The sequence below is a fragment of the Camelus ferus genome, chromosome 16 (genome assembly GCF_009834535.1).
Source record: "Camelus ferus isolate YT-003-E chromosome 16, BCGSAC_Cfer_1.0, whole genome shotgun sequence".
NCBI classification, from domain to species: Eukaryota; Metazoa; Chordata; class Mammalia; order Artiodactyla; family Camelidae; genus Camelus; species Camelus ferus.
The window spans coordinates 21,037,909-21,150,265 of record NC_045711.1 but is presented as its reverse complement, the minus strand read 5'-3'; the positions used below and the strand labels follow the sequence as shown (position 1 = coordinate 21,150,265).

The 112,357-nt window shown below is 62.7% G+C and overlaps 2 protein-coding genes across 29 annotated transcripts; one reads left to right on the top strand and one right to left on the bottom strand.

Moving 5' to 3' along the window:
* Nucleotides 1–17,754: 17,754 nt before the first annotated feature.
* BAIAP2 (BAR/IMD domain containing adaptor protein 2) lies at nucleotides 17,755–78,344 on the top strand. Of its 13 annotated transcripts, XR_004311588.1 has the most exons (17): nucleotides 28,324–28,449; nucleotides 32,161–32,236; nucleotides 33,666–33,752; nucleotides 51,920–51,981; nucleotides 52,599–52,670; nucleotides 53,265–53,402; nucleotides 63,191–63,343; nucleotides 65,699–65,923; nucleotides 66,036–66,237; nucleotides 66,842–67,043; nucleotides 67,982–68,050; nucleotides 68,488–68,650; nucleotides 70,447–70,481; nucleotides 72,922–72,968; nucleotides 73,089–73,300; nucleotides 76,876–76,923; nucleotides 77,561–78,344. XR_004311588.1 is itself a non-coding variant. In XM_032456619.1 (15 exons), the coding sequence occupies exons 1-14, from the start codon at nucleotides 17,916–17,918 to the stop codon at nucleotides 72,947–72,949; spliced, it is 1,566 nt and encodes a 521-aa protein (XP_032312510.1). In that variant the 5' UTR covers nucleotides 17,755–17,915; the 3' UTR covers nucleotides 72,950–72,968; nucleotides 76,876–77,554. The 13 variants fall into 13 exon arrangements, 8 of the variants coding, with proteins under 8 accessions (XP_032312510.1, XP_032312509.1, XP_032312504.1 ...); XR_004311589.1 differs by lacking the exon at nucleotides 73,089–73,300 and having other exon boundaries at nucleotides 72,922–72,964; XR_004311587.1 differs by lacking the exon at nucleotides 73,089–73,300.
* Nucleotides 78,180–112,075, bottom strand: AATK (apoptosis associated tyrosine kinase). 16 transcript variants are annotated; one of them, XM_032456607.1, is made up of 15 exons: nucleotides 110,787–110,903; nucleotides 99,448–99,595; nucleotides 94,168–94,301; nucleotides 91,202–91,349; nucleotides 88,707–88,786; nucleotides 88,090–88,208; nucleotides 87,818–87,983; nucleotides 86,954–87,087; nucleotides 85,635–85,719; nucleotides 85,432–85,553; nucleotides 83,849–83,998; nucleotides 80,760–83,403; nucleotides 80,541–80,671; nucleotides 80,175–80,354; nucleotides 78,180–79,177 (listed from the first exon to the last, which is right to left on the bottom strand). In XM_032456607.1, exons 3-15 carry the CDS (start codon nucleotides 94,210–94,212, stop codon nucleotides 78,676–78,678), a joined length of 4,506 nt encoding a protein of 1,501 aa, XP_032312498.1. In that variant the 5' UTR covers nucleotides 94,213–94,301; nucleotides 99,448–99,595; nucleotides 110,787–110,903; the 3' UTR covers nucleotides 78,180–78,675. The 16 variants fall into 16 exon arrangements, with proteins under 16 accessions (XP_032312498.1, XP_032312500.1, XP_032312486.1 ...); XM_032456600.1 differs by lacking the exon at nucleotides 99,448–99,595 and adding an exon at nucleotides 79,429–79,592 and having other exon boundaries at nucleotides 79,039–79,177; nucleotides 80,524–80,671; nucleotides 110,787–111,097; XM_032456609.1 differs by lacking the exons at nucleotides 99,448–99,595; nucleotides 110,787–110,903 and adding an exon at nucleotides 112,059–112,075.
* Between the last annotated feature and the right edge of the window lie 282 nt (nucleotides 112,076–112,357).

Below are 112,357 nucleotides of genomic sequence, written 5' to 3'. Positions count from 1 at the left end.
TATCTGTTACGCTCAAGTTCCTAATTTATCCCTCCCCTCCGTCCCCCCTGGTAACCATAAGTTCATTTTTTATGTCTGTGAGTCTGTCTCTGTTTTGTAAGTAAGGTCATCTGTGTCATTTTTTTTAGATTCCACATGTAAGTGGTGTCATATGATATTTATCTTTCTCTGTCTGACTTACTTCACTTACTTTACTCTAGGTCCATCCATGTTGCCACAAATGGCATTATTCCATTCTTTTTTATGGCTGAATACTATTCCATTGTGTAAACATACCACCTCTTCTTTATCCAGTCATCTGTTGATGGACATTTAGGTTGTTTCCATGTCTTGGCTGTTGTAAATAGTGCTGCTGTGAACATTGGAGTGCTTGTATCTTTTCTAATTAGGGTTTTTGTCTTTTTTGGTTATGTACCCAGGAGTGGGAATGCTATATCATATGCTAACTCTATTTTTAGCTTTTTAAGGAACCTCCATACAGTCCTCCATGGTGGCTGCACCAATTTACATTCCAAACAGTGAAGGAGGGTTCCCTTTCCTCCACACCCTCTCCAGCATTTGTTATTTGTAGACTTTCTTTTAAAAAAAAAACTTACTGAGTTATAGTCATTTTACAATGTTGTGTCAAATTCCAGTGTAGAGCACAGTTTTTCAGTTATACATGAACATACATATGTTCATTGTCACATTTTTTTTTCACTGTGAGTTACCACAAGACCTTGTATATATTTCCCTGAGCTACACACTATAATCTTGTTTATCTATTCTGCATATGCCTGTCAGTATCTACAGATTTTGAACTCCCAGTCTGTCCCTTCCCACCCCCCTACCTTGGCAACCAGAAGTTTGTATTCTATGTCTGTGAGTATGTTTCTGTTTTGTATTTATGTTTCTTTTTTTTTAATTCCACATATGAGCGATCTCATACGGTATTTTTCTTTCTCTTTCTGGCTTACTTCACTTAGAATGACATTCTCCAGGAACATCCATGTTGCTGCAAATAGCGTTATGCTGTCAGTTTTGATGGCTGAATAGTATTCTATTGTATAAATATACCACATCTTCGTTATCCAGTCATCTGGTGATGGACATTTAGGCTGTTTTCATGACTTGGCTATTGTAAATCGTGCTGCTATGAACACTGGGGTGCAGGTGTCTCTTTGAAGTAGGGTTCCTTCTGGATATACGCCCAGGAGCGGGATTCCTGGGTCATATGGTAAGTCTATTCCTAGTCTTGAAGAATCTCCATAATGTTTTCCACAGTGGCTGCACCAAACTGCATTCCCACCAGCAGTGAAGGAGAGTTCCCTTTTCTCCACAGCCTCTCCAGCATTTGTCATTTGCAGACATTCTGACCAGTGTGAGGTGATACCTCATTATAGCTTTGATTTGCATTTCTCTGATAATTAACGATATTGAGCATCTTTTTTTTTTTGCTTATTGGCCATTTGTATGTCTTCTTTGGAGAAATGTCTATTTAGATCTCCTGCCCACGTTTTGATTGGGTTGTTCGTTTTTTTCCTATTGAGCTATGTGAGCTGATTGTATATTTTGGAATTCAATCCCTTATTAGTCACATGGTTTGCAAATATTTCGTTTTGTTGACGGTTTCCTTTGCTGTGCAAAAGCGTATAAGTTTGATTAGGTTCTATTTGTTTATTTTGGCTTTTACTTCCATTACTCCAGGAGACAGATCCAAAAAATATTGCAGCAGTTTACGTCAAAGAGTGCTCTGCCTATGTTTTCCTCTAGGAGTTTTACAGTAGCCAGTCTTACATTTCGGCATCTAATCCATTATTTTTGTGTGTGGTGTTAGAGAACGTTCTAATCTCAGTCTTCTGCAGGCAGCTGGCCAGGCTTCCTAGCACCGCTTATTGAAGAGACTGTCTTTTCTCCATTGTATAGTCTTGCCTCCTTTGTCGTAGATTAATTGACTGTAGGTGTGTGGATTTATTTCTGGACTTCTGTCCTGTTTCGTTGATCTACATGTCTGTTTTTATGCCAGTACCATGCGGTTTTGATTACTATAGCTTTGGGTCTAGTCTGAAGTCAGGGAGCGGGATTCCTCCAGCTCTGTTCTTCTTTCTCAAGATAGTTTGGTTTCTCAGGGTCTTTTGTGTTTCCATACAAATTTTAAAATTATTTGTTCAAGTCTGTGAAAAATGTCATTGGGATTTTGGTGGGGACGGCACTGAGTCTGTAGATTACTGTGGGTAGTGTGGTCGTTTCAACCACATCGAGCCTTCCAGTCCAGGAGCACGGCACACCTCTGCACCCACGTGTGGCATCTCGCAGCTCTCTGGGCGCGGGCCTCTGCCTCCTCGGGCAGGTCTGTTCCTAGGTGTCTCATCCCTTTCGACGCTGTGGTAAATGGGACCGGTTCCTTGGTTTCTCCTTCGGATATTTTGTTGATACTCAAATGTAATTCTGATATTAGTGTATAGAAATGCGACAGATTTCTGTACATGGATTTTGTACCCTACAACTGTCCCGAATTCCAGGAATGAAGAGTCCTAGGAGCTTCCTGCTGGCATCTTTAGGATTTCCTGTGGACTGTGCCACGTCATCTGCAGACAGTGGCAGGTTTACTTCTTCTTTTCCAAGTTGGATTCCTTTTATTTCTTTTTCTTCTCTGATTGCTGTGGCTGGGAATTCCAAAACTGCTGAATAAAAGTGGTGAGAGTGGGCATCCTCGTCTTGTTCCTGATCTTACAGGGAATGCTGTTGGCTGTGGCTCCCACTATGCTGAGGCGTCCTCCCTCCGCGCCCGCAAACACACTGTAATTCTGGCTTGAGCGGCACACAGCCAGCAAGGGGGCCGAGCGCAGTGCGGCTCCGAGTCGTGAGTAAAGCTGAATCCTCAAAGCGGAAATGTTTACAGGTCAGTGACTTTGGGTTTTCTTCTGTTTTAAAGTAACACATGGAGGGTCCAGCTCCCCTGTGGCAGCACAAGTCCCCCTCAGCGCACCTCTGTCGCTGCTACAACTGAAGCTCAAGGGGAAAAAAACTAAAGAAAAGCAGCCCCCTGAGGGCTCCGCTGAGCGATCCCCAGCAGGTGGATTGTGGAGGCGAGTCCAGACCTGCGGCTGTGACCCACATCGGGGAGGGGCTTCCATTTGTCTCCCCTTTCCCTTTTGCCCCAGGCATCCTCTGTCGCAGGACCACACAGCAACACCAACCCCAAACCCTGATAGATCTGTCTTTCTGGCAAGAGGAACTCTGAGAGAGGAGCTGAGTTCTGGGACGTGCAGGGGTCCTGGAGAGGGAGAGCTGGGGAGAGGACCTGCACTCTGGGCGAAACGGTGCAAGTCCTGGGCTTGCCTCCAAGTTACACATGCACAGGACAGACCCAATGCAGAACAAAAAGCCTTTGACAGCTGAACTGACGTGGGACCCACTGGCCACTGAAGGCAGGCGGGGCTGGTGGTCTGGACGAACCGGCCTCTGGGCTGCTGAGACAGAACAACATTCTCCAGAGGACTGTAACAGACCGAGTCTACACAGCAGGACGGTCAGAATGTGACAACCCCACACCGTGCAGGGGGAGAGAGAGTCAACAGATGCCAGCTCAGAGATGGTCCAGGCGGTGGGATTATCAGAAACCTTGAAGCAGTTACTTAACTGCGTCACACAGGTGAGGCCACACACACCTGTAACAGAGGGAAAGGTGGAACTTCTCAGCCGAAAAGCAGAAACCATGTCAACGAACAAAAGGGAAACTTTAGAACTGAAAAATACAATGCCGAAAATCTAAAAAAGTACTGAACAGTTTAACAGCAGAAAGGAGATGACTGAGGAAAGACTCGGTGAACTTTAAGACAGAGCAACGGAAATTATCCAGTTGGAGAACAGAGAGAGAGAGACAGGATCAGCGGTGGGGGGGGGGGGGGTGGCGGGCTGAGGCTCAGGAACCTGTGGGACAATGTCCAAAGCACTGATGTGTGTCATTAGAATCCCAGGAGGAGAAGCGGAAGAGATTCTAGCAGAAAAGCTTCTGAAGAAATAATGGATGAAAATTTCCCACGTTGGTGAAGGACATTGATTTACAGGTTCAAAAAGCTTGGCCATCAGTATAAATTCAAAGAGAAGAGAAACATGCCTAGACAACTATAAGACAAAGTGGGGAGGTGGAGGAACCTCCATGGGGATAAGGCCTCCACATTTTAGCTGAGATGGTACACAGTAGATAAATTACAGTGAAATAGTAAAAAGATTCTCAGATAATCCAGAAGAAGGCAGGAGAGGGGGACAGAGGAGACAAGCAGAAAACAAAATGGCAGGCCTAAATTCAGCTACTTTAATAATGACATTAAATGTAAATGGTCTAAACAGACCAACTAAAGACAGAGACGGTCAACTTGAAATTAAAGAAAAATAACACCTTACTATGTGCTGTCTACAAGAAACCCACTTTAAAGACGAAGACCGGGCTAGGTTAACAGTAAACAGATGGGGGCAGCATACCGTGGCAACACGAGTCAGAGGAAATCTGGAGTGGTTATATTCATATCGCTGGGGTGACTACAAAATAATAAAAGAAGATGTAACAATCCTAAATGTGTACTTGCCTAACAATAGAACTTCAACATACAGGAAGCAAAACCTGACAACTGAAGGACAGACAGTCCCTTAGAGATCAGACGCCCCTCCTTCGGTGAGAGACAGACGGTCGTCACAGATACGGAAGACCCGAGCAGCATCACCAGCCAGCGCGACCTGACTTGCGTGTGCAGCTGCGCCGAACGACAGCAGAGCACACGTTCTGCTCAAGCGCGTGTGGCACGCGCACCAAGACGCCATGCTCTGGGCCACAAAAGAGACCTGAGCAAATGGTAAAGGAATGAAATTAAACAAAGCATGTTCTCTGATTATAATGGAATTACTTCAGAAATCAGTAACAAAGAGATCTGGGAAACCCACAGATGTTAAATAATTCATGAGTTAAAGAAGAAATCACAAGGGAAATAAGAAAACATTTTGAAGTGAAGAAAACGAAAACACAGCAGCATTTATGGATTGTAGGTAAAGCAGTGACTTTCCTCTAAGGGAAATTTATAATATTAAATGTTTATTTTTTTAAGCTTCCAATCATCTAAACTTTCACCTTAATTAGGTAGGAAAAGAGCAAATTAAATCCAAAGTAATCAGAACATATGAAGTAATAGCAGTGAAAGTGACAACAGAAACTTTAAAGGAAAATCAATGAAAGCAAAAACCGATTATTTGAAAAGATCAGTAAGTTTGATAAACCTTGAGCTAGACTGATTAGGAAAAGAAAGATACAAATTGCAACATCAGAAATGAAAGGAATGAAAACTGAACATCACTACAGACCCTATAAACATTAAAAGGATATTAAGGAAATATTAGTTTTATGCCCATAAATTCAACAATTTAGATGAAATGGGTAAATTCCTTGAAAGACACAAACTACCAAAGCTCACTCAAACTGAACTCAAAGCTCATAGATAAACTGAATAGCCTTATATCTCTTAAAGGAACTAAGTTCTACCAAACATTAAAGAAAGACTTAGTACCAATTCTGCACAAACTCTTAGAGAAAGTAGATGAGGAAGGAACATTTCTCAGCTTGTGTTATGAGGCCAGCGTTACCCTGCTACCAAAATCACATGAGGTCGTCACGAGAAACTGAAGGCCAATCCCCTCACGAACACAGATGCAAAACCCTCAACAAGATGTTAACATTGAATCTAGTAACACATATAAACGGGGTCTTTGTCCTGGAATAGCCTGCTTATTACAGGATGAGTCACATGGGATTTATCCTGGAAATGTAAGGTTGGTTCAATCTTCAAATATCAATCAATGTATTTTACCATTATCAACAGACTAAAGAAAAACTGTGTATCTCAGCAGACGCAGGAAAAGCATTTTACACACTCTTAGCAAACTCAGAACAAAGGGAACTTCTTTAACTTTATAAAAGGCATTTGCAAAAACCCTCTAACTAACACCACACTTCATGCTGAAAGGCTGGATGCCTTCCCCGTAAGATTGGGAACAAGGAATCTGTAAGAAATCTACTAGAATTAATCGGTAAGTTTAGCAAGGTAACAGAATACTAGGTCAGTGTACAAAGTTCCGTATGTGTTTCTGTTTAGTGGCAATGAACAAATGGAGACTGAAATTAAAATTTTAAACACAGGAAACCGCCTTCTCAAGCAGGATGGAGCAGCGTATGGCAGATCAGTGCTCCTGCTAAGAACTAGAAAAGCTAGAGAGAATAGATAAACCATCAGAAGCAATGAAAATGAACAGTTTAAGATCCCACAGCGGGCAGAACCACGGAAAGATGAGCTGACCATCTGCAGGCAGTGCTTGCCAAGCACTGGTTCCTGCTGCGTTCAGTGACAAAACTGGAGATTTGAGGGGCGTCTAATCATGACAGGAATGGAGACTTGGGGGCTGATCTTTCCTTCAAGGCTTTAACAAATTTGCAAGATGTGTGAAGATGCAAGTTAAAGAGCTAATGTGGGAGCCCCACCATCCTTCAGTGCCAAGGACACAAGGCCCAGCGAAGGAGGTTGCGGTGCTCACCTGCGGCTTTCTGGCTCATGTCCTGGAGGACCACCCCATGGAAAGAGAAGCAGACAGACTTACCCAAACCACAAGCCACCCCAAGTCCAGCTTCGCCCTGCGGAGGAAAAGGTTGACTCTTAACCTGCTGGAACAAATCATCTGGAGGAGGAGCTGCCAAACTTCCCTCAAAGAGCCAAACAGTGACTGTCTCGGGAGGTGTGGCCCCTGACTACCCAACTCTGCCGCTGTGGGGCGCTGTCAGCGCGGGGGTGCTGCATGAGCAAGTGGGCATGGCTGTGTACAATAGAACTTTATTCACAAAAACAGGTCTGGCCCTCGGGCTGTAGCTAGCTGACCCCTCATCTGGTGCTCCCTCCAGCTCCCTCGGCTCGTCCAGCTGGGGAGCTGAGTTTTGGTCAGAAGCCTCAGAGGGGAGGCCCAGGTGCAGGCTGGTTGGCCTCCAGGGCGTCCCCAGGCTCACTTTCCCGATGGAGTTCTGAAATAAAGGTACTGAAATTCTACAGAAGTCTGGTTCCTTTTAAAAAGGATGCCACACACACGGGAAGACACCCAGTTAGGCACCAGGGAAATCCAAACCAAAAACCACAAGGACATGCCACGCTGTACCTACTAAAGTGGCTAGAACTTAAAAAAACAGAAAATAACAAGTGTTAGTGAGACTGTGGAGACATTGGAACAATCACGCACTTCTGGTGGGAACTCGAAATACGCCAGCGCTAGGAAAAACAGCTCGGGGGTTCCTTAAAAAACTGGACGTAGTGGAGAGGGTCTAGCTCGGCGGTAGGGTGCACGCTTAGCATGCATGAGGTCCTGGGTTCAATCACCAGTCCCTCCATTAAATAAACACATACATACATACCTAATTACCTCCCCCGCCAAAAGTAACCCTTCTGAAATTTAAAGAAAGAAAATAAACATAAAAGTGCCACGTGGCCTGGCAAGTCCACTCCTAGGGGCCACTGAAAACAGGCATTCAAACCTCAACTCCTACGTGAATGTTCGTAGCAGCACTATTTTTTTTTAAATTTTAATTTTTTATCGGGCAGAGTTGATTTACAGCGTTGTGTTAGTTTCTGGTGGAGAGCCTAATGATTCAGCTCTATGTGTAAAGGTATATATATCTTTTCAGATTCTTTTCCATTATAGGTTATTACAAGAGATTGAATATGGTTCCCCGTGCTCTACATAGGTCCTTGTTGATCTATCTTATATACAGTAGTGTGCGCCTGTTAATCCCAAATTCTTAATTTATCCCTCCCTTCCTTTCCTCCCTGGTAACCATAAGTTTATTATTTTTTGTCTGTGAGTCTGTTTCTGTTTGTAAATAAGATCGTCTGTGTCATTTTTTTAGATTCCACATACAAGTGATAACCTATGATTTTGTCTCTCTTCTGACTTACTTCACTTAGTATAATCTCCAGGTCCATCCATGTTGCTGCAAATGGTAGTGTCCACTGTGTATCTAGACCACATCTGCTTTGTCCAGTCAGCTGTGGATGGACACTTAGGTGCTTCCATGTCTTGGCTGTTGTAAATAGTGCTGCTGTGAACACTGGGGTGCAGGCGTCTTTTCAAATATGAATTTTCTCCAGATACATGCCCAGGAGTGGGATTGCTGGATCGCAGGGCAAGTCTGTTTTTTAGTTTTATAAGGAACCTCCACACTGTTCCCCACGGTGGCTGCACTAATTCGCATCCCCACCAGCAGAGTGGGAGGGCTCCCTTTTCTCCACACCCGCTCCAAGCAGCAGCGCTATTCCCAGTTACCAAAAGGTGGTGAGGACTAAGCCCATCCCGGACGAGTGGATGAACGAGACGGGGTCCACCCCGCGTGGGAACGCTGTTTGGCGTAAGACGGGGATGAGGCGCTGGCACACAACACAGACGGACCCCCAGCGCGGAGTGACGGGCGCGAGCACAGGAGGTCACATACCGCACGACTCTGTTTACGTGAAATGACTGAACAGACAGCAAGCAGGGCAGTGGCTGCCAGGGGCTGGGGTGGGAGGATGGGGACTGACCGTTAATGGAAGGGGTCCCCTTTAGGTAATGAAAATGTTCTAGAACTAGACAGGCAGGGCCGCACATTTTGAATGTACTAAATGCCACTAAAGTGGACCAAACTGTGCTCTGAAGTGGTTAATTTTACGTTATGTGAATGTTATCTCAATTAAAAAGGAAAGCTGTCATGGGGCTCTCTGAAAACACACATCGCAGTGAGCCGTTTTCTCGTAGAGGGCAAGGCACCAGGGGACACCGCACAGCCCACACCACATTCCATCCGCAGGTTCCAGGAAGCCCCTCCCTGCTGAAGACCTGTCTTAGGAGAGTTCTAGTCCCACCAGGCTGGTGCCCTGGCCGCCGCCGCTGACTGCCCAGACTCAGAGCCAAGCACAGAGACCGCCACCTGGCCTGGAGATGCCGTCTCTGTCGCCGCCCACCACCTTCCGCCACCCTCTACACGTTCACGCGGACCATCGGCGCCCCGGCCACCACTTTGCACCTGCCACGTGTCCACGTCACCTCTCTCGACTGTCCACCAGGTGGCAGTGGAAGCTCCGCGATGTGGAGTCCCCGGCCACCAGCCCTGGCGGCGCCTGCATCCTCTGCAGACCAGGGCCCGTGTGCTGGGTCATATCCGGAGCACGGCTGAATCCTCAGTCCTCACCGCCGAACTCAGGGAGGCCGAGCTCCAGACGCCAGGCTGGGAGCTTGGAGGCCGGAGTCTGTCCAGCAAAACACACCAGAGGGCCGCTCTGCTGCAGCTGACACCCCATCAGACCCGACCTGCCCCAAACCACTTGCAGATCACCACCTCAGCTTTCCGGGAGGGCGCACAGAAAGCCCACCGGCTCCCAGCAAGGAGCCTGTGCCTGGTGGGGAGCCTCGGCTTTGACTTTCCTGGGGTGGAAATCAAGGTCTCTGGGGTTTCCTGGTGGGAAGTCTACCAGCCAAGGGATAAAGGAAAATTACAACCCAATCCAACACCTCCAGCCCCAGGGGCTCCGAAAACTGAGGCCTGAGGCTGCACAAAGGACTCTGGGGGCTCCCGTGGCCGCAGAGAAAATCTCAAAATCCAGGTGAGAATTAACAGCAGCTTCCAGGGGCGAGCCGCCGGATCTCCACAGGGGCTCGGTCTCCGCCGGTGACAGAGTGACACTGCAGAGGTGGCGTGCAGCTGGTGTCGGGTCGGGCTGGGGGTTAAAGGTCATCTGGATCCCGTGATGGAATCTTCTTCTCGTTTGGACAGCTAGGCAATAGCTAAAGTTTTCCATGAGCCTCTGCAAAAATGTCTGTTCCCATTTTTGAGAATTATAAAAAGAGAGAGAGCCTGGCGGGGCAAATGATATCTTCAAACTTGACACTAAAATAATTTTTCTCAAAATCCTGTTGCTTTCTGACCAGACCTGCCAGTGAAGAAATTCTGAAACTCTCCACGCTTCCTAAGGATGTGAAAGCTGGGCAGCAGGTCTCAGTGCTAACCGGACGACTGCCAGGTTCTCGACAGAAACGGGCGCCCACCCCCACCAGCACCCCTGCAGCTGGAGCAGTTCCAGCCCGGTCTCTGCTGGACCGCGGTGGGGCCGCCTGCTGGGACCTGCCCAGCCATCCGGGCGGTTCTGTGGCTCGAGGTCTGGCTTCACTGAAGACCTGGACTTGGGACATCACAGTCCTCCAAAGACCCCAGCTCCTCTGCTCTCAGGCGTCCTGCCATTTGCTCCGGGAGCTCGTGGTCAGACAGATACACTCTGCCCCCGACAGGTGTCCTGCTGTCACACCCCAGGGCCTCCGGAGTTCAGCCTGGCCCCTCGCTGGTTTTGCCTCCTTCCAGCTTCATCACAGTCTTTCCAGCACCTTCTGGGGTGAGCTGCAGAAGCAGGTGAGGGCATTTAGGTGCTACTCAAAGGGGACAAGATCTCCCATTTCCTGGGCGCCCACTACTACTCGGGCTGGGTCTGGGGGTCATCATGCCTATGGGACGGAACCCCCCCACCCCCGCTGCCAGCAGCGGCTGTCCCATGCTGTGCAAGCCGACGTTTGGGCAGCTGGCCGATGCTTTCCCATCAGTGTGGTCGCGTGTGGCGTCCTTATAGGCAGAGCACAGGGAGCCCCTCAGTAGGGCCTCGGTTCCCAAGTACAAGGGAAAAGGGGAGACCTGAGTGCCAGGAAGAGCAGAGATGGGGGAGGAGTCGGCACACTGCAGGCCCGCTGCTGCTGCCTCGCCAGCGGGAACCGCCCATCTGGTCCCTGTCCCACCTCCAGGGGACACACCTGGACCTGAGAGGCCCGGCTGCTTGAGGAGCCACCCTAGACCAGGGGATGACAGGCCGGTGGCTCCAGACGCCCATCTCCTGTGAACACACGGCACTGTGGGGGATATGCTCCCTGCCCCTCCCACGACCCGCACACCACTCCTCATGCATTTGGGGACCAAGGACGTCCAGGGGCCCTGGTGTTCTGGCTGTGTGGATGCCACACAAGAACACTCTGATAGGAAAACATCAGCCAACCACCCGTTCTCACGGTGCCAGACAGCGGGGCCTCCGTCCCACCGGCAAGGTGACCCCCAGACCCACCCGAGTCGGCCTCAGAGCTCCTGCTTTGGGAACTGTGGGATCCTAGCTTGGGTTTTAGGGTCTGCGGCAAGAAGGAAAAATCAGATTTCAGGGCTGAAGACAACATTTTAAAATCTGGCTTTAAATAAACGTGGAATAAAAAAAGAGAGTGTGGAGCCTCCAGCCGCCGAAATTAGAAGCAGCCAGCCAGGCAGGGAAGCCGTCTGCGCGCACGCAAGGCAGCACACAGCGTCTGGGACCCGCAGGCGGCACCGAGGAGCCAGGGCTGCAGGTCCGGGTCGCCCGTCTCCTGCCGGGAAGGACCCACGAGTACGCATCCAGGCTCGTTCTCTGGAGCGTCGTCCTCTGCGTTCAGGTGCCAGAGAAGACTCCTTTCTCTCCGCTCCCAAAATACCCCTCAGATCACTTTCAGTGCACTTTAAGTCATTTAAGAGGCAGAACAAGAAGAAAACAAAGACGCCATCTCAGGGGTAAAGGCAGGCATTACGCTGACTGCGAGGCCAGTGTCTTTCCACACCTTTCCCCAAAAGTCGAGTGACCACAAGCCCAGTGGGCCTGGAGGCCCCTGCGTGGGCTGCTCACCTCTGGTCTCCTCCCCTGAAGCACTGTGTTCCTTTGATGATGGGGGGCAGGGAAATGGCTTTCTTAGCTTCCAATCTTGCCGCTCTCACAAGCGGGGTCTGCACGTTAGACGGCTGGGGGTGGGGAGGGTGGGATCCCCTGCCCTCTGCCGCCAGGCTTCAGCGCCTCCCTCCCACCCCAACCCAAACTTGGCCCCTGATGACTGAGCCTGCCCCTCCCTGGCCGGCCTTGTCCAGCCCATGGGGCCCAAGCAGGCAGCCCTTCCAACCACCCGGGTCTCCTGCCTCACCTAGGCCCGTGCAGGAGGCCCGGGCACGGGGGCCCCATCACCTGCCTGGGTTGTTTAAATCTGCACTGTCAGTTACTTTATTCTGACAGGCAAGTGGGTGACCGAGCTGGCAGACGCAGGATGACGCTGAGATGCGCCAAGAGGGGGAGAGACACCCGAGTGAAACTCGGAGACTCGTTCTCGCCCCTGCGCTCGCCCCCACGCCGCCTCCCACGGGCACCTGGAGTCACGCCGATGCGCTGGATTATGTAAGGGGGCTGGTTGCCAGGGAACGTCTCCCAGCCCAGCCTGGGGACAGGGCGGCACCTCCACCCTCAGTGGAAGCCCCTGTGGGCCGGCAGGGAGGCTCTGGGAACTCTAGGCTGCCCTGATGAGAGAGTGGAGGCTGGACCACAGCCACAAAGCGCCAGGAGGGGCCCGTGGGCGGCTGCCCACACTCCTCCGCCTCCAGGGGGAGGTCCCCTCCTCACCCAGGCCGGCTCCCACAGCTGCACCGCATATCTAGGGGTACCCCCCTCCCAGGCAGGGCTCGGCTCAGATGCCCAGCTCCCTCCGGGGGAGGAGAGGGCAAGGTCACGGAGGTGCAGGGTGTAATCTGTCCTGCCTGCAGCCAATGTTTCAGTTAGAGAGAAGAAAGCCTCTGAACGTGCTCAGGTCAAAAGGGAGCAGGTTTTGAAGGAAGGGCAAATCTAAGTAAAAGTCTGGGGAGGGCTGAGGGTCAGGGCCACATCTGGGGTGGCAGGAGAGCAGGTGTCAGCTAGGCCCGTGTCCCCCACGCTGGCCTCATGCATGGAAGCCATGTGGCAGGTGGCAGAGCTGGCCCGGGTGCTCTGTGGGGACAGGGCACTGCTCTACCAGTTGACCCCAGAGACTCCGGATTCCGAGGCCCAAACAGAGGCTTGTGCCAAGGCCATGGGGGCCCCGCCTTTCGTAAGCTTTACGTTTTAGGACTGGGTTCACACAGTTACTGCAGAGACAGCCCACACCCAGTTTCCCCTGCTGTCAACACCTCACATCACTGTGATGCGTTTGATACAATTAACAAACCAACGTGGACTCAACTAAAACCTGGACTTTATTAAGGTTTCCTTAGCTTTTGCCCAGTGTCTTTTTACTGCTCCAGGACCTGTCCCGGGTCCCACAGGACATCCAGTCGTCACGTCTCCCCCAGCTCCTCTTGGCGGGGAGTGTCTCTCGGACTCCCCTGGTTTGCATGACAGTCTGCAGGAGCGCTGGGCAGGGTCTGCAGACCGCCCCTCTGCTGGGATGTGATGGGGTTCGGTGCCCTCCTCAGCACGTCCACGCCACGCCCCATCACTGGCTCACGCAGCTGAGGCGTGCAGTGTCTCCCCAGCCGCTGCTGTCTGCCCGTCACCTGTGCGGACCCATGCCAGGGCTGGCAGTCTCCGGCAGGCCTCGCCCTGTAAAGGGTGGCTGCTCGCCGGCCTTTCCACGGGCGCTTGGGTGCCCTCGGAAGGTCCCTTTTAGCTGCTGACGGTGCCCATCTCTAAGGCACACTGAGGGCTCGCCACATGCTGGGTCCGGTTCCCAGTGCTTCTCCTGCCATTCACGCCTCGCTCCTCCTCCGACGCCAGCGCGGGATGGGTACCTCTGTGCTGCAGGCGTCCAAGCCCCTGGCTGCCTGTAATGCTCCTCTGGTCCGTGCCCACGCCCCCAGCCACAGTCCCGGGCTAGATGCCAGGCCTCACCCGGTGGTAGGAGACGTGCCCTGCTTCCCCTGCTAGACAAAGCCACAGTGTGCTGGAGGCCTCTGGGGTGACCTTCCCGTTGGCAGGACAGAGGCCTCCAGGAGTTCCGGACCTTCCAGCTCCAGACCCACCATGCATCCTTGCTGACAACACTGACGGTGTGAAGAATGTAGGCTGAGCACTGAAAAGATAGCACTCTAGACACAATGTGGACAGTTGTGCCCAGTGACCCTGCCTGGTCCAGTCGCCAGAGCACCTGGCGTGGGGGGAGGAAGCAATAAAGGCCAGAGAGGATGGAGAGGTGAGACCCGCTCCGATGCCCGTCCTGACAACGCCCAGGCCTCCGCACTTTCTTGTGCTGGAACTTTCTGGTTACTGACTACAGGGGATTTAATCCAGGAAGGAGAAAAGGAAGGAGTTCTGACGGGGCGGATCCTTCTCTTAGAGAGACGGGGAGGCTGCCAGGATTGGGGGCGGGGGTAAGAGGCAGCTCCCTTGACAAGTGTGATATGAGCCACATTGCCACCCCCTTAGGCCAAGTTCAGCAGAAACCGGGTTGGGCTGGTCAGAGAGAGATGGTGGTGAAACCCTTCAGAGTTCTGTGGTCCCCTCAGAAAGGGCCCCTTCTGTTTAGCAAAAATTCACAAGTCCTCGTGCCTGCCTTGCCAGCAGAACAGCTTGCCTGAAAAGCAGAGGCTGTCATCCTGTAATTAAATCTTGAGACCCCCCCTCCCTACGTGACGCTGAGATGAAGCCACTTACATAACTTGACTAAAAATAAGCTGATAAAGAGATGCACTGAGTCTCCCTGCTTACAACCTTTCCCCCGGGGCCACCCGTGCTGGGGTCGGCTGACCTGGGGTCAGTGTCGGCAGCACCACGTGGTTGGACCCTTGCCTTGGACCCCAGCTCAGCACCCTCGTGTGCGAGGCCCCATGGCCGGTGCACAGGGCAGCGGGCCCTCTGGTCACTGGTCAGAGCTGGGGTGCTGGAGATCGCCATGGCTACACGCCTCCCTGGTCGCTGAGACCGTGGAGATGAGACCGGCAGTCAGAGAGGACGGGGAGCCCGCACCCGGCGGATTCCAGCCCGTCTGCTTTCTCAGTGACTGTGGATGAGCTGCTTATTTATAGACAGCCTCTCCCTGCCCCCAAAACGGTGCAGGAAGAATGGCCACGTCCGGGCGAGGGCAGGGGGCCTGGGGTTCTGGGGCCAACCGCCTGGGCCAGCACTGGTCCTCTTGCTCTTCCCTGCAGGGGGGTCGGGGGGAGCAAAGCTGCTTCATCGTGACAGTGGCTGCTCTTCCTGGTTGTGCAGAGGAGTGGGCCAGACCCCAAGCCTAGGCAGTGATTTCCCAGCTGCACTGACGGTCAACCTCCAGGCAAGTCACTGGACCCTCTGCTCACCCCCAACAAACTGAGTCAAGGGGGAAAGGAATGAAGCATGGCTGGTAGAGGTGCTGGGACAGCAGACCCTCCTGATTCAGCGTCCAGCCCACTGCCTGGCCCTGAGCAGTTCTCGGGCCCGAGGTCCTCACCCGTGGGACTCAGCCCCACCCAGACACTGCCGCCACCTAAGTAAGAGATCCAGACCTGGAGCTCAGGCCTCCTCTCGCAGTCAAAGGGACACCTCCAGCAGACTGGGGGGCTGGGGGCGGCTGCCGGCCAGGCGCTGACCTTCTCACCGTGGTTCTCCGGCCCAGGTGCCAACCCCTCGCCAGTCCTGCTCTGTACCTCCATCAGCCCCATGCGTTTCCCAGGGCGACGCGGCTCCATGCACTTACTTTCACAGCCGCAGGCACTCTGTGCTGCTTGATGGCTTCCCTCCCAGCTGTTCACCTCCTGCCTGGCTGCCAGGTAGAGGCTGCAGAGCAATGAGCCCACCTGGTCGGCAGGCCAGCCCCTGGGTGGGCCTCCTACCGCAGCTGCTACCCAATGTGAGTGTTCTGTTGGGCGTGTTGGTGCGCAGAATCTTCTAGAGGGTGGGGCGGGGCTCAACCACGGAAGCCTTTCTGGAGGGACCCCTCTTCTCCCTCTGCCGTCTCTTAGCTGATGGGAGCAGGCAGCCCAGGGGAATTCTCCCTCGACTAGTTCCCCTCCCAGAGGGGTGAGACCCTGGTTGTTGCTGGCCAGCCTCCACCTGCCAGTCTCCAGGTCTCGGCCACTCCACTTCCCTTTGGGCGAGGCAGCAGCTCTTCCTTAGCCCCCACCTAGCTCCACGTTGGCCTGTGGCCCCAGTCAGGTTAACAGACCTCAGTCCTAGGCCAGGAGGATGGAAGCAAGCGCTGCATCGCGCTGGCCCTGAGGAAAGGGAGCAGGAGGAGGAAGGCAGAAGGCCTGCCTTCTGTCACGTGAGCCAGCAATGCCCTCACTGTAAGAGCCAGTTTGAGCTAGCTTTCTGTCACTTGCAACCAAAAGAATCCCAGAAATGACGGACACAGGGCTCTACCTTAAAAGACTGCAGGCAATAAAATGGAGGAGACCAGTGCTGGTAGCAGGGAGAAAATAAAACCAAAAAGGACACGTCTGTGAACGAAGGCTCCAGGTTAGGAGGGGGCACCAAGTGCTTCCTGAGTATCGCTTCCCTTTTCTTTGCATCCTTGTGAAGCAGAGCGGTCCACGTGGGGCACCAACCCTGCAGAGGAAGCCCTTGTCAGTCCCTGCTGTCTGCTGGGCCGACAGGCGTCTTGTGGGCCCATCTCCCTGAGCACTTGCACTTGAAAAGATGCCAGTCCAGGGATGGGGTGCTGGCAAGTGTCAGGTCCAGTTAAAGAGAAACGCTCAGATCTGGTGTTTTACAATGTAAAGCAAGTAATTCCTCTATGTTAGCATAATTTATGTATTTTTTCAAGGGAATTGTACTGGGAACCCTGTGTGCCAACTTGATCAGCTTTCTCGGCAGAACCTCCCAGAAATCGCCTTCAGAACCCAGGCAGCTCTGACCCCTTGATCCACCGAGGAACGTTCCCCCTCCCCCAGGTTTTCCCACACAACAGGGTCCTTCCTGCCGCGCCCTCCCCTAGAATCCTCCCTCCCCAAGGAAACTCCCCCCAAGGAGGATCTTCTGCCACCAGGAGGATCCTCTCTGTCCCTGAGTTTCCGTCCCCACAGGATCCTCTCCCCACTCCCCACCCAAACCCTGCCTGATGGCTGCCCCCTCCAGAATCTTCCCCCAAATCCTCCCTCCCGAGTCCTCTTGAGTCCTCTTCCGCAACCCTCCTTCCCGAGGGCCCACCCCTCTCCAGCATACTAGCCCCAAGCACTCACCTCAAGATGCACCCCTCCCAGGGTCGTCCCCCAGGGTCCACCCCTCTCCAGGGTCCTCCGTCCCCGGGGGTCCCCCCAAGGTCCTTACTCCCCCGAAGTCTAGCCTCTCTCCTGGGAAGGGTTGGCCGGGATCGTGGTCGCCCAGCAGACCTACCTCTGAAAGTGCCGGGTCGTGGCCAGACCCCCGGGGCAGCTCGCCGGCCTCTCACCGTCCTTCGCCAAGCAGGCGTCCGAGCGCCAGGGACCCTCCCTGCCCAGCGCGGGTCCCTGACCCGAGCCGCCCTCGGGGGAGAGGCGCCCAGCACCCGGCCGCCACGGCTCGCCACTTTGCGGAGTGCCGCCCCCTCGCGCGTTCGCGGCCGGCATCCTTCGTCCCCCGCCACCTTCTGCTCCTTTCTTCCTGCGCCACCCCGCCCCCGCCTCCCCGCCCCCAGCCCGGCTGTCGCCGGGGCCCCCAAGGCTGTTCCCAGGGCCCCAGCCCGCGTCGCGCCTCCGCCTCCTCCCCCAGGATCGACAGCGCCGCTGGCCAATCGTTGCTTGGCGCCAGCCCACAAGCCCTGCCCCCCCGTTCCCGCCCCCTTCCCCCTTCTCCGGAACTCACCAATGGGGAAGGCAGAGCGGGGGCGGGGCCTGCCGGTTGCCTAGCAGCAGCGGCTGGGCGGGGGCGGGCGGCCGGGGGCGGTGATCCGGGTGCGGCGGGGGCGGGCGCGCGGTGGGCGGGGCCTTGGAGGGGCGGGGCCTTGGCGGCTATAAAGGTGGACGCCGGCCAGACGCCGCGTTCCTGGTCCGGCTCCGTGCGTTATCTGCTCGCTCGTTTCGCCGCACCCGCCGCCGTCGTCGTCGTCGTCGCCGCCGCCGCCGCCGCCGCTGCCGCTGCCGCTGCCGCTGCTCACGTCCCCACTCCGGTCCGTGGTGCAGCCGGACCAGCACCATGTCGCTGTCTCGGTCGGAAGAGATGCACCGGCTCACAGAAAATGTCTACAAGGTGAGCCCCGCGCCCTTGCGCCCGCCCGGGAAGGTGGGGGTACTGGGCCTTCGGGGGTCATTCTGGTGCGGCCGCGGGGACCCATAGCCGGCCGGGCACAGGTTGGCCCGGGCGCCCACGCGCCGATAGCCCCGCGCTGCTCCCACGCGCCCCTCCACGGGCCTCTTCGTGCGCCCACCACGCGCCCCGGGACCGGAGCCCTCGGACCTGAGTGGGGCGCGGGCGAGGGGCTGCGGGGGTCCGGGGGCTGCGGGGGTCCGGGGCCGTGGCTGCCTGTCTCTCTACGCCCCGTGGTGGCTCCGCCGGGCGCGGTTACGCAAGCCTTGGGCACTTTTTTCTAAATAGGCTTTTCCTTTCCATAACTCCTTCCCAGGTGTTAATGGACATGGCCGGGTGGGAGGTCGCGCGCGGGCAGGTTGGATGGGTGGACAGATAATCCGTCATCTTATGTAACCGCGGAGAGAGAAGACTAATTGTGTAGGAGGCTGGCGCTCCTGCCTGTGTTTCTGATGTGTGAGGAGTTTTCTCACATCCCCCGGTGCGGAACGCCAGTGTGGGTCTGAGCGCGCGCAGTCCGCGGACCCCCTCGCCGCCCCCGCCCAGGCCGTTTTTGCACCTTGCGTGCAGGTTGACAGGCACCCAGGTTTCTGTTCCTCAGCATCCATTTTCTCGGCTTGGACCCCCACCCCCACCCCACCGACACAGACCCAGGCTCCCGGGGGCTCAGGGCTGTTCCCGGCGGCATTTCGTCGCGGGAGATTCATGCCCTGGGCGGTCCGTGCGGTCCTGTTACAAAACTGTGCTCTGTTTCAAAACTGTGTCTGAAGGTTGAGCCTTAGGCCGAGGTTGGGGAGTTGGTATTGACGCGGCGGTTGCTGGTTCATGGCGGCCGAATGGGATTGCAGCGCGCTGGCGGAGCAACAGTTCCTAATGGTGCGAACAACTACGGCTGTGCCTCCTGAGCCAGCGGCCTGCCCAGCCCTCTTGGCCGCCCGGAGGGAGGCCTCGGGGCGGGGGGAGGGCTTTAGCTTTCAGCGGGAGTCCGAGGCGGCTGGAGTCTCATGGCTGCTAATGAAGGTCTTAAAGTTGCAGCTAGGTCACCTGGAGGAATCCTGAAGGCGGTCGGGATCGACTCAGTCAGTTCTGAAGCCATGTTAGAACGGCGGGTAAACAGCAGACGGAGCAGCACGTGAAGGGAGCAGCCTTCGGGGTTTTTGTGTTAGTACCGCGTAGAGTCGGCGGCATGCGCTTTTGGCGGTGTTGCTCTGTAAGAAATGCTGTCAAGGGAAGGAGTTTTATTGAATTATTAGTCATTAGTTTTGTTACGAGTTGTTCATTATTGCAGGGACTGGGAGAGAAGTGCCAGTGGTGGCAATTTTTTCTTTCCTGTTTTCCCTGTTTCTGCACTGAAACCATTAAACAGGAACTTTCTCGGCAAGAATTAGGAGGGGTTCGTGGCGTGGCTTTGCTCTGGGGAATCCCAGGATCACCCTTAATGGAACTAACTCTCCCTGCTGGGCAGTCGGATGCATGTAGTTGCAGCAAGGCAGCTTCTAGACCGAGGTGTGATTTGTTTGGAGGTCTGAAGTGAGGTTTGTCGGCAGGATGGTGGCAGAAAACTGTTAGGATTCGAGTGTTTGGGGACTTTCAGCAGACCAGAGGGTTTTGGGGGCGTATTCAACAGGCAGGACTGTGGTTTGTGCTCGGCGGGTCAGCTGACAAGTGAGCTCCCATGGGAGGGTGTGGCAGAGACCCAGGATTTTCTGGTGGGACACGTCGGGAGGCAGGTGTCTGCAGAGCGGGCTGCAGGGCTCGGTGGGCAGGCGGGGTTTGCGGGCGGTGCGCCGCCGCCCTGCGGCCTGACCGCCTAGGCTTCCAGTGCAGCGCTGTTGCTGCTTGTGGTTTGTCCCTGGGGAGCTCGGGGCCCCACCGCAGAGTCGGTGCAGGTCTGATGGCTTTGGCACGCCGGCCGGGCGGACATGGCCCACACGAGGTGCAGTCAGACCGCGGGCCCAGGTGGGTCTGTCCGGGACGCTGCCGCCTCTGTGCCTGGGTTGGCAGCTTGTGGGAGAGTGGCTGGGAGTGGCCCTACTTGATGTCACCCCCTGCTGCGGTTCTGCTGTTCGCTTTGGTCCCTCTGTCCACTCAGCTGCAGTTCTGCGTGGTGGTTGCCTTGGCAGAGAACGGCGTGACGGGGACGCTTGTCCTTGGCCTCCTTGATTAAAAATGCGAGAATGAAATGCAGTTTTGACTCTCCTCCTTGGAAGACTTGCTAGTGCTAAACTTAATCTCTCTCTCTGTAGCCTGGCTCCCGTGGGAGCTGTGTCCTCGGGGAACTTCATGGAAGATGAAAGGCTGAGGCTCTGAGAGGTCTGCTGAGAACTCGCCCTCAGACCCTGGGCAGGGGGACAGGGACTGAAGCCCTCCGGGCTTTCCTGGGGCAGGCCCGGGGCTGGGCCCCTGGGGATGCGGGTGCGCACAGCGGAGCTTGCAGCCCCAGCGGCCCAGAGCAGTTGCCCCGGGCAAGGGACAGAGGTGGGGGTTTGCTGTGCTGCTTAGAATGAAGCCCAAACTGAGCCCTCTTGGGAGACGCTCCAGGCGCCCTCAAGTGCTGTGGCGGCCCTTCCTCAGCAGCTGACCTTGGCTCCCGGCTTCTGGGGAGTGACTGTCAAGGTGGTGGTTTTTTTTGTGGTCCTTTATCCCAAGAGGAGGGTAGTGGTTCCAGAAACAGCACTGTGGGCCTCCATGTTGTCCTGAGGATTTGTGGGGAGGGGGACAGCTTGAGAACGAGGAAGCTCTAGGAAGGCCTCGGGCGTGGTTGTTCACCGCGTTTTGTGCCTTGCTCAGCACAGCAGGGCTGGTTACCAGAGGCTGTCTGGTCATCCTCGCTCTGCGGCTGTTGTGGGGAAGCCGTCCTGGCCGTGCTGAAGCCGTCCCTCGAAGGTGGCTGTCTCCAGTGGGTTCTTGCAGCCAGCATTGGTTGGCTTTGTCTTGGCAGGTGTGAGGTGGGTCATCGGTGCTGGCAGGAAGGGCCCACCTGGACAGGTGAGAGCCCACTGCCAGCTGTGCAGTCACACCATACAATTGGTCACCATCAGAAGCCTGGCACCTGGAGTGGCTCTGGCTCCAATCGTGTGGTGAAGTGGACTTTCTGATGGGTGCTTCCTTGGCAACAGAAATGCCTGCTGGGGAGCAGAGCTGGTGCTGTGTGTGTGCATGTGGTATGTGCTTGTGTGTGTGGGAGCCTGTGTGCACACATGTGCATGCAAATGCCTGTTTTGTGTGTTCAGGGGCGTGTGCACAAGGTACTTTAGGGGCTCCTTGCCTCGTTGAGGTGGCATCTTCCTACGAGACGGTGGGCCCTGCTGTCCATGAGTGGACTCGAGCCTCCGCTCCCTGGAGCGCCGCGTGGCACCTGCCCTCCCACCACCAGTGTGTCGGCACCATTGCATCTCCCGTCCTCTCTGGAGTAGCCAGGGCAGCAGGGGTGGTTTTCTGTCGCACTGATCTCTGAGTAGACTGGCTTCTGCAGCTGCTGGTGCCCAGGTCACGTCCCAGAGGTCGTGGGCTCCAAGGCGTAGGGCTCTTGTTGCTGGCCTGTGCCCACGTGTGCTGACGGGTCTGAGGGAGTGAGGTGGGGTCCGGCGGCTCTGCAGAGCTCCTCCCTGGGCCAGGAGTGTCTTGTCTGTACCACGGTCCCTGTGGATCTTGCCCTGAGAATATGTCCTTTGATGGGGCTGTAGCTTGGCTTGTGGGACCGACTATGTGCATGCGAGGCTCCAGGTGGAGGCTCGTGGGGCGTCAGTGGGGAGGTCTGTGGGGTGCTGCGGGAGCTGTGTTCTAGTTGCTACCTTGCCTCAGACTAAGGCTTGCTGAGGGCAGGCCTTGTCCACCGGGCCTTCTCCCTAGCTCTCCGGCACAGGTGGTGCTGGGGGGCTACCCAGGTCTGGGCTTTTCAAGGGCAGTGGAGGACTGACTGCTGAGCAGAGGGCCACATTCCCTCCCGAGTACAGGGAGGTGGGCTGGGAGGGGGCTCGGGGCCTGGCTGGCAGTCCCCTCCAGTTTGCAGGTCTGGGGAGCCATGCTTGGGACCAGGAGGGTGGCAGGCAGGGCTGGCCTTGTCACTCGCCCATCCCCGCCAGGCTTGCATGGCCCTCGGCCCGGGCTGCCTGTGCTGTCCTCTGGAGGGCACACCTGAGCAGGGATCTGGTGGGGGTCCTTGGGTCGTTGGCCACTGGCTCCTGTTCTGTGTCCTTGGCCCACCCCACGTGGCCTTCCTGGGCAATTCCCCTCGGGCCTCAGATGGGGGAGGCTGTCCTCGTCACGATGCAGGCCTGTGCCCTCTGGACACTGCATGGGTGCCTTGGGTGGGGCTGTCCGCACTGCGCTGCCATCTGCTGCCCACGGGTGTGGACCACCCCGGCGCCTTCCTCCAGCACGCTCCCGGCCCCGATGTGTGCGCAGCTGGGAGATGGCGCGAGGCCCCAACTCTTAGGGTGCACGGTGTGCGCGGGGGTGCACCCCGTCCCCCCCCGGGCGCCCAGGGGCTCCAGCCAGCAGGCCTGGGAGGAGGTTGGCTCCCAGGTATCTCTTAATGGAGGAGATGCTGTCCCCACCTGTCCTGCTTCTGAGTAACCAGGTGTGGTGACTCAGGACCCACGTGGTCCCTGACTGTGGGGCCCCCGGTGTGGGACTGACTGGCCCATGGGTGTCAGTTCTTGGGGACAAGTGAGCCTGGTCTCTGCATCTCTGTCTGACCCTGCCATGGTCTGTTTTCTCAGCGGTGGCCCAGAGCCCTGTGGGTTCTGAGGGAGGTGGCAGGCTCGTGTCCCCACGCAGAGTTCCTTTTTCTCAGGGCTTGAAGGCAGGTCGAGGTGTTGGCTGGGAAGCACCTGGTCCTGCTGTGTCCTGGGCACCTGGGGTGGCGGCTGGCGGTGCGCAGGTGGGGCCTGACGGGAGACCAAGTCCTGTGTCTGGGAAGGGAAAACCTTGGGAGCAGGCAGGGGGTCTGCACCTGCGTGTGAGCATCCAGCGGGCGGCCTGAGGTGTCAGCAGGACCCTGAGGGTAGTCGGGGTCCCACGCTGGCCCCTCCTCCCAGCTTGTGCTGCAGGAGCCATCCTGTCTTGGAAATCTGTCTGGTCCTCGCTCCTGTGGGACGTCCAGGGAACCTCGCCTTTTCTGCCTCGGGCTCTGGTTGTGTGGAGCCTCACTCCTGCAGTGAGCACAGGGCCCGGGATGGTCCCGGGGCCCCACAGGCTCCCCTTTTGGCTCCAGGGCCTGCTGGGGGCGTAGGGGCGCCAGTCCCAACGTCCTGGGCTGTGAGGTGTGGCCCCAGGGGCCCTCCCGCAGACCCTCAGGGCCAGGTGTGTGAGGGCCACCCATGCCCGGGGATCTGCGGACCCTGAGCTGTAAGGTGCCGGGAGAGGCCGTGCTCCGCGAGGAGGAGTCGGGGCCCCAGTGGGGAAAGAGCGCTTTTCTCTCTTCGAGTAGTTACTTTTTAGCTACGAAAATAGTCCTCTTGGAACTGTTTGGACAGGTTTTTAAAAGTCGTGTATCAAGTGCACGTGGAGTAAATCAGCAGGGTTTTCCTAGAACCTCTTTGGAGCTTCGTTTCAGTGCGGCCGTCAGGCTCAGGACGCCCTCTGGGCCCATCTTGGCCATCCAGGGGTTGGTAATGGGGGCTTCCTTCCAAGGCCTCAGACCCTCGTTTTGCTGGGGTTTTTTGTTTTGTTTCTATTTTTTGCTTTTTTTTTTTTTCTTTTTTGACAGCGGAGGTAATTAGGTTTGTTTATGTATTATTTTTAATTGTTGGAGACATCGGGGATTGAACCCTGTGCCTCGGGCGTGCGAAGCATGCGCTCTACCACTGAGCTACGCCCACCCCTTCTGCCATTTTTGTTGCTGGCGTTTTCTTGTTTCTTGATCAAAGGAGGTTTCCCAACAGCCAGGATCCCTGTTCTCCTTCATCCCTAAGTGGTTTGTGGGTGTAATGTCCCCACTTGCCCTGTCCAGCTGTGCCAGGGACAGTCACCTGGCAAGTCTGTGCTGGGTGGCGACGCACACGATGGATCGTGAAACGTGCTGGGCTTTCGCAGGTGTCTGTGCCATGAAAGAAGCCGACGTCTTGTCATTGGAACAGGGGTGGGAGCTTGGTGGGGGAGAGGGTGTGCCCTCAGCCCTGGGAGCTGGAATTCCGCCTAGAGGCTGTCAGAGCTGACCTGCTAAGGTGAGATGGCCTTGCTGCTTTGAGCGAGTGGGGCTTTTAGAAGAAGGGGTGTGGTGTGCCCGAGGTGGAGGGCCAGGGGCCCCTCCACACTCGCTGCCCCGCCCAGTGGACACCCTGGCAGAACGGGTCTGTTGTCCACACCTCTGTTTATTCTTACTTGCTCCCTCCCAGGGGAGATGGCGTCCTTTGCAGTCCAGGGACCGATGGAACTCAGGCCACGGCCCATCCTGCCCTTAGGTATCCAGGGTCTTGCCGGTCCCAGCTAGCAGGTGGTCCGGTGGAGGCGGCCCAGCCAGGGCAGGAGTTCTGTGTTTGGGCTTCTTGCGCCGGTGCTGCTGGGGAGGGACTGAAGCCGGTGCCTGGGCCCGGATGGTCTCATGCTCTCTCTGGTTGTGGCTCTGCGGTGAGGGGAGGGGGCACACTGGCCACGGCCACCTGGGCTTTGCTGTCTGCTGATAATTGCGAGTTGTGAGGAACCTTTGATGGTTTGCTCAGGCCCAGCACCGTTCAAGGGTGGTGTGTGTCCGCATTTGTCCCTGACCCCGCTTTGCGAGGGGCCCTGGGTGTCCCAGCGGGTGGGGGAGCCTTCGGCATGTGGGCGGCATGTCCCAGCTGTCAGGGTGCTCGGCTGAGCCCGGGCTGGAGCTAGGCCTGCCCTTGTCTTCCCATTTGAGAATCCCACGGTCCTCAGGCAGGGGTGTTTCGGTTCTGAGTCACCATTTTCTTACCCGTGGAGCCCTTCCTGGCCGTAGGGCATGTCGGGTGAGTGGTGACAGCGGTGGTCAGCTTTGAGGATGGGAAGTCCCTCAAGGGGCAGGAGGTCCGTGGCGAGGGCGGGGAGGCCCATGCTGAGGCCTCCGTCATCGCTGTCTGACTTCCCGGGTGCCACGTGGCCCGTGGCCCGCCAGCGCATCCTGCCTGGCGGCGGGCGGTGGGCGGAGGGCAGCCCCGGAGTCGCGGGGCCACGTCCCTGCTGGCTCATGGTGTTTCCCGTCCCGCGGGGAGCCCGGCCTCCTGGAACTCGGTCGGAGCCTTCCTAGGGGCAAGGACGTGTCAGTGGCCTTGGAATGTTCTAACTGGTCAGGCAGTAACCAGAGCTGGTTGTGTTGTCGGCGGTGATATGAGCACTGAGGGCAGGGCCTGAGCGAGGCTTGTGGGGATCGGCCTGGGGGCGACCTCCTGGGGCTGCCAGGCGGCTGGCGTGCCTTTGACCCTGTCTTGCTGGGGCTGGGCTCCACGTGTCAGTGGGGCAGGGCCTCTGGAGGCCTCTCCCGGGGCGTGTGCGGGCCTCCCCCCGCGTCCTCACCGGGTCGTCCTCTGCCTGTCTGTGCACTGATCTCTTCTCAGAAGGGCACCAGTCCTGTGGGATTAGGGCCCACGCACGTGACCTCATTTTACCTTGGTCGTCTCTGTAAAGATCCTCTCCGAACAGTCACTTCTGAGGTGCTGGAGTTAGGGACAGAGTCAGCCCCTGTCACCCGGCAGCCGAGGGGCAGCGGGCTGGGACGCCTGGGCCTGCAGAGACCTGTGTGTTTCCAGGCTGGTGAAGCGCTTCCCTGCTGCGCGGTCGGGGGCGGTGCTCTGTTACGGCACCGGGAAGACCCCCAGGAGCATACCGTGGTCTCCTCGTGAGAGTGACTGCGGGGAGCACAGGCTCCAGCCTAGTGCTGACCCACACAGAAGGCATCTGGCGGGCAGGTGCCCTGGTGCGGGGCCGAGCAGTCGGGCCAGGTGTGGCCAGGCCCGGACACTGGCAGGCAGGTGTCTGGTGCTCATGGGGCCGTGCCCCACTGTAGTCGGGACGGCCGGACGTGCGTCTGGATAGGAAGGAAGTGGCCAGGCTGGTGGGGCCCGTTTGGACCCTGCCGTGTGGCTCCTGTTCTGGCGGGGTTTGTCCAGTTCCTGTGGGGCGGCTCTCCCAGTGGGACAGACCCCGCCTGGTGCTTGCTGTCCCCCTCCAGCCTGAGCCCACTTTGGGGCTCGCTGCCCTCATCAGGAGGGGTCAGTTGGGCTTGGGGCACCTGAGGACCCAGGTCCCTAGAAAAGGCTGCGGTGCGGGGCAGGGGTCCAGGGCCCCAGGACTTGGTGGTGCTGCTCGGCCCCATGAGTGGGTGGGGAGCTTAGGGAGCTCGACCACTCCTTCCTCATCGCACGGGGCTGGGAAGGCCCTGCCCTCAGACCAGGACCTGGAGAGTTGGCCAGAATTTTGCCTTTTTCCTCATGTCACCCATCCTGTGGTTTGGGGCCTCCCAGATCCCCTAGCACAGAACCTGCCCCTCGGCCCCTCCTCGTAGGAGGCCAGTGTGCTCCCGGGTGTCACTCTGGGCACTGTGTCACAGTCACGAGTTGTCACTTCATTATAACATTGGCAGCTTCCCAGGAAGCTTACGGAGGCTGAGAACCACTGTTTTGCTGCAGGGCGGCTTCTTGGCCGCTACCACCCCCTCCTCACCCTTGGCTGGGCTGTGGGGCCAGCAGGAGCCCCCGCTACAGTATGAGGGCCACCGCAGCTGCCCTCCAGGCCTCTCCTCTGGCTCCCGGCAGGGCTGGCTGTGACCCCCCCGCGGCCCACCCCTCACTCGAGGGCGAGGGGCTGTCCCAGGGCAGCACAGGGCCTTGCTTGGTTCTGTTGCAAACGTTTTTTTGTGCACTCTCCACAGGAGGCTGCATCACTCTCGGCCTCCCCATGCTCTGGGGTGCAGGCCCTTGTCCCATCTGGGGGCTGTCGGGCTTAGAACGTGCATGTTTGGCGTGGGGGGCCCTTGTGGTTTGTGGGGTCTCATGGCCCCTGGGGGCGTCCCGTGCGGGGCATGGGGAGTGGAGCCTAGTGCTGTTGAGGTGAAATCTGTGTTGAGTGCTACTTGTCTGTCCCTATTCCTTTGGGGGCCTTTCCCGTGGGCCCCCCCCCACCTTCGCTCTCCCACCCTCACCTAACTGGCTGTTTATTCTGGAAACGTCTGTGTCCCCTCACTTTATAAAGTGCAAACCCATTGTCATCTTTGTGAGTCCAACCGAGAGAGAGCCAGCTGCAGATCTGCCTCCTCCAGGAAGCTCTCTCAGCACTAACAGAACTCCTGGAGTTGGTTTTCTTTCTTCCAGAAGGTCCCCAAGACAGATGTCCAAGTTATCAGAGGGGTGCAGAGCCTTCTCCTCCCAAGCCCCGCCCGCTCACCGCCCACCACCAGGCGAGAGTCCTGCAGAACAGCTGGAGAAGGCAGGCTTCCTGGCTCAGGATGGGGGTTCCTCTTGCAGTGTGAGCGGGCCCACTGCCCAGGGCCTCAGGTGTTGTGCTCCTGGCGGGGGGGGCAGCTGCAGCAGGTAGAAGGTAGGCTCCCTTGGGGGGCCGCTGCCGCCTTGCCCTGGCAGCTTCTGGGCGGTGACACCGTTGGACGCGAGTTGCTGGTCCCAAAGCTGGTGGCTGCTCCTCCTGCCGCAGAGGTGGGAGGTGGGGGCAGTCGGGCACCAGGCCCGTCCCTCTGGTGGCCAGGTACCCTGGCACCAGCCCTCACCCTTGTTCTGACATTGCTGGAACGTGGCTCCTGAGGGAGCTCAGGGCTGGTGGAGTTGCCAGGTGACACCTAGTCTTCTCTTGCTGGCCTCTGCAGCCCGAGGAGGGAGGGGCGAGCTGGACCATGAAGCCAGCCTGCAGTTGAAGCCAGACTGGCTCCACCAGGACCCAGCTGGCAGGCTCTTAATCCCCTTGGTCCCCCTGTGAGATGGGGCAGTGGCACCCACAGTCCGTCCAGTGGGGATTCATGGTGATCAGGGTGCAAGGCTGTCCCTCCCTGTGTGGCAGGGAGGGTCCCAGCATGGTCTCGTCCCTAAGTTTGTTCTTCCAGAGGTCGAGTGTGTAGAGAGAACACAGCGTGGCTCAGCCGCATGCACGCAGGCGCGCGTGTGCGTGGGATGCAGGCAGACACGCCCGCCTTCCTCGGCAGCAGGAGGCTCGTCACTTCCTCTGTCTGTGGCAGCCCTGCCAGGAAGGTGCTGGGGGTGGGGGTGCGTCGCCAGGAGCGGAGCTGAGGGATAAAGAGGATCCCCAGCTGGTGAACAGCGGACCCCGGGCGCAGGCAGAGCAGTCCCTTGGCCGAGCTCCCTTCTACAGTTGTGGTGGCCTCTCTAATTGTGACGCCAAGTTGGAGATGGGGGTGTCCTGCAGCCCTGGGTCTTCATTGGCTGTGGAGACCCAGGACCCAAGTCAGTCCAAGTGGTTGTCACCGTGCAGGCCGCCAGGATGCCCGGGAGTTGACCAGGTGGGAAGGCCTCTGTCCGGGCTGGCAGCTCCCAGGGTCCTGCCGATGCTGCCCATGCAGCTGGGCTCGGCCCCTCTCATCCCTTGTGTGGACACATGGGGCTGGGGTCCCAGGGTGGATGGGGCAGCTGGCCCTAGGACTGGAGGGGTGGCAGGGATGTCCAGTTCTGTGACATCTTAGCAAGAGGGCCACTGCCTGCCATTCCTGAGCTTGTGAGCGTCTCTGGCCGAGACCCCCTCCCTCCTTGACCCTCCCTCGGCGTGTGCGGTGGAGGAGGCAGGGAGCCCTCATGGCGCTGGGCCCACGGACACTGCGGGGGGTGCCGCCAGACATAGTCGAGGCGACGGCAGCGTCTGGAGGGGTGTCGGTCTTACCTGTAGAGCACAGGTCGGAGTTTGTAGAGGCTGCTGGTCGTTGGCCGTGTTGTGGGGTCTGTGTCCCGGCTGCAGGAAAGTGGCCTCGTGCAGGGGCCTCTCTGCGGCCCTCCAGCGTCACAGCAGGCGTGAGCAAGGCCCTGTGGCCCTGGGGGCAGCTGCACGGTCTGTGCAGGGAGGCCTCCCTCCTAGCCTGGCACTTCTTTGGTGCTGGTGACGAGAGACACTCCCTTTTTCTTGGAAAGTAGACAAGGCCGCCTCCTCCCGTCCTGCACACGCTGTGGGATGTCGGCTCCCTCCCATCAGAGTCCCACGGAAGACTCCGTGGTGGGGTGGACAACGGAGCCCTGGGCCCTCTTGGGCAGGGCTTCTGCCTCTGTTGGTGCACGCGTCTCCTCCCAGGGCCCCACAGGTGCCTGTGCGCTGTGTGTGGAGGGAGGGGCTGCACAGGCCCCTGGACGGGCAGCCGGCGGGGTGGGGACACTCACCGGCAGTGGGGGGTGGCTGGGCCCCTCCCAAGGCCTCTGAGGGTGGGTTTGGGCCCTTCATGGGCCTGGGGACGGCATGGCCCGCTGGGTCCAAGAGCCTCTGCGTGCGCCCTAGCACAGTGATGGACTCCAGCTCGGGGAGGCGCCCACCGGAGGAGCCTCTCCCACAGGGAAGTTCCTTGTGGAGAGGATCTGCCACCAGGGTCCTCCCGACAAGGTCCTCTCGGACCCATCTCATCACTGGGGCTGCGTTTCTGGGAGATCAGCGATCTGCAGGCCAGGGCGGGGTGACCGTGCGCCTTCCTGTGGAAGCCCGCCGTCCGGCCCTGAGCCAGCATCCGGGAGGCGCTGGGAGCAAAAGTGGCCCTTTGGCCAGGGCGGGAGGGCCTCCCTGGGACACCAGCCCCACAGCCCTCACGCGTCTGCCGCCGCCTCCAGGCCGGCGAGGTGGTGGCTATGTGACTAGGCCGTGCAGCCCAGGTGGCCTGGCTGGCACCCCGCGCTCCTGCCCTGCCCCCTTACTCACACATTCCTGGTGCGTGAGCTCAGCGCTGCTCTGAGGAAGTGAAACCTGGCGCTGTTCCGTGTGTCACTGGGAGGGCGTGGGCGTATGCCACGGTGACCCCCTGGTTGGCCTGGGCCTCTACTGGTCCCCTTCCTGCTGTCCATCAGGATATTTGGGGCTAGAGGAAGGGAGCTGTGGAGCCTCCTCTTCTGCCACGGGGAGGGGCTGCGCTCATACACCACCCTCGCCGGTGTCAGCCGTGTACCCGTCACGGCAGCTAGAAACCATATACGGACAGGGCGCATGCGCGTACACGCCTGGTGCTCCGGCAGCAGGAACCCAGCTGCCCTTGCAGGTTCAGACCCCCTTCTGTTCCGAGGACACGGCCATCCTCCAGCCTTGCTCCGCCCTGACGCGGGGCTGCGCCATCCCCGCCGCCCACCCTCTGCCCACAGCCCCTCGCCGTCTCCCCCGGACGCCGCGCCCTCATTAGCTGCTGCCTGTTAGGTGACGTCTCCAACCCCACTCCCAGGTGCTCCTTGGATTGGATGCATTCAGACTTGGGTTCCCCACTGCAGTGTCCCTAAAACCACTGACCTTCGTCCTGCCCTCTACCCCCTCCCGCCCCCAGCCCCACATTGCCGGGGCCGGCCGTCTGCCCCGCCTTCACTCAGGTTTCTGAGCAGCTCCGAGGGGTCTACGGCTGCGTGGTCTTGGCTACAATCTGGGCTCCCCTGGGGCAGCTGGAGGATATGTTTCCAAGAAGCAAACGTACTTGGGTTGACTCTCGGCTTCCCCGTCCTGCCCGGGAAAGCGGGCGTCCCCACCATGGGCTGTTCGTGCACCTTCCTGTCTGTTCTTACCTGCCGCCTCCCTTTACCCTGCTCCTGGCGTCCTGCTCCACACCAGCAGACCCTGCCGCGGGGCCTTGGGTCTGCCCCTGCCTGTGGCTCTCTGCTCTCAGCCACAGTCCTGTCTCCCCTGTGCTTCCACTCGACTGAGAGCCCCCTTCCCCATCTCTGAGGGAGCCGTGTCCTGCTGTCTTGTTCTGCCGCCCAGTGTGTGGTGTGGGACGTTGGCCCCGTGGGGACGGAACTTTGACGAGGTGACTGCTGCGTCCCCGTGTGTTCCTCAGCCCGGTGCAGCACCCGGCAGGTGCCCTCACCCTTGCTGCATCCAGGAGGGAAGGAGTACTTGTCCCGTGGACCCCGGCACTTGTTGGGCGTGTTTCCTTCCCAGGTTCCCTGCACAGCGTGGAGGGGTGTGGCCCAGCCCTGGCAGTGAGCCCCTTGGACCTGGGTCTCCATCCTGCTCTGTGCTGACGCCCCGGCCGCACGGCAGGGTGGGCGATGGAAAACACAAGTATGGGGTTTTCTGGAGCCCACACCCCATAGCCCTTTTCGGAACCTGCGTTGGTCCTGCTGGCCTAGAGGAAGGAGCTGGGGACAGAAAGGTGTCCCGTGGGCCAGGCTGGGAGGGCGAGGGCACCACTGTGTTCATGCGGAAGCACCTGGGGCTGCGGCAGTCTGCCCACGGGGCCAGGCCGCTTCCCCGCCCGCGCTGTCTCTCCCTTGTCCTCAGGAGAGACCAGACACGTATCACAGGGAGGAACTGAAGATGTGGGATGTGGCCACGGCCTTTCCTTAAAAGTTCTTGCAGTGTCCTCACTGGCGGAGGTTGGCAGCTGGCCGTCAGGGCCCGTTACCCGGGGGAGCTCTCATTTGGCCGTTGTTTGCGTGCGCCTGTTTTTATGCCTTGTAATTAAAACATTCATTTGGCCTTCGCAGTGAAAACCTAATTCCTTCGGTCTGAGAGCTGGTGGTGGTGGCACGAGGCTCGAGTCCGTTGGGTGCGCGGACGGAGCCTGTTGGGTCCTTCCTGGCGCTGTTTGCCGTCAGCCTTTAATCAGAGCTGGTGCTTGGTAATTGACGTGTTGAGTGAGGATCCTGGTGGGAGGGGGCTCCAGGCCGGAGGAGCCTTTTGTGTGCGGCCTGCGGGGGGCCCTCCTCGCTGACTCAGCCCTGCCAGACAGGGTGGCGGCCCCTCTGCGCAGCGTGTCTGAGCCCGGCTGTGTGCTGGGTGCTGCCCACGAGGCCGGCGTGTGCTCGCTTGTGTCATCCGCGGGCCCGATGCAGCGGGATCTGCTCCTACCCCGCTGTGCAGATGTGCAGGCTGAGGCCTGGGGCCTTCACCAAGGACACAGCTGGGACTGGACTGGGGCCTTACCATGGCTTTGTGGTCTCCGCCCTGGGTGTAGCACCTGCGGGATTCTTCCCTCACTGTTCTGATGCCCGGAGCTGCCCGGTGGCCCGTGCCCCTCATGCTATTCTCTTCTCTGTTTCAGACCATCATGGAGCAGTTCAACCCCAGCCTCCGGAACTTCATCGCCATGGGGAAGAACTACGAGAAGGCGCTGGCAGGTGAGGCCCGCGGCGGGTGGGGGCTGTCTCCGTGGATGCACAGCTCCCGGGCCTGATGTGAAGGGAAGGTGTTCCCAAAACACGACTTGGCGGAGGGAGGGCGGAGGCTCCTTACCCTGGAGGCCCGCGACGCTCAGTGCGCACCGCGCGCCGGGGCCAGGAAGTGCCGGGGCGGCTGCAGCCCTGGAGATGGGGGTCGGGGGTCGGCCCTCGTGGCTCAGGCCGGTGACTGGTCCTCTCTGGAAGGCGTCGTCCCAGGACATGGCTCGCCTCCCTGTGCTTCCTCCCCGAGCGGAGTAATTTCTTTCCCAGCCGTGTAGTGTCGATGTCCTTGTGGTGAATCCGTCAGGGCCTGGCTGGGGGATGGGCTCACATGCCCTTGTCCCTGGATGTGAGGCACAGGCCCCCGCCTGGGCTCCCCACGAGGTTCTGTGGGGACTGTGGGTGGAGCCGGCTGTAGCCCCTGCCTGTTTTCCTGGACTGATGGGACAAAGCCCACTGGCCACATCACACTGTCCCTCAGCTGCCCTCCATCTCCCCAGGCCAGCCAGGCCTCTGCCCACTTGGCTTGCCCTCCATCTGTTCCAAGGAGCCCACCCGTCCGGGTGGCAGACAGCTCCAGCCGCTGGGGCTTGGAGCCCACACGCGCTCTCAGGCTGCAGAGAAACTGTGTGCTTCATTGAAAGCCACCTGAATAGAGTTTGATCAACTGCCCAGTTGTAAGCCCCTAACCGGGTTCTGGAGAAAAGAGATTAGAAATTGTAATTATGCTTCTGGCAGGTGCTCCCCGTAGCCCTGCTCTAGAGGGGCTCCGGCTTCCCTTCAGCCTGAGGGCACTGGGGGCTCCTCTGATGAAGGGGTGAGTGGGCACACCTGGGGTCTCGAAGTGTCCACATCCCGAGGGTAGCTCTGCCGCAGGCAGCAGGCAGCAGGCACCAGGCACCAGAGCCTGGTCCTGGGAATCCGCAGGCCCAGAGCTTTGGTCCGAGTCCCGCGCGGTCAGGTTTGCCTCTGATTAAAGCAAGAGGCGCCGTGGGGTTGGGGCGAGGCCTTCCGCCCGCTCTGAGCATGTCACTCCCAGGTACACGTCTCGCTCTGCAACCGGGGGCAGTGACAGAGCCCCCTGCCAAGGCTGGCTGGGGAGTCTCCCTGCCCCTGGCTTTGCAGGTCTCTCGCCCGGGGCTGGTGTCTCATGAGAACATTGCGACCACTCCCCGTGGTCGGGGCGGCACCCTGCAGTTTGACTTGAATAGCTCAGGACGTGAGTGGACACCGTGTTCTCACGCGGGAAGGGCTCTCACGATGGGAATGAGGGAACACCGACAACAAACAGCTCGGGTCCTGCCTCGTGGGAGCCTGCTGGGCGCTGGTGCCACGGTCCTGTCACTGCCTTGCCAGGGAAGTAACCGCCCCTTCTTTCCTCCCTCAGGTGTGACGTATGCGGCCAAAGGCTACTTCGATGCCCTCGTGAAGATGGGCGAGCTGGCCAGTGAGAGCCAGGGCTCCAAAGAGCTTGGTAAGACCCCCAGGGCCTCTGAAGTCGCCAGGTGTCCCCAGGTAGATCTGGGACCCTGTCCTGTGTCTGGTCCTTCATTGATTTGGGGTTAGGTTTTCCATGTCCATTAAGAAGAGACTCCCTGAAGTAGCAGTCACCCTCGCAGCTGGCAAGGGCTGTGGGGTGCACACCCTGCTGAAAGTGGGGTGCCCCGGGTGGCTCAGGGTCCCCTGAGGAAGTTTGGGGACGAGGAGACAGATCCGTGTTTATAGGGATTTGTGGCAAAGCCTGAACGGCCGGTGCAGGGACCGTGTGAAAAGATGGACTCAAATGATGGCATTTAGTGACGTTGGGGAGGCGTCCCTGGTATGAAAACAAGGAGCCAGTTTTGTAAGAATACCAGCGAGGGACGTGGCTGCCACACGCAACTCGGGGACCTCGCTGGGCCGAGAGGAGGGAGCAGGCCAGATGCCCCACATGGGCCGGGCTGGACGTGGGCCTTTATTCAGCATCCAGAAAGCCGCGGGTCTGCAGCTCTGTGGCTCTGGAAGGAAACTGGCCTGCTGGGGACACAGAGCTGATCTGCCCTGGGCGGCCCCGTGAGGACTTGGAGGTGGGGGAGCCATGGTGGTCGGGCCTGTAGGCTCAGCCTGGCTGGTGCCCTGTTGGATGTTTGGGGTGAACAGAGGCCTGGATCTTTGGTGATTGGCAGTGGGCAAGAACCAGCTTGTTCCTGAGCTCAGAGGCCCTGCATGGGCCCTGCCCAGCGCTCCTGTTGTTCCTACCACAGGCCCAGTGAGTGGAATTAGGGGGGCGGGCTGCACCTGCCGTCATGGCAGGATGTCCCTTCACCTCTCTGGGAGCTGCTGGGGGCTCCGGCCTAAATCAAGGAGCTTCTGGTTTGCTTGTGGGTTTTGGAAATCTCTCCAGGGGCTCACTGGGGTCCATCACCAAATGGGAGTCTCTGTGCATGTCAGCAGGGGTAGCTGGTGAGATGCCAGCGTAAAGGAGACCCCATTTCCTCTGCTTCCAGCAGTTCTGACACCAAACGTGGGTTTTCCCACAGTTCAGATCACTTCTCACACTATCCCTGGGGTCAGGACAGACCCACTGGTTGGGGTCCTGCCCTGAGACTGCCCTCACCACAGAGGCCAGCGCAAGTTATGGGCCTTCTGTCCCCACACTTCTGATTTGGCTACAGTTTGTGTTCCCGCCACCCTGTCCCCAGGTTTGGTAATTTGCTGGAATGGCTCACAGAACTCGGGGCAACGCTTGCTTTATGTTTATCATAAAGGCCGTGATGCAGGATGCAGTGGGCAGGTCCATGAGGGCACAGGAGCCTTTGTCCCCGTGGAGCTGGAGTGCACACCCCATGTGGGTGTATCCATCACCCTGAGAGCTATCCAGACCCCGCGGTTTAGGGATTTCCAGGCACCACCAGTTGTTAACCCAGCCTCCAGCGCTTCTCTCCCTTGAGGGTGGGGGTGGGACGGAAAGTTCCTCTTCTAACCCCTGGCGATCTTTCTGGGGATCAGCCCCACCCAGGCTCCCACCCACAGTCACCTCCCTAGAACCGAGGATGCTCCTATCACCTGGAGATAACAGGGATGTAGGATCTGCGTCAGGAGCCAGGGCAGAGACCAGTGTGGCTTTCTTCTTGGTCGCTGTCATGCCAGCCCTGCTCTGGGAGTTGAATTTTTCCTTTTTGTAACGGATTTATCGAGACTTAATTCACATGTACAACTGACCACTGCATAACACAATCTGGTGGTTTCTGGTATGTTCATGGGGCTGAAGACCATCACTGTCTAGTTCCTAAACATTTTACTCACCCCCAAGATGCAAGCTGTCGCCATTAGTAGTCACCCCCACCCCAAAGCACTGATCTGCGGCCTGTCTGGACTTACTGCTTCGGATGTTCCTGCAGTGGAGTGGAGCACTGACCCACTGTGACTGGTCACATCTGACTTCTCTTACTTAAGGTCATGTTTTCGAGGTACACGTGTTGTAGCGCACGTCAGAGCTCCGCTCTTTTCATAGCTGAGTAATATTCCGCCGTGTGGACTCCAGGGGTTGCTTCCACGTCTTGGCCGGGTTCAGTAGCACTGGAGTCAGCGGTCAGGCACAAGTGTCTGTGTGGACATTTCTTCGTGTGAGCCTGGGATGGGAACCACCGGTCATGCAGTCGGAGTTGAATTTCTAATAAAGCAGTGCACACGCTGGTTTAGAGACGAGCCGCCTCCCCCAGCCTGGCTGCCCTGCCCGAGGCCCGCTTGTCAGCCCTGTGTGTCATCTGCCTGTGTTTGCTTCCATATATATGAACAGGCGGGTTTGCGCTGTTTTTTCTTAATTTTGGACACTGTTTAACGACTCTTACTCTAGAAGATCTGGATTTAGCATTTTTGCACTGTCCCTTGTTCCCCCAGTAGAACGGTGACCACTTTTGCTTTAATCAGTGTCTGGTGTAGCATTTGCGAGGTGGTGACAGGAACCCTTTTCTCAGCTCAGAGGGACCAGCCTGATCGCTGACGGCGTGATGAGGTGGACACGCGTGTGCACGCCTGCCCGGGCGGGATCGGCCCTGTCGCCCCCTCCCCGTTCCCCTTCCCCCATGTCCCCTTCCCTCGTGTCCCCCTTCTGTGTCCCCACTCCACGTCCCCCATGCCCGGCAGCCACTGCTGTGCTTTCTGCCCGAGGTCCAGCCTGCACTCGCCCGCATTCACGTCTGTGAAACTGCAGCATGTGCTGTGCTGTGGGTCTGGCCTCTCTTATCTCGTGATTGTTTTGAAAGCCACCCCTCCAGACCACGTGCTTTTGCGCTGTGTGGACGCGCCCGGCGGTTCGTGTGCTCTTCCATGGACGGACGCTTGAGTTCCCAGTTTGGGGCGTTCCCACATCTGCGTTTCTCCGTGAACGACTGATGTCTGGCATCTTTTCGTGTGTCATTTGGTGAAGTACCTGTTCGGATCTTTGCCCCTCCTTCTGTGGTTGGATGTTTGTCTTGTGATTGAGTTGTGGAAGGTCTCTCTGTGTTGTAGGGAGAGATGCTCCATCAGATACGTATTTTGCATATTTTCTCTCCCAGTGTGGTTTGCTTTTCATTTTTGTAATGGTGTGTTTAAAATAGGTACGTTTGATTTTGATGAAGTTCAATTGAGTGATTTTTTTTTTCCAGAACTATAGCCTGTGGTTTCTGTTACTGTTCGAGAACTTTGTTTTTTCTGAAGTTAATAATTGCCTCACTTTTTCGTTTGCTTAGCTGTCTGTGTACTATCATTAACTCACTCCCAAAGCTGAGACCACGCTCTGGGCCCTTCCCTGCTGGCAGCTGCCCCGTTAACCTGGCTGCTCCTCCCCCGGGAGCTTGCCTCCTGGAGCCAGTCCTGCTCCGACCCACCGGGCTGGCAGCTGGGCTGTGCTGTGATACCCCTTCTCTATACTGGGACCGAGTTTTCTGGGCCCCGGGTCCCGTCTTACTCCCACAGTAGGGGGATCAACCTTCCTTCTAGTGGCTCTTAAGCAGGAAAGTGGGGAGTACGTTTCTGGGCCCGGGTCTGTCTGCAGGTGCTGCCTTCCCTGGCGCTGATGGCTTAGAATTCCAGGTGGGAGGCTGCCCTCCCTGGGACTCAGGGTGTCAGCCCCACTGTCCTGTGACTCCCAGTTCCTGTCCTCAGTGCCGTTTTGGCTGATTTTTTTTTTTAAATGTAAGTTTTTTGTTTTCCCTCCTGGAAGCTTTTGAGATCTTTGTCCTTGGGTGGGTATTTCACAATTTCCAGATACGCTCCTGCGTTTGTTGGGGGAGGTTCCGAGGGGGCCTGGAGAAGACAGCATTCCAAGGGTGGGCATGGCGTGTGGCCTCCAGGGTCCAGGGGGAGGTAACCAGAAACCTAAGCTGCGACCCTGACCCGTGGTGAGGACATCGGGGGCGCCAGAGGGGCAGAGGGCAGGAGCAAGGATGGGACCAGAAAACAGGGTGGGCAGAACGAGGTGCTTTGGCGGAAAGGATCTGGTGGAGGAGCAGCAGGCAGGGACTGGGGCTTCAGGCTGCGGGAAGCTGGGTTCATGCTGCCTGGCGTCACGCCAGCCGTGCTGCGTGTTCACTGCCGTAGAATATTCCACGAACGCGAGAGGAACTCGTATCCTCCCTTCTCTCCATCACCTCTTGGGTTACTCCTGGTGGATTCTGCTCTGCATGGGCTGGCCCGTGGGACTGACACCGAGCCCTGCCGTGGGGTGACTTGGTGCCGTCCTGCGGGACCGCCTCCAGTGTGATGCCCTGGGGCTCTCCCTCTGGGCCCTTCTGTCCCCCCAGGGGACAGCAGTGAGCGGGTGGGCTCACACCCGCTTTCAAGGATCCTCTTCTCGTGCGCCCGCTGTGTGGGTGAGCCCTGCCCAGCAGGCCACCTGACCCCCAAGCACTGAGGCACCGGCTCCGCTGAGGAGCCATGGTCTTCCAGGCCCTTCCAAGCTGCTCACCTCTGCTCCCTGCCATGAGGCCCTGGTAGAAATTTGAGACCTGGGGCCCTTGGCTGGAGTGTGGAGGGTTTGGGGTTTGGTGGTACGTTTTGGCCGCTGTTCCTGTGAAACAAGTGTCACTGTGTCACTTTCTTTGGAAACGTTTTCTTCCCGGATCCTCAGTTCTTCGGTCTCGTTGACTCTGCCTGTGGCCCTGGGTGTCTGTATGCGCTCCCCCTCTCCAGAGGCTGGTCCAGATCCTGGAGGAGGGGGCTGTGCTGATTCCCAGATGACTGAGTCTGGGATGTTCGTCCCCAGGCTGCTTGGTCTGGGGTGTGGCCTGTGTTTATAGGTGTCTTGTTATGTTTGAAAAGAACACATGTTCCCCGACTGTGGTGCGGGGTTCCCAACTGTGTTCAAATCTTCAGCAATTTGACCTCGTTTAGCAGCTGAAAGAGCGTTCCTTCTACTCTCCAGGGTGGTGGGCCCGTCTGTTTCTTTGTGGTTTTTGCTTTATGTGTTTTCCGGTTGTGTTACTGGGGGCGTAAACTGTATGTCATGTCGGTCGTGTCTTCCTGAGGAGCGGAACCTTATCATGCAGTCGCCTCCTCTGTCCGCGCTAGCCCAGCTTTCAGACTTCTGTTTCGCGCTGTTTGGTTTCCTCTGCCCCTTCCTGTCTGCAGTCCCGGAGTATTGCTTGTTTCTGACCGGTTTCTCTTCGGCCGACTTTCTCCCCCAGGGTGGGAGGGAAGGGATGGGAGGTCCCTGCTGTCCCAGGGGTGAACCAGAGACCTCAAGGGGTGAGTGCCTCCTGGGCAGGGGGCGCTCTGGTCGAGGTGTGTCAGCCTGGAGGGAGTCTCCCGGGCCAGGCGCTGGGCTCCGACCAGTTAGTCTGGGTCCTGGCACACCGCACAGCATGGGGGCTTTGTCTGCTGTCTGGTTGATGACTTACTGCTTGAGTGTGGCCCTTGGTGGCTGTGGGTCAGGGATTGCCAGGCAGGCAGTGGCAGGGACCCCGGCCCCTCCCCACTCCCGCTCCGTCCTCTGTGCGGATCCCTGCCCAGTTCTTCCAGTTCTTCCTCCCTTTTCTTTCCCATGTAGGGCAGGAGCCTCGGGGCTAACTCTGCTCCCTGGGCCCACAGCCCGTTAGGACAACGTGGGACCCTCGTCTAACCGCTGCACCCCCTCCCCTTCTGCACCTCCTCACTGTCTCCCACAAGCCTTGCACCGCGTCCTTCTTGCGCAGAGAGAGGGTCCTGAGCAGCACGTGCGCCACTGCCGTCAGCCCAGCACTGGCTGCTCAGAGGTGGACCCCATGTTGCCAGAGCAGAGGCACTTGCGACGCAAGGTCTCCTCCTGCGAGGTCGGAGCCCAGTCGCCGCGCTGCAGCCCAGCAGCTGCCCCTTTGTTCCTGCTCCCCGTGGAGAGCGAGTGGCCGCCCTGCCTTTGGTCCTGCGGCCGGGAGGCGGCCTCAGGCAGGGGCTCCAGACCTCACAGAGGAGACAGCCTGTCATCTTCACTCCGCTCGGCGCCGGCTGTGCTTTGATAGGCTGCTTGGTCGGGGTGCCGGGACGCCCGTGTTCCCCACCCTCGCTGCCCTCTCATCCGCACCAGTGGCCACCCACACGCACGGTTGACTTACCTCCCCGACCACCACCCTCGGCTCTGCTGGCTCGCCTAGGGCCGCCCCAGGCAGGCATGGCCATGGAGTCCGTCCTGCCTCTTTGATCGGTGTACATGGGGTGGCTTTTCCGAGGCCATGTCCTGCTTGCCTTCCTCGCAGTTTTCTGTGTGCTGGGGCTGGCCAGCAGCTCGGGGCAGTGGGGGTGTCCCATCCGGGTCCGAGGCTCCAGGCCAGTCCCTGGTGTGTGCAGAGCCAGGACGTGGCCCAGGGGAGGGTGACCGCCCATCACTGTGGCTTGCGGGTGCTCATGCTTCAGCAGATAGACCGTGAATCTGGGGACTTGCTAAGATCTGGGAGTGAACACGTCTGCTTCTCCTGCTCCTTGCGCTGGAGTTGTGGGTCGGGGGCAGCCAGGGTGGGGTGCATCCACCTCCCACCATCCTCCTGACTCATGCAACCTGAGATGCCGGTGGCCTGATGAGGAACACGGTGTGGAGTGTGGGTATTTCTGGAGTGCTCTGACATGGACTTTGGGGTCTCCAGGTCAGGCCCCTTTTGCCCTGAAGGGGGACAGTGCAGGAGCCACCCTACCATCCTGGGCGTGGTCAGCAGTGCCCTGTCCTTTCCAGGCTCTCCTGCTACCTTAAACTAAGTCACTGGACCTCTCAAGCCACATCAAAGCAGAAAGAGCAGATAGAGAACCCACCGGCTGGCACAGACCAAGTACGGCTGTCTCGTCTGCCCACGACACTGCTCCTGTGGAGTCCCTGATGGCACCTCCTTTCTTCTCTCAGCCTCCGTGGGCGCCGTCGGCAGGCCCGGCCTTGGCCATGGGGCTGGAAGCACACGTGTTCCCTGTCCAGGCGGTGGACGGGCTGGCTTCCGGGCCCTTCATCCCACCGTCGCAGCCACTGGAGAATGGGCCTGGCACAGTCAGCCCCTGTTGTCACACTTGCTCCCCAGTGCTGGCTCCGGGGGCGCCACGGTGGACATTGCTCTGGTTCTTTGTGTGGGGGCCACTGTGCAGCCCCCCCGACAGCCGTGCCGCCGTCGACAGGAGCCCCCAGGGAGCTGCTCACCTGAGCACTCCCGCCCGCCGGGCAGCCGCCTGCAGCCAGGCCCCTCCGTAGCTCTTCTCCCAGAGCGACTGCTGAGTTGGGGCCGGGGAGGGAGGGGGAGCGGAGGCCGATGTGCTTGGGCTCCGGGTACAGCGTGCGAACATGGGCAGGTGACTCGGGTGCTGTGCCAGCATCACTCATGCGAGGAGAAGGTCTCCTCGGCTGTCCTGTGGCCCTCCCTGACTGTGCAGGAGGCTGAGGGTACAGGTCCTGTGGAATGTTCTAGACTTTGCAGGGAGGAGGCACTAACGTGAGGCCGCAGTAGCAGCGAGGGGCACGGCCTGCCCTGAGCCCTCCATTTCCCTCGTGTGTGGCCGAGCTGCACGCTGGGCCCGTCCCCCCCAGAGCCTCTGTCCGGCCTCCGCCCGGGGCCTCGCCCTGGCTGTCTCGTCCGTCCACGGCTGTGGGCCTGTGGCTGAGCGGCTCTTTTGCTTGGCCCTCCTGGCCGTCTCCCGGAACCTCTGTTGTGTTCTCTGCCTTTGAAGAGCCCGCTTGTTTGTGATTCCGGGCGTGCGTGAGCTTGCAGCGCCCTAGGCCTGAGCTCGCCGCCACCTGCAGACAACCCCTGCCATACGTGCACCGGCACCCAGGGGAGAGGCCAGGGCTCCCTGCTGGGCGCGGCCATGAGCAGGAGGTGACTCCCCTGCACCTGAAACCGGGCCGGGTTTGGCCACGGAGTCACCAGGTTAAGGTGTGGCCCGGCCCCTTCCCTGGCCTTCGGCTGCCGCCACACCTGGCTACCCGAGCGAGGTGCAGGGGCGGGCAGCCCCGTGCCGCCTTGGGGGCTCGCCCCGTGGGACTGGGCTGCCTCTTCCGGTTCCTTTCCCATGGCGGGGGTGCTCCGCGGCGGGGTTGGCCCGTCCCTGCGTGCGATGTCACAGACGTGCAGGCGGCCCTTGAGACTGCTGCCAGGTGACTCTCTTGGCAGAGGTGGGTCTGAGCTGGTGCCCAGGTGCCCGCCTGGTCGGCCCCAGTGCTCTGCGAGGCCGGAAGGTGGTCGGGCCGCACCACGGCCCCTCCCGCATCAGGCAGGGCTGTCCGCACCTGGCCGGGGAGCCCGAGCTAGTCCCAGCCTTCCCTGCCGGTGGGTGATGACAGTCTGTCCATGTGATGTCAGACCCTGGCAGCAGGACCCGCCTGTGACTGCTGAACCCTCCTGACAGAGGCCGCTTGGAGGCCTTAATTAAAGCCACACAGCGGGAACCATGTTGATTTCCCATGGCACACGGAAGGGGTGTCCCTTAGCCACCAGGAGCAGTGTCGGGCACAGGCCGTCACCAGAGCCCAGGGACGGAGGAGTCCCTGCTCTCCTGGCCTACCTTGGGCCGTGTCAGTCGACACCAGTTTTTTTGGGGCATCTCTGTCCTCAAGCCCAGCTCTGTGCAGACCCTAACCTTGGTGCTGCCCATGAGAGGGGCGGGGGTGGTCGGGGGGGGGGTCCTTTCTCAGGGCCCTTGGACTCAGATGCCTGGTGCGAGGGGCTGGGGGCTCCAGCGTGCCCACCTCACCCTCCCTGATGACCTGGGGCGCTTTGTGGGGCGGGATCGAGCCTTGGTCAGGGGAGATTCGGCAGCGTGCTGCCTGGATCTGCCTGTTTTGGCGGCCTTGGGAACAGCAGGAGAGGTGGCTCAGCCTGTGTCCGTGCTTCATCGGGGTCCGAGGGCCACTCTGGGGCGGGAACGTCCACAGGGAACATCAGGGTGTGACTGGTGACCCCAGGGTCTCTGGCCTGGTTCCTGGGGATCCTGCTTGGGAGGAGGGAGGGGGTTCTTCAGCCGCAGTTCATTCTGAACTTGGTTCTGGTGGCGAAGTGGGGCTGGTAGGGTCTGTGAGGACCTGGCTGGGGCTGCTCCCACTGAGAGGGGAGCATGTCACCTGCCCCGGGTCCGCAGCAGGAGGCTCGCCCAGGCCTTTAACACCTCATCCAGCCGGGCCATGAAGCTCTCTCGCTGAGGCCCGAGGCCCCGCCATGTCTTCTCTGAGCTGTGCTGCGTTCTCAGTGCGTCAGGGAGTGAGGCGGAAAGCAGCTCCTTCGTTTACCCTCCCACCAGGAGCGGGCAGCCATGGAGCCTCCCCCACATGCAGGGGCCTGGGGTGGGCGCAGGTGCCGGTGTGGGGGCCTGTGTGGCAGGTCTGTGCCTGTTGCCGGGGTGCTGGCCCCTGGGTCCCCGGCGTTGGCAGGAGGGCAGGCGGGTCAGAGGCCCTGTGGATGCTCTGACCGCAAAAGCCTGGTCATCTGGCGGCTCATCCTCTCCAAGTGGATTTGTTCCCGTTTGTGTCTCGTGATTTAGAGCAAGTTGTTGCCCGAGAAACTGTCCCCAGGGGAGCTGACATCCACTTGGCCGGGTAATCAGGGCACAAGTGGGCAGGTCAGTGGTGAGCCAGCACTGCTGATGCGGAGAGCCCCGTGGCACATGGGGAGGAGGGGACCAGCAGCACCTCCCCAGCCTGGGGTGCAGCCTCCCCAGGCCGCTCTGACCCCTGGAGGGTGGCCGCCCTAGGGTAAGGGTCAACCACGCCTTCAAGCTCTGGGCCTGGTCTGCCCGCCCCTGGAGGTCCAGGTGGCCTCCTGCGCCAGGGGTTGCGGTTCACCCTGCCTGGTGGCCTTGGCCACTCACATCTTTGCTCCGGGTGGGAACGTGGGGAAAACTCTGTGCTCTGTCCACACCATTTCCTCGTCCCCTCGAGAGTGGCATCAGGCAGGAGAGAAAACGGCATCTGAATAGTGGTGAGGCCAGTGGGTAGAGAGTCTGCTGAGATGAGTCTGGTGGACGAGTCGGGGGGAGGCTGCTGCAGGAGCCTGGCTCAGCCAGGGCCCGGCCTGTGGGGAGAGGACTGACCCAAGTCCCTGCCAAGCCTGTGTCCGCCTCCACGTGCCGCCCAGGCTAAGCCCATGCATTGCACGCCCTGCTGGCTGTCCCTGTAAAGCTGCCCCCACCCTGGGCAGCCAGCCTGGAACCCCGGGTGCCATGTGTGACTATGGATGCCTGAGGACACGTGGATCAGCCAAGGACGCGTCCAGGGAGGCTCAGGGCAGGCCTGAGGCTCCGGAATCTGAGCAGACTCCCGGTGTGACCGATGCCGGTCCATGACCTGACCTGGAGCAGGCAGGGCGGAGGCTTGGGACAGGGAGGGGGCCAGCCCGGACAGTTTGGCCGCGTGTGGTCGGCCTCTCCTCTGCCTCGTTACGTGACACCCCATTGCCCAGGCATCCAGCTGTGGACACAACACTGAGGGTGAGAGGCCATCTGGACTCTCCCTGCTTCAGAGCGGCTAGTCAGGAGGGTCACTGTCACCATGTCACCATCATCACCATGGCAACAGCTATCGATTCTTCTCCTGGTTACCCCTCTGGCCACCTTCCATTTTTGCCTTTTTTGTAGGCAGAGGAAGTACCTGCTTCTCCCAGGGAGGAGCTAGTGGCTTCCAGGCCCTCAGGGAGGACGGTGGGGTTGGTGGCTGATCCTGAAGGGGTCCCTCGGCACTGAGCCCTGTGCCCCATCCCAGGGGCTCTCATGGCACCGTGCCTGCAACCCCTGGGCTGTGTGTCTCTGTGCTCCTGCCTTGCCCAGGCCTGTGCTGCTCAGCTCGGAGGCACCTTTCCGCTCCAGAAGGTGCTGGAATAATGGAGCGTCACAGATGCTTGCTTCAGAGGCTCCAGGAGGTGACGGGCGCTCCCAGCCAGGCTAGAGCCGCTGACCTCTTGGCTCCGAGCCCGCGGCCACCAGCAGGGAACAGGAGCTCTGGCTCCTCCTGAGATGACAGATCCTCGAGAAACGAGTGTTTTGGCACCCTTGGTGGCCGCTGGTAATCAAAAGGCGCACCATGACTGCTGGGCAGCAACAGTGCCTCCTGCTCATCAGATGCGAGTCCAGCTCCACGGAGATGGGGCTGGGGGCCTTGTCTCCAAAGGAGGATCAGATGCCTTCTCTGCGCCGCCCCAGCACCACGAGGGGCTTCTGGGCTGTTCCAGCACGCAGCTCTGCCTGGGAGGAGGTGCGGCTCGCCAGTGTCCTCACGTGGTCCCCCAGCTCCACCCCCCCACCTTGGGCTCCTCCAGCAAGGGGGGCGGGGTGGCCCTGGCTTGACCTGTCTTGCTCAGGGAGCTGGGGGGCCCTCCCAGACGGTGACTCGTGGCCCCACCCCCTCCTCCCTCACGTGACACCTGCACTGGTCAGTCTGGCCGCAGTGCCAAGGAGCATTGGCCTCCCTGATATGACTCTGTGGACGTTCTGCTCTCAAGTCCACCTGGGCCACAGCCTTGTGGCCACCCCACCTGGTGTTCCCGTGAATCTCCGGCCCCCGCCTGACTTGTGAGGACGCCAGCAGCCAGAGAGGGGGCACTCACTCCCCTGCGGGTCCGGGAGGGCTTCGGCCCTCACAGGTGCAGGCAACAGCCCTGGGCTGCCCTGCCCTCTGAGCTAGCTTCATTTATGGCCGCATCGGGGCTGACTGCCCTCTGAGCAGTTTCACCGCCAGCGGGGGGACGACGTCAGCTACTTTGGAGTTGGGGTGAGGGCCTCGTCAGGCAGCCCTTGCTGGGGGAGGGACCCTCCCCAGCCACAATCCAGCTGCTCCTGGGGGCTAGTCTGGATGCCATCCTGGAAGCCAAGTGCTCCAGGAGCGCCTGGCATGGTCTGGGAGCCCTGGATCTCCCCTAGGTCGGGGCAGCTGGGGAGCTGGTCTCTCATCAGCACCCCCCACGTTTGTACTGTTGCCAGAGATACCCCCTTTCTCCCCTGCACCCCAACACTGCCTTTATGGGAGCCCCCTGGGCTCCTGCCACAGGGCCCGGGCAGTGTCATCTTCACAGCTGGGGCCAAAGGCCGGCACAACCCTCACACAGTGGGAAGGACACAGGTGTCGGGGTGGGGTGGTGAGAGACCAGGCGGGCACTTGGTCTCAGCCCTTACTGTCACCAAGGATGAAGAGCATGGCGGGGTGGGACGGGCACTGGTGGAGCCCGCCCCTTGAGCAGAGGTGGGTGGTGCCCTCCTGCCGGCCCAGGCCAGGCTCCACGCTCCACGGGGGGACAGACACGCATGTGGGCTATGGGCTTCTCCTGTCTCCTCACCCAGCCTCTGAACCGCTTCACCTGCCGTCCTGCTTAAAGGTGGAGGGCGTGCCTGGCAGGACCGCTGATGTCAGGTGGAGCTGTGCCAGGATTCCTATTGTCACAGTCACAGGGGACTTGTTTGCTTGGCCCCTTCTCCGGGGCGAGGGCCGGCCCCAGCCTCTAATCAGGATGCACATGTTCTTCCAGATTGAATCCTGGGATGAGGGACAGACATGCACAGGCAACCACGAGACAGTGAGGCAGCCCAGGCCTGGAGCCCTTTCCCTGCCGACACCTGGACTGTTGGGACCTGTCGCCCCACAGGTGGCGCTCCCTGACGGGCATCCCCAGCCAGTGGACGGCGCCAGGATAGAGGCTGGTCTCTGCCCTGGGGCTGGTCCCGCTGTGTGGCTGGGGTTCCAGAAGTCCTGCCCTACACGTGTTGGACTCTCCCTTCCCCCTCCCCTCTTTCCCCTTCATTCCTTCCCACTGCCACCCACTTCCCCATCCCCTCTGCACTTCCTGCCCCTCCCCCAGCCAGGTCTCAGCCCACCCGCTCCCTCCTCCAGAGGCTGACACTGCCTCCTGTGACCTCCCTTGCCAGGCCTCCGGCTTCCTCGGTTGATCTGCTTTAGGAATTTCACCTGTTGCCCCGGACACTCTGATCTGGAGGCGATGCTCACCTGTGTGTTGTATGGACCTGGCTGTCCGTGCAGCGCACCGTTATGCGGGCATCAGCCGGGCCCTTACCGGCTTCATTCTGTCTGTCGCTCACCTTCCCTGGGGGTCAGCTCAGGCCGCTGGCCATTTTCAGCAGAGCTGTCAACAAGCCGATTTCCCTTGGGCCTGTGTTGCTTTGGCAAAAATGTGTTATTTGAAGCCTAAATAGGTGTTAACTCAGACCCTCCAGATATGCCATCCTCGCTCCTTTGGGATTAGGAGTTCACGTGAGGGTCCAGGAGGGGCCCTCGGCTGGAGGTTGGTCCACCCTCGGCCAGAACAGGATGGGGCGCTTCACAGATCTGTCCGTTGCCAGTCTGTGAGCAGCCGGACCCCGGGGCCCACATCCCCCCTACCCACCCCTTCTTGTTCCCCCTTCCCGGGTTCACACTCCCTGTCAATGTCTTGTCATTTGCAGATTATAAGAACATGTATTTTTCATACAGAAAAAAAAAAAAGCCAGAAAGCAGCTTGAATCTTTAAAAGTGTCAGCGTCGTGAAAGACGCAACAACAGTGAGGAGTCTCCTGGGTTAGGGACTCCCGACGCCCGGAGGGAGGACGGGAACTGGTGCCGCTGAGCGCGCTCCTCGTGACCCGTGGTTAGGCCTGTTCATGCCCGCCTTGTTCTGGATGCTCTCAGGGCAGTGCTCAGGTAAACAGGGTGCGGAGCTACTGAGAGGGCTGGAGGGCCGCGGGTGCGGTCCCGGGTTCGGGGAGAGGGCTGGGAGCCTGGGGAGGGGCCGGGGGTCCCCGCTCTGTTACTTTCTTGGCTTTCCCGCTGTTTGGAAGGTGGGGCTGGGAGGGAAAAGTTCTGTCTTCTGAGCACAGATGAGAGCAGGCTCTGGCTGGAGCCCTCTGGGTGTGGCCGGTGAACCGGCTGTGATTTGCGTTAGCTGCTTGTCCGCCTCTACCCGGAAGAGAGGGATCGGGTGCCGGAGGCAGGAGCAGTGGGGAGGGTGCCGGGTAGCCAGCCCCCCGGGCTGTAGGCTGGTCACCTTTGTCCAGATAACGGCAGTCATATCAGGATACCAGCCTACAATTTCTTGAGTCTGTGTTTTTAAAAGTCTGGTGTGGGTCATTTTCTCTAGTCTTCTGGAATCTTTTGTCTTTTCGCAAAGAGCCCAGTTTGAATGTTTTTGTGATTCTGAGATGTGGGTCCTGCGTCACCGAGCGTGTACAGTGATTGCGGCTATCTGGCCTCCCCGGCCATCGACTGCGAGTTCTCAGAGCACCAGGCGGGCAGTTGAGCTTGCTCTGTCGCCTGCTGACAGAACGGGAGAGGCCGGAGCACGGCGGGGAGGCCGCCCTTCTGCCTTGCCTCACCTGGAGCTCTGAGGAGGACAGCTCTGTGCCGCCCCCTCGGGGGAGCTGTGGTCCTGCTCACGCTTCTGTGCTGAGTGTTGGCCCCGCTGGCCGTCCCCTGACGCGGGGCCCTCCCGCTCCTGGGCCTCCCTCGTCCTCAGCCCTGAGCGTCCTGACGCATCACCGCGGCCCCTCTGTGCCGTGGGGGCTCTGGCTTCTGCCTTTTCCTCCCACCGGTGGGCACCTCCGTCCCCAGGGCTGGCCAGCACGTGCCCTGGCCGGGTCCTGGTGCCGAGGCTCCTGCCTGGGGCTGCGCTCGCTTTTGAGGGTCTGTTGGGAATATTCTCGCATCAATGGTGAAATGAGATGTGTAAGGAAGAGGCAGAGGGACTGAGCCCTGGTGCTCGTGACCCCAAGGTTTGGCAGAAACTACCTCCTGCTGAGGGGCCAGCGCCCTCTGCTCTGAAGGGGTGACTGCTGAGTCACCGAGACTTGCCAGAGAGGCAGGCTCCTTGTGGAATCAGTTCCTGTTAGTATTTGCAGTTTCCTCCTCCCAGGGGACCCGGACTAGCCCGGAGCAAGGAGCGGCCCCCACAGAGGCGGCGGTGGTGCTGGGGAGGCCCTGGCCCCTTCCCGGCGGCGCGGCGCGTGGTCCAGCTCTAGAGGAGTCAGGAGGGCCTGGTGGCTCTGGAGGTCCGAGGCTCTGGCCCCCCCACCCCATGGTCACTGCGCTGGCTGCGGACCCCCAGTTTACTCAGCTCCCCGGGGGTCTGCTGGCCAGTGGACTCTTCAGCTCTAAGCGGATGGGAAAACTTGAAAACTCATATTGTGAAGGCTAATTGTGTACAGGCAGAGTTTAGGGTTATTATGCAATAAAGTCGCTCTGGGAGCAGAGCGGATTGTCATAGCAGCACCGTCTGTCACAGCCAGAACTGAAAACACCTCAGTGTCCGCTGACGGACAGGGATGAACAGTCGTGGTCGGCCGCCCCTCAGGCGGGACGTCAGGCGGCTGTGAGGGAAGGCCGTGACCACTGTGGCGCGGGTGAGCCTCAACACGTGCGCCGTGAGGAGGCCGGACACAGAGGGCCGTGCTGCTGGGCCCCGTTGACACGAAATGCCCAGGCCGGGGGGCGGAGTCCATAGAGACGGAAGGTAGATGAGTGGTTGCCTGGGTCTGGAGGGAGGAGTGACCGCTGATGAGGACAGGGTCTTTTTCTGGAGTGACGGGAACATTCTGCAATCGGGTGGTGGTTCGACCTGTGAGTGTCCTTGGGGGCCTGGGCTCCGACTCCTCCGGGCCGGTCACCCCCGCTCCAGTGTTGCCTTCTCATTGGGGGGCTGTTTCCCCTGGAAAGCTGGACCAATTCTTTCTGACCCCGTCGCCCAGGGCGAGGCCACCACCCCAGGGGACAAGGGCCCAGCCTGGCTCCTGGGGCTGCTCGGCCTCTCTCCAGGGGCACACGCTCCCTCTGTGGGGCTCTTCGGCCCCCAGGCCACAGTTGTGCGGAGCAGAGGTGGTGGTGACTGTCCTGCCATTGTCCTGTGTTAGCCACGAGACAGAAGGAGCCTGTGTCTGGCCGGACTGCTAGAGGGGACAGAGATAACCGGCACATCGCCTGTATCTGCGTGGAAGTACAGCTCCTGTTCCGATGTTCATTCCTGTGTGTGTACCCGTGTGTGTGAAGACGCACCGGCTGCCCCAGCCCAGCCCCTGCCTTCCCCAGGAGGGGTGGTGCCCCGGGTGCTAAGCTCCACTCTTAGTCTAAAGACGTGAGGCTGTGTTGTAGGTTACTGGGAGTACCAGGAATTTAAAAACTCAGAGCTGAAGGGCGTGCAGCCAGAGGTGAGTCACCGCTGCCCCGGCTGCCTGCCTCGCTGGGTAAACACAGGAGGGGCGTCGCCTCGTTCTCAGATACCTCTCTGTTTTTGTCCTGGTGGAGCCTCGTGGCACCCATGTGAACCCTGTGGCCTCCCCTGTCCCTGCTGCTCACGCCTTCCCCCTCCCTCCGTGCGGGTGTGGCCCCGGCTGCCCTCCCATCAGGGCCCTGGGGTGGCCGCCTACCTGCCCGACCCTCTGTCCACTCCTGGGCCCTGGCGGCCCCGTGGGGCGGTGGCTCTTGACCTGATAATCCCGCTCCCCTGCTGTTTGCTCTGGCCAGCCTGGGTCTGAGCTGCTGTTTTGTTAAACCTGGTTTTTCGAGTTCAGGGCCCACCTGTGCCGTGGACACGGACCTGGTTCCCAGACGGGGTCTGGCAGAGCCTGGCAGCCTCCTCCCCCTGGTGGCTGGGCCTGGGAGGTTGTCCCCACGCCATGCTGTCCTTCAAGCCCAGAGAAGGTAGGAAGGGTCACGGCACCCAGGAACGAGGTGTGGCTCTGTCCGGCCCACGGGCTCCAAAGACCCATGGAAGGAACTCGGAGGAAGAGGACCTGTGTGTCCACTTATAAAACTGATGGAAATTCCCCGTGTGGACTGGCTCGTGCAGCCGCTGGCTCGCAGCTTGGGGCCTGGTGCTTCCTCCCCGCGTGCACTCCCGAGAGATGGCTGTGGCCCGGGGGACACGGGAGACGCTGGGGTCCCAGTGTGTCGGGAGAGCCCGGGGTGCGGGGGCCAGAATCCTCTAGAAGCTCCACATAGTCTTGTTGGCAACAAGAGTCCTTTTTTAAAGGACTTGCTGTTTTCTGTTGTTTTTCAGATGTTCTTGAGCTAGGCGTGTGCGGCCTTTTTATGGAAACGTGTGTTCAGTTTGATCAGGACGCTCTCAGTCCTGGGGCCTAGAGGGTGGCCGACAGTGTGACCTCCACCGCTACTTGCTCTGCGTCTTATTTACGGACTTCACGTCCCTTGAGAGGGCACTTGGGGCCAGAGAGTGACCTGTGGGTCTGGACTCCCTGCGCCTGCTCTCCTTGACACACGGGACGGCGTCCCCACCGTGCAGTCAGATCAGGGGCCCTGAGAGGCCGTGGCTGTGCCGGAGGCCTCACCCGCAGGGGAGCGGGGGGCCCGCACTGGGCAGGGCAGGGAGCGGGGGGCCCGCACTGGGCAGGGCAGGGAGGCGGCAGCCTGGCCTGTCCCCTGCTGCCCGCTGGTTTGTCCCAGTGGTTTCCTTTCAGCTGAGGGCGGAGACGAGACTCCTCCATGTCCCATGTCCCCTTCTGCCCCTGTCCTTGGCGTCCAGCCGGATGTGGCCCCTGGCGGCCGCCTGCTCCTTGCGCTCTCACAGCCCGACCTCTCAGTCGGCCTCGTGCGAATCCGCCGATAGAGGCAGTGTCCCTGACGTGCCCCTGACACTGCGCTGCTCTGGAGCAGCCGAGCCCTCTCGCATGGAGGTCGCAGGTGCTGGCCAGGCCTCGGGTCCCAGAGCCAGCCAGTGGGTCCTAGAGCCCTTGCAGGGGCCGGAGCCCCAGGGTTGGGGGATATGTTGGCTCAGTCCCCGAATGCGCGGGCCTGTGGTTGGAGCGCGTCTCTTTGCTCGATCGGAGCCCTCGGTGGAGGAGGGAAGCCCTGCTCCTCTCGGGGTGGGAAAGGGTCACCGGCCGTCTTCCCCATGAGTGGCGTTGTGGAGGTTTGTTTGCTCTGTGCCCGTGAGGGAGATGCGTGGGCTCGCGGGCTCACACGCCGAGTTGAAACCTGCACAGGTGGGGTCTCCAGGTTCTTAGCTCTGTCGTGAACCTTGGCTTTGATGCCAGCCCCTGAGACCCCAAGCCCTCAGAGATGCCAAGCAGCCGTGCACACTTGAGGGCTGGCACCCTTGTTCTGGAGTTTTCCACCGCCTCTTGGTGGTGTCCCCTGGAGAAGCACCCCTGCCCCTGGCCTGCTGTCCACTCCGCGGCCGCAGTGGGGGAGGCGGGACGGTCACTCTGGGTAGCTCACAGTCCTCCCGCTTCTCTCTCCTGCCTTCTGCCTCCCAGGCGACGTTCTCTTCCAGATGGCCGAGGTCCACAGGCAGATTCAGAATCAGCTGGAGGAGATGGTGAGTCCCAGCCTCCTGGTGTGGGCGCTCGGGGACGGAGGGGCGGCGGTGGTGGGCGGGCGCCCCAGAGGCGGAGGAGGAGCCGGTCGTATGCTGTGGCTGTGTGTCCACTAGAGAAGGATGCACTGTCCTGTGGTCATGCTCAGAAAGGCGGGGACGTACCCAGGCCCTGGACAGGAGTCACACGCTGGGGAGGTGACCCCCATGGCCGAGGATATGCCCAGGAGGAAAGGGCTTGGGCCAGATGGGGTCTTATGGTCAGTGACCGCTGGGACACTGTGAGTGGTGGGCCTAGGGAAGCACAGGTGCACCCTGGCTGTAGGCCCACCCAGCACCCAGCCGGCCCAGCTTGTGCCTGAGACACCCCCCCACACACAGGATGGGGGACATCAGGGAGGCAGTCTGTTTTCCGCATGGGAAGGCAGGACTTCAGTTCACTGCTCAGCCCTGGGTCTGCTTGGCCCCACGGGCCAACTGTCACAGCAGAGTCGGCGACTCACAGACCAGGTGGGCCTCGCACGTTGGGGTGCCTGGTGCCGTGGTCGTGGGGACCGCCCGGCTCTCCCTCCCCGGGTGGTACATCAGAGCTGACTGCTCGCTCTCCTCTCTGCATCCAGCTGAAGTCTTTTCACAATGAGCTGCTCACGCAGCTGGAGCAGAAGGTGGAGCTGGACTCCAGGTACCTGAGTGTAAGTAGCCCCGCCCATGCCCTGGGCCGCCTGGCGCGGCTCCGCCTCTGCTGTGTTGGAGCCCTCCCCGGGTCTGAGGGTCTTCAGCTTCCTGTGAGCTTCCTGCCCCCTGGGGCTCCTGCAGCCCCTCTGACGTTCGTGTCCATTTGAGACTAAACATGATCCTGGGGGGGGGGGCGAGGGGCCCCTCACCTCTGACGCCCCACGTGCTGGTTTTGCTGCCCTCATCTCTCGGCTGCCTTTAGTAAAGATGACGCCGTGAGGTGGCCCCGGTGGCCCCTGTGTGGACTCCTCCGCCCGCAGTTTCATTGAGGCGTTCGTGCCCTGTCACCTCTGCCCAGTGATGAGAAGGGGGAGGGGCTGAGCTCTGTTACACGGGTCACGTGAGGTGCTCACACCCCGGGGGCTGGGCTGGGGTCTCAGCCAGCCCAGTCTTTGCGGGGTTGGCAGGGCCGTGGCCTTCAGGGAGCCCCACACGCGCGCACACACACACTTGGGTTTGCAGCCGTCCCGGGTCCGGGCGCTGTGGCCGTGTTGAGGGCAGGAGGGGCTCTCCTGCTCATCACATGCCTCGTGTTTGTTATTGAACTTCAGGCCGCGCTTAAGAAGTACCAGGCGGAGCAAAGGAGCAAAGGGGACGCGCTGGACAAGTGCCAGGCCGAGCTGAAGAAGCTCCGCAAGAAGAGCCAGGGGAGCAAAAACCCCCAGAAGTACTCTGACAAGGAGCTGCAGGTGGGGTGCACGTGGGGGACGCACAGGGCCTGGGGGCCTTGTCAGGGCGAGCGGGTGCACGCCTGCCCACCCGCCGTCCCCAGCGCCTCGGCCTCAGGGACGGAGGCCGGCCCCCCGATGGGTCCAGGCAGAGCCAGGCTCCAACCTCCCAGGGGATTTTGGGCAGCGGGCGCCTCGTGTTGTGGAACCAGCAGGTCGCAGCCCCTTCCTGTGAGAGCCCCTTCCTGAGAGTCTGCCAGAGGAGCAGAAAGGCAGAGGGAGCCTCCCCGCCTGTCCCCTAGGACCCTGCCTCGTAGAGGGACTCCCGACTGTCACTCTGACTGGCCGGTGGTTGCCCGCTCCCAGCACGGGCCCCGAGCCTCCGGTGGCAGACGCTGGCCGGTCCAGCATCTCAGCAGCCCTGCGGCGTGAGGCAGATGGCGCTCCGGGGCAGGAGGGGCACAGCCTTGGTAACAGTTGGTAGGACTGTGTGTCCTGTGGCAGACATGACCCCGACACACCCGATTCACCAGAACCCCATGGACAGTTTACATAGATCAGACCCAGACGCCGTTCTGACGTCACGTGTCTCAGATGAGGAGGAAGCAGTTCCCCGGCCGTCAGCAGTGGTGGTGACCCCTGGGGGTGGACCCTTCGCCTTTCAAAGCCCACCCTTCCCCTCCCTACCAGCCGTCAGGGCGGCAAGCTTGAGGGCACCTCACTGCCCTGTCTGCAGTGCTCTGTGTGTGGGTGCACGCTTTCAGCCCTGGGGTGCAGGGACACTGTTGCCTGCGAAGGCCTCAGGGTCACGCTGGGTCTGAGAGGCCGATCCTGCCTCTGGAGCAGGCCCCTTCGAGTGCGGTGTAAATGAGGAGGCCCTTCTCCCCCGACCAGCCTGCCCGCCCTGCCCCCCACCCCGTGCCTGGGGCCTCTGGTGGAGGGGACAGGCGGGGCGGCAGCAGATGAGGTCTGTCATCTACCGAGTGGTAGTTGGCTGAGCGGTGGTGGAGCGCCCCCCTCTGTGTCGCTGCCACCGCCCTCACTCAAGTGTTTCTACGGTTGCGATGGTGCAGTTCCTGCCTCTCTGTAATGTCCCCTCCCCACGTCCCCAGTCTCATGACTGTCATCTTCAAGGATTGTCCATACCCGTCACCACTTCAAGGCCTTCCCCCGCAGCAAGGGTGCTGCCGTGAGCCCATCTGAGTCGTTTCCAGGAGTGAGTTCCTGGGAGCTAGGGCAGGAGGTTGCAGAAACACCTGTGCAGGTGTGTGTCTGTTGCTCTGTTCTGTCCCGCCTTTGTTGCAGTGTCATTTTTGCTTCCTGAAAGCCTTGACTGGTGGACAATTCCCCCACTGCCTGGGAGGGCAGTGACACCCTCAGTGCCCCCTCGGAGGGACCCCCGGGGGCTGGTTGGATGGCCTGGCGATGGGGACAGGAGACCAGCTTGTTCAGGGGTTCAGCTGCCTGCTGAGAGGGGAGGGGAGCCTGTGCACCACCCCCAAAGTGGTTTTCCTGAACAGCTCTATCGGGAGAGAATTCACATATTGTGCAGATCACCCCTTGAAAGCGCACAGCTCAGTAGTTCCCGAGTGTATTTCGTAGAGTCATATAACCGTCCCCCCCGCCCACTTGGGGTGCTCTCAGTGGCCATCAGCAGCCCCACCCCCAGCAGTGTGACTGGAACAGTCCCACGTGGCCTTCTGCGTCTGGCTGCTCGCCGTCGGCTGTTTTCGAGGCCCACGCACGCAGGGACGAGGTCAGTGCTCCGCTCGTGTTTACCGTCAGGAATCTGTGCTTCGTTCTCTTTTAGGGCCCCATACTCAGAGGCTCCACGCTGAGCCGAGGCCCTCAGTCTGGACGAGCTGGCCCTGCTGCCATCAGGGTCTGTGCCCGTCCAGCGCGTCCTGCGGCAGAGAAGGACGCGCTGGCGTCGTTCAGTTCCACATAGGCCCGAGTCATCGTGACTCTGCTACCTCTGGTCCCCAGCGGCGCAGCCCCCTCAGCCCACCAGCTCCCTCCACCCACTGCAAAAGCTCTCTCTCCAGGAGAGCCCTGACCCCCCTCCCGGCCTCCACTGCGCCCCCTGCTCCACTCTGGGCTGAGAGGGCGGGTCCTGCAAACCCGAGTCTTCCCGCACAGGTAGTTTGGAGGGTCTTCTCTCCTGCAGGAGGCCTCCCATTCGTCCCCTGGCTTGGCGAGGCCGGCCACGTCTTCCCTGGCCTCCTGGGGCCTTGGAGACGTCCAATGATGACCTTTCTTCCTGTGTCCGAGGGTCACCCCACAACCGAGCCTTCCCTCTGCCTTTTCTTCTCAGCACAGCTCTGCTGCCCTGTGAGGCCCGGTCACCCCCACTTCTCACTCAGGCCTCCCAGAACTTGTAGCAGCTGCTCTTCACCCAGGTGCCTGCAGATGGACCATGGCTGGCCTGTCCCCCCATCCGGGCACAGCCACAAGGCCCTGGCAGTCAGATTTTGGTATGGATCCCAGCTGTGCCCCTGTGCACAGGCCGGGTGGTCACGGTGAGCTCCTTCACCTCTCTGAGCCTGCTTCCCCCTTTGTGAGGGGCACCTGCGCCTTCCTCCCTCTCCTGAGCAGGACGGGCCCCGGGGCCTGGATGAAGCAACTCCCCTCATCTGTCCCACCTCCATCATTGCTCCTCCTTCTCCTCCCCCGCCTTTTCCACCTGACTCGGCTTCCCGAGGGTTTCAGTGCAGTGATTCTCAAGTAATGGCACTTCTCTCTGGGAGGACTGGGGGCTGTGTTCCACGCTGCCCCTCTTGGCGCACGACACAGGCAGGTCACACGGAGACAGCCAGTATGTGCCGCTGTTCCGGTCATCTTGCTAAGGGGCGGTCCAGCCAGCGTGGTTTTTGCTCTCTGGGGGCGTGGAACCCGAGAGGCCAGGCTGGGGCTGCCGTGGAGCCAGCCCCTCTCCCCACGTCTGCGCTGGAGGGGTGGGCGCCTGGTGCGCTCTGAGCTGGCAGAAGGCGCGCTGGCCTCCTGTCTGGTGGACGTTCCTGTCCTGCCTGGTGGCCTTGTTGAGATGCCCAGCCCCCCCCCCCGGAGCAGCTGAGGGCACCTTGGCACCTGGGGCTGCTCCTTCTGGTTCTTGCAGCCGTTGCAGACCTGGCCGGGAGCCGGGACTGGCTCTGCTTTGAGGTGTAGCCACCTCTCTCAGGGCTGGGAGGGGTGTGGCAGCCCCGCCGCTCCCGCGTTTCCCGGGAGGAAATGCCTGGGCTGAGCTGGCCCCGCCCCTTCACGGGAGGCCCCGCCCTGGCCTGGGAGCCGGAAGCCTTGGCTGAGGTCCTGCTAGTCCCAGGAAGTGGCCTGTTCAAGACACTCTTTTCCTGAGGAAGAGCAGGAGTCTGCTTTTCCCGTCTCTCTGTGTCTGAGTGGCTTATCCCCAGCTCTCACGCGGGCCACTCCGGTAGTGGACCGGCCATCAGGGCAGCTCCATCCAGGCTATAGTTTGTGGCCCCGACCTGGAGAGCCTGGCCTCGCCTGGGCCCGCAGGACGTCCTGGCTGTTAGGCCTGCTTGCTTCGAGGCAGACATGCCCACACACTGTCATCTGTCGGGGGGGGATCCTGACCTGTTGGGGCCCCTCGGGAGGTGGGGACTGACCCCCAGAGGCAGTGTGACCTGAGTGGTGAGCCCCCGGCTCCAGTGGCCTCCCCTGCTCCCTCAGAGCCTCCTTGTTTCCCCAGGGCCTCTCGGACTCGGGGGGTCTTCACCAGGGGCCTGAGCCATGTGTGGCCCAGTGGGCAGTACATGCAGGTGGAGGTGGCCCTGGGCCCCACGTCTGGCACAGGGAGCCCCGCCCGGGCGTCCTCGAGCCGCAGAAGCCCCTGGCCTGACTCAAGCTACCTGCACCTCTTGACAGAGGAGGTAGGCTGCCCGGCCTGCCGGAGCCCGTGTGACTCTGGTTTCCAGGTGTGGAGACGCTGCCCGGGGCTCCTGTGTGTGGGTTTGGGCGTGGGCTTGCTCCGTGCTCCCGAGATGGGTGGTCTTTCTGGAGTCGCTCCCAGGGATCGTGTGTGCCTTCTGGAGCCCCTGGCCCACATGTTGCCCCTCCCAGTCTCGGGCTTAGTGTGTGCAGGACACTCACCAGGGAGGGTGGAGAGGCTGCCTGGGTGCCCACCAGGCAGGGGGTGGACCCTTGGAGCAGCTACACGCCTCCCCCAAGGCCTCTCTGTTGCCAGGCGTGGCCAGTCTTATCCCCCTGGGCCAGCGCCCGTGAAGCACTGAAGACAGGCCGTGTCTGGTGGTCACTGTCCATGGAGTGGTGAAGGGGGTGGGGGAGCTGATCGGACCTGCCCCAGGGGGAGGAAGAGCGAGCGTGTCCATCTGTCCGTCCATGACAGGGTCCCCGTGAGTGGGACTGGGTCAGTGTCAGCCATTTTTGGGAACTGCTGATAATTGAGACTGTGTTTTGGGACTTCTACAAAAAGAACAGTTTGTTTTTTTTTTTTAAAGAACTGATTTTAATTATAGGTCGGGGAACAGGCACTTAGGCACTTGGGGCACAAACTAGGACAAGGGTTCTGTCTGGAAGTAGGGAACTCACCAGGTGCTGACCTCATGGCCGAAGTCACTGCCCGAACCTCCAGGCCTTGCCAGATTCACTAGGCCAGGTGCCAACAAGAAACGCCCACCTGTGTGGAGGGGGCTCCAGGGGACAGGGTGTGGTGACAGGCCTCACCCAGCAACTTGTCTCTTTGGCCCAGGGTCCCCTCCCCTGGCACGCAAGTGTGAGTGGTCGTGCTGTAGCTTGACTTCTGGGTTCTCAAAGCTTTGGGGTCTCTCTTGGGCACCTGGCTCCCTGCTGGTCAGTGGTTTCTAGGACTTCTGACCATCAGAGCCTGAAGGGTCTGGGCGGGGGTGTGGCTGGTGCCAAGGGCTGTCTCAGGGCACTGCGGGGAGCGGTGCGGGCAGGGCTGGGCAGGGTGCATGTCCCCCCGGTGCATCCTGAGGGACTCGGTGAGGAATTCTCCCGTTTTGCTTTCCGTTGGCCCCACCCCCAGCCCAACTCCGATTAGAACAGACTGAACACAAGCAGGAGCCCTTGTGCTCCAAGGGGCACCTAGACTGTTAAAATCCAAGCAGTTGTTTGTGCCTTCGGGATTCACTGGGGTGTGTGGCCAGACGGGGTGTCCTTCCCACCCCGAGTGCCGGCACTGAGCGCCGAGGGAGGAGCCGGCAAGCACGCAAGCAGGTGAGGGCCCAGGAAGAGAGGGCAGGAGGTAGGTGGCTGGGCCTGGGGCGGGCGTGGGGCAGGGGTCACCCCCAGTGTGGTCCAGACCTGGTGGATGGAGCCAGAGAGCCAGGGCCTAGAATGTCCCTGCTGACCCAGCTCTGGTTCTCTGCAGCCGTTCCAGGCAGGCTCCTGCTGTTGGGAGAGCAGAGGGCCCGACCCGTAGCCCACCCATCCACCCAGGGTTGAGGTTGCCAGGGGCCCAGAGCCACTCTGATCCACTTCCCCATTCCCTCCCTGAGAAGCAGAGAGCGGAGCCTCGACTATACCTGATGAGGGACATGGGCTGTAGCTGGGGCTTGGGGGTCCCGTCTGTCTGCTCCCCTCCCTGGGTTCCCTCATTCCGGGAGGCATCCAGATTGCCTTCCGAGAAAGGAGAGAGACGCTGCTATTTAAAGGGGTGTGTAATTAACAAAGCAGAAACAAAATAACCATAATTTAGATTTTCAAGAAAGATCACGGCAGGGGCTGGCCCGTGGACGGGTGCAGTTTGACGGCAGTGGTTCAAGCCTCTCTTGTGTCTGCTGTTCTTGTTTTAAAAAGCTCTTCAGTGTGAAAGGCAGTCTGTGGACAAGGCACCGCAACCCAGCAGCGGGGACATCTTTCTTCAGAGTTAAATCAGTTAAGGGTCTGTCCACCTGGAAAAAAAATGAGTGAGAAGCCAGAGGCCGCTGCACCCTCTCAGGACTGCTGTGTACAGAGGACACAGCGTTAGGACACTCGGGGTCCTCTGGGGAACTCTGCTTCCCTCCATGACCACCCCCAGGTCCCCCGATCGAGCCGCGTGGCGGGCTGCCTGCCTGGACAGCACCAAGGGAAGTCTGGAGCTGCTCCCATCAGAGCTGGGAAGGCCTTCGAGGGCAGCACTGGACACAGCTCTCCTGAGAGGTGGCTGTGTGAAAAGTGCCCAGAACGGCAGGTGCAGCTGCTTTAATAGCGCGTTTTGTCAGCTGGGTGTGTGTAGAACGCCACGTTAGCACGTAGACCGTTGAGATGTTCTGCATCCTGCTTTCCCTCCTAAGTCTTTGAAGTTGGATGTGACCTGCTCACCTCCCGGGTCGCGTTCGGCAGGGGCTGCCCTACCGGGCAGAGCTGATCTGGACCATCTGGGCCCTAGCTTTCCAGATGGAGAAATGGAGACCCAGAGGGTCCAGAGACTTGGCGGGGTTCACCCAGCAAGGTGGGCGTGGAGCCCAGGCCCCGGGGAGCAGGCCCCTGACGCCTGCCAGAGAGACTCTGCCCTTTTTGCCGAGGATGTGGGCAGGAGGGCGCGGTTATCTCTGTTAGCCCGGGCCTGAGTCTTGCTCTGAGCCCTTCTTTAAATGAGATTGAAGGGGTCTCCAGCAATCCACTGCCACAGCTCCCACCACGCTCCCCCTGCCGGCCCTGGGCCGGCCTCCCTGTTCTGGGCCTGGGTTGTCGGGTCCCTCAGACCAGGGAGGGGGCATAGGCCTGGCCAGCAGGTGCCCGGTGACCGAGTGCCGTCTGGGGGCATCAGATTCCTGCTGCTCCTTCCTGTGCGTCCCAGCTAGTCAAGTCCCTCATCCTTGCAGCGCTGGTTCCCAGCGCTGGTGGGGCTTTGAGGAACGTGGGAAAGCCACCATGGGGAAACCAAAGCCAGCGCTCCTCCCCCCCTCTGAGTCACTTGCTCCGGAGGGAGAGGAGACACGTGTTCTGACCACTTTTGTCTTCTCAGATTACAGGGCTGTTCAGCCCAGGGTGACTAAGTGGGCGCGTTCTGTGGGTCTTAAATGCTTTCAGCTGGGTGTTTCTACAGTGCCGTCGCCATGGCACCCGGTAAGCCGGAGCCGGGCGGGGGATGGCCAGGGACGGCTGTGGCTTCTCCTGCGGCTTAAGTCACTGGGCTGTGGGGTCACGCGTGTTCTGTCCTCTGCGCTTTCCAGAAAGCGTGCACACTCCTGCATCTTGCGGGGTGTCCCTATCCACAGCGGCCAGGGGGCCTGGAGCCTGCGTGGTAGGGCGTCCTTCTGTCCCTCGCCTTCAAGGCCGACGCTCCTCTCTTGGCCTCAGTTTCCAGTATCTGCCCCGTGAAGTGGTGGCTTCTCTCCGTGAGAAGCTGGTGTCCTGGAAGAGGAGTCAGGAGGACCGCTGTTCCTCAGCAGCAGGGCATGCGTGTGTCCCGGCTGGGGTGCTGGGTGTGGGGGCCCCCAGTGCCCATGGCCCCTCTCGGGCCAGCCATCTCTTGGGGGCCACCAGGATGGCTCTCCTGCCCACCTTCCAGTTACCCCGCCTGAGACCTGGGCCACTGTCGGGCCTTGTTTGAATAAGTGGAGATCTTAAAAGTAAGCCACCGCTCCTTGTCCCGTCACGGGAGGCCGCCAGGCAGCTAATGAGGCCAGCGCCCCGCGCCTGCATGTCCAGCGCTGGCTTCCCTCCCCTCCAGGGAGCACGGGCGTTGATGTGAAAGACGGTGCCACAGCCTGAAAACCCAGAAACCGTCTGCAGGACGACGGGGACACCGGGCAGCTCGGGGAGGAGCTGTGCTCAGCAGCCGGCTTGGGGCGGCCAGACCCCGGGGGCCCACGTCCTGGTTTGCGCCGCTGTCCTGGGACGACCGCTCACAGAGGCGCCCCTGCCTCCTCGAAGTCCCTGTTCAGGTGGTAACTAGGGCTTCTAAGCGCCTCAGCCCATCCCGCCCGGGCGTGGGGTCTGCACATGCCTGGCTCACCCTGAGTCCCCATCTCCCAGGCCTGGCTGGCCTTGGAGCAGCCTCAAGGGGGAGTGGGAGGTGGGGACACCACGAAGGGCCTGGGTGTGGCTTCCTCTGGGGGTTAAACCCTGAACTCCTTCCAGAACCTCGCAGAGACTTCTCATGAGCCTTCCCTTAGGGGGCTCCTGGGACCCTAGCCGAGCCCGTGTGTGGGGATGGGCTAAGGCAGGTATCCCTGTCCGGGGCTGGTTGGAGCCTGCAAGGCCATGTCCATGTCCGAACGTCCCCTGGAGGGGAGAGAACAGCCACGGAGCAAAGCGAGCTTGGGGCCCTTGGGGGCTTCACCCTAGCACTGGGCGTTGCTTGTTTCGGCGACAGGGGAAGGAGTGTTCATCAGTGTCCCTTCTCTGAGCAAGCCCTGCCCCTTCCAGGCCCTTCTGTCCAGGAGTGTTTCCACCCCCAGGCCTCCTGTCCTCACAGGCACCCCAGGGTTCTGAGCCAGCTCCTGGGCAGGCTGCTGGGTGGCATCTGAGGGCTCCCCCACAGCGTGGCCTCGCCCACCATGCCCTCCACAGGCCCTCAGCAGCACCCGCGATCTGCAGGCGCACCCCCACTTCCCAGAGGAGCCGTGGTGCAGGAGGTTGTGCGGCAACGGGGGCAGGAGGCACTGGCATGTTTAGTAACCAGAAGAGCTTCTGGAGCCTCCAGGCTGCCGTGGTGGGTGCAGGGAGGGGGGTGGGGAGCAGGCCTGGCCCAGAGCCCGCTGGACGCCCCCTGCCTTGGAGGTCTCTCCCCTCAGACATTTCTCAGGCACTCGGGCCCCATGGTCATAGCCGTGACCCTGCCGCTCCCTCAGGGGTGGGTAGTGGGCTGGCCACATTGAGGCCATTTAAGCTGGTCTTCCAGGGCGCGGAGGTGGGGTTCAGTGTGGGAGGCGAGGTGGTCTGCAGAGCAGAGGGAGCAGGGTCCCATTTCTGGTGACAGTGCACAGCGCAGGGCAGGCCGTGCCAGGGTGTTGTACTCAGGCTGGCAGAGCCAGTGCGCTGGTGACAGCCTGGGGGCCGAGCCCACAGCCGGCAGGCAGGCTAGTCCTCATCCCTCCAGCTGAGCACCGCCGCCCACCCACACGGAGTCAGAGCTGCAGGGAGGCCGCACCCTCGCGGCCCGGGCCTGCCCCTGCCTGAGGACGGGGCTCGATTCTGGAAAAGTTGCTCCCTGACAGAGACCCCAGGGCTGGGGTGTCTGCACACCTCATGGACGGTGGGTGCAGAGGAGAGGGGAGACAGGAGGGAGCCAGGAGGGCCCTGTGCCCACTGGAGCCACCGGGGCTCGACGGGCCTGCACACACGGACGCTGAGGGGGCTCTTTGGGCCCTGATGGTGCATGTCGGTGCTCCTGCCTCCTGTGACAGCTGCCCAGGACTTTATTACCAAAACTTTCCAGCCTGCAGAACGTTCCACTGTGCCCCAGCGTCAGGCAGCCTTCTGCGTCCGCATCCTCTGCCCACCCCCGTGGGATCTGGGTGTGAATTAGTCATCTCGACACACCACGCAGGCTGAGCATTCCTGATGCACCAGCCGTTGGGGTGGCTTTCAGTGGTTGGCATTAGGATCCGCTGGAGGTACTGTGCCGCCCCCAGGCCTCACTGAGCTGTCCGCCAGTGTGGTCTCTACATGTGCAGCCGCCAGGGCTCAGGGGCCAGGGAGCCAGGGGGCAGTGACACAGCAGGGCACACTTGTGGCCAGAGTGAGTCACGTGGCCAAGCCCCCTGCCAGGGGGCCAGCTGGGAGGTGGCCCGCTCCACTTGTGTGGGGCTGCCCAGAACTGGAGGTGGGTGGATGCTGTCCTGCCGAGGGCTCACCTGCCTGCCCTCCCTCCCCCTCAGTACATCGATGCGATCGGCAACAAACAGGGCGAGCTGGAGAGCTATGTGTCGGACGGCTACAAGACCGCCCTCACCGAGGAGAGGAGGAGGTTCTGCTTCCTGGTGGAGAAGCAGTGCGCCGTGGCCAAGAACTCTGCCGCCTACCACTCCAAGGTGAGGTGCTCACTCTGTGTGGGGCCAGGCACGCCTCTGCAGACACAGGCTGCTTCCCCCAGGGAACTCGGGGTGCCCAGCCTTGAGCTGTGATGAAAGCACCGTGCCCAGTGCCCCGTGTGTTTCATCCCGACCCCAGGGAGAGTTGGGGGAGGAAGAGTTACCAGGTCAAGGGTACAGATGTTTTAAGATTAGTTAGAAATTGCTTTGGGGTCTTTGTGAGAGCAGTTGCGCTGACAGCCCACTACGAGCGCTTCCCCCGGGCACCCCTCCCCCCCCAGAGCCAGCGAGCCCCAGAGGACACTGGCTCCCCTGCAGGGATAGGCAGCTTCAGTGTACTTTCTGTTCCCCATAGTCCACAGGTAGATCTGGTGTGGGATCAGCTCTGTGCGCTGGGACATTCCAGAACGTTCTGAGAGAATAGATGTGGCCAGGCAGCTGAGCCGACCAGGGAGGCCCTGGTTTGGTCCTTTTTCCATAAGGGGTTCTGCGGGTCAGCAGGGTTCGTGCGCCTCACATGTGTGCTTGATCTGGCTCAGCTTCTGGTTGCCCTGGCCTGGCCACCAAGGAGACAGGCCCTCCCTCCGTGGAGAGGCCCCTGCTGCTGGTGCTGGCCCGAGGGCCCTCACCACAGGTGCTAGGAAAGGACAGCGACAGGACCTGTGTCCCTGCAGGCTGGGGTGGGGCCATCCTGCTAAGTGGCTTTGCGTCCAGGGCCTGTGCTAGCAGCAGGACGTGGGAGGGGCCCCGTCGCTACCTGCACCGCCGGGCGGGCGGGCACCTGCTGCCAGCCGCAGTGTTCCAGCAGCAGTGGCCGCACTGCCACGCAGCCCCAAGCAGGGCTGCAGCAGGCGTGTGCGCCCTCTGGTGGCGGCTGGGCCTGCGGCTGGTCAGGGAGCGCGTGAGCTCGTCCGTGCGGCTGGAGGACAGAAAAGCCGTCCTGCCCCAGGACGCCACCGCCCGCTTTCTTGGGGAGCTGACAGTGCATGAGCGAGACTTGATAGGCAACTTCCCAGGGAGCTGGACCCCAGCCCCCTGAGGGGTTAGAAAGAGGCAGGAGCCCCAGGCTAAGGCACCAGTGCTTGAGGGCAGGACCCCCATGCCCAGCAGCTGGCCACCGGCATTTCCCTGGTGTGCAGCTCCAGGCCCTGCAGCGCCGGGGCCGTCGGCACCTGGTAGAGCCCTGGGCTGCACCCTCACCCTAGGTTGCCCCTGTTGGGGCTGGGTCCCTGCTGACCCGCTTTCTTCTCAGCCGTTTACCTCCACCAGAGACCAGATGGTAAATGTTTTCTGTTTTGGCCACCGCACACGGAAGCTGCCACAGATGTGTAAACCACGTAGGTGTGGCCGTGGTCCTCAAACCTTATTTACGGGTGGGCAGCCAGCCCTCAGGCCGTAGTTTGCTGGCCCCTGGTCTAAACCAGCAGGTGGTGGAAAGGGCCGTGGCCTGCTCAGAAGGGCTATTTGTCCAGCATCGTCCAGTCTTCCCATGTGGGTGCCCCTCCCTGTCCCAGACACAGGTCAGAAGAAGTGGGAAGAAAAGGGGGAGAAGCAGTGAGGGCTGGACAGCCTTTTCCAAGGTCTTGGAGACCGTGATTGTTCCAGGCGGGGGGTAGCTCCGTCCAGCGGGCCTGGGGTCTGCAGTGGGACATGGGTTGTATCACCTGCTGCAGGTATGGTAGCCCAGTTGGGCCAGCAGGCCTGGCTCTCCCCATGCAATGGACACAGGACTCTCGAAAGGGCTGCAGGGGGTCTCAGGCTGGTGTCTCACTTCTGGCTGTACCCTACCCCGGGTCCCTCTCCAGGCCGTGGTTTCCTTGTCTTCTGTCAGCCCTTGTGCTTATCTGGCCGCCTGTGTCCTGGGCAGGCCCTGGTGGGCTCTCAGGCCCGAGTGGGGGCCTGACTCTCAGACCTGCAAGGATGGTGTTCTTCCCAGCATCTCGCGGTTTGTCCACAAAGGCTGCCTGCCCCATGGCTGACCACGGGATCACCTGTGCATTTCAACATCCTTGGGCTCCTGGGGAGGCCCCCGCCCAGGGCAGGCCTTGGTTTGATCTCATTCCTGGGGATCCCTTGACTGCACGGCTCACTGCACTGCATCCCCTTTCCAGGGTTGGGGCTCAGGGCCCCACAGGTGGCTGAGCTGGCTGCGGGGTGCCTCGCTTGGTGAAGAGCTGCCCGGGCAGCGCCCCCTCCCGGGTAGGCGTGTCTCTTTAGAAGCCTTCTGTGCTGCCGAGGTGGGGGCGTATCCTGAGGTCGGCTGCAGGCCCTGTGCGGAGGCCCTCCCAGCCCTGCCCGTCTGCAGGAGCCACGGCCGGCCCTCGCTCCCACCCACCTTGTTTACCTCCACTTCAGGGCAAGGAGCTGCTGGCGCAGAAGCTGCCCCTGTGGCAGCAGGCCTGCGCGGACCCCAACAAGATCCCGGACCGCGCCGTGCAGCTGATGCAGCAGGTGGCCAGCAGCAACGGCTCCATCCTGCCCAGCGCCCTGTCGGCCTCCAAGTCCAACCTGGTCATCTCGGACCCCATTCCGGGGGCCAAGCCCCTGCCAGTGCCCCCCGAGCTGGCCCCATTTGTGGGGGTAAGTCCTTGCTCTGGAAAGCTTTCCAGCGTGGCGGGTTGGGGCTCTCCACGTGGCCTCGCCAGGCCAGGCCCTCCTGCCACACCGTACCTCTGCTGCCTCTTCTCAACAGCGGTTGTCAGCCCAGGACAACGCGCCTGTCATGAACGGCGTCTCGGGCCCGGACAGCGAGGACTACAACCCCTGGGCTGACCGCAAGGCGGCCCCGCCCAAGAGCACGCCCCCGCCGCAGTCGCAGGGCAAGCTGAGCGACTCCTACTCCAACACGCTGCCCGTGCGCAAGAGTGTGGCGCCCAAGAGCAGCTATGCCGCCAGTAAGAGCTCCCGGCCCCGCCCTGCCCCCCTCCCGCAGGAGGGGCGCCACCCTGAGGGCAGGCCGAGGGCTGGGGTGGGGGGCTTGGGGGCTTGGGGGTACGCGACCTCTGTGAAGTCCCTGCCCTGGACCCTGGGTTTGGGCCGGCCTCCTCGTTAAGTGAGCATGGCAGGGCGGGGCCGGGACCCTGCAGCGCAGCCCATGACAGGAGCAGGGGTGATGCTGGGGAGGGCTTTTCGGATCAAGGGACAGGGGACCACTCCCCGCCTGCCTGCAGCCCGGCTCTCGCTCCCTCCTGCAGCCGCGCAGGGGCCTTGGCCGTAAGGGGCTCCGAATCTGCAGATGAGAAAGGTGGGGCTTGGGCCCTGGGAAGTACTCCCGCTGGTAGGTGTTAGGTCTGAGGCTGGGTCCACACACGTCCCAGCAGTCTGGGTCCAAAGGGCCCTGGAGGTCTGGTGAGTGTCCACCAGGCTGGACCATCCACCTCCGGGCCCACCAGGGGCCTCCTGCCGCCCCACCGCCGCGCACCTGAGCTGATGCAGGCCAACCGCGTCGTCTCCCCGCTTGGGGCGAGAACCCTCACACCTGCCCTGTCGTCCCGGCAGCCGAGAACAAGACCCTGCCCCGCTCCAGCTCCATGGCAGCCGGCCTGGAGCGCAATGGCCGCATGCGGGTGAAGGCCATCTTCTCCCACGCGGCCGGTGACAACAGCACACTGCTGAGCTTCAAGGAGGGCGACCTCATCACCCTGCTGGTGCCTGAGGCCCGAGATGGCTGGCACTACGGCGAGAGCGAGAAGACCAAGATGTGAGTCCCCGGGGTGGGGGGGCAGCCCTGCTGGCCCCTGGGCATCCAGGCCCCACGCCTCCCGCAGGCTGCTCATCCAGCCCGAGCAGACGCAGCCGTGGGCCCCCGCCATCCCCTGACTTGCCGTGCGTCCCGCGTGTGCCCTCGTCTCCCGCCTCCCCTGCTGCCGCGTGCGGCCTCCAGTCGGCAGAGGCCAGCCTTCCCCACGTGCCCTGTGCACGTGTGACCAGCTTTGGAGTTGGGTTCTAGAAGGGACATGGGTCAAAGGGGGCCGCACTTTCATGGCTTCACGTCATACTCGTGGTCTAGAGGCTGTGCCACTGTCTGGCTCTCGCTCCGCCCGGGGGCTGCCCCATCAGGAGCTGCCCCTCCCCCCCAACCGTTGTCTGCCCACGCCTGTTGTCGGGGTGAGAGACCCCTGCTGGGGGCAGGGTCTGCCCAGGTGCGTGCCTCCCTACGTAGCCTGGGAGGGAGAGGCCGGACGGGGCTTCGCTCTGACCTCCTGGCAGCCGCCACCCTAAGGGGGGTTCTGAGGGGCAGGGGCACTGGGGGACACCCCCTTTCCCAGACACCACACCTGCCTCTCTCTGAACGGTGTCTTGTGGTGGTGGTGTGGCTCTGTGTGCCCACCTGGGGCTGAGGCCCCGCCCAGCTGGGCCACCTGGCCGGAGACCAGACTTATGTGTTAAGAGAAGCAGGTACCCTGCTTGGGGTCCTGGCATCTTCCCCACACCTAGCCTTGCTCCTGTCCAGGGCACTGAGCTCAGAGCTGGATGAACACCCCCGGTGGGAGCTGGGGTCTCTTGGTCTCTCTGGAGCATTTACACGTCTCCTCCACAGATGGGTGTGGCCAGGCCAGGGGACCGGTGGGACTTGGGGTGAGGTGGCACACTAGGACAAAGGGGCTGGTGCACTCTGACCAGCGTCTCCTCTTCCAGGCGGGGCTGGTTCCCCTTCTCCTACACCCGGGTTCTGGACAGCGACGGTGGCGACAGGTTGCACATGAGGTGAGAGTGCCGGCGGCAGGTGCCCTTAGCACTGCACGTCTGAGGCTTTAGATGCAGGGGTGTGGATGTGCTGTTAGGAGTGGTCATCATGACTGTGGGATGGCTCCTGTTCAGTGGCTCATTGTGGGGAGACTGTCCTTGCCCCACGCTAGGCCTGGGGCATACCCTCGCAGCCCTCCCCTGTGGGCAGTGTGCATGGTGGGGGGCCCCAGCCACTCCCCGTGAGCCCCCAGGTCCTTCTGGCCCTCAGGGCAAGAGTGACTACCAGGACCACCGAGGGGCTGAGTGGCTGCCATTTAGAGGAGGGGGTCCAGTCAGCAGGGCTGCACCCCAGGTCACTGAGAGCAGCCTCCTGTCCTGCCCTCTCTGAGGGGCCCAGCGAGGCTGGGGGCAGCTGGGCTGGGGCTGGGCTGACCCCCGGCAACCCGTCCCCGCAGCCTGCAGCAGGGGAAGAGCAGCAGCACTGGGAACCTCCTGGACAAGGAGGACCTGGCCATCCCGCCCCCCGACTATGGCACGTCCTCCCGGGCCTTCCCCGCCCAGACGGCCGGCGCCTTCAAGCAGAGGCCGTACAGCGTGGCTGTGCCCGCCTTCGCCCAGGTGAGCGCGGGGGCCCGAGCAGGCTGTGGGTGGCTGGACTCGGCCACAGCCCCACGTTGGCGCCTACCCTGGAAGGCTGGGTGCTTGGGGTTTGGGCCTGGCATCTGCACCCCTGCTGGTCCACTTTAGGGGTCACAGCCGGTTGTCATCTGCAGTCTCTGGGCTCAAGAAAAGGCCCAGGTTCCTCTGCCTGCCCTTCCCCTCAGCTGGGGCATCTGGACGCTGTCTTGGGAGGGCGTGATGTCCAGGGGACCCTTCCCTGAGAGCCATGGAGCTCCTGCAGTCATGGGTCCGAGTGCAGACACAGGCGCCTGCCACTCAGGGCCTGATGAGGAACTGGAACCTCCTAGTTAGCATGGTTCTGGGCCCCTCGGGAGGCAGGGTCTGACACCCACGGCCAGGCCACTGGTACCAGGGAGCCAGGGTCAAAAAATCGAGGCCTGGGTCCTTGGGTGTGGGTCCCCCAGCATGTATGGCAGTCCTGAGGCCACCGTGGGGCTGGGCTGTGAGCGTGGACAGTCCCGCACGGCTCTGAGCAGGAAGCTCGGGGCTGGAGGGGCTGAGACCTCCAGGACGCTCATCGGCTGTGGCTGCGTGGGAGGCAGGGGCCAGTCTCCAGGGCCGGGCCTCAGGTTGGGGTCGAGAGCCCCCCAGGCAGTAGGGAGGAGGAGAAAACACATTTCTCTAGAACTTGGGGCAGCCTCGGTTGACCACCAGGGAGGTGACCTGACAGCTGAGGGCTCCCACGCTGACGGCGTGATGTGGTGCTGGAGGTGGATGAGGCAGAGAAGGCTCTGCGTGCATGGTGGGGGACCCTCCCCGCCTGGTGGTTGTCCTGAGCGGCCACCCCGCCAGCCCCCCTCACAGAGGGGCTTCCTGGCACAAGCTGTGTGAGGTGCCGGGTTGGCCAGGGCTGTCTTCAGGAGTTTGCAGTTTGAGAGAACATGGTTTGAGACAATTAAGTGGGCAAGACTGGGGTGGTGGGTCTGGGCCCTCGGAGCCTTCCAGAGAAGGTGAGGCTGGAGCTGGTGGTCGGCCCTGGTGGTCGGCCCTAGCGGCCGGGAGAGGCTGGCCAGCCTCAGGGGAGGTATGGTGCCTTGGGGTCACAGGGACAGGCTGCTGAGCAGCAACACGTGGGCGCCTCTGGGGCCTTGCGCACAGCTGGCCAGGCCTGGAGGGATCTGACCACCGCGTGCTACTCGCTTCATGGTCTCTGGATTTGGTTTTGTTGCATGGAGGGCCACGGAGGGTGCTCCCAACACCGCTGATGGCCCCGCACCCTCCTTCCCCAGGGGCCAGGAAGCTGCAGCTGCGCTGAAGGCGCAGGGGCCGGCACAGGCTGGCATGGGGGGCCTGCAGGTGATCATCCATCACAGCTGCCCTCCCACACCAGCCTGTCAGCTTGGTTTCCCTGCCCAGCCCCCCGTTACTTGCCCATACCCCCAGTGTCACTGGGTTCCCCAGGCAGCCCTCACCTGCCCAGGTGCTCCTGCCATGTGACTGGCAGGGTGTGCAGTCCGTGGGGGTCGTGTGTGGAGAGGGGTTGTCAGGTGGCCTGTCCTGAGCGTGCCCATGAGTGTGAGCTCACACTGCCCACAGCTGAACACAGGCCAGGCAAGGAGGCCCCCTGTGAACTTGGGAGGTCACTGTCGTCGTTCTCATGCCCTTGGCTGCAGACAACACTACACTCCCTGTGGTCAGGAGGGGCACCTGGCCCACCCAGCCCCTGTCCTGCGGGCCCTGCCTCACCCCCTGGACCCCAAGCTGACCTGCTTCTGCTTCACCACTCCCCACAGGGCCTGGATGACTACGGGGCGCGGGCTGTGAGCAGGTAAGGGGGTTTCAGATGCGTCCGTGGAGTCTGTGGGTGGCGGGGAGCTGCTCCACTGGGGACCGCCATGGAGCGCTCCCCCCTCTGGTCTGCTCTGCAGGGGCCTGTCTGGAGACCGCAGTGTCTCCAAGGCAGAGTGAGTAGGCCTGGGGTGCCTGTTCCCTGTCCCTCGCCCTGCTGTGCCCCCTACCATCTGTGGGATGGGATCTTCAGGGCAGGGGCAGGGTGCCCTGTCCTGTGGCCGCAGTCCAGAGATCGCCGAGTGGGAAACGGCCTCTCCCAGAGCTGCCTCTGTGCTCCCATGGGGGTGGGTTGGAGCCCACCTGGCCCTGTGTCTGAGCCAGAGCAGGGGCCCCCTGCCCCCACCACGGGGCTCCCACTCCTTCCCAGTGCAGCCCCCTGGGCTGCCTGCAGCACAGCAGGAGCCCCTTCACCCTGTGGCCCTGCTCGTCCTTCCCGGCGTCGACCCGCCTTATCCACTATCAGCCAGGAGGGGGTTCGCCTCCCCCCCAGCTCATCCCCCGAAAACCAGCCCACACCGGCAGCTCGGTGCCACTGCCTCCTGGGGCCCCGACCTGGGCCCAGCCCTTGTCCTGGCTCCGGGGGTCTCCTGCCCCTGCCCCCAGGGCCGGTGGCCAGCCGACCCTGAGCAGCCGAGGGCCGCGGCGGGGCGGCGTGTGCCCAGCAGCCGTCCTGTGCTTTGTTCCGCAGCGGCAGCGGCACGCTGGTGTCCACAGTGTGAGGACGCTGACGCCGGCAGCTGCTGCCCAGAAGCGCTCCCGCCCCTGCGCCCCGTCTGCCTGGCCTCACCGGTTTACACCTTGGCGCCGTTGGTTTCTCCTGGGTGGTGTTTCTCTCCCACCGGCCCCGCTCCCTGCCTTTTGGTTGGTGCCCCCAGACTCTGTGATCCCCCAGGGTCCATGGTGCTGCCCCACCTCTGCACCCCGTGTTTACACGCCCCTCCCGTGTGTCCCGCCAGGAGGGAACTGCCGCCGGGTGGCGCGGGTGAGGCGTCCTCGCCGCTGCTCCCCGCCTGCCGTGTTCATGACGCGCTGTCCCTTTTCAAAGGCTCAGCAAGAGCCGGGTCTAAAGTTTGAAAAAAAAAATCATTAAAAAAAAAAAAAAGAAAAACGGGAAAAGAACTTTTCCTGAAAAAAAACAGATCTGCATGGACTCCGGTGTACGTACTGTTATCTCTGCATCTGATCCCCCAGCACACGCTGGCACCTGTCGGGATGGGCGGAGTGCGGGGGGCACCCTTCCAGGGCCGCGCCCAGAGAGGGGTTCGGCTGAGCCCGGGAAGCCTCCTGAGGAAGCTGGCCGCTCCTGTGAGGGAGGCCGCAGCCCCGGCCCGGCCCTGCCCGCCGCCCAGGCCGGGCTCCGGAGGGCGTGCTGCCCCGACGCCGTCTGACAGTGTACAGACAGAGCGCGGCGCCAGCCTTGGGGCACAGTGACCACACGGTGAACTGGCGTGGAGGGGTCTGGCCGCACTCGGACATTCCAAGGACCTCCAGAGACCAGCCCCAAGCCTACGAGTTCTAGAAATGTTTCTTTAACCAGCCTGTGATGGAGTCTCAGCTGCACGGGGCAGGGGCACGAGGCTGGCCCAGTGGCGCAGGTGGTCCCTGCCCCCTCCATCGGCGCGCTCGTGTCCCCTGTGTCTCGGCGGCTTCGGAGCAGCCCCTGGCCTTGCGTCTCCACACCCTGACCCTGGGAAGGGAGCGAGGGCGCGGCCCCGCGAAACTTCAGATGCTCCTCTTTCTGGTGTGACTTCGCAAAAGCCTCCCGCCCCTCCCGTGGGCTCGGACGTGGCTGGTAGCGTTTGTGAGGAGAGCAGCTCCAGGCAGAGCCCGTTTTATAACTAAGGGAAAAACAAGCCAGAGCACGGACCTGTGTAAAAAGAACCTTCTGCGTCGGCGTTCTAGCTCTGCTGAGAGACCTCAAACCCAGGGATTCCACGCGCAGTGGAAGGACGTAGACACAAAACCGCGGCTGTGTGAAGACGTAAAGCGCTGAAAATACTTGTTTCCTTTCCTCTTTTTTTTTTTTTTTTAATCTGAATTGTGCCCTGTGCTGCAGTTGTTTGAATAAAAGTTTTATTTATTGCACCGAGTTGGGTGTGGTGCCTCTTTTCAGCCCCGACGCGTGTATCGTCCACAGAATAACCGAGGTACAGCCGGTGCCAGCCAGTGCGGCTCTCCCTGGGGGCCGCCTGGGGACGCCCTGCCCTGGGTGAGAGCCACAAGGGCTGGTCTGGGGACGCCCTGCCTGAGCAGCCCTGCTCCTTGCTACCTCCTCCCTCCGAAGGGCTGGAGAGCCAGCTCCGCCCTGCAGCCGGTGTCTCCTGCCCCCACCCTCCATCCGGTCTGGCCCTGCGTGTCCTCAGACCTCACTCCCGCCCGTTCCGCTCACACCAACCAAGCCTTGTGTTTCCTTGCAGTGCCGATGTGGAAGTGGCCAGATTTTGAGCCGCCCCTACTAGAGTTAGTAAGTTGTCGTGGCTTCTTGTGCTGGTCGGTCTGTGTTCCCAGCAGCTCCAGAGGCCCCTGATCTCGGCCGGGGTGGGGCCTGCGGGGCTGCTGAGCCCGCCTCTGCTCTGGCCCCCAGCCTGCGCTTGCCTTGGGTCTCTCCTTGGGCTTTCCTCCTTCTGGAAGCGTGCAGACCTGGCCCGGCCCCGTCTGGGTTCCCTCCTGCCTCCGCGGGGTGCTTCGGCCACAATCAGGGTGGAGCCTGGTGATCAGCTGCGAAGCCGGCTTTGGGCTCCTTTGGCCTAGTGCCCCCCGGACCGGTCCCCTCGGGCCTGGCCGTCTCCCAGGTTGGTGAGTATCAGAGCTCCTTGGGGGCCGGGGAGACAAGGGAGTGGATGGGGACAGCGCCATGGCTTGTGCCCAGGTGAGAGCCACAGGCAGGTCTGAGCAGGCGCCCACAGCTGCCCTGCAGGGGACGGGTGGATGTGGCAGCTCTGTCCGGCCCGTCTTGCCTCCACCCCAGCGTGGCTCCAAGGGGCTGCGTTAGACTCTCCAGGCCAGTCTCAGCCCCCACCTGCTGAGGGGCCCTTCCCTGCCCTCCCTGGGAAGCAAGCGCCAACGGCTGGCGGGAGTTGGGGCCCCTGGCTCTGGGTCAGGTGGCACTGCCGCCTCTCCGCCATACCCCAGCCCTGAACACGAAGTCTGGCAGGTGGCCCTTTACGGAGGCGGTGGTCCCTCCCCCTCCCGGGGGCGTCGCACGGTGCCGTCCTCTCTGCAGGCGGCCGGGCCCCTCCAGCAGATACTGGACCTCGCCCTCCTGCTGTGGCCTTTTTCTTGAGCTGCGGTACGAGTGCTGGAGAATTCTGGAGATAAGTGCTCCTGAACCTGGGGGACAGAGTGGAAATGACTTGGACCCTAGCTCAGTAGTGGGTGTCCTGGGCCAGCCTCCTCCCTTGCCCCTGTCCCTCGTCTGAGATGCTCCGAGGGGCCTGCATCTCCCGCCCCCCCGGTCCCTCCTTGCTGCAGGGGCCCGGCTGTCACCCCCTGGGGGTACTGGAAGGGGGAAGGCTCAGGAAGGCTGGTGCAGTATCTGCCTAGAGCCCCACTCCTGGGTGCAGGGCAGAGCCCCGGGGGGCACGGCGGGCGGGGCTGCACTCAGCACGTGGGGCTGCCTGCCCTGATGCCTGTACCAGGGGCAGGCACATCGGAAGTCCCTCCGCTTGTTTGAGGCGCCCCGCTCGGCTGTGCCTGAGTGTGCAGCCCTGGGACGGCGGTGGGGACAAGAATGACACGTTCAGAAGGGCCGACGTCCGGAAGTCGTGGAAGACACGTGTTGAGAGGAAACCATCTGAGATAATGTCGAAGTCCACGTGTAACCACTTGTCGCTCCTCCGCTCAGAGTCACCGCAGGACCCGAGCTGCGCCTTGGCTGCTCTCAGAACCGCCCCATTTCTCACTCAAGTAGTGGATCCAGAAGAGAACCCTAGGTGGTCGCCCCAGACCCCCAGTGAGCCTGAGCCTGGACCTGCGGGAGTCTGCAGAGGACCGGGCCGTGGGGAGAGCCCTTCCCGGTGAGGGATCCAGCTACTGCCTGCCTTTGCCACGCCAGAGACTCCAGGCCGGCCCCCACCTCAGGAGCAAATGCATCCTCTGCAAAAGCGACTGTCACCCCCGCATCGCTGCTCGGAGTCTCTCAACAGCCGGGGACAGAGCCCACTCCCCATGTTCCTCTGCCGAAGTGCCCGGTGACCCCCAGGGCAGGAGCCCCGACCTCCTTACAGTCTGAGCCTCGCACACTCGGACGTCCTCCTTTGGCTTTCTTTGGGCACAAGATCTCGTCCTGTGTTTGGTGGTTCACTGCGGATCACCCCCTGACTGTTTCGGGAGGAAGGCGTGGCCCTGGCGTCCATCGCCCGGCAGTGACAGCTGCAGGATGGGAGGGTCTGCGGTGGCCTCAGGTCCAAGTCTTGTCCTGTGCTGCCATCCCAGAGTTGACCCCGGCCCCCAGCCTGGGGCCAAGGCAGGCACCCTCCTTAGGGTAGCTCATGAGCCTGATCTTTGACAGAATGTTCCAGATGGTGGTGGGCACCCAAGGGGGCCTTGCCCTCTGTGTGGTGCTGAGGGTGGGAGTGTCCCACCCATGGGTCTATGGTGGCAGTTACTCCAGATCCTGGAGTATTCGCAGCCACCGCCTGCTTCCTCAGAGCCCAGTGTGGATGGCATGTGCTGCTTTGGTCACTGTTTTGGGGGAGGAGATAAGTGTGGATCAGAGGCCAGTCACTTCAGGAAGATCTGACCTCAAGTGACAACGTGGGTTTGCCCCCAGACCTTTCTGGTGAGAAAGAGGGCACGTCAGGACACTCGGCCACATTCTGCCCCCAGCTCCTGCTAACACAGGCACCGTCCTCCGTTCCCTGGGTCCCTTCCTCGGCTGGTTCCCAACTCTGGATGGACAAGCCTGCCCCATTTCTAGTCCCCCAAGGCCTCCTACCATGACCCTGCCTGGGGACAACCAAGGGCCTGGAGCCCTCCTCTGGAACCAGAGCCCAGTCAAGAGGGCAGCTGGGGCAGGGCTGCCCTCCATGCCGTCCTGGGCCAGACATCACTGGTCACAGTGGATCCTCGGCTTCAGAGCCTGCAGGCAGCTGTCCACGGTCAGTGGAGCCGAAGCACATCTGCACAGCCGGAGCCAGGCCCTGAGGGAGGGAGCCCCAGGCTGGAAGGGCCTGCACACCAGGATGGAGGGGCCCTGAGCCGGGGGCGGGAGCCGACGTGGTCCGTGCTGCTGGACCTTCAGGCATCGTCTTGGAGACACAGAAGCTGCATGCTGGGGTTAGTCTTCTCTCGCTAGTTTATCCTTTTAAAGACAGCCCCAAAGTGCCTCAGTTTTCCAGAAAACACTAAGTCCTCAGGCAAACTCGGGGTGCCCACTCCACGTGCTCTCTTCTGGGGCCCCTGGATGGAGCGCCCGCCCGCCCAGTTCCCTGGACGCCCGGCCACGCCAGAGGCTGCAGGTAATGGCTCCGGAGCCCACTGCTGCGCCGGGAACACGGCCCCGTCTGTGCCGAGCCTTCCGTGTCCCACGTGCCATCTGTGCTGTCATCTTGGGGCTGTCCGATGTCCCCTAGCCTGCTGTCCTGTGCAGTCCCCTTGGGCAGGTCCTCTGCGCCAACCAGGGAAGCCGAGAAGGGGCTTCCCTGAGCAGCAGGCCGGGTGCCGGCCCCACCCCGTGCTCATCCAGTCCATCTAAACCTCTTGTCTGGCACGTCCATCTGTCCGTCAGCTGCAGCCTTGGCACTGGGGCGGGTGTGGCTCCCCTCGAAGGAGGCAGTGGGCCCTCTGCAGGGACCTGCGGCAGCCGCCCTGCCAGCCCCGTCACTGCCCGTGTGCCTGTGTGTCATCTGTGTCGTGTGGGCGTGGGGCAGGCTGAGGCTCCCGCCACCTTCCAGGCCCGGGCTGCATGGGCTGGGCTGCTGTGGTCTGCTGCACTGTGTCCGTGTACCTGTGTGTCGACAGCCGCGTCCTTGCAGTCGGCTCAGCTGCTGTTCTCGGGCAAACGGTGGGGGGACGCTGGGCCTTGTGGGGCGGTGCACGTAGCTCGGGGGCTGCCCCAGTCTCGGGGGGAAGGCCCAGCCCCTGGGGCAGGTGGGGAGGGTGCAGCGGGCTGCCCCCCACGCCCACCCACCCACCCTGCCCTGGGAGGGTGCGCAGTTCGAGGTGGGGTGCATGTAGAGGGAGTGGAGGGTGTGCACTGAGGGCTAGCTGGCCTTGCCGATGGCTCCCCTTCCTGGCTCTCTCGCAGCCTCCGCTGCCCACCGGCTCTTAGCTCAGAAGCTGGCCATTGGGTCCAGGTGGTGGTTGCCCACAGGGCGTAGGGCAGTACTCGCAGCATCCCTCTCTGACACGCTCTCCTCTTCTCTCCGCAGGAACCCCTTTGCCAGTGTCCAGCTGAAGCCGACGGTGACCAATGACAGGTCTGCTCCCCTCCTCAGCTGAAGGCCACCTCTGCACCCGCTGCCCATGGGGCCCCTCCTTCCCCGCCCTGACCTGGAAATCTGCAAGGCCCTCCTCCTCCCGCCTCACCTCAGTCTGGCCTGGGCTGGGCCCCGGCTGTCCCTCCAGGGTCAGGAGGTGGCACCTGGCCATGGCAGAGGAGAGTGAGGAGGGCCAATCCCCAGAGCCAGCTCCCGGGGTGCAGGAAGGCCACCCTGTCAGCTCGTAGCCATGAGGGGCACCCCTGCCTGGTTAGCAAAGAGGCTGCCCACCTGTGTTAGCCTGCGGGCGGGATGGGGGCAGGAGAAGAGCCTGCCACCCTTTGGAAGATGGATTTACTATGAGCACTTAACTTTTCTGGCAGACCCTCGCTCTGGGCTCTGCTGGGCCTCCCTACGCCTGCTGGCAGTTTTAGGGGGCCTCCATCCAGCTTCTCCCTGCCCAGGCCTAACACCCATCCAGACCTGGCTGAGGGCCCCCAGTGCCCCTCCCTGGCCCCGGGGTGGGTGGGTGGTGCTATGGCCTTGTTTGTCCCCAAGCTGTGTACCATTGGGGGGGTTCTGCTCCAGGATTCCTGGGTGGGCCTCCCTCCCTGCCCTAGCTGCTTCTATATTTCAGTTGAAATACAAGATTTTGGAACTTCATTGGATCCGTGCTATTTAACATTTGTGGCTGTGATAACAGCCCTGCTGACCACGCTGGTGACAGCAGTCCTTACCTAGGGAGAAGGTCCAGGCAGCGTGTGCCTGCTTCTCCCAGGTCCTCCAGGGAGGGGCACTGGAGCCCTGAGCCACCTGCAGCCCACACCCCAGGACACGAAGCAGAGGGGGTGGGGGCCCAGGTGAGCAGAGGTCTCACTTTGCAGAAGATGGAGACAGGCCAGGTAGGGGTGCCTAGAAACCCCAACTCCTTAAAACTCTCCTTCCCGGCTCACCCTGCTGCGGGCTAGGGAAAGCCCTGGAAAGGTGGAGGCGAGAGCTCCCCAGAGAGGCCTGTGGGGTGGGCCCCCCTCCTTACTTAGGCAGGGCCACCTTCCAGACACGAAGAGAGGGCTGCAGGGGCCGGACCCCACCCTTGTTCTGGGAGGACCTCCAGCTCGGGTACATCTGGGGCCTAGGCCACCGCTTCCCTCCACCTGGGGGGCTCCCTCCTGTACCCCGACCCCGGTTCGGCCCATGCCCCCTCCTGCCCAGGGCTGTAGCTGCAGACTCCCAAAAGAAAAACGCTTGGCATGAAGGCTTTTTTTTCCCTTAGCTTTGATTTCTCTTAAAAAACAAACAAAAAAGGAACAAGACAATCACACCAGCATCCTAAGCCTCAAACTAGTAAGACAGCACAGACCCCGGACATCCCCACCCACGCCCCCGAGCAACAATAAACTTTGTCTCTTTGGCAACAATAACTTAAAAGCATCTCATTTCCATTCGCTCCACAGCGGTTACAAAAATAGTCCCTGGGCTGCCCTGCCCCACCCTCCCTCCCAGCACCCCTTCCCACAGGAACCCCCGACACTGACCATGGGGTGAACCACCCACTTTCCTTTGGCAGCTGGGCGAGGCTGGACAGAGCTCTGCAGAGGGGAGCTGCGCACACTAGCCAGCCTCGGGCACCAATAGACCAGGGCCACGGCGGCAGGACTGGGGCCAGGAAGCCCCCCAGCTTGGCCCACTCACAGAGCCCAGGCAGGAGCGGCCCTGGACCCGGTGGGGAGGGAGCTTACGGGTCTAGCTGATTCAGTGGAGAGGAGAGAGCTGCAGGCTAGGAGCCGGGGCACCAGAGCCTGGGGTCCTTTTCTTGCACTGAGGAACCCTGAACCGGCAGATGGGGTGAGGACACAGTGGCCTGCAGTGCACTGCAGGACCCGGTGGGCAGGGCGTGCGAGGTCCCCTGACAGCGGGGGGGCAAGGGGGAGCGGCCTGGGGCTGCAGAGCATCCCAGGAACTAGCAGCAAACCGAGTGTCCAGGACAGATCCTGCCCGCAAAGAAGCGCGGGGCTGGCGGGCACAGCTGCTCCACCACCCAGGGCCAGGGTGGGGGCCTCTCCTGCGCCGCGCCTGCAGGGGCTGCGAGGACCAGCGAAGCCCTGGAAGCTGCTGCTGACTGCTGCCAGAATCGAGGTCCCCCCACTCGTGGGCACCATCCTCGCTGCTGCCGGGAGGACCAGCAGGGGCTCCAACGGGGGACCACGCGGGCCTCAAGCCTCTTGACAGCTGCCCCCAGCCCCTGCTGCATGGCCTGGCAAACAGAAGGTGCCCCATGAGCATGTGGGGAGATGCGGGATAGCCGGCGTCCCCTCCCCCCAGGACCCCCTCCCCCAACCTCAGTCCCCGCCTGGGGCTGCAGCAGGCCTGCCTGCCTGCCTGTCGAAGGACTGTTACTCTGCCCACCAGGGCCCAGGCCCGGCAAAGCTCAGCACCCGCCCTGAGTCCTTACAGGTGGGGAAACAGACCCACACAGGGCTGGGCTGGCCAGGGTCACACACCCACCTTCGGATGCCGTTTCTCTGTTCAGACATCTATTAAGGGCACACAGTGTGACAGGGACAAGCCTTCACTGGAGGCTGCAGTCACAGGCCAAGGGCAGCAGGGGAGGGGAGGGGAGGGGCTGGGTCTGCCTGGGGAAAAGATGGCCAGGAGCATCTCAGGAAAACCTAGTAGAATGAGGGAGAGGGGCAACTGGGTAGGAAAGAGCCCACCTGGTCTGAGGCTAACAGGAGTGGAGCTTGGAGGGAGAGTAAGCTAAGGCCTCTGAGTAGGGCCCCACTTGAGCACCTGAGCCACTACCACCACCAGCTCTTGTGGGCAAGGGCCATCAGGTCTGAGATGTGCTGGGGAGGGCGGAGTGGATGCGGCAGACCCGTGGGCACTGGGAAAGTTCTTGTGGGAGAGGCTGCCACAGGTTTGGGGGCTATCAGAGAGCAGGGCACTCAGTGGACTGGGGCCTTTGGAGGAGGTAGAGGAGAGCCAGGCAGCATTCAGCCTAGGTCCCGGCGTGCTGGGCCAGCTGTGCGCAGGGCACTGCATCTCCCCAGGAAGGCGAGGCCATGCACCAAGGTGGCCAGAGCAAGCAGGCCTGGTGGGGGGCCAAGCGCTCCTGTTTCCCCATCTGAAACCTGAGTTTGTCCAGAAGGCCGGAAATAAGCGCAGGGCCTCACGACCTGCAGGTGCCCCTCTAGGCCACCCTCGCCACTGTCCCAACGCAGTACCCCCTGCCAGCCCCGCTGCAGCCTCACCTCCCAAGGAGTCGGCATCCGAGTCGGAAACGTGCGTGATGGAGAAGCGAGAGGCGGGCGCGGGCGAGACGGCGAAGCGTGAGAAAGGGCCCGGCGTGGCCGGCTTGGGGGACGCGGCAGGCGGGGCGGACTCCATGGCCAGCGACGGCGGGAGGCCGGAGTCCCACTCGAACCCTCTGCCTGTAAGGAGCCCACTGTCATTGGCAACCGCCGAGCTCGTGGGGGAGGCCGCGCCCGGCGCATGACACCACAGCACGGCCCCGCCCCCTCGCCCCGCCTCCAGCACAATCGGACACACCCCCACCCGTGTTGCCCCGCCCCCTGCCACATCGTCCCGCCCCCAGCTCACCCTCTTCCGCCACGGACCCGTCTGGGGAGCGGTCAACCAGGCGCGGTCGGCCGGGGGCGCTCGGGGATCCCGGGCTGCCAGCCAGGAACGCGGGGGGCGACTCCTTGGCCCCGGGGAAGGGGTCCCCGAGCTCCCGGGTGGGGCTTTCCTGGAGGAACAGAGCAGCACGTGTCTCCCACCGCTTCCGTCCTGCCAAGGACCCTCACCCCCGCGCAGAGCCCGCGGCGGCCGCCCACCTGGTCGAAGAGGTAGACCGTGACGTCGTCGAAAAAGGACACGGCTTTCTTCTTGCGCTCCAGGTCCTCGCAGAAGGCCTCGGACAGCAGGCTGGGCATCTTGAGCAGGCTGCGCAGGTTGCGAGCGCTCTGGCTCTCCGCCACCACCACGGGGACCGGCGGTGCCTCCTCCTCGCTCTCCTCACTTGGCTCCTGGATGCTGTAGCAGCGAAGCTCCTCGTCCGACTCGTCGCTGTCCTCGCTGTCCTCCTCCTCCTCCCGCCGGCCCCCCGGAGCTGCGGGGAATCCCGGCAGGGCCAAGCAGAGTGGGGTTCGGGGGACACCTGGGCCCCCTGTCCTTTCCTGCAGGCCCGACCCGGACAGCAGTCCCGGGGCTTCCTGGAGCTCAGGGCAGTGGCCTTCTGAGTTTGCTGGGACTGGGGTCAGCAGGAAAATCTTAGACTGCCCAGGGCTGGGCACAGGCAGCACCTGGGCTGGGTCTTGGGGCCAGGGAGGCTCTAGCCCGGGGCCTGCAGGGCAGGCGCTTGGCTCCAGAGAAGAGGCCTTGGGCAATGGCAGTGGCGGCACCTCCTCGGGGCCCGCGCCCTGCGCCTCCCCGGACACCTCAGTCTCAGGGGAGGGCTGTGCAGACTGCGGCCTGGGGCCCTGCGGGCTCTCCAGGCGGGGCTCTGGCCCTGGGGCTGGGACACCCCCTCGCTTCTCCGCGGGGCCCAAGGGGGGCTCTGGCTCCGCGTCCAGGTCTGAGAAGTAGGCAGAGTCGCGGTAGGGAGTCTTCTCGCTGAGGCCACCCAAAGAGGCGGGGAGCTGAGTCTCGGGCCCGGGGCTCTCGCCTTCTGAGGCCAGCTCCCCAAAGGCCTCAGGCTCACAGGGCTCATGCGCCTCCTTGAGTACAAACTCCGGGGACTCGTAGTTCTCCGTGTCGTAGCCGCTGTCTGGGGCTCGGGGCTGACCTCCAGGGGTGCCCACAACTGATGGGCTGAAGACCTCACCGCCACCATTGCTGGCTGAGGATGGGATGTCCGGGGAGTCCAGGGAGTCGGGGGTCCCCACCTGCTTCTGCAGGGAGCAGAAGGCTGGTGTCACGTCCGGCTTCCCAGCCCGTGGGCCGTCGCTGGACAAGTCGGTGAAGACACCGGAAGTGGCCTGAGCCGTGTCCTCCTCTTCACTGCCTGGCGCCTCCAGCTCAGGGGAGCTGCTGTCACTGTCTAGGGTCCGGGCTGGCTCAGTGGCAGGCGCCTGGCTGCTGGTGGTGGTGGGCGAGGCAGGCAGGGTGGGCGGGGCACCGGCCTCCTCGGCGGGAAGTGGGGCTCCCTCTTGAGATGGGGACGGGATGGAGGGAAGGGGCAGCTGGAGTCCAGCAGAGCCTTCAGCCTCCTCTGCAAGCCTGGGCTCTGCCTGGGGGCTGTCACCCCTACTTACGGCTGCCTCTGTCCAGGGGCAGGTGATGAGGCAGGGAGCAGGTGCCAGGCCCTCACCAGGATATAGAGGGGGCAGGCCAAGGCAGCGGCCCAGCTCCTGAGCAGAGGAGGCCCCCTTTGGCCCAAGGAGAGGCTCCCTGAGGTCGTCTGGGGCCATGGGACGGCCCAGCTCGGGGACAGCCCACAGTATCTGCCTCACACCGGAGCGGCAGTCCAGGTAGCTGCCTGCACGGCCCGGGCCCCAGAGCTCTGGCGCTCGGCAGCCGCTGTTGTTGTTGGCCGACACGTTGGAGCTCCAGTGTCTGTGCTGGGCAGCCCTGGGTGCCTCGGCCTCCCCCGGTTGCTCCCCACCTGGGGACAGCCGGCCCCCGGAGCTCCCTGAGGGGGATGTGCCCAGGGGGTCCTCAAAGAAGGGCGGGCAGAAGGCCCCCACGCCCCAGTCGGTATCCTCCACTCGGGGCTCTGCCAGCATCAAGGTCCCCGGAGAGGGTGAGCGCGAGGCGCAGGGCAGGTCACGGGCATGGCTCCTGCACGGGTAGTAGTCGCAGTGGCCCCAAGGGCCGCCAACAGGGGGCGCATGGCCCAGCAGCGGCTCCATGGCCAGCGAGGCGGCGGCACTGCCGTCAGAGTCACCTTCGTGGTCGCTGCCGTCGGGGCGCAGGGCCGCAGCGTGGGTGCTGGGGGCACAGCCGGCGCAGTCAGGGTCATGGCCCGTGGCAGGCGTCGGGTCCTCCAGGCGGATGAAGTACTCACTGCCCACCGACGGGCTGTGCGCGCTGAGCACGGGCACCACGCCAGGGGGTGCGCCGTCGGGGGCGCAGAGCTCCTGCAAGCGCGCAGCGCCACCCGGACTCAGTGCGCCCCCGGGCGGCGGGAAGGCCTCGGTGCCGCGGCCTGCCTCCCACTTGTACTCAAAGTTGAGGCCGCGGCTCGTCTCTGTCACGGTCAGCACGTCGTCGCCGTCCCCGTGGAAGCCGTCGCCGGCAAACTGCTCTAGCAGCGGGAAGGATGAGGTGGCGGCCAGCTCGCCGGCGCCCCCCAGTGTCAGGCCCGCCGCCCCGGGCCCCGCACCGCCCCCACCGGGCCGTAGTGAGCGCCAGCGCCGCTCGAACTCCTCCTCTGCCTCCGTGGCGCCCTTGGCGCACAAGTAGGACAGCAGCAGGTGCACCTCCTCGGCTGTGGGCCGCTGCTCCGGCTGCAGCCAGCAGAACTGCATCACCTCGTACCTGCGGGAAGGGATGCCCAGGCTCAGGCCCCGCCCCACGGGGGTCCCGCCCAGCCGGGACCCCGCCCCCAGAGTGAGCCAGTCTGCCCTCAGCGTGGGGTCAGGGTTCCCCTCCTCACACCCCAAAGCCCCTGAGGACAGTGAAGGGAATCTCCCGAGGTGGGCCCGGTGGTTTGGGAACCTCAGTGTTCAGGACACTTTTCCTTAGATTCTCCCCGCCCGGCCTGCAGGCGAGCTCGTGTTGTGGGTTAAGAAGGTATTTCCATTGTGGGTACAGGGTGGGGCCCAGAGGTCACCCCTGACCCAGGGGTAGCCAGGGTGAGCTAGAAACTGAGACCCAGGTGGTCAGGAGGAGCCACCTGTGCCCTGGGGACTGGGAGCACCCCCCTTTTGTCTCGGCCTTCCAGGTGGGGACCCCCACTCGGCCCAGCACCGCGGGGCCTCACCAGCGGTCGGCGAGGCTCAGCTGCAGCTGGGGCTTGGGCAGCCTGAGCTGCTGCTCCCGGACGGCGTAGGCCAGCACCTGCCGGTCGGAGTGGTGGGGGTAGGGCTGTGCCCCCAGCTCAAAGAGCTCCCAGATGGTCACGCCCAGGGACCTGTGGGGTGACAGCCATCAGAGGGCTGCCTGGCCAGCATGCCACTGCTGCACAGGGTCTCAGCCTTAGGTGCCCAGAAGCAGCTCCCATCATGACATCAGCGTCTGGGGACGCCCCTCCCAAAAGATGGCCCCCTCCTTCAGTCAGCGGGCAGCTGCGCCACACGGCCAGCCCGAGCCCGTGCCCAGGGTGCCTGGACAAATAAAAGCCCAGCTGGCCGCCCACAAGCCAAGCCCACCTGTCTGTTCATTTGCTCGTCCATTCCCCTGCTGTGAAGCCGACACTGCCAGGTGCAGAGGCTGCCCTGGAGAAGCCCCCATTCCTGCCAGGCACCCCCGGGGGGGGGAGTCTAGGGACACCCCAGCCAGTTTGAGTGGGCAGGGGGAAGGCAACTGGAACCCTTCCAGTGGGTGGTGGCTTCAGCCAACTCCCAGGGAACCCAGGCTGTCCCAGGAGACGAGGCACGAGGGAGGGACAGATTTGGCAAGAGAAGTCATGGTGGCCTTAGTCACAGCCATCTGCCCCTGACCACCCACACTACACAGCCCTATGCCCTCACCAGTAGGGACGGTCAGTGAATGGGGAGGCGGGGACCAGGGGATGGAGTGTCTGTGATGGGGGCACAGGTAGAGACTAAGGGAGGCCACAGAAGGCTCAGGGAGCAGGGCTGGGCCATGGATCCAGCCCTGAGGGGTCCGTCAGGAGCAGAGGGAGGCCTGGAGCGCTCGGAGGAAGCAGGAGGGGGAAGCAGAGGCACGTCAAGGCCAGGCACGGGACCACCATGGCCCAGCCTCTAGAGGCCACAGTACTGGGCCTGAATGTCTGCTCTGTGCCCAGCCTGGTGGCCCCAGGCTGCAGTCACAGGAGACCCCCAGCCCCCACAGGCCCCTCTCATGGGAACAGGTGCCACCGCGAGGCCCCATGTCTCACCATACAGCCTGTCACTCCCGGCAGGCTTTCCAGCCTGACCACACCTGACCCTGACGTCTCCAGGCGTCAGCCCAGCAGGTCCTGGGAGGAGTGGGACTTCCTCCACGGGCCCCCAGGCCCCGCCACCCCACCAACCCAGCTGCCATGGGCCACTGGCACTGGGCAAGGACAGGTGGCACAAGAGCCCCACGATCCCTCCCAGGGCCGAGTTTGGCCACCTCCTACAGAGCGACAGGGTTGGACAGACCCCACGTCATCACGCACACGGCCTGGCTTTGAGTGGCTAGCCTGGATGCCCTCTGATGGGAGGAAGCCAGCTGGCAGGTGGGACCCAGCCCCCGGCACCCCCAGCACCCCTCGAGCCTGCAGATCCTGCGTCCTCACTGGACACTGTCTCAGGCACCAGGCAGGGCCACCGTGAGGTCTGATGGTCGTGAGTGAGAATAAAGTCATTGGGTTTTGATGGGCCACGTGCTCGAGGGCGCCGCCGGGACCTCGCTTACCACACGTTGCTGGCCTTGGTCTGGTCCACCACCAGCAGGTTGCAGTGCACCTCGTCCACCAGCTCGGGCGCGATCCAGCGCAGCGGCACCCACAGCTGGTCAGCGGTCACGAAGTAGTCCTCCTGCGGGCACGCGGGACCCCGTCACCCTGTGGCCCGGCACCTGCCCTGCGCCCTCAACCCGGCCCAGCCCAGCCCACTCACCCTGTATTTGCCGTGAGACAGGCCGTAGTCGCCGATCTTCACCGTCAGGTCGGCCGTGAGCAGGCAGTTCCTCAGGGCCAGGTCACTGGGGGTGGGAGGGCGGGGTCAGCCACAGGGCCGGGCTGGGGCATCCAGGGCCCCCAGGGGGCTGGGCCACTTGTCGCCAGTGGCATCCTGGGCTCGGCTCGGTAGGTGGGTGGAAAGGGGCGTCTGAGAGGCTGTCCCCCCCACCCCCTGCATGGAGTCCCGGCCCCTCACCCAACACTGGGCATCTCAGAGGGTCCACGTGGACGGAGCCTCAAATGTTACAATACAGACAAGGAAAATGAGGCGCAGAGACGGCTAGCACAAGCCTGGGGCCCTCCGTGGACGTGATCTGCCTCACTGGTACCCCTGCCCCTGACCTCAGCCCACCCCCCTTTTCCTTGGACACCAGTCTGCTTGCGTTGGGGGGTGGTGCAAGCAAGCCAGCCTGAGGGCACTGCAGCCTCCTCCCGCCCACCACACTATGGGCCTCTGCTCCGGGGAGACAGGCATCAGTGGGGACACTGAGGTCCCGAGGGCCCCGGGGCTCCTGCCCCACACAGGGCCCAGGCAGGGCGTGTGGAGGGCTGAGCTGCAGCCGTGTGATCACCCCGCCACTGTCTCCCACCCACTGCTGGCCCCGGCTGCCAGCCTCTCTGCCTTCCTGGTGGCCCTGTGGTGTCAGGGTCCGGGGGCCGGGACAAACGTGGGGGCAGCACACACTGGCCAAGTGCTGCCGTGCTGGGGGCACAGACGGTGCCAGGGGCCGGGAGGGCTCGGCGGGCGGGCGGGCAAGCCAGGCGCTGGCAGCTGCCCTCTTCAACAAAATCACTGATGCTGGAGTCACATGTGTCATCACTCAGCACCAGGATATTGTTGGGGAGGACGGCCGTGTGGGGTCCGGGGCTGGTGGGGCCACGTCCATCGCCACTCCTTCTGGCACGCCCCCCTACGCTGGGCACCCCGGCCCGACTCTCCAACTTCAGGGGCCGGGGAGGGAAGCAGGACAGTCAGTCCCCCCCGCGGGCGGGCCTGAGGCAGACAGAGAGCAGGGGCTGGTGTAGGGCCACCAGGTGGCACTGACCACCTTGGGGACAGAGGATGGCTGGGCCTCAGACCAACAGTGTGGGTCGCTAAGCTTAACCGTCCATCCGCCTGGTGTTCTTAGTAAGGTCCCTTGCGTGGTGGTCCCAGAGGCTGAACAAGGGCTCACCCAGGTAACAGAATTCGCCTCCCGCAACCCCAGAGCAGGGGCGGGGGCCAAGCAGCGAGCCCGGGGCCGCCCGTGCCCTCACCTGTGCACGTAGTTGTTGCGATGCAGGTGCAGGACGCCGCAGGCCACCTCGCAGGCCATGCGCTGCAGGGTCAGGGGGTCGGGCGCCATGGACTCTGCCACCCGGCAGCTCCGCAGGTAGCCCTTGAGGTCTCCCTGCCGAGAAGGGCAGCGCCATCACCGCCGGCAAGGAGCGGATGCCCGCCCAAGGCCCCCACCAGCCCCCCGCACAGGGCCCAAAGCTGCCCAGAGGAGCCCCTGCGTCCGCCCCAGAGGCCAGCTCGCAGCAGAATGACCCTGCAGGTTGGGGGGACCTTCCTCAAACAAGTCAGTGGGGCCACATTCCTCATACGGACCATGGGGGCCCAGGTGTCACTACCTAACAGCTGTGGGCGGCAGGCAGACCACACCAGCAGTGACGCCCAGCCAGGACGGAGCCCAGGACCGGTGACCAGGGGGTCTGCTGGCAACCCCTGACCTGCTGACACCACCAAGGAGGGCCCAGACACCCCAGGAAGCCCCAGGAGGGCACAGCCAGGGCCAGGGGCTCAGAAACCAGACGGTGGGGGGCCCATGTCTGTGGAGGGCACCTCCCTGTTGGGGCTGGAGCTACAGGTGTGGGAGGGGGCCCCAGGGGCCGGCTGCAAGCACAGGGCAGCCCCGTGACTAAAGCGTGGTGAACGAGGGAGGGGAGCGGGCCTCCCCTGCTGACCGGGCTGCAGAGGCGGGGGGGGGGGGCAGCAGGGCCCTCCCCAGGGTGCGGTGGACCCCCAGCCCCAACAGCCACCCTCCCTAGCGAGGTGGGGTCCCCTCCCGAGGGGGAGTGTGAGGACCCCCGGGAGAGGCCCAGCAAAGGGCCCTCTGCAAGGAGGCGGGGGAGACTCACCATGGGGCAGAACTCCAGCACCAGCAGGTAGGGCGTCACCTCGGCGCACTGGGCCAGGCATTGGAGCAGGTTGCTGTGCTGCAGGGCCCTGCGGGAGCCAACAGGCTGCCCCCCTGACTCGCACGCGGGGCAGGAGGGGGCGGGCGGGCGGGGAGGGGGGCTGGCTCTGCAGGGGAGGGGAGGAGCCAGACGGCACAGAGCTTGCCTTTGTTTGCGGGCCGCGCCCCCACCTCCCGGCCAGGCGCCCGCCCCCTCCCGCGGCACCCGCCTACCTGTAGGGCTGTGCCTCCTCCAGGAACTGCACCTGCTCCTGCACGCTGGCGCTGGCCTTCAGCTCCTTCACTACCACCTGCGTGCTGCTGATGCCCGAGTTCACCTCCCCCAGGAACACCTGCGGGCAGGCGTCACCAGGGGGCAGCCTCCACCCTCCCCAGGCTCCGCCCCCGGCCCCTGCCGGTCCTCCTGCTCTGTGCCTCAGTTTATTCGTCTGCAAAATGGGTCCTGGGACCCACCTGGGTGGGCCCTCCTGGCTGTGCCACTGTCTCTCAGCGCCTGTCTCCTTAAGGTCCCCAGGTGTACTCGGCACTGCGGGGTCCGCAGTGAGGAAGGCCCCGCCGTCCCACCCCAGCTGGTGGCCAGGGAGGAGCCGGCACCAAGGTGCTGCTCCCTGCCCCCACCCCCCAGCCCACTCAGAGGCACATCCTAGTGTGATCCTAGGATCCGCTAAGGGGCTGAAGGACCTTGACGTCCCCAGGGAGGGGCCCAGCAGGGTGGAGCCTTGAGAGGGAATCCCAAGGCTGGGGAGCCTCCTAGGAGAAGCAGGTCTCCACCTGCCAGGCAGGACCACGGTGCCAGTCCCTCCCCCACAACCCCAGGATCAGCAGCTCACCTTCCCGAACCAGCCGTGGCCAATCTCCTCCAGGTACAGGAGGCTGTGCCGGCCCAGGTCTGCAGACTTGAGCAGCTGAACTGTAACAGGGCAGGGGGCTCAGGACGCCAGCTTAGCCTCCGTCATCACCCCGTCTCTCACCTTCACTGGGCCCTCGCAGGGCTGCCTGTGTGGCCCATACTGGGAAGCCGCCCTGAGCCTGCCGCTCCCACCATCAGGAGCAGGTCTGCCGCCCAGGGGAACTGGGCGCCTGCAAGCCGCATCCAGGCATCTTTCTCAGGGGGTCTGGAAAGGCTGTGCCCCAAGCTACAGGGACAAGCCCGGCAGGAGACAGCGGGGCCTGCAGTCAGGACCAGTGCACGGGCAACGCTGAGCAGGCAGTGTGGCCGAGGCGGAGGCCATCAGGAGGACGGCAGTGGAGTGGCCTGTACCCCCACCCCTGCCTCGGGCTGGCATTCCAGCGCCAGGCACGCCAAAGGCTCCTTTGTTGGGGGCTGCTTGGCACAGCCCCGTACGGAACACACTGAGCCATTCTCCTGCAGGCTGGGCTGGTGAGGTCAGCGGGGAGGAAGGGTCAGTGAGGCCCTGGAGGAAGGGCCAGAGCTGCTGAGCCCACTCATACCCTGCCTGCGCCCCCAAGGGATTCCCCGAATTCTGCTCCCACGCCAACTTCCTGGAGGGCCCAGGGGCTGGGCCAAGCCTGGCAGCCAGGGGCCCCAAAGGGTGAGGGGTTGCCCCCAGGGACTGGAGACCCCAGGGAATGCTGCCTGGGGCAACGCCGACCTTGGTGCTGAACAGAATTCAGGGTAAGGGGTCCCGATGGGCCCTAAGTCCTGAGGCTCTTCCCCCTGGGCCCCAGCCTGCTGCTCCCCCTCTGGCCTGGGGTCTCCCCAGGCAGGCTCAGCAGTCCTGACAGTGGACACCGGGGCAGTGATGGAGGTGGAGCGTGCCGACTGCCAGCCAACGGCAAAGTGCTCCTCGCAGCTGCAGGAGGCATGGCGGGCCAGGGGTCCTGAGTCCACACCCAAGGGGCAGTGCCCACAGAGCCAGGCTGCGGGCCGGGAGACTGTGCCTGGCTGGGCCGACCTCCCCTACAGTTTCAAGGGGTGACACCTGCTGCCCAGGTGGGCCGCCCTCCTCCTAGCATCACCCACAATCTCTCCTCTGCCCAGAAGCAGCGTACACTACAAAAAACAGACCAGAGCTGAAAAATGGAAGAAAACAGGCCATCACTGCCTTCTTCTGGGTCCCTGTGTCCCTAATCTCCAGAGACAGCCCCCTAAGGAGCGAGAGAGGCTGAGTCTCCAGGATTCTTTCGCACATACACTGCCGGGGTGGGTGACAGGCCCAGGCCGCGGTGTCCCCTGGGGTGCCCCATCTCCACACCAGCTCCTAGTGTCCATCAGAGTAAGCACAGGCTGAGTCGCCCACTGGAAGGTTGGGGGCCTCCTACAGAGGAGCCCCCACTTCCAGAGTTCCATGGGTATTCCTTTGAGCCACTTAATAGGAGGAGCCCTGGGCCCTGAAATTCCTGCGTCGTTAATTGGTGGGGTCGGGGGGATGGTGGGAAGCAACGCTCACTGGAGCCCTGGGCCCGGCAGCTGGTGGTCCCCTAGGTCTGCTCTGGGGGCTCAGACCACTGCCTTGGGGTCCCCCAGCCCATGATGAAGGCTGGACTCCCCACTGGGCAGCATCACGCTCAGGGCCCGGTGAGGCCCAGATTAGAAGCAGGCGGGGAGCAGACCTGCTCATCCCCATGGTAGCAGGCCCTGGTGCCGACAGAGCCCCAGCAGGGCCTGACACCCCTCTCAGTGCTCCCGGAGGAGCCTTGCCTAGGAGCTGCCAGGGAGGGGGCCGGGGGCCTGAGGCCTGGTGAACCGCCCCCACCAGGCTCCAGACACAACCAGGGGTTCCTGCAGTGCAGGCATCAGGCAGGTGTGGGTTCAAAGCCCAACTGGACGACTGATCTGTCCAGCCTCCGGGGCACTGGCCCCGTGTCTGCCACGTGGGGAGCCAGCCTGGTGGGGGGCCCTGGGATGGGGCTAACGGGAGACATGGCAAGGAAGACATGAAAAGAGGCCCCGCCTGCACCTGCAACCTGCAGGCACGGGGGACCAGGGCCCCTCCTGCCCCGACCCCAGGGTCCTGAGTGAAAGGCCCATTCACAGCCCTGCCCACAGAGGTGGCCCCTCCCCGCAGTGGGTGGGCCTTGGGCACAATGGAGCCCACGTCCACGTCCAGGGTCAAGCATCCCAGGGACCATGGAGAAGCCCCTCCTCCCAGCACACGGGTGCCTGTACCAGGACCGGGGGGAGCAACGCCCACCCCCTTTGCATGCAGCCCCAGGCGGGGGGGGGGCTGTCCCCAAGCTTGCTCACCGCGCCCCACGTCCCAGCAGAAGGGGGCCCAGACCAGCCCCCTGGCTGCCCTCCCCAGGAGCACGGGCCCCCGAGCGGCACCCCACCCACCCCCGGGGCCCCCTGGGGGCCACTCACCTGACCGCCCTGGCTGCTTGGCCATGGGCAGGGAGACCTCGGTGAGGGGCAGGACATACACGTCAGGTCCGCTCGGAGCTGCCGGCGCCGGGGAGCCCTGTGCCGAGAAGCCGGCCGGGTACCCTTCCCCCTCGGCATTCTCAAACTCCTGGGCCAAACGGGCGACACACGGGGTGAGCTCCAGGCTCCCGAGATGGGGAGGGTCGGGGTGCAGGCTAGGCTCTGAAAGGCCCCTTTCTTCCCAGGGCCCAGCTCCCACCGGCACCCCTGCCAGCTGCCCCCGCCACCCACCTCCTCGCTCCTCAGGGTGGAGAACAGAACCTACCCCTAGCCACCCCCTCCAGGGACACCAGCTGCCCCCAGGAGGGTGGGGTTTGGTTTGTGCTGGGGGGGGGGTGCCCAGAGCCATGAGTCCCCGGGCAGCAGTGCCTCCCCAGCCTCAGCCCATCCACGCCCATCCCTGCGGGGGGAAGGGCCGGTGCTGGTGCCACATTGGCAGGGGGTGGTGCAGGGCTGGAGGCAAGAGACCAGGAGGCTGAGGCCAGCTGACCCTGCCCGTCCAGAGTCAGGCCCCAACTCCTCTCAGCACCCCTAACTCCCAGCAGCCTTCACCCAGCGGGGCGTGCCCATGGCCCCCTGCTGGGGGGGGCACTCACCTCCAAGTCACAGCTGGGGATTGAGAACAGGGGCTCCACCACGCCACCACCCCTGCCCCAGCGGTCAAGTGATCAGGTGCCCCCGCCCCTCCTGGACAAGGAGCATTCCTGGGGGCACCTCCCCATCTTTACCCCCGGCCGGCACTGCCACCTACCACAGCGCCCCTGACCTTGATCCAGGCCGGCAGGCGGTCATCCACCCCCTGGGCTCCTTGAGGGCCTGGCCCTGGGCACCGGGGCTGGCCCCACCTGGCCGGGCTGCTGTTTTGAAATGCAGCTGCCACACCTGTCTGTCTGAGGAAGCCCCCTCCTGAGCTGAGGACCAAGTCAACCCAAGAAACCCTGGGTCGGAAGCGGAGCCATAGTAACAAGGCCGTGGGCCCATCTGGCCCCACAGCCCACTGCCAGGTGGGAAGAAGACCGAGCGCTCCAGGGACTTCCGGGAGCTGCAGCGGGCCAGCCCTGTGGACACTCGGCCCGGGGACCCTCCTTCCCCAGGCCTCAGTCTTCTCAGCTGCAAAAGAGGCTGGGAGCCCTCTGGGGTGTCCCTGCAGGCCGGTTCCAGTCTGTACCCAGAAAGGACAGAGCCACTGGGGACAGGGCCTGAGTGCCTCCCGTCCCCAAGGCCCGGCAGGCCACACTGCTGCCCTGTAAGCCCAGCTGCAGAGGACACACGCCCGCCCACCCCGACCAGGGTCCGGCCCTGGCCCCAGCCCCGTTACCTGACAGTGCTCCCTGGAGGCCCGCGGGATTGAGCCAGCACAGCGGGCGATCAGGTAAGACAGGGTGAGCATCGCCGCCCAGCCCCTCCCCCAGCACAGTTCTGGCCCCCAGGGCCTAGGCAGGAGCCCGCCAGGCAGGCCCTCCCACCAAGGCGCACTGGTGCTGGAATGTTCCAGCACCATGTCCCCCAGGAGGTGAGGAGGGCGCTGGTAGGAGGGGTTGGCACTGGCCCCTGTTTGGGGCCTTGTTCTCGCAGGGCCCTGAGGAGGGGCTGACTTATACAATGGCCACAAGCCCCATCCTGAGCCCCCGCCCCACCGCAGCCCCCCCACAACCTCGCCACTCTGGCCCCGGGATCCTGCCAGCCTTGCCTGGCCCAGTGCACTGCGGGCCCGCAGGCCAGGGAGGCCGGCTCGCCACGGCTGTGCGCGAGGACACCTGAGGCCACAGCCCTGCTGCCCAAGCTCTCAGCTTCCCTGGCCGACCCCTCAGAGGCCTCTGGGAGCACGGCCCTGCCGTGAAATGCGCCAAAGCCACCTTCTTAAAAGGCAAGTCCCAGGCAGCTGCCAGCTCCCCCGGCCCCTCTGTGATGAGGTGCACCAGCGGGCGAGGAAAAGCGCTGTTTCACTAAAACGGGGGTGACGCCACTATGTGGGTCACGGAGTGTGGACACGAAAGGGGCGCTGTGCTGGGCCCAGGGCAGCCCCCTGCCAAGCTTGCCAGGCCCAGGAATCTGACCTCCAGCCCAGGGCCGGGCTGCTGAGTGGGCGGGAGAATGACCAAGGCCGGCTGCTATGTGCTACATCGGCAGAACGCGGCCCACGGGGCTGGGGGCGGGGGCTCCGGTTGGGGTCCTCAGATCCCAGCTTTCTCTCCTGGTCCTCCCCACTCAAAGTTGCAGCTGGATGTGGGGGACAGCCACGGGTGCTTGCAGAATTGGCGAACAGCGCCCCAGTGGGTGCCCCTCGGCCATCCTCAGGAGGGGCACCTCAGCCCTGGAACCAGCCCAGGACGACCCCGGGAGCTTAGCCATGGGAGGGCAGCCTAAGAGAAGGCAGATCCCGCGTTTAGCAGTGTGAAAAAGAGGGCAATGACCGCTCCTGCTGCCCCGTCCCCCCATTCCTATGCGGCACACGGTCCCTTCCTCGAGGGGCAGGAAATGTCCAAAGACTCCAGCCGGCCAGGTGTTTTTGGTGCCAGAAAGTCTAAGCAACTTTGGCTTCCCTTGTGAATCTGAAGAGCAGGGACTTGAGGAACCCCCGGGCATAGAGCCCCGCCCACACTGGCCCAGGGGCTCCGGCAGCCCCTCAAGGCCCATCCTCGCTGTCCTGGGGAGCTTGACCCATGCACTGAACACAGAAGTCTGACCCAAAGCTGGCACAGGAGGCCATGCCACCCTAGGGGGACCCAGCATGGGGGAGGCAGTGGGCAGGGCTCCTGAGAGCCCCCGACTGCAGAGGCGGGGCTGTGGGAACCCCAGTTGGGTCCCTACGGTCCCCAGGAGGGAGGGGAGCCCAGTGCTGAGTGGACAGCAGAGGGCCGGCCCTCGGTGCCCCGTCCACAGCCCCCTCAGTCCCTAGCCCTCACCTTGAACCCGATGCCGCCCTTCTTACAGCACAGGCAGGCCAGCATGAAGGCGATGACCGTGAAGAGCCCAGAGAAGGACACCGCCACCACGGACAGAGAGGACGACCAGGAGAGCTCGCTGAGTGGGGCGCCGTCTGCCGAAGGAGAGAGTGGTTACGGGGCGGCTCTGCGGCCCAGCCACCAGGCTGCACCCGGCCTCCTAGTGGCACCCAAGGGGCCAGCAAGACCCGCCCCCACCCCCACAGCCCCCTGACTCACTGCGGTCTGAGCCTTTGCACCCTGACTATTGCTCCAGGACTCCACACTCGGAGGCACAGCCACCAGGCCCGGAGCAGGTGGACACACGGGGCGGGCGGCCATGGCAGCCCAAGCCTGGGTGCTGCACTGGCCTCTCCAGGGGACACGGGGCTGGCAGAGCTGCCAAGGCCAGCTTGACTCCCACTTCTGGGGGCTCCTGGACACCCCTCCATGAGGTCAGGGTCTCAGGGCTACGGGGACCTCCTCCCACATATCTCAGACTGACCACCTCACCCCTCCAGAGCATGCCCTAGGGGCTGTCATCATTGCCAAAGCTATGGGACAGCGCTGGGAGGGGCTGGGAGACACCGGGGTTGGGTCGGGAGGGGGACTCAGGCCCCACAAAGTGGGATTGCGGACTCGCCTGCTGGCCACGTGCCAGGCTCCGGGCAGCTAGGGGTCGGGGCCAGGAGATACAAGACCTGTCTATCTCCAAGGCCTGGGGACCCCGCTGTCCCCAAGGTCAGGCAGCAGAGTCTGTCCACACAGCCCGGCATTTCCGAGTCACCCTCTTGCTGAGCGCCCACCGAAGACCCCCTGCTGCTGTTTCCATCCTGAGGACAATGGGAACCCCCCTCTTCAGCACCTGGTCCATGGGAGCCCCCACCTCACGGCTGCCCCGCACCAGATGGGGAAGCTGGTGCCCAGGCAGCACATGCCCCCAAACACAAACTAGGGCTCCGAGCTGCCCCCGTCCCCTGGAGAGCGAGAGCTTTGGGGACGCTCGGCCCATCTGACGCCCACAGGACGGCATGGTGGGTCCCAACCGGACAGCACGCTGGGCTGGCAGCTCCACCCCATTCTGCCCTCCTGTCGCACGAGCCTGGCTCCAGTGCACACACCTTCCCTGAGGACTTTGCCTTCCATTCAGCCCCTGGAGGTTTCCCACCTGCGCCCAGCCCCTCTGCCCACTTAGCACCCCAACCCCTCAGCTCCCAGTGGCTGAATGCCTCAGGACCCAGTCACGCCCCGCCCCAGCACACCTGTCATCACAGGTCCCTCAGGGCAGAGCAGGTCTCAGCAGCACCTCACTGGGTCCTAACTGGCCACCGAGGTGCTGCCACACCTGTCTCCCCTGGACAGGAGGAAACAGAGGCTCAGCAATGGGGAGGCACCTGCCCCGGGGGGCACAGCTGACCTCTGACTAATGTGCTTGTGCTCCGGAGTCTTCTGCGCCCCCACGGGAAGCCAGGGCTGCCAGCTAATGGGGTATCTGAGAGGGCTTCCTGGAGGCAGTGTGAGCCCAACAGCCTGGTCTCTGAGCCTGTTCCTGACACCCACACGTGGAGAAGAGAGGCCCGCTATTGGGGGGGCCAGCAGGGGCCGAGGGCCAGGAGAGCAGGGGAAACCCGCTCAGCCTGCCCCTGGAGACCCTGGAACCCTGCTGCGTCCCCCACTCTCATGGGACTGGGAGATATACCTTCCCTGGGGTCAGGCAAGGCTTCAGGGGTGCCTGCGTGTGAGTGTGTGTGTGTGCCACCACTCCACCCCCGGGGTAGGCCCCCACCAGGCTCTCCCACCCAGAGCACACAGCACTCCCTAACTCGGCCCTGACGGCAGCTGCACCCTCAGGAAGCCGCAGAAGCCCCCAAGGATGCGCGGTTGCCATGGCAACCCACTGCGCTCAGCAGGCTCCCCTCCTGCCTCCGCCTGCACACGTGCGCGCCCCAGCGTCTCCCGCTGCTGCTAGCTGGGTCCAGGGCCTGGAAGGCCACAGGCCCCAGGCCCATGGCCCACCTGCCCCTCCGGGCCGCACAGGCCGCGGGTGGGCAGGACAACCAGCCTTCAGCCTCCCCAAGGGTGCCAGTCCCGGGGGTGGCCCTCCTGCAGGTCACCCCCCACCTTTGGCCACAGAGCTAGCTCCCGGGGGGCCACCTGGCACGATGTACTCGACTTAGCAGCAGAGGAGGGGGCAGGTGGGGCCCTGGGTGGGCCTCTCCCACTGCCTAGTGCCCTCATCCCTGACGGCGGGTCTGTGTGGCTGGAGAGGACCAGACAGACCGGCAGGGCTAGAAAGGGTCTTGGACTTGAATTTCCAAATCTACAAAAGCTGTCAGTTACTGGAGTCAAAACCACAGTAGCCCCCCACCCCTAGGAGACAGTAGCAGGTGTCGGGAGTGTCACCGAAGGAACCATTCTGCACACGAGGACACTGAGCCCCGTGGCAGCTCGGAGACTGCTCTCCGTCACCAGTGCGCCCGGGCCCTTCCCTCGCAGTCAGGGGACCTGGGGCAAGGAGGACCTGCCCCCTCCAGCATCACCCGCAGATCCCTGAGGCCTCCCTCTGGGCCACCAGTGCTCGGGGAGGCAGTTCCAGATCCCTGAGGCTGCATTTGGGCTTCACCCATTTAAGTCCTGCACCCGGGCCGCCGCCCTCTGCAGCTCCAGCTCTGGCTTCCGGAGCCCTTCTCCGTGCCCTGCCTGCAGCCTGAGGACAGACCAGGGGCTGGCCGAGAACCCAGCTGTACCCACACAGCATGGACATGCACACGCACCCCTCCCAAGGCCCTCTGACCAGCCTGCTCAGGGTACCATCGTGCCCACTTCAGAGAGGAGAAAACTGAGGCTCCGGGAAGTTACAGTCGCACCCAAACACTGACAGCGCCAGCGCGTGGAAACCTAGTCTGGGCCCACGCCTGACTCCCAGCTCCTGGCCTGAGTCCCCTCCACCACCCCTAGGAAACGCCCACCGGCCAGGGAGGCCTGTGTGGGTCCGCTCCGAGCCCACACTCACGGCCTACCTCTTCCCGGAGCTCGAGAGGTCGGCACCGCATTTCGTTCCTTCGACAACCTTGGCGAGAGGTGTGACTGCCCCCTCCCTCTCGCTCTCTGGTGTAAGGGCCAGGGGGACACCCGGGGCCTGGAAACAACCATGGCCCGCGCTGACCAGCGGAGGGAGCCAGGACCCTCTGGCCTGACGTGGGGCCAGAGGGCCATGAGGAAGGGCAGAGCGGCCACAGGCGGGGATTTAATTCCATGGAGCAAACAAGCCACACACTGGAGCCAGCACGTGGGCAGGGGCGGGCAGGGCAGGGAGAGCCTGGCCGGGGGTTCCTGCTGTGGGTGAGGTGCCGGCTTGATTCCAGCTACAGAACACTGCGGTGGACAGGCAGGTATGCACACGCCAGCCCCCTTCTGTGACCATGAGGGGCTCCAGGATGGGGCCAGGATCTGGGGGCTGCAGGGCAGGGCACCAGGCACCAGGCTTCCTCTGGGCGGCCAAGGTCGGCCTCTGGTTGTGGGGGTGGAGGAGCAGCGACTGGGGGTGGTGGCTGGTTCAGAGGGGTGCATGCAGCGCCAGGGTCCAGGCTTGGGGCTGCTGTGCTTGGGACCCACCCCCACCCTGCCCCGTGGCCTCCACTAACACCTTAGTGACAGGAGGATACCCCCTGAGGTGCCGCCCCGCTGGCTGGTGATGCCTGGCCTGGGCCCCATTCGGGGGACCCCAGGCCTCCACAGGCATTTCTGTCCACTCAGTGCCTCCAGGACCTATTCCAGCAGAACTGTCCCCAGAGGTCCCATCCCTACCCCCAAAGCAGGAGGGAAAGCCAGACCGCCATGAGCACCCACAGCTGCTACCTGTTCTGCAGAGCAACATGGCCACAGGCGGACAGGCACCGCCTCGGAGGGCCCTGGGGAGGGGCAGCGGCTCCTGGGGCAGCTCCTAGTCAGGGGCCACAGTCCAGGCTGCCCAGGGCCCAGCCCACCTCCGCCATGTGCAGCTCCGGGAGAAGGGGTGGAAGGGTCAGAGGTGGGGGGAGCCCAACCCCCTATAGAGAAGCCTCCTTTGCTCTCTGGGGCCCTCAGCTACTGTGGGACCAACTGGCCCTGCGGTCCTGCCCTCTCTGCCACTTCCGGGGTCCTTCCCACTGGAGATGGATGCCTGGGATGTCTGTTTACCCTCAGCAAGCAGGTGCTGGCACCAGTCTCTGTGACCTTGTGCCAGTACTGGGGGCTGCTGGTGGAAAGAAGCCACCTGCCCACCCTCCCCTGGCGAGGCAGACAGTGGTCGGAGCATCAGGGCCTCCCTGGGCTGGAAGCCCACCCACCCGCCAGCTGTGGGCCCCTGTGCCTCAGCTCCCCCATCTGGAAGTGGGGACATCCCACGCTGAGCATGCCATAGAGGAACACCACCCCGAAATGTCAGCCAGGCCTGGCACACACCACAGAGGCCCCCCACCCTAAGACCCTCCCCCTGCCCTCCCCCACTTCACCCAGCCCCGGGTAGGGGGCGAAGGGTGACCCCATTCAGTGAGCCCCCGGCTCCTGCAAACTGCCTGCGCTCCTGCAGGCCCCACTCCCCCAGTCTGGTGCCAGAGGACTTCAAGCAGATCACCTGACCTGGTCCAGCTGGGGTGGAGGAGGGCTCGCCACCCACAGGGCAGAGCCCGCAGGACTGCTGAGCCCTGGGCGGTTCTCTCTGAGGGTCCGTTTCACCGTCCAGGTCTGCCCTGGGGCTATGCAGACCACCCCAACTGGGTCCAGCAGTGCTACACGCAGGCGGGGGCAGGGAGCCAGGACACTGGGAACAGGGCGGTGACATCACAGGGAGAAGCAGGGCCTGTGGGTGGCCGAGAGCACAGGGCGAACCCTGGGCCCAAGCTCCTCGAGGGGCGGCCCCAGCCTGGGGGCCGGCAGAGGCAGGGGCTGGGCCGGGGACCCTGGAAGGAAGCCCGACCGTGGGGGGCAGCCCACCCCCGCCCCCAGCAGGGGCCACGCTTCTGGTGTAAAAGGTGCTCTTTCTGGGTGTGATTAAGGCTTCTGCTTCACTCAGATGAGTTCCCACGGGAAGGGACTGCAGAGCCCAGCTCCCTCGTGCGAAAACACAAGTTGTAAAAGCCGATGTGTCCACACGAGGAAAACGCCCGCCAACGGTGATGATGAAGGCGGTGTGTGCGGGGCCGAGGCGCCTGTCCCCGCCTCCCTCCCGGGCTGCGGTGACACCGGGGGCGTTTACACCCCAGCAAATGCTCGCCAGCTCACCTGACACCAACCAGCCCCCGTGACACCCCCAGACCGACAGCTCCGAGCCGGCAGGCAGGCGGGGGTTGGGTAGGGGGGTCAGGTGTCTCGCCTCAGACCACACGTCAGAATAACGTCAGCGTGACCGCCACGAGTCAAGTGGTAGCACCTGAGAGGAAAACAGGTAATTGGGCTTCTCAACGGGGAGGGATTTTTAAGCCGAAAGCAATAGACGGAATCACGAAAGGTCAGTGGGCTTGGCCACGTTAACATGCATGTTGTGGGGGGGGTGCAGCTCAGCAGGAGAACACGTGTCTAGTGCGCACGAGGTCCTGGGCTCAGTCCCAAGCACCTCCGTTAGAAAATAAATAAACCTAATCACCCCCCTTCTAAGAAAGATAATAAAAAAAATGGTTTTAATACATTCAATAAAAGCCCCAAGTTAAAGGCAAACCGCAAACCAGAAACAAAATTTGTCGAGGACTAACGTCACTGCTCCTGAGGACACACAATCAGCAAAAAAGATTAAAAAAAAACCCTTCCAGGCCCCAAAACATCAACAAGCAAGGTGAAGGCAGTCGGCCCGCAAACACGGAAGCAGAGCTCATCCAGCCCCCAGAAAACGCGCGGCCTCGTCCTTGATTGAAGGAACGAAAGGAGACAGGACGCCGGCTTCCCCAGCACCGCGCTCTCGCAGCCCAGCCCAGCCCCGCGGCCTGGCGCTGCGGGGGGCCGGGGCTGGGGCGCGGGTGGGCGGAGGTGGGCGCGTGGGACCTGGGAGACCTGCCGGCGCCTGGCCGAGCAGTTCCTGGTCTGGGAACTTCGCCTGACAGAACAGCCTGGGTGGAGGGCGCACAAACCCAGAGTGAAAACCGAGGTGGGGCACGTCGCCGCTGCAGGCAGGGGCCGCCGCAGGCAGGGACCGCTGTGCACAGAGATGCCCGGGGGGGGGGGGGTGCCCGAGTAGGAACCAGCAGAGAGACTCACAATAAAAGAAGGAGTCCGTAAAAACAACGGCACAGCCACTAGAGAACCCCGAGAGAGCGATTTAAGGTGTTTGAAATAAACGGGGCAACAGCGACATCATGCTCATTGTAAGAAGCAGGTGCACAAGGAGGCCTCTGAGCTCAGTGCAAACGCTTACTGTCTGACTCTGACTCAGGTCAAGGGTTCACAGGGTCTCCCAGATACACAGAAATACATGCATTTCATGGGTTGTGATGTGCCCGTGTGCCAAAACCCATCAGATCGCGCCCTTGAAACATGCACAGCTGAGTCTACTTCCATCAGACCTCAGTAGAGCTGAAAACAAGACAGAGGACACAAAACTATTTATAAATCCTGATCACAGTCACGTCCAAAAAATAAACTGGAAGAAAATATCTCAAAATGTCAACAGCGCTTGTCTTGGGTGGCAGAATTCTGGGCAGCAAGTACCTCCTGGCTGTCTCCGCCGTCCATGTTTCCTACAAGCACGCACTGCGTCTAGAATCAAATGTGTGTGATTTTCTCTCTCACTCACACCCAGCTCCGTCACCCCTGTCTTTAAAGACCCCCACGGCCTCAGCGTACACAGAACAGAGCCCAGACCCTGCGCTGGTCTCCACGGGCCTCTGCCCTCCACCCCACACTCAAACTGCACCCAGGGGGCCACCGGGCCAGATGTCAGCACGGTTTCCCCAGGGAAGCGACGGGGACACAGAGATGGAAGGTGGAGGTGGCCTTGACCCGGCAAGAGAAGGGGCAGTGAGTCCAGCCATCCGGAGGTCAGTGGACCCCCTCCGAGGGCTCAAGGCCAGGATGCAGGACAGACAGCAGGCCAGGCTGCATTCTGGGTCCTGGGGTGGCCCCCACACCCTCCACTTCCTCAGCAGCCCCCTTCACTGTCCTGGGCTGGACCCCCCATCGTGGGCCCAGGCTCAGCCTGTACCCTCTTCCTGACCCCATCAGGGCCCTAGCCACACCCTGCTCCCCAGCACTTCCTATGGAGCCCCAGACCCCAGTGGCCACCCAGCCCTGGCCCTTCCCCTGGGTGAACTCAAGCATCTCAACCCAAACCCAGCGTGGAGTCTGTGACCCCCTCCAGACAAACCTTCTCCCTGGGCACCCCCCACCCCTCCCCAAAGGGAGACCCCAGCTGCTCCCGGATTCCTCTTGCCCCTTCCCCACGTCCAGCCCCGCCCAGGACACTGACCCCCACCACCCCATGGCGAGGCCCTGCCTGACCTCCTCAGGGGTCCGCAGCCTATGAGGCTCATCACACTCGGGGTCACCAGCAGGCCTGGGCAGGGCCTTGGCCGGGCATCTGAGGACATCCTGGCACCAGTGCCCCCACCCCTAAAGCCCGCCCAGTGATGCAACAGGATCTCGGGGAGGAAGGAGTTGTGCAACCCAGGCGGGTGCTCTCTGGGTTACAAGGCCGAGGCCAGTGGCCAGCGTGAAAGGCAGAGGTCCAAGTGCCCAGGCCACCAGGGCCAAGGTCCGGCGCAGCCCAAGCGGCCCAGCATTTGCCCCTCATACCCCCCGGCCTCCAGCTGGAGAGAGGAGCAGGATTCTGGGGCTTCCAGGGCAGGAGGCAAGCACAGCTCCGGGGCGACCACGATCCCACCTGCCAGCCAGGAGGCAGAGCCAGCGCTGGGGGGCCCGGGCGCTTCTTGGTGAAGGTTTGCCCAAGGGCCCAGGACCCACATGTGAGGAGCAGAACCCTCCAGCAGGGATGTGGCCACCCTCTGCCCGGTGGGGGGAGGGACGCAGGTCATGGCACACGCGTGGCGCCTCCCAGGCAGGACCCAGGCCCACCCGTGTCCTCCTCCCCCAGATCCCTGAGCTCAGATGGAGACAGAAACCAGAGACCTGACTGCTCAGACGCACTGGCCCCTAGGCCCCAGCACGCCCACCTCCCCGAGGGGGTCCAACGGCTAAGCGGCCGTCTGCCAGCTTCAGTGTCGAAGCCCACTGGACACGCGAACAAGCCTCTGGGAGGCACCACCCCCTCAGGTCCCTTGGGTCACGAGGGTCATGGCAGTTGCCAACACAGGAGGGTTCTTTCCAAGACCCCGGACCACAGAGCCTCAGAGGGTGGCTGGACAGTCAGCGTGGCTGGTGTCAGCCGCCCACAGGGATCAGGAGCCATGACGTCACCCAGTCTAAGACGGGGGCCCACGGGGCCGGGGAACGGGGGAGGGAACACATACACATGTCCCCACGTCCTCGCACACGTGCACACAGATGCTGTCACGTTTCCACGTGGGCACACACTGCCTCCTCCGTCCTCACCTGTGCTCGGACCGCCACGGCCAAGCTCACACTCACACACTGACACACGCACCCACAGGCTCCCAGCAACCACACACACGTCGCATCCACTCACAGGCACACACCTCTTACACCAGGAGACGTGTCCTCACACGTGCTTCCTGAAGCACGTGCTCACAGTTCGGGGGGCGGACACTTCCGGGACCAGCAATGGATATGAACACACTGGAACCTCGGCACCGTGAGTGACGTCCCTTCTGCCAGCCTGTGACACAGCTGGCCCAGCTGGTCACCACCAACACCAGAGGCCCTGGGACCCACCCCAAGACCAGTCCTCGGGCAAGGTGGGCACCCAGGATGCCTTCGACCCACCCCCCAAATGACCAAGAAGCCCACAGCAGGGGCGGCTCAGCGGGGGCTGGGTGAGAACTGGGCACACGGGCACCAAGGCCCCGCCTCTCTGTTCCTGGGGCTGTTCCCACCAAGATGTCTCCCATGCGGCCCCCACCCTCCATTCGCCGGTCCCTCCACAATGTGCACAACCTTCGGCTCCCAACCTCCCCAAGGGCCTGAGGGGTGGCCCCTCAGGAGGCCAGGGCCTGCCCATCTTGTTCACTTGGGGACCCTGCCCTGACACCTGCGTGGCACGGGGTTGTCCCGAGGATCCTGAATGAGTCCCTCTCCCAAGCATAGGGGGGTGGGGGTGCGGCAGGGGAGCAGCTGGGCAGAAGCTGGAGGCAGCCAGGCTCGGACTCACCCAGGAGGAAACCTACAGGTGGCCAGCCAGACCCAGGGAGCCCCGCAGGAAGGCACCGCGCTGCAGTCAGCTCAGACAGGACTAGCGGGGCCGCCCATCGAAGGAGGAAGAACAGAACAGAGTCCGGCGCTCCGGCCCCTCTCCAGCACCAGCACCAGCTGCTAGGGGACAGGCCGGCAGCCCGAGCCCAGGGCCTCCCGCTGTCCTGGCCTCCAGCGCTCTGCCTGGACCCCGCTGGGGGCAGAGATGGCGGTGAGGTGGGCCGGGGGAGCTGGGCCGCAGGGGCAGCGGCCAGGCAGGGGCAGCCTCAGGCGTGCACAGGACTGCGGGGGGGCTGGGCAGAAGGAGCCCCGACCCTGCCCCCGCCGCCCTGAGCAGGCCCCACCCAGAAGCCGCCCCCAGGGCTGAGTGGCCCCCAGAGGCAGCGGGACCACTCCTTTGAGTCACTCCTCCCCAGGGGCCAGAAAGTGCGTCCGGGGGTGCCTGCCTCACACCAGAAGGGCTCCAGGCAGCTTCCTGGGATTAACAGGACGGCCTTCACCCACGTGCGCTGGTAAACGTTAACATCACCTCTCCAGACCAAAGAGAAGGAAGGAGCGGTTTCTACGCGTAGCCTCTGCCGGCTCCTGTGGTGCAAATTCTGCCACAGAAGCCCGTCTCCGCCACCAGCCCGACACCACCGAGCACGGATCGGGAAAGGCGCACACCCGCAGCACCCGCGAGCCCCGCGCCCAGGGCCCCGGTCCGGCGAGCCGGCTGAGACGGGCACACCCGGCCCAACGCACGCCCCCGACCGAGGCTCGGTCCCCGGACGTGTAAGTAGCAGCCACAGCTGGGCAGGCCTGGCTCACGGGGCCACCCCAGAAGATGACTCCAAAGGGCCAACAAGCCCCGGGAAGGCGAGTCCAGCTGCCCGCGGAGCTCCCAGAACAGCCGCAGGGACACGGCCGGCGACACCCAGAGCTGGGTGGGGGCTCGTGGGGCGGCCCAGCCCGCGGCCTCCACGAAAGCTGCCCCGAGACCCGGGCCCGCTGCCCACAGCCCATCCAGAGACACGGGGGCAATGTCCACACGGACGCGGCTGGAGACAGGAAGTAGCTGAGGAGCTGCCGGTGGGGCTGGAGGGCCGGCCAAAGTCCTCCAGAGCTGACGGTGGGGGTGGCTGCCCACTTCCGTATACACAGCGAACATCACCAGGTGGACGGGCGAGTTGTACCGTACGTGAATTTCAACTCAACAAAGCTGTCAGGGACGGAGGGAGAGGCCGCGGCAGAGTGCCCAGCGCCGGCAGGAGGCCGTGCCCGTCCACGGTGGGGCCGAGGAGCCGCCGGGCCAGGCCACAGGGTGGCACGCGGTCCTCAGGGAGCGACCTCGGGCCTGAGGCCCAGCCGGACCAGTCACGTGTTCCTACGCACGTCCTAGGGGTGGGCGGTGGCGTGTCCCGGAAACCGGGGGTTCCTCCTTCCGAGAGGCGTGAGGACACCCGGGTGGGCCCCACAGCAGGCGGAGAGGACCACCTACCCGGGAGCCAGCCCGTCACACAGTCACAGCATCCCTCTATAAGTGACGCCTCCCAGCGGGGCCGGAGGCTGGACAGGCAGCCCCGAGTAGGACCAGCTGCAGAATGTGCGGGGCGCAGGGCAAAGTGGGACCAGGAGGCCCCTGTTCAACGTCACTAAGAATTTTAAGACAGCGGGACCAGAGAGTGGACCACCCCCATCCCAGTGAGGGCTCCTCACGACACCAGCCAGCGTCCTTAGCACCACCTCCCACCCACCCCCCAGGCTGGCCTCAGCACAGGGGTGACAGCAGAGTCAGGGTCTGGGACTCAGGCTCCCCTGCTGCTGACCTGGCTCACGTCAACAGGCAGGCTGCGTCCCTGGACACCCCGAGGCCAGCTGGCCAGGGCTGCCTGGTGCCGTGTACCCAGCCCTTCCTTGGCAGGACAAGACGGCACCAGCACACCCTCACCAGGATTGAGCAAGGCCAGGCCCAGCCACATCCCACCCTGAGAGGTGACCTGAGGAGCCCCGCCCCACCCTCCTGGCCAGCATCCTGCTACCTCACCTCACCTGTGACAGGTGACCCTCAGGTGGCCCAGAACTTCCACTGCACTGGCCCTGCCCACTCCTGTCATGCCACTTCCTCCGGTAGACCCAGAGCATGGGCCAGGGCCCCACGAGGACTGGCCCCCATCCTCCCACCCCCGGCCCCCAGGCTGGACTGGGAGAGCCCGCGTCCTCCCTGAAACCCCCACCTACCCAGCTCTGGGTGCTGCTCCCGCGTGGCTGTGACTGCCGCTCTAACCCCAGAGTTGTCCTGAGCAGAAGAACTTCCCTGACCCTGGGGCACCCCGGCCCCTGCCCCCGGCCCACCCTGGTAGAGGAAGGCAGGGCCCGGCGTGGACGCCGCCTACCACAACGGTCCGGCCAGGCCGCCTGGGAGCTGGCTCCAGCCCGGCGTCCGCCGCCCTCGTTTCCTCCGCCGGCTTCCTCTGCCGGGGGCGGGGAGGCCACAGGCTGCCCGTCCTGCTGCTGCTGGTTCCTACCGAGAGGCAGCCGGAGGCCAGGGAGCGAGGCCCCGGGTGCCCGGAAGAGGGCGCTGCCTGGGGCCGCAGCCGCCGTCCCAGCACACCGCGGTCCAGCAAGCTCGCGTGTTCTGAGTCGCCTGCACACGTGTTACGGTGCTTTTTGCCAGACACCTCCAGGTGGGTAGGGCTGCCCCAGTTTACACAGAGGAGATGGAGGCAGGCGTGAAGGCAGAGGCCGGCTCGGCCCCAGCCCAGATCCCACGGGCTCACAGCTGCCCTGCGGAAGTGTCCAGAGCTGCTGTCACGATGCACGTGTAGTGTCCGACGTCCTGAGGCTGGACGTTCCACATCAGGGCCACGCGCCCTCCAGAGGCTACAGGGCACGACCCTTCCTGCCTCTTCCAGCTTCTGGAGGCCCCGGGCATCCTTGGCTCAAGACCGCATCACCCCAGCTCTGCCCTCAACATCATGGGGAACTGGATGCCCCCCGAATCTCTCTCTGCTCTCTCGTAAGGACCCCAGACGTGGATTTAGGCCACCAGGATACAGGATGACTTCATCTTAACTTACCACAGCTCCAAGTACCGTATTTCCAAACAGGCTCCTGTCCTGAGGTTCTGGGTGGGCATGAATCTGGGGGAACGCTAGTCCACCCAGGAGACCCTCGAGCTAGGGAAGGTGGGGCACGGGGAGGAGTACGTTTCCCTGGACGGAGACTGCTCAGGGGCAGTGACTGCAGGTGGAGGGGCCAGGTACGGCCCACCCTCAGGAAAAGGTGACCAGGTGACAGCCACCAGGAGAGACGGCTCCAGGCTCCCCAAGCCTCAGGCCACTGTGACTCTGTGACTCATTCCACCAACTAAAGTGAGAGGGGGTGGGGGTGGCTGAGGGCCAAGGGTGAGGCAGGGGATCCGGCTTCCCCCTAGCCACGACCCTGACCTCCACCCAGGAGGCTGCAGTGGCCACGGCCCAGCCCAGGCTGTGTGCGTATCACGTTTACACACAGGTCAGAGCATCTGTGAGCATGTGTGCGTTAGTGTGTGTTCACAGGTGCGAGTGCATGTGTGAGCTGCACAGGGCTGTGTGGGTGCAGGGGTGTGTGGGGGAGAAACAGCCCCTTTGAGAGAAGGGCACAGCCTGGTTTCCTGGAGAATGTGCCAGAATGCAGAGAAATTGCCCCGGGGAGGTGGGGGCTGTGACCTACCCCTGGTCCTGAGCCGGCCCGCCCCCGACAGACCCACCCCCAGGCGAACCTTCCACCCTGGGGCGAGGTACGGGGAGAGGAGGTGACCCTGGTCAAACAGCAGGCCCTTGCTGCCCCCTCCAGGCCTGAGCCGGTCTGGGAAAGCCCGTCTGGGGGCCCAGGTAGCATCTGCCTTCAACCAGGGCCCGTGGGCAGCAGGCGGCCAGCAGTGGGTCACCGAGTTCCAGCCGCACTGCCAGCACGTGTCCATCAGCGTGGGAGCGGGACCCCCAGGGCCGCACAAGCCCATTCCCGGGTACCTGCTCAGCCCTCAAGTCCCCAGGTGCACCTGTCCCCCGGCAGCTCAGCCCCTGCCCAGCCGGAGCCCCTAGCCTCTGCCCTGTCCCCGGGCATGCTCACCCCGGAACCAGGGCCATGCACACTGGGGCCAGGCACAGGGTGAGGACATGGGCAGGGGGCAGTGTGACCGAGAGGCTAGGGGCTGGGGGGGGCTGCCTTGTCTTCTGTGAACTTCCCCAAACTCCAGATCGGGCCGACTGGCCCGCAGTGACCCTTGCCCCAGGGTCAGGCTTGACTGGCACCACCTAGGGACTAGCCCTGACCCAGTGTGCCACACCACCGACCCCAGCCATCTGCACAGGACCCTCAGCGGTGGGCACCACAGTAATTCCCACCTACAGATTAAGAAACTGAGGCACGGAGGTGGCCGCAGCTTTGGGGAAGGGCTTGTCCACTACCTGCCCCAGGGGGTCCCCAGGCAAGCACCGGATTCGCTGAGCTCCTGCCCAGAAACCACGGAGCTCGAATTGAGGTGCACCTGCCAGGCACTTGCTGCGGTCCTGGGCTGCACACGGTCGGCCTGAGGCTGGCAGGGTGAGAAACAAGGCGGTCCCCTGCCTCCGAGCGCTCCAGCTGCCCCTTCGAGGCCACATGCCCTCCCCCAGCCGCTGCTCCTGACTCCCATGGGGCACCCTCATCACCCCTCCATTCCTGGCTTCCAGGCACCACCTACCTGGTCTCCCCAGAGTGAGGTTTCACCTATGCAAGGCTAAGTGGCAGAGAGGTTGAGTGACTGGCCCAAGGCTACACAGCACCGAGGTGACAGGGCTGTGACTGCCCAGAAATCCCCCAGGGTCACACACATCCTGGACCCCAGAGGAAGCAGCCCTTCCAGACTCCCACCTGTGCCGGCCCATCGCCCCAGGAGCACACGCTCGGGCCTGGCCCCCTCAAGCCGCCTGCCCTGCCCATGTTGGAGAGGTGGCCCAGGCAGGCGCTGGGTTAAAATGAGGCTCCCAGCCCCCTCAAGCGGGTGCCCATGGCCTCAGCCTCAAACTCAGCCCTCGTCACTCTCTCTGCAACGGCCACCACTGTCACCACCTCTATGGGAAATGCCACAGAGCCCATGATGGACGCAGAGCTCTCAGTGGGCAGCAGAACTGGCCTGGTGACATTGTGAGGACTCCCTTCCTGGGGCCGAGTCACTATGTCCACCCCTGAGTGTTGAGTGACCACAGAAACAAGCTCCAAGAGAGCCACGAACACGAGTGTCCCCTGCCCTCTGAGTTTGGTGGACCCCAAGCAAAGTAGCCCCCTAGACAGGAGCCAACCTCAAAAAGAACCATCTCTCTCTGCTTTGGAGGAAAGCCATCTGCCACTGTGGCCTTGTCTGAATGCACCACCCCCCTCCAAAATAGCAGTCTGTGTTCATTGAGTGCCAAGTTTTCACCAGGCCCTTTACCCCTAACAGAGCCCGGGGGGCTGGGTAAGTGTCACTATCCCATTTTACCGATGAGAAAACTGAGGCTCAGGGAGGCACCATTGGGCAGGGGGACTCCAGGCAGTGGGAGCCAGGCTCTGAACACTGGGCATTTAGCGGGAGGGTAGGAGACCCCACCTCTCTTCCACCCCAGTGCCCACGTGGGGGCCAACAGGAGGCCTGCACCGAGCCCACAACCCATCACCACCATCTAGGGCGGCCCGCCCCAAGGGGCACCGCTCCCCCCTTCACTCCACCTGCAAAGAGGAGACCCCCTTGCCTCTTGCCAGCCTTTTCCCTTCTAAGTCCTCAAACTGACACATTATAATTACACTGATCACAGCTGTTTAGACAAATATTTGAAGAGGAGCAAACCTCTGTTCGAAAATGGGGGAAGGGTCTCCTGCCCGTGTGTGTCGGGGGAAGGTAACTGAACGCACACAGGTAAGTCCAGGCCCCACGGAGAGCACAGAGGCAGGGCGTGGGGGAGGGCGGGCCCCATCCCTGGGTCAGTCCTGGCTCATACAACCCGCCTCCGCCAACGGTTCCGAGGTCGGACCCTCGCCTGCCAGCAGCCACCCCACCTGGCACACCCGCCTGGAGCCACCTGAATACCTAAAGGTTGTCTGGGCCTGGGACTGCTCCGCAGGGCCACCTCCACCCCCACCTCCAGCCCTACCCTCAGAGCCCAGCCAGGGCTGTCACTGCCAGATTCTGGGCCATCCACGGGTGACACCGTGTTGTCCAAGCCCTGGGAGTCGCCTTGGGAAGTCACTTCTGAGCGAGTGACACCCACACCCTAAGCCCAGCAGACGAACCTGCTGTCAGCTCCCCCGCCAGGATCAGATGCATTCAGATGGGGCCGTGCCCTGGGGACCCTGTGCATCACTGCACGAACTGGGCCCTGCTCCAGGGAGGGGGACCCAGCAGGGCCCGTCACGTGCTCACCCGGCTTTGTTTTGGCTGGAGCAGCCTGTGCCAGAGCCCCAGTGACATGTGGGTGGGACTCTGGGCCCCTGGGCCATGGCTCCAGGGCAGGGGTTTCTCTCTCACTTGAGCCAAGGGGGCGGGGGGCGGGCAGGACTGGTGAAGGCACAGGGAAGAAAGCCGAGCACCACAGATGCCCGCTGCTGCCAGGAGGGCAGGCAGCCCTGGTAAGCAGGCTGCCAGGGACACCAGCCTGGCGGAACAAGGGGCCTGGCCGCAGGTCCCCTACCACTAGCTTGACAGCACCACCTCAGCCTCCCTCTCTGTCCCGAGGGCCTGGGCATCCATGAAGGCCCATCTCTGCTGCGCCGGCCGCTGTCCAGCGGGTTCTGTCCTGTGGGCTGACCACCACTCCCACCTCCCCATGCAGTCGGCTGGGTAGCCTGGCAGGGCTCCCCAGAGCCTGCTCCCAGCCTGGGAGGAGCCCCCCGCGCTAAGACCGCAGGCCGGCAAGGGGCCATGGCAGCCTGGGCCTGGGGGGCCACACTCCCACACCTCCTAGGGCCCTCAGTCCTGGCCACCTCCTCCCCGGGACACTGGGGCCAATGCGGGCCCTCCTGCCCCAGTTACCTGAGCTGGAAGCTCCCACGGACACAGGGCAGTGTCCCCACTGCCCACCCGCGCTGCTGGAGGCCTCAGCTGTGCAGGTCCCAGCCCCAAGGCCTGCCCACCGCCACAGATCCGGGCCTCTAGGGGGTCCTGTCCAGAAAGCTGTTCCTTCTGCGGCTCCGCTCAGAGTGGGGAAAGGGTTAATTTCCATGCAAAACAGAAAACCGGCGGCTCAGGAAGCATCATGTCCGCAGTCTGGCAGGTTAGGGGCAGCCGCAGCGGGCAGAGGGCTGGCAAGGGGTGCGGCCAGCAGACTCACCGGGGTCGAAGTGCGAGCTGAAGGCGAAGCTGGGGTTGAAGAAGGACGACGACATGGCCAGGGCCAGCACCGCGGCTGGGCATCCCCCGGCGGGCGCTGCGCTCAGGACGCCCGCGGCCCCGGCCCGCGCCGCGCCATCACCCGAACGGCCGCCCCCGCCGCAGGTGCGAGCGCGCCTTGGCCGCCGGGTCCCGCCGAGCGCCCACAGCCGCAGCCGCGGGGCCGGCGGGGTGCGGGTGCGGGCGGCGGCGACAGGCGAGGCGCCTCCCCCAGCCGGCCGCGGCGCCGCGGGGCTCCCGGGCTGGTGCAGTCCGAAAACACCGGCGGGAGCGCGCACGGGGAGGGGGGGCTCCCTACCCGGCCGGGGGGGGGCACGGAGCCGCGCGGAGGGGGAAACAGAAGGCTGGGGGGACACGGAGTCGTGGGGCACGGAGGCACGGGGGGGACACAGAGACGAAGGATGGGAGACGGGGAGACGCGGGGGTGGCACGGAGGATGGGGGCACGGAGACCAGGGGGGCGCTGGGAGGTGGAAGGTGCACGCAGAGAGACGGAGACAGGGGGAGGGGGACACTGAGGTGCGGGTGGGGGCACAGAGACGCAAGATGGGAGACCCGGAGGCTCTGGGTCACGCAGGGTGGGGGAGGGGTTCTAGGAGGCGAAAGGTACACAGACTGGGTAGGGGGACAGAGACTCCGGGAGGGGGCACCTGGAGGCGCGGGGGTCGGCAGGGAGGCCGGGGGGACGGGGAGCGGGAAGGCGCGGGGCACGGCGGCGCGCGCGGGGGTGGGCACGATGGCACGCAGAAGCAATGCGAAAGCGCGTGCGGGGTGGCCGGGAGGCGCGGGTCCCTGCGCGCGGGGGTCGGGGCCCCGCAAGCCGCCCGTACACGCCAGTTTCGGAGGCAGCTCCGGCCCCGCGCCCTTTGGGCGGCGCCAGCGCCGGCGGGGCGGGGGGGCTATTTTTGCACAAACCGCCCGCCCGCGCCTGTGCCACGCTGCGACAACCGTGGAGGAGCGGCCGCCCCCGCCTGGGAGAGAACAGCGCCCGGCGTTTAGGGCTGGCGCGGCGGCGCCGGGCACCGAGGGACTGTCCCCTTCCTGCCCGCCGCGCGCCCTGCCGCGCCATCTTGCACGGATGCGGCGGCTGCAGGAGGGCAGGCGAGCGGAGGGCGCAGGGGGGCTGGGCACCGGCCCCTCCCCACCCCCCGGGGGCGGGAAAGAGAGTTCGAGAGTAGCTGAGATTTGAGTTTTACATAACGTGGGTCACTCACTTTCTCACCCGTCCATTCATTCTCTGGCCAGATGAGCAAAGCAGCTTGGCCGAGCCCGCTGGAGGGCAGGGGGTTGTGGGGCAGAAGGAGGGGCCCTAAAGTCCTTGCGGAGAGCAGGGCTCCATGGCGAGGGGTGGGCCGGGGCAGAGGAAGGACGGCGAGGGCAGGCCCCTCGGGGGAGGGTGGCCGCTTTGTAGATAGTCCCTCCACGGGCAAAGGAAGGGGCCTCCCCCGTTCCTCTCAGACCTTCGGGGTCCCCTGCTGTGGCAGCCCCAGTGGCCTCAGGCCTGTGGACGAGG

Excerpts from the sequence above, each read along its gene's own strand:
- BAIAP2 (XM_032456612.1), top strand. The coding sequence starts at position 28,339 with ATGGGGGTGTCCTGCAGCCCTGGGTCTTCATTGGCTGTGGAGACCCAG. Across the intron at positions 63,344-65,698 it reads CTGCCGCCTACCACTCCAAG|GGCAAGGAGCTGCTGGCGCA; the intron begins GTGAGGTGCTCA and ends CCTCCACTTCAG. Across the intron at positions 68,651-70,446 it reads CTGTGCCCGCCTTCGCCCAG|GGCCTGGATGACTACGGGGC; the intron begins GTGAGCGCGGGG and ends CACTCCCCACAG.
- AATK (XM_032456603.1), bottom strand. The coding sequence starts at position 110,678 with ATGGAAATTAACCCTTTCCCCACTCTGAGCGGAGCCGCAGAAGGAACA. Across the intron at positions 83,999-85,431 it reads ACCAAGGCCAGCAACGTGTG|GTCCCTGGGCGTGACCATCT; the intron begins GTAAGCGAGGTC and ends GTCACCCCACAG. Across the intron at positions 80,672-80,759 it reads CGGTCTACCTCTTCGACCAG|GAAAGCCCCACCCGGGAGCT; the intron begins GTGGGCGGCCGC and ends CTGTTCCTCCAG.